General features: G+C 36.1%; 11 protein-coding genes across 29 annotated transcripts; 5 read left to right on the top strand and 6 right to left on the bottom strand.

The window, feature by feature from the left end:
* The first annotated feature begins 2098 nt into the window (after positions 1–2098).
* On the top strand, positions 2099–12923 carry LOC143451449 (uncharacterized). Its single transcript, XM_076952021.1, has 4 exons — positions 2099–2977; positions 6951–9653; positions 9769–9820; positions 11009–12923. Exons 2-4 carry the CDS (start codon positions 7062–7064, stop codon positions 11131–11133), a joined length of 2769 nt encoding a protein of 922 aa, XP_076808136.1. The 5' UTR covers positions 2099–2977; positions 6951–7061; the 3' UTR covers positions 11134–12923.
* Positions 12924–16154: 3231 nt separating this feature from the next.
* LOC143451701 (polyamine-transporting ATPase 13A3-like) lies at positions 16155–36408 on the bottom strand. Its single transcript, XM_076952416.1, has 23 exons — positions 36152–36408; positions 30575–30687; positions 30109–30240; positions 29873–29964; positions 26951–27056; positions 26667–26801; positions 26159–26317; positions 25821–26010; positions 25452–25608; positions 25094–25283; positions 24124–24300; positions 22927–23208; positions 22451–22564; positions 22007–22219; positions 21549–21708; positions 21150–21372; positions 20930–21005; positions 20368–20461; positions 19893–20047; positions 19076–19335; positions 18625–18779; positions 17565–17632; positions 16155–17299 (listed from the first exon to the last, which is right to left on the bottom strand). Exons 1-23 carry the CDS (start codon positions 36216–36218, stop codon positions 16715–16717), a joined length of 3903 nt encoding a protein of 1300 aa, XP_076808531.1. The 5' UTR covers positions 36219–36408; the 3' UTR covers positions 16155–16714.
* Positions 36409–42985: 6577 nt separating this feature from the next.
* Positions 42986–45687, bottom strand: LOC143452722 (tubulin alpha-1A chain-like). Its single transcript, XM_076953777.1, has 7 exons — positions 45528–45687; positions 44881–45103; positions 44419–44720; positions 44058–44289; positions 43666–43931; positions 43316–43509; positions 42986–43224 (listed from the first exon to the last, which is right to left on the bottom strand). Exons 1-7 carry the CDS (start codon positions 45528–45530, stop codon positions 43089–43091), a joined length of 1356 nt encoding a protein of 451 aa, XP_076809892.1. The 5' UTR covers positions 45531–45687; the 3' UTR covers positions 42986–43088.
* A 4665-nt stretch (positions 45688–50352) lies between these two features.
* Positions 50353–56010, bottom strand: LOC143453539 (tubulin alpha-1A chain-like). 5 transcript variants are annotated; one of them, XM_076954910.1, is made up of 9 exons: positions 54237–55982; positions 53539–53624; positions 53236–53431; positions 52888–53110; positions 52416–52717; positions 51912–52143; positions 51202–51467; positions 50913–51106; positions 50353–50766 (listed from the first exon to the last, which is right to left on the bottom strand). In XM_076954910.1, exons 3-9 carry the CDS (start codon positions 53236–53238, stop codon positions 50631–50633), a joined length of 1356 nt encoding a protein of 451 aa, XP_076811025.1. In that variant the 5' UTR covers positions 53239–53431; positions 53539–53624; positions 54237–55982; the 3' UTR covers positions 50353–50630. The 5 variants fall into 5 exon arrangements, with proteins under 5 accessions (XP_076811025.1, XP_076811027.1, XP_076811023.1 ...); XM_076954912.1 differs by lacking the exon at positions 53539–53624 and having other exon boundaries at positions 55853–56010; XM_076954908.1 differs by having other exon boundaries at positions 53539–55982.
* Positions 56011–56652: 642 nt separating this feature from the next.
* Positions 56653–62079, top strand: LOC143453541 (uncharacterized). Of its 3 annotated transcripts, XM_076954915.1 has the most exons (11): positions 56653–56947; positions 57170–57277; positions 58210–58314; positions 58490–58646; positions 59444–59572; positions 59726–59864; positions 59952–60098; positions 60196–60239; positions 60508–60549; positions 61165–61229; positions 61383–62079. In XM_076954915.1, exons 1-11 carry the CDS (start codon positions 56906–56908, stop codon positions 61383–61385), a joined length of 981 nt encoding a protein of 326 aa, XP_076811030.1. In that variant the 5' UTR covers positions 56653–56905; the 3' UTR covers positions 61386–62079. The 3 variants fall into 3 exon arrangements, with proteins under 3 accessions (XP_076811030.1, XP_076811029.1, XP_076811031.1); XM_076954914.1 differs by having other exon boundaries at positions 61165–62079; XM_076954916.1 differs by lacking the exons at positions 60508–60549; positions 61165–61229; positions 61383–62079 and having other exon boundaries at positions 60178–60239.
* Positions 62080–62190: 111 nt separating this feature from the next.
* On the bottom strand, positions 62191–63215 carry LOC143453542 (putative methyltransferase DDB_G0268948). The gene has a single exon (XM_076954917.1). It carries the CDS (start codon positions 63067–63069, stop codon positions 62191–62193), a length of 879 nt encoding a protein of 292 aa, XP_076811032.1. The 5' UTR covers positions 63070–63215.
* A 4451-nt stretch (positions 63216–67666) lies between these two features.
* Positions 67667–74847, bottom strand: LOC143451654 (uncharacterized). Of its 12 annotated transcripts, none has more exons than XR_013114898.1 (8): positions 73384–74847; positions 72903–73125; positions 71595–71709; positions 71327–71429; positions 71036–71220; positions 70581–70831; positions 68802–69182; positions 67667–68699 (listed from the first exon to the last, which is right to left on the bottom strand). XR_013114898.1 is itself a non-coding variant. In XM_076952356.1 (7 exons), the coding sequence occupies exons 6-7, from the start codon at positions 69130–69132 to the stop codon at positions 68643–68645; spliced, it is 282 nt and encodes a 93-aa protein (XP_076808471.1). In that variant the 5' UTR covers positions 69133–69182; positions 70581–70831; positions 71036–71220; positions 71327–71429; positions 71595–71709; positions 72903–73918; the 3' UTR covers positions 67667–68642. The 12 variants fall into 12 exon arrangements, 3 of the variants coding, with proteins under 3 accessions (XP_076808471.1, XP_076808469.1, XP_076808470.1); XR_013114896.1 differs by having other exon boundaries at positions 72903–73714; positions 73871–74847; XR_013114897.1 differs by having other exon boundaries at positions 72903–73710; positions 73871–74847.
* A 3419-nt stretch (positions 74848–78266) lies between these two features.
* LOC143451587 (polypeptide N-acetylgalactosaminyltransferase 1-like) lies at positions 78267–88644 on the top strand. The gene is made up of 12 exons (XM_076952284.1): positions 78267–78440; positions 78602–78740; positions 79431–79605; positions 79905–80071; positions 80316–80523; positions 80776–80946; positions 81625–81742; positions 83235–83415; positions 85720–85859; positions 86214–86312; positions 86855–86989; positions 87516–88644. The coding sequence occupies exons 1-12, from the start codon at positions 78405–78407 to the stop codon at positions 87663–87665; spliced, it is 1719 nt and encodes a 572-aa protein (XP_076808399.1). The 5' UTR covers positions 78267–78404; the 3' UTR covers positions 87666–88644.
* Positions 88645–95492: 6848 nt separating this feature from the next.
* LOC143452779 (uncharacterized) lies at positions 95493–99420 on the top strand. Of its 2 annotated transcripts, none has more exons than XM_076953875.1 (7): positions 95493–95767; positions 96116–96311; positions 96514–96618; positions 97322–97455; positions 97542–97824; positions 98009–98122; positions 98303–99420. In XM_076953875.1, the coding sequence occupies exons 1-7, from the start codon at positions 95576–95578 to the stop codon at positions 98935–98937; spliced, it is 1659 nt and encodes a 552-aa protein (XP_076809990.1). In that variant the 5' UTR covers positions 95493–95575; the 3' UTR covers positions 98938–99420. The 2 variants fall into 2 exon arrangements, with proteins under 2 accessions (XP_076809990.1, XP_076809989.1); XM_076953874.1 differs by having other exon boundaries at positions 98000–98122.
* A 1724-nt stretch (positions 99421–101144) lies between these two features.
* LOC143451734 (peroxisomal membrane protein 11C-like) lies at positions 101145–104458 on the top strand. Its single transcript, XM_076952456.1, has 4 exons — positions 101145–101559; positions 101703–101881; positions 103258–103314; positions 103458–104458. The coding sequence occupies exons 1-4, from the start codon at positions 101317–101319 to the stop codon at positions 103678–103680; spliced, it is 702 nt and encodes a 233-aa protein (XP_076808571.1). The 5' UTR covers positions 101145–101316; the 3' UTR covers positions 103681–104458.
* Positions 104459–104487: 29 nt separating this feature from the next.
* Positions 104488–116464, bottom strand: LOC143451733 (cholesterol 7-desaturase nvd 1-like). The gene is made up of 10 exons (XM_076952455.1): positions 116446–116464; positions 116208–116275; positions 113132–113467; positions 110450–110619; positions 108765–108950; positions 108426–108604; positions 108031–108156; positions 106367–106483; positions 105670–105843; positions 104488–105442 (listed from the first exon to the last, which is right to left on the bottom strand). The coding sequence occupies exons 3-10, from the start codon at positions 113440–113442 to the stop codon at positions 105278–105280; spliced, it is 1428 nt and encodes a 475-aa protein (XP_076808570.1). The 5' UTR covers positions 113443–113467; positions 116208–116275; positions 116446–116464; the 3' UTR covers positions 104488–105277.
* Positions 116465–121640: the final 5176 nt, after the last annotated feature.

Here is a 121640-nt window from a genome sequence, read left to right as displayed (position 1 = left end):
TTGGTCATGGGTAGACAGCTACAGATTCATGCAACATCATAAAAACATAAATAAAACATACTTCCATCGAATAAACATCTATAAATATGTTTGGTAAACTAGGTTCAAGCCACCAGTGCAACACTTTCCTCAGTCTGAGAATAAAGGATTCCGACACTTCATAACTTTGTTACTTAATTTATTTTTTACTGAGACCGTTTTTTTTTCGAAAAAGAAACGAAATTTGAAATGCATTGCAATTTAAAAAGTCATTCTTCTATAGACTTCCATTGACACCAAGCTCCATTTGTGCTTTTCCATATTGACTAACAAACCACTTTTCCATACCATGACGTAATTGTACGAATGGCTTTTTAATAATTTAAATAATATTTTAATATGATATAGCCTAGTAATCTTACGGGGTTTGTGAAATTTTGATATCAATATCTTTTTCCAATTGCCAGTTTAAGTATAAAATACATGGTTACTATTTCAAAACCGGTGCAATATTGGTCAAATATTTTTGTGACTTGTGTCTAAAACGAGATTTCGTATACACTAAACAAGCTAATAGGCCTAGTCTTAATTCACACACAAGCATATCTTGCTACAAAACTATATTATGTAAATAGCAAAACTGTTAGTTACATTAGGTTAGTAATTGCGTAATATTTAAGTTACTATTTTTGTGTGCAAGAATGATCGTGTACAGACAACAAACAGTTAGTTCTTCTTAGCGCGCTTGCTTGACCTATGTCCAAAGATATCAAAGCATACTCAGCTCGTTAAAAGTCAGCACACAAATTTAACTTATTATATCAGAGAATACGATTCCAAGTTGTATATACGCGAAACGAGACAAATAAGGTATGGTCAAGACGCGTCAGCATTTATCAACGTTAATGCTTGATGCCAGTTGGCAGCTAGATTAATTTAAGCCTGCAAGTTTGTAAGTTGTCAGCTTATGCAATAGATATGTGATCTGAAAAATTATGTTATCGCTTTTAATTTTTGTCTGTTTTAAATTTCCGACCTTAAACTTAGATTTTTGACGTTTTGCTCTGGCCGCTAAGGAGTGGTAGCAAGCCGACAGCAGTATTTCTGGAAACGGCAATTTAGCCTATCTCAAGTGGTCTTTGCACAGAAAATACCAATTGAGTTGAAATATTGGCCTACGCATAGTTATTTTTGCAGGTGACCGCCTCTTGGTTTCTGTTGTCTACGTGCTTATCGTATGTGCCCCAACGAAAGAAAAGTCGATCGAACATTTTGCGATCACAATGGATGAGATTAAGAAACATGTTATGCATTTTTATAGAACGATACATGGGTAATGGGTATATTTCGTAGTACTGTTCTGCTGCTTCTCTTAATGCGTTATATTGTACATTGGAAAGCAATGGTTCAATCCGGCTAGAAATTCAAAATCTTTTTGAAATGCTAAACGGACATTTGTGAGTTGAGCGATTGGGTAGATTTTTTGTCATCTGTTGGTTTTTGCATTTAGTGGAACTCTGGCCCTGAAGCTTTTATGCAGTTACTTTGTTCAGTTTTCCAGTTTGTTTTCAGATTCAGTTGTTTGTTCGTTGTTGCAGCATTACCGTTAGCAATTAACGACAACAGTAACCGACGTGTAAAGCGAAAAATCTAAAATTTTTGCAGTATTGAAACCGGAATCTGTTAGTGCATTGTTATAATTATACTTAGTTTGGGATATTTTCATTAATTTATTGCACAATGCAAGTCTACTTATCAATTTAATCATATCATGATAGGCGCATATATCAATTTCGCCAAATGAACTAGATCAACAGGCAAAATAAACTTTAGAAAATTATGATAAGACCATCAAGGGGCAGTTATGTCCGAATATTTTGTTAGGTAAGTCTATAAAAAAGATACGAAAACTGATTGCTTTACTGAAATTATTTATGCTATTTTAAATTTTTTTACAAAATATTCTTATTCTATTTTTGATTTAAAAAGCGGCCCTTCTATCATGGTGATAAACTCCCTTTCACAATTAAAAAGATACAAATTTTTGAGGAAATTCAATGAAGCATGTCCATATAAATACTCGTGTTTAGAATAATTGTTTGCAGTTGTTGGTTTGAGTAGAGCGGTGGTGGGTAGTGGTTGCTGTTGACGACATGCACACATGCTTACGTTTTCAGAACCAAATGTTTTCAGTTGTTAATGAGGTTTAAAGTAATTTGCAATCGTGTGGGTTTTTAGTAAATTACGAAACAGGCAAGTTAGTAGCTATGGCCTGCTTGCTCGGTATAACCTTTGGTTTTATGCCATAGTAGGCTAAGGTTTTACTCATTTATAATACAAAACAAGGTTTACAACGAAATTAATGCTTGCTAGTTTTGGGTCACTTACACTTTTGCACTGAAGAAGGCTTGAATAGGAAAGAGTTATGAGGTAATAGAAAAGAAATTATGACGTAATAATTCTTCCTTACCCGATCCTAATATGGGAGTACAAAAGTAAAGGAGACCACAAGTTTTTTGGGATAGTAGTATACATGTGCACAACCAGATGACGTCACAATTTCAGTAGCTGCGGTCTAGTATACAAATGTATCCAGTGGTTAGCACTTGTATACTAGACCAGTTTTTTGTACTGTTTGTCGCTGCAGTATCAGTATTTGCAAATGATATGAAAACAGTAGCTTTACTAATAGCACATTTATGAGAGTTTTTTCTGTTTTCTTAATTGCCTGTTTATTTAATATAAATGCATTATAGTGAGTTTTAAATTGAATAAATGTTTTTATTTGTGATAGTAGTTCATACTAGAAACTCGTTGATTCAAATTTGCTTAATATGAAACTTAATGTAACACAAAACAACGTCATTGATTTCAGCAACTATTTAACCAACTTGGAATCTAACTCAAAACTTTGGATAGTTTTTTAATCTGTCCTTTCAACTTCAAGTTAAACTTCCAAGCTTCACTGTATTTTAAAGACCAAGAACGCAGTATAGCGGTAAGTTTGCATTAGTGAATAATTCTTTTTACACTACACATTAAACATTGCTTCTTAGAAGTGATTTAGAATTTGGAGGAAAATTTAAAAGTTTTTGTCTTAGTAATGATAAAACGAAATTTTGATTCCACCAATGCCTATGAGCAGATGTACGTCTGTTGGTCCGATTCTGATCTATTTCATGATTAACTTTTCCATTAACTTCATAGTAAACGTTTAGTAATAATAAACTTAATAATAGGTAAATGTAAAACTTGTTTTTAGTGCCAGTAATTTCATATTTTAGAAACATGACCATATTTAATCATGGTATAGTTGTCTTGTTCATAGCCTGATTGCATAATCCGAATGACTTGCATTAATAATAAATTTATTTGTATTTCTAATATTTACTAAATTTCCAAAATTTGAAGAGTGTGTGTTTTGTCAACTATCACTTTCTAAAATGGTGCAATAATGCAATAGAAACTTTAATTTTGTATATACTGTATATATATGTATATATATAAATTAAATTGAGTATCTTTTATTCTGCATGAAAGTGTTTTATTTATACAACAATTAAAATGCTCATTTCTGAGCCTTCTCATTTCAACCTCATATCTGAGGTTTCATTTCATTTTACCTCAGATATATAATTTAAGAGAAATCAGTGATAAAAACGCAGAGTTGTAAAAATTAACTCTGCGTACATATGTGTTGTCTACCACATGTGGTTTATAAAAGTCACATTTCTACCTCAAAATTTAACTTAAATTTTTTAATTACCAAGTTGCAACATGCTTGAAGTGTGCGTTGTTTAATTTCTGGTTTATTTGCTAACTTGGACTGATTTCTTATCATAGTGGGCACGCCGCGCATAAAATATGGGCAGGTATGTGAAAGGCTAAAAATGTCTGCAAGCCATTTTGGTTCCATTGCACTGTGATCAAAAACTCTGATATGAAAAATATGTGCACCTTTTTTGGTAATGGGCACTTTTGTACTGGCAAGTTGTCTTTTATGATGAAGTGTCAGCCGTAGGGTTGCACTACTTAAAGTTTGGTTTCTGTGGCCAAATGCTGTTACTGGGCTACAAGTCAGTCATTTCACTAGTTATGCTTTCTTTTTGGAAGAAATAGAAAATTTGCAGTTAGCTATAAAATTTGTGTTCCAGAAATGAATTGGAGAAGAAGTTCTGTTGTAAACTTGTTTATTCATCCCAGATAATCTCTTGGCTGTACGTACTTTCTGTATGCTATTTTGCATGTGTTGCATTATTAGAATTTTTCAATTGCATATACCAAGCAAAAGTAATATGCTACTTATCAAATCAAATATAGTTGGGAAGTATATGTATGCACTTATTGTGCACAAGTCTGTTATGATTTATCTTGAAGTGTGCGTTTGATTTTCAATCACTCCAATATTGTACACGAGCTATTTCAACTTAAGTAAGGATTGCAAATTTACATGGTAGTTGTTAATATATTGCTTAGTATTTATATATAGATATTCTAAAAACTCCCAACTGTTACATTAATAGAAATTTGTTCTCGCATACCGCAATTAGTTTTGATGCATATAGAAATAGATTCTTTATATTGTGTGCACTTCTTGTTTGCTGAACGTGTATCACTTTGCCCTAAATTCAAAGTATTTAAACTAAAAAATTTTAAGCATATAAATTTAAGTGTGTTCCCCTAATGCCAATTGTTTTTTGTCAGTCCTGGGTTTTACGTAGCCAAGTTTTAAAATATGGCGTGAATCTTAGATGCCTTATTTTATAACCATGGTGTAAGTGATGAAATGTGCACTGACACATCCCACATTGGATACTTTTTTCTTTTTTTGCTGATCTTACATTTCTTATATCAGTTTATAATTTCTAGTGGTAATTCACAAATCCTCATCCATAATTTAAGTAAAATGATAAAAGAGAGATTTAAGCCCATGATGATGGAAAAAAGAGTATTTTACATGAAGGTCACAATATATCAATTAAGGTTTAGTATGTAAGACTTCATTTATAAGTTACATAAACTGTACTGATAAATAAATATATATGTATACAGTATAAACTTAAAATGTCAGCGTGCTTCCATAAAAACGAATAGCATATCCCAGGGCGTGTAATTTAGACTGATATAAAAATAGCTCTGTAAGAAATTGAAGCTAAAGGGCACATACTGCCATAAAGTGGACTGAATTTATTGAGATGCTGACGTTGTCATGAGATGACTTTGTGGAGATTTGTTTTCAATCTAAGTTTAAGTCAGTTTGCATACATAGTACCACTGATGTATAAAAATAAACACTAATTCTGACCACCTCGTGGCAATTATCTTTTTTTGCATTTGTAACTGCAAGCACACCAGAAAAGTATTTGCAACCCGCGGCAGTATTTACTACATCACTGAGTTAACTCAATTTTTGTTAATAATGATGGAATCTACATGTATAATTTTTAAGTATTTTAGGATGATTACAATGATCAGTCTTATTTTTCTGCCTACAGGCTATTGGTTTGCATAAAATCAGTGAGATTTTTGACACTACTGAGGAAATAAAACATATAATCATAGTATACTGACCAGTACAAGCTTATTAGAATATAGCTTTAACATCAAAACTTTGTTTTTGACTTGCTTTGAGACTGGTACTAATTACAATGCTCATTATATCGATACACTTAGAGCTATCTAAAGAAAAGGAAGTTTATGTAAATTGTAAATGTATTAATTACACAATGCACACGAATATTGGTTTTTTTGTATACAAAAACAACAAAGTCTATTTGACATACTACCAAGCTAAAACAAAATATTTCTTGTTTTAGAATGCTAATACCAGGCAAAGCAGGCATGTATGAAAAATGTTTAAAAAAGGAAAATGCACTCCTTGTTTTCTAATTTAATAAAATTTTATGAGAATTTTATTATTATTTCTGTTCCTCCATACGAACACATTCTCTGTTACATAAACATTGAGGCCATAGACACAGAAGAAAGTTGTTGTTGAAGCTTTCTAAAAGGACTCATTGCCCAGTAAAGGATATATACGCTTCTGCATGCTTGAGCTTGGTTTAATTAAGACATATTTGCTGACTTATTCATTCTTGGTTAAGATTACTTGGAATTACTCGTTTGAAAATACCAGTGATTTTTGTCCAACATAAACAAAGTTAAACTCATAATCATAAAACAAACATGGATACTGACAGGTCTTGAGGTCTGTGTATCCAGCTCCACGTCGATTGAAATAGATTAGTGTATTTAAGCTTGGCTAAAAATGGATACAGACTACTCCTGTTTATTTTATGTGGAAAAGTGCCATTACCTTTTTAACTATGTTATTTTTATGGAAAAAGAGGATCACAAAAAACCATTATTTTGCAGTTAAAATCAACAGAATTTCCACAGCTGTGCTTCAAGTTATTTCTACTTGTTATTTTAAAACTAGATTTTCATGTCTTGCGTATTTTGATAGTCAAACTCTGTTTGATTAGTCAATACGTGGAACGCAACCCATGTTTTAACAGACAAGTCATATCATAAAACAAACACTACCTAAACATTTTTATCTAACATTTACAATTCATATACTAAGGTAGTATCATTATAATTGAAATTTTCTGTACCGGATGCATACTTGACATTTGCACCGGCTGCTATTTGTGGATCTTCAGGTTTCCTGTTTTTCTCAACAGCTTGTATAAGGCTAGAATTCTTGACTATTGCCTGTAAGATAAGCAACTCAACATCAAAATGTTTCCTCTCGCCAAATGTTTCTTATTTCAATAAAAATGGTATTTCATGATCTTTTACCATAAGTTAAATTAGTATGATGTTTTTTTTGCATGATAGTAAGAGCTGGTTGCTGAAGATGTGCAAATACTGAACTTTAAATTAAACTAAACAAATACGTAATTAAACAGAATGAAACATTGTGCTTTTGTAATTGGATTGTCTCATACTATGTTTTTTTTATTCAGATGATCCATGTAAAAGCCATAGGGAATTTACTCTGTATCAATACCTAAGGTATTAAACCTGGATGTATCAGCTGTACTTTTGCACTTTCAAAGTTGCGAAAGTCTGCAAGAATGTTCATGGAGCAGTCAAAATTACAAATGCCAACGAGCAGCCAAATGCTACATTCAAATTCCACATTAACTGGTAATCGTTTCAACAATTACAAAGCACCGTATAACCAATACACACTTGAAAGTGTCGAAGTCCTGCGGCATGTCTGTCCTGTTTGTAACAAGACGTTTCGGGCAAGTAGCTTGCTAGATATCCACATGCGTGTGCACGTTGGTGCAAAGCCATTTGTGTGTCCTGTCTGCAATCATCGCGCCACACAGAAAGGAAATCTGAAACTGCACATGAAAAAGCACCATGGCCAGGACCTGCCTAGTCATATAGACCTTGTGCCGGATAGTGGAATTTGGGGGAATTTTCCTGTTACTCCTACCAGTGTACAATCTGATGAGAACGACTTTCAAATGGGTTGCAAAAAGAGGGCAACACGTGCCCACAGTTCCCTTCTTAATAAAGACGTTGTCGATTTGATTAAAAAGTGCCAAAATAATATTGGGCAGAGCACAATGGGGAGGATAACAGAAAGCCTTAATGATTTCATCAGCATTGCCCAGAATAAGGCAAGTCATCCAGCTCTGGGCAAAGCTATGTCAGTGGAAGATGGCAATGCGCTTAGCTGTGAGTACCACCACAACGCTTCTAAGTCAATTGCTCCAACTGTTGCAAATAAGCTTGCCCAACCTATGCAGTTTTCGGAAAACCACTTTGCAGACCATGAGTTTGACAGTGTAAAAACTTTGAACGCCCATTCCACTTCTCCTGAAGACTCTCAGAAAAACTTCTGTTACTGCAAGATTTGTGGCTGGAAAACAACCAGTTCTGGCTACTTGAATGTGCATATGCGGAAGCATAAAGCTGAATCACATATTTGCACTATATGTGGTCGCGCATTCAAAGAGACTTGGTATTTGAAAAATCATATGAGGTCACATATTAATGATTTAGCACAGGCTCCTGAAAAGCCTTGGGGCAATGGATTTCAAAGTTTTAGGCAAATTTCCATGATGCAGCTAGCAAGAGAAGCATATTTTCTGCAAAATTATGAAAATTTATCCCATAGACTTGATGATCATGAGGCTATGTATGGCATGTGTTCAAGATGTGGTCTGGTATTTACTAAATTTGACCTTGAAGAACATAACTTAGAGTGTAACCATGTAAAACTGGACATAGAAATTTGCAAGTGTTGCCTTTCTGACAATGGTTCTCCATACAAAGATGCTTTCATGGGTTCTTTAGGTCTTTCCAGCAAAGGAAAAACAAAAAAGCATTGTCAACAAAATAATAGTTTTAACCCCGTTATCGGACTGTTTGTTGTTCATGAGAAACCCGATGAAAAACCTTTTGTCGAAAAATCACTTGAAAATATAATTGCTCTTTCGAAAAGACAGCTTTTGGCTTACCCTTCTAAAGAGAAAGGGGTCATGCAGGCAAAGGAGAAGCATTCAAACATTGCCAATAGCATCCAGTTTTCTACAACCTCACCTCATGTGCAATCTGATTCTGTTGATATGCCAGAAACTGTTAAAAATAACTTGCTGCACAGGAAAAACTCAAGTGATGTCGAACAATCTCACACAAACAACAAACCGTCACCCTACCGAAACTCAGCTATGCAATCTTTGGCTCTTATTGGAAAGTCCCTTGGCACCCAAGAAACACAACAAGACTGGATTGTCAAACAAGAAGATATTGGTGGTGACAACAACCAGCAATACCCTCATGGCTTTCAATGTCAGTTCTGTCCAAAGTGGTTCAAGTATCGGAGCGTACTGGGTATTCACATGCGTTCTCATACTGGCGAACGACCCTACAAATGCACGTACTGTGACTATGCGGGCACCCAACATAACTGCTTAAAACTTCACCTCCAGCGACGCCATCCAAAAGAATATCAAAAGAATTATGTTGACGGGCCAGCAACGGCGAACGGGAAAAACGATCTTGCACAAGAACACTTGCTCTTAGGTCAAGCTGCTAAATTTTCTCCTGCCCGATGCCCCATATGTGGGAGGATGTCCCCGTCTCCAGGATACCTGAAAATTCATATGCGCTCGCACAAGAAGTCGCTGGATCATGTCTGTCACATATGCGGCCGAGGTTTCAAGGAGTATTGGTATCTAAGTACCCATCTCAGGACCCATGACCGTGAGCTGAGTTTTCCTTCTCTTAAAGATGAATCAGTGTCAGTGGAAACTACAGAAAATCAGCAGAACGTGCAGACCGCATTGCGCAACACTCTGCTTTCAAAGAGGCTAAGTTACCCAATGACAAGAGATTCAGGGCTCTCAGGACACAGCTACTTGACTGGATCTTCATCTTGGAGTCCGTTGAATGCTCACGAAAATCCTCAAGGATCGCGTAATTTCCATTTTATGGATAGTGATGCAGACCTGCCTACGCAATCCCACGTAAGCAAAAGAAAAGCGTTTCAGCCATCCAGACACCCAACCGAGCCATATTATCTGCAGCATGAAGCCACACGCAGTCGCAAGTCGAAGCCGAGAAAACTCGCTCGCTTCTTGTCTCATTCACCGGTGACGCAACGCTCTCCACCGCCTCTTATTGTGCTGACTGATGAGAATTTTCCTAAGGTGTGCTTCAGTAATACTTTCTGTTTCGCATTTAGAGATATTATAAATGGTTTATTTTTATTTGAAATTTTACAAGCTTAGTTAACCGGATGATAAATGATATTATCTTTTGCAGGCGTCATCTGTTGAAAGCAAGTACTGTCATCGCAAATCTTTGACATCAATTGGTAAGAAATTACTTTTAGTGTACCGTAAATAGCGTATATTGAAAGATATTGCAAAACTCTTGAACAAGGTTAAAGTCTAACCTTTTCAACATTAATCCTATCGCGTTGTGCGTAATAATTGGCATTTTGTATCGGCAAAAGACGTTTTTTCAAAACTCCACCGAACTGATACAGTACTGAGTAAATTTTTTGCTCAAATTCAGCGCCTTATATACTATCCTTCAACACAGAACACAGCCTACTGGGTGGATTTTACTTTTATGCATCACCTGAGCATGCGCGCATAATTAAATGGATCGGCTCAAGCGCCATTTTTCTTAAAAATTTTCGCCCTAAGTTGTTGATGGCAATGAAATTTTTCTTTTTTTGATGCAGATGATAGTCTGCCTGTTGTATAACTTTTTTTTTGGTTGAAAAATATTAACGGAAATGTATGTTTTTAAGTAAAAAAAAAGGACTATTAAACGCTTTCTATTTGAAAAAATTTAGGACTAGGTTACCGAAAAAGTGTGGGTTACAAAACCGTCACAATGTAATTATCATACGCTAATTTTTTTTGACCACCATTAACCACCACCGCGGTCACAAAGTTAATTTGTATTTTAACTCCCCAAAAGTCCCTAAAGATCGCAAAAATATTGACATTCTGAGTCACTATTATTGACAACGAAGCCGATAATTCAAATAAATACAAGTGAGTCCTGAACCAAGAAAGAAAAACCAGCATAGCGCAGCCTGTTTGCTGATACGGCTTAACATTAAAAGCAGTGATCATTGTAACGTCGTTAGGATTATGTAATTTTATTTTTACGTATTGTTATAGTACAATGGACCTTTGGCCGTATACAGATTAGGTCTGCAACTAATGCTTAGCTGCAACGAAGCTGCGATTTACATCATTGTCAAAATAAAACCAGCAAAAACAACAATTTTAGCGGTTGCATTTATCATAATGGTCACAGTCCACTGCTCCTATAAACGCTTGGTCTTGCAACTTATAGCGTGGAATTGATGTTGCGAAAGTGCAAAACAAGTTTGAGAGCTGTAAGAGTGTGCGGTAGCCCAAACTGTGTAGAGAAGGCAAGAACCTGCAAAGATAATAAATTAATTATATTCTTCGTTTGTTTTTCGTATCATACAAACCGTTTGTCGGTTTCATTCACGCTTTTCACTTTTCTATTGAATTAGGCGACGATCAGCCGCTGGATTTGAGCGTCCCTACGATCCATATCAATCACAGCATCACTTCCAAAGGCAATTGGGAGGAAAAGGGAGGATCGAGCGACGAACCCCTCAACTTGACAGTTAGATGATTAGACTCTTGACTCGATTTTGGTCCTTTTACTCTTTCAAATGAAATTTTTTTATCGACGTGAACCCGCCGCTTGTTCCCTGCGATTGGTGTGAAGTGCTCCCGTTAAAGTCTTCGACTCGTAGCGAATGGCCGTGTTGTTTCGTCTGATTATAATTATCAAGCTGCAACAACGGTAATTTTGCCACGTTATAATTTTTTACTGTTCTGAAACCTTTTTGAAATGTAACAGGGCCTAGTCGATATATTATTCTGCTATTGTAGGGTGTACTAAATGGCTTATTGTTTTTTAATTTTGTTTCGTGTTCTCAAATCACATGCAATTGTTACTCGATAAAAATCTGTCAACGGTGCCTGACACGCAAACCAAACTCCGAATCGGTGCTTTGTGGTTTGTCAATTGCTTCGTTTTTTTTTCAGTTAAAGTAATAATTGTAACCTGTTGCGCGTTAAATAACGAACAGTGACTGGTATAATATCGTCAAAGCATTTCTAGGAAGCCTGTCTATGTGAGCGTGCAACAGGAAATAGTATTACATATCTCTTCTTAGTCTTATCCTGTTCAAACGTATGTCGTTGTTCTGTTTTTTTTGACTAACGCACGTCGAGACGCTACCTTATACGTCAATGTTATTGCTATGGTGCATTTTTGTGTATTTTTAAGCGTTCACCCGCTAATGCCCCTATTTTAACGCGTTATTATCAGTAATGCCGGGACTTTTGAATGGTGAAGAGTTGCCTAAAGTTTATACTAACGTAAGTTTTTACGCGCCACCTTTTTATCTTAACTGTTATTACCTAATATCGTTCGTACTTGTTTTTACCAGTTAATCTTGGTATGTTCATTTTATCACGAAAGTCCCTTGATGTACTATTTTAAAACTGCTTTCCGGTCTTAAATCGTCTATTTAAGAAGCCCAGGTAGTTCATACCGTTCTGGACTCCGAAGTTTGATTGTACTGTACTTTTTGGTGTATTTTTATTTGTTAGCGCTCACAAACAGTTCGATCTATTTAGCCTATACCGTTCAAATATTTTGAGGTATGTAATACCAGCATCGTGTAACGGGCCACACACTTGTTTTTCGTTATTTTTTCGTCGTTGTTTACCGAGTTTATTTGCTACAATGCCCATAAACTTCTTGTTGACTTTTGAGAGTTTCCAAAAGCTATCCTCGCCGTGATTAGTCTATGCTTTCTATAGAAACTTCATTTATTAGCGAAAGCGGTTTGTCGTGTTGTGGTAACATGCATTCTATTGATATTTTCATTATTCTGTTTCATTGCGCAACATGACAAGGCAAAAAACATGCAGTCATGACTTACTTTTATCGCTTTCTGTTATTTGAGGACGTTATGTTTCGCAACAACGCTGCTGGAAAAATGACTCGCTCAGCATGTTGTCAGGCAGTAAGCAAAACGGGCCTTGTAAATAGGTTCCCTATTTCTTCATCGCTGCACTTGCGTTTTGCGCTTTGTTTGTCGTATAACGCTCTTACACATGCAGGAAAGTTTCTAGAATTTTCAACTCTTGTTATGTTTGCTTAATTCAATGTACAAGATTATGGTCCAAACAGGGCTTTCAAATTTTTTCTTTTTGGTTTTGCCGTTTGAAACTTGTCCGTACTCTCTATTCAAATGTCATGCCGTACTGTTATTTCTCGAGTTTCGATATCGCGATGTATTCAATGTAACACCTATGTTTGTTTTTGTTGCTTCTTTTCCAGTCAAAGCATATCCTAGTTCAATAAAGGGAATAAAAGGCAAGTTTAACAATATTGTGATGCTTTATCTGCCTATATGGAAGTTTAGCCCGGTCGTTAGGAACTGGCCACGGTTTTAGTTTCACTTGAATATGCATGTCGAACGCCGCCCTTCACCAACAGACCATAGACAACGAGGTTATTTGCATAACGGAAAACGTGAATCCCCAAGGTGTGGGGAATATTAGAAATGAATGGCGCTTTTGACAATACACTTATTACGCTGAATGTATAATCACCCCTGGTTAGAAGGGTAATTTTACTCGGTTATGAAACGGCATAAAACACCAGGCTATAGAAAACAAACCAGCATTTATGATTTATACGTGCCACCACCTATTTGTTGCTTGTTGCATGCAAGGTATTAATAGCAGCGTTAAAACAAACTTCGCGGGTTCAAATCAACAAAAATAGGTCCAGAGAAGCTATAGCCCACGAATCGATTCCATATTCGAGGCACTTATTTCGGGAAGCGGTCATTTTTAGCAAAAACAGGAAGCTGAAAACGCTCTACCAAAAATAATGTAATTGAGCTTGATATCTGCCTCATAAAAACACGAATGGTTTCCTTTTTGGGAACAAAAGAAGGCGATTTTCGTCGACCCTGTATCGTTTTTAAAGTTTAATTTGGACACTATTGGCGATAAAAATAAACTCGTAAATGTTGAGGGGTGTGCGGTTGTGCCTTTGTCAAATTGTCTTCTTTTTAAAGCCTTAGATTGAAACCCGGTAGTGTAATATTAAAATACCGGCCAAGTTGCTATTTTGGACTGCTATAACGCTATGAATAGAATCAAAGTGACACAAAGAACACCAGTTTTTTATAAGATCAGTGTGGTTCCCTGCCATGTCAGCCATTTTGTTACCTTTATTTTGCGTTTATTATATTCGAGCAAAATATATTTCAGGTTGAGTTATTTTCGGCTTTGCCATAAATATTAAAAAAATAAGATTCAACGTATCTGTTGTTCTGCTTAACAAGCATTCCATAGGGAGTTACCTTTAGGGACGGTCGATAAAATCTTTACGCCTTCTAAATCCCCTCGGATCAACAGCGCAGCAGGTATAGAATTTAACATCTCTTTAGCACTATGCGTGGCACCCAATCTTTAAATGCTCTTTCAAGGAACGCAAAATTTCGAAAACTGACACCAACTATTCCCTCATTTCAATTGAAACAACGCTTGCTTGTTGTTGGTTTCTTTCTTGTGAACCTGTCAGATTTTTAATAATGCTTCCTTGGGCGTGAGTTGAAATTCATCACAGTTACATTACTCATTCCCCAAGAAAGCAATGACGCAGTCGTTGAAGTCATCAAAAAATGTCAACATCCCGCAAAACCATTTTGTTAATTTGTTTCAGTGTTTAATTAGCTTTTAAAAACTTTTAAACTAAACTTAAAATAGTTTTAATAAAAATTAAAAAAGGTTCGACATCCCGTTCGTTTAACTTGACCCAAAACGTGGGTAATCAAGCATTCAACAACGCTTTCAAATGTTATTTAATTATAATGCAACTTGTTTGGAGAGTATTTGCGAAATTGAAATGTCTCCAGTTACCGATGACATGTCTTGTGCTTTTGGGTAAAGCAATTTTTGTAATTAAAACATATTGAAATCCTCGAGATAATCAATGGTGGTTGTTTTTTTCTGAAACGCATATTTCTACACTTTTTGGCCTGGTAATTATTCTTGCTCAGCAGTTGATTATAACTTTTTTGGCTAGTATTAGCTTCAAACGATTTGTGGAGGCCGCTGGGAGTTCAAAAGCACCGTTGTTATGTTTCATACCACAAAAAGAGCTAGCAAACTTAATCTAACTCTCAAGCGAAACCTTAAAACTAAGAACTTTTCGGACGTTAGATTGTTTACTTCGTGGCAAAGTACACTCAATTGCTTTGTTGTTTGGTTTGGAATTGAACCGACGAATTTAATATGCTGATGAAAATACTCTAGTACATTTTGTAATGATTGACATTGATGAGATTATTCCGGGTCAAAGACATGACTTATTGTCGTAAATGTTAAATTTTTTACTAAAAACAGGAACATTGTTTTGTTTATCGTTATACTCATTGATAGAAATGCCTTGAAGCTGTAGGACTACTGCTTTCGTTTTACCCAAATTTTTGTGAAATTAACAAAATGATTTACAAGATACCGTGGCGAAGAAAATGAGCTAGAAAATGAAGTTGGCTGTTTAAAAGCTGCAAAGACAGTTATTTTCAAACTAGGAATTTTCCAAGAAATATCTTTCCAATTAAAGTTTTATAAAGCGATCATACCTGGTCGCACTTTAGTTCGAGAAAAGTCCATATAAACACCTTTCTTATAGTATCTCGGCACACCTAAACATGACGCAATCAAAAGAGATTAAAATTTCCAAACCCATCAAACATGTCGTAATTACTGAGGATGCTTGGTGTGACGTTAACATTTATCTGGGCGCCATTTTGCGATCAAGCGATCGAGATTACCATATTTCCAAAAGATAAACTTGTTTATCTGAGTCATGGCATTTTACGACAGGAAAACGCAACAATTTGTGGTTTTAATTAACAGCGTACAAGTGCTGGCTACGAGCGATTTTTTGTTATTAAAACAAAATAGCCGCGAAAAAACTCACTGGCTTATTAAAAATCGGTATTTTCCATAACCGCAAAAGTTAACATTATTTATCATGTGACGGCGGTCGGACATAAAGCCATCTTTAAGCGTGTTTATGGCGGACTCTTGGTTGAAGACTCACTGAAAAAAGAGAAGTTCTCAGCAAAGGCTGGTACCTCTTTGTGGGTCAGGAATTTCGTGAGATAAATTTGCATTTCTCCGAAAAAAGCGGTTGCTGTATAATCGGACGAAAACAACCAGCGCTTTTTGCAGCTTTTACCCGATAGGCATATTTAAAAAAATGTAGACTACCTCGAGCGAAAGTTCTACACAGCTGCGGCAAATACTTTTTTGGTTTGAAATCTTTATTATTGATTCGTGTTTCGTTTTGACTAGTACCCTCATCAAATTCCAAACTTATACCACTCGCTACCACATTTTCGTAACGTTATTGAGCGTGGTAATTATGGAAGTCTTATGCAAATAATTTATATTTTTTCGCCAGGATCTAAATTTAAATTTTAAAACAAGTTAAAATATCCGGCACGTTGGGCAATTCTACGAACACAATAGCTGAAGTTGTAAAGACGTACACCAAGGCGCACAGTGGCGTGATATGTTGCTGCACATCTTGGCAATAAAGAAGTCACGATATAAAGATTTAAAACCATTTATTTTCGATCATTTTTTATTTCGACTTAAAGATTGAGATTTAACGTGCAGTAAAATACAATAATCGTGTTTCAATAAACAACTATAGCGACCATCATGGCACCGTTTAAAATGCAATAACATCGCAGCTTTTTGCTTGCACATGAAGAAGTTTTCACAAAACGAACAATGATTTCGACTTTGCTAATGTAAAGGCAAAGCTAATGAATTACGCCACAATCGAAAACACAATACACTGAATAACAGAGTCGCCTTGATAGGGGGCGACACTTCACGAAACGAACCTACTTCCAACAAAAGCTTATCTCAAGGCTATTTATCAACATTAAAAGTCAAAAGCATGAAATGAACGACTCGCATAATGGGAATTTTGTACAGGCGAAGTTGCTACATTCCAAAATAAAATTGTGCTGTACGATTACGAAACATTCCTACTACTTTTATAACTATGTGATAACTAAGCAATATCATTTATATTTCTACGGGATGGAAAATGGTCTTGTTGGTTCGTTTCAATTGACGTGTATGTTTGTGGTTTGCTGCTAAAAACCAGTTTTTATGGAAACAAAACTTTTCCTGTCATCTTTGACATTTGACCTTAAAGTCTGACCTACGACCTGAAAAGGGTTCGGCGGTTTGTCGGCGACGGAAACGAAGTATTGATAAGGGTCCCCTCCTGCAACATCCGACGAGACGATGGGATCGCAATTAGACTGGAGGAATCCGAGCACGACCTTGTACCTCTTTGAGACGTGCTTCCTCAAAAAGCAAGAGCAGCTTCTTCTGATCGAGTCCCAGAGATCGCTGTTCTCCACCACCATCATTTCAAAGGAGACAGACAGAAGAAAATGGCCTCCGGCGATCGCTACCAGTATGGCGAGGAAAATTTGATCCGGAATGGGACGAACTTCGAAAAAGTTATCCACATCCAGAGGAGCAAAAAACATTAAGAAAATGGTGAAACCGATGAGAAGGATGAGGGAAATGATGAAGAATTTGTTCTTGTAGATGGAAGTCCGGAACGGTTTTCCTCTTGAGAAAGCTACGGACACGGACATATAGAGAAAGCAGGATAAATAGAATATGGTGGCTCCTTCGTACGTCAGGAGGTTGTCATCATTCTCAAGCTGTTATAGATAAAATGGATCATAAAAGCATATTATAACAGGATTACACTTAAAAAAAAACACATTTCAAACGGAACTGACAATTATCATAAGCACACTTCAAATTTAAAGTCATTGTTAGAAGTTTCGGTACTGCTTAATAGATGATCCTATTAGTTGTTATCTTTTCACAGTTACAATATTAAAGCATCAGTTTAAGTTCAATACAGGCTTTAAGTATTGTTGTCGTTGTTCCGAAAAGGACAAATTTACATCTTCTATTTACCTGTGATTGGTCCTCGACGTGATTCAGGCTGGGGCATATGGTTGCGTTGCCGTAAGTTTGGTTCTTGGCTGTGGTGATATATGCAAAGACAATACAGAAAGCAAAAGGATTAATAATAATAAATAAAAACGAGTGAACCGCAAGTCAGGTTAGTATTGCCTCATGCTCATTTGAATGATTCACGACTACGTTATTTTCTGCGTGTTATTTGCGTTTAGCATGGGTAGGAGGTGTAACGTATAACAGGAAGCTAGTACTGGTTCCGGGAATGTTTATAATTACACAGACACAGAGTATGGTAATGTTCAAGGAGCGGTTTAGATAGGCTTGGCTCAATTTCATACAACAAAACAACAAGTTCGATTCATGATTATAACATTTCAATCACATTCTAACGTTTTTTTTGCGCCTGAATTCCATTCTATCTTGAGCCCGAGGACTAATTTCGTGTTGTAGACGTAACGTTCAAATAGCAGTGCGTGATGCGTGCCGTGTTTTTGGATGACATGTGCATGAAAAGCGTCATGCTTGAATGGGCATGTCACCATATATGGGCGACCACTAATACACTGGGTGATCAAATCATGTCAAATGCCAAAGGAATGATGTTGCATTTTTTGAGATTGGACATCGCGTGCTACGAAACGAAATTCAAGCAAAATTAAAAATAAAATCGTCTGCTGAAAAAAAAAGCGATTTAAATTAGCGCAAATGAAAAAAAATGGAAAATAAGTCTTTTTACATCCAGACATGAAACGATCTTTGTTTCATGTTAACATTTAGTTTTCTAAGAAATTTTCTTTGGCGCATGGTAGCGAGCGCGTGTAATGTCCAAGTTTGCATTTAATAATACAGAAGGAAATGTTAATTTGTAGACAGGAATATAATCCACGATAAATAAATGTAATTTTCGTACAAATTTCCCACTGTCAAACTCAACCAACATTTATTAAACTCAATAACACGATCGACCGGTTTAGCAAATTAACCTGAAAAAATTTTAACAAAAAATTTAAACTCAAACCAGGGACAGTTTTAAAAATCATGCACAACACTTTACCTTGCGCCGGCGTCAGCGAAGTGTACCAGCACTGCTCCTGTACTAAGAAAAAGGCGGCCAACTGCGCGCCTAGTTGGAATAGAATCTGGCATATTAAGGACGTCAGAACCTCGGCTGAAACCAAACTCGATGCAGGACGTTTGTGGTGAAGTTTGCTGCAAATTAAGCTTGATTTTAACATAAGAGTATCTATCTGCTTAGGCGGATATAATAAATAAGTCAAACAAATAGATTACTGGCTACTGTCAGTTCTAAAAGATTGATTCATTAACAATAACGGGGTAACAAAAAAGGCAATTTTGACAATTTTTTGGTCGTCTAATCAAGATGCGAAAGGCAATTAAATTCTAAATATTGAACCGTACATTTTCAGAAGTAATTTAACTGTTAATACAATTAAGTAAAATTCTCCACAAAACTAATCGTAAAATGCATCAAAAAGGTTACTCACCTGTGGGCGTGGTTTCTCGACATAGTTAAAGCGACAACGTCAATAATAATAAGGTCGATGTAGAGGTATTCAAAATCGCTCAGGTTGGATAGAACGTTGTACAGGATTGTGATCGAACAGAATTGGATGACAGAGTAAAGGGCCATGAACTTGAAGACTCCGAAAGATGTGACCAATGCCGCGCGCCCTTCTCTTATTAGAGTGGGAACGCATTCTATACCGAGGTCAGTGTGCGATGTAAACGGCGCCGCCACAGACGCCTATAGACACAGTGTTACGATTCATTGCACGTGTGCGTGTTATTTTATGTTAAGTGAAACAAGACAAGAAGTTAGTCCAAGACTAAATGCTGATTGCATTGATGTTTGAGCGATAAAGCGGTTGCCTTAATAAAAATTATTAACACACTGGTTAGACATTCAAACGTAACATTACTATCCACATAGCAATCTACAAAAATAGCGCATTCATTTATGTACCCCATCAACGTAGCAAATTAGAACAAAATCAATTAAGATTTGGCAAATGATTAGTTTTATATTTTTGCAGACAATATTTTACACAATTTCGATATATAACAGACACAAAGCGTGAAATAAAGCGAGTGTCCACGTTTGCGTAAACGATGTAGATTTTACATGCGGCCTTGGGCTGAGTAATTGTTTAACGTCAACAATGTACACGTAGCATTTCGTCACGACGACGTAAAGCGAGCACGGCATTCAAATTTCACCCCCTTTACCCAAGTTTCACCTCATTGTTTGGCGATTTTTTCTAAGTGTATCCAACAAGCAAAAGAAGATGGTGAAACAATTACCTCGTACTCGGATAGTGATAACCCGGCGTGCGCTCGCTTCAACGCGCCACAGTCATTGGCGCCGTCACCACACATACAGACGTGGTAGTCAACCGACTGCAGATTCTCCATTAAGCTCGTCTTCTGGTCTGGAGACATTCGGGCGAATATTGTGCCTGGAAGTTTGATTGAAAATAAATAGACTTGAAAACAATGACCTTTTAATGCTATAATTAAAAGACACTGACAAGCCAATAATTCCGGGAATCTTCTTGTTTTTGCGTGACTTCGCATTTTTTGCATTTTGCTGTGCTATATTACTTTGCAGTATTGCGTGCGTGCATTCGCTTGTATCGAATCCAAAAGAATCGGTTTTGTTGCATAATATGTTTAATTGGCTCATCAAACAGCCGACTGGAGTTTATTTCAGTCCACGGGAAACCGGAACATAAAATCACATGATCACGTAAATATTGTGGGAAGTAGGTCTCGCCACCTTTTACCGCCAACACTTCCATCCATTCCTGGAAATATTCTTCGATGATGGAATAGTCGTGTCCGGACACTGCGAGATGCCAGGACGAAGAAACCTGTTTCAAATTGACATCATGGTTAAAAATCGGTCAGCGCTGAGCAGTGTCAATACTGAGTTATCGCTTTGTTGGAATTATTTTAGATATGTTCCAATCTCGTTTGGACGTTTAGGTTGGGTTTGAAGGCTTATGTTGAAATTAAATTTTACTGGTAAACAGTTTTGTTTTCCTAATTCAGCAAAGTTGCCTTCAATTTCAACACGATTTCACTTGTTTAGCTCTCAGACACGCAGTATTTTCTAAAGGTGTTTCGCGGAACCGAAACAGCCTTTTAAACTTGTACTTCCGCAGATTGCAACTAAAGCAAAGCATTAGCAATTACTCTTAAAAGTCAGGATCTCTTAATCTTTTAACGGTCGTCAAAGCCAAAGCTAAAAAACCTACATACGCGGTTTAAGCCCAAACACTACCAACATTTAAGCTATGGGAGTATGTTTCTTAAAACGAAAAGGGTAGAATAGTTACCGTTTCTTCCAGTTCTATGGCCACCTTTTTCATACGTTTAAACGCTTTTTCGTCTCCCGAAGAAAATGGCGAACTCCTGAAAAAACAGGTAATAACAAGACTGTAAGTAAAGGTACATTATAAAAATAGATTTTGTGTAGTGTATGTAAACAAATATAACCTCTGGCGAGCGATACGGTTATAAAGTAGGTTAAACCTTCTCAGCATGACCTAGCCTTACTCTTTGCTATTAGACAGTGACGAACAAGACGCAGCGTTTTCCGCAGGCTGCCATCTTAGCTGAGCCGGTTCTGTTGAAGTGGGGGCCGTAGTGTGTGCCAGCAAGACCAAATCGTGTGCCCCAATCATCCCCGATTCCCGCGCCACGCTCAGTGAGGTCAGGATATTGTCTCCTGTGACCATGAGGGTGCGTATGTTAGCCTGGTGGAGTTTTTCCAGAGCACCTGCGAAGAACAGCATACGGTTTGCTTTTTACGACTCTCTCTCGTTTTTTGTCTTCTTTCATTCGCTTTTTTCGATTATTCACTCGTTTTTCTTTTTTTTCATCATTTTTTCCTACAGGAGCATAGAAATTAATGCTAAACTTCCAAGGTGCTATGCGGGTGTTTGATGAACTTACTGGAAGATTGCGGTTTAAGCTTGTTTTGCATCGCAACGAGGCCGAGAAAAGTGAGTTCGCACTCGACTGAAGCACGTTCAATTTTCTGCGCCTTCAACCAGCTGGTTTTGAGATTTTTGTACGCCATGCCGATCATACGGAAACCCTTCTCGGTGTAACTCTGCGGAAAGTATAAATGGACGAGTGGTTACTACGGATTCTTTCGGATATCGACCTTAACTTAGCCACCAATACCAGTTAAATGCGACCTCGTGTCATGTAAGCCCTTCATTTTATAACTCGTAATAACACCGACGGCATCATACCTGTGTCATTAACACCACCAGATTAAGCAGGCATTGTTACAAATATCATATCAATAATCAACAGTTGGCGCTATCAACGAACTAAAAAAAACACACAGTTTTCATAAGTCCTAATTGGTGACTAAGTGTGTAAGTGCAATAGCAAAACATTACCTTAAGAGTGTCGTGAAAATCAGACGGCAGCGACTCCGGCCTGCACAGCTTGGCAACTTTCTCTGGCGCGCCCTTCATGTAAACCACCATGTCTCGGCCCTGGGACCGATACGGTTTGACTATGACGCTGGCTCGCTGCAGGCTGGATGAAAACGGAAATTGCCGAACTATCCCGATGTCGTATGATGACGTCGAATTTTCGTTGTCGCTTGGCTGCGAAATCGAAGCGAGCTTTTTAAACAAGCGTTGCGTGAATGTGACTAATGAATAATATGTCCTTTGTTAATATATACGATTCTAAAATAATGCGATATTTTAAGTGCTTTTATTATAACTTTTGTTGTAAAAGTTTCGATATATAAAATTTTCAAAGCATTTTGTTCGTAGGCTGAAAGTGAAATTCAATCCAAAATAACTGCCAGAAAATTTTTATCGAATACTTACACTGGGGTCGGAGAGATTCATGGAATCGACAAGCGTTGGTTCTCCGTCCAACAGTGAGGGAGATGGTCTGACATACGTCGTTTGAAGTTGATCGTATTTGCTTTCATCTTCAATCTATAAACAGATAAACACATTAGAGTATGGGAAAGTTAGAATGGAATTGACGTCAAACATGAGCTCAAATTTATGTTTTTATTTTAAATTTAATTTATGTTATGCCACATTTATGTTTTATTTGCATCATACGTATTCTTTAAACTCGTCGTCAGACAACAGTACACAAGCATCACACAGACCGCGGTAGGTAGGTTCACTTCACATTGTTATCACAGGCTGCAACAGTAATATCATGGCCGTAAGAGCCAAACGGTTTTAACTGTGAACTTGGAAAGAGTGTACCCGGTAGCATTTCTTTGTACAAAGAACCTACAAATAACTTCCGCACGCGTGGATAACCTTTTCCAGTTAGAACATACCTTCGGCTCAAAAAGCTGCCACTGGGTGGCTTCAAACATTTTGAGATCTAGTGGGTCTCCGTTTATTTCCTGGTTGATTATTGTTAAAGTGTGACAGGTCGCCATGCAGTGGGTGATTTGGTGACTCAGTCCTAGGTCACTTTGGAAAGTTTCCGGCTGCACAGGGCTCAGAAACCTGCTTGAATCCATTCCAGGAGACCTGTGGTTTACCGGTATCACCACAGATAAGTCGAGGCCGTCTTCTGTTAACGTTCCCGTCTTGTCGAACGCGACAATATCGACCTGCAAAGGGCAAAATACGGGACTGATGGTACCGTGACGTGGAAAGAAAATACCTCATGAGCAAAAAATACTGGTTAGAATGATAGAAGCGCTTGCGTCACCGTTACAGCGTAAAAAATGGTGAATTAACTGCCAACTAAAACTATGCATCAACAACTTAAAAGAATAACTTTGTATACATGGGAATGAATACTATGTGCTGTCTCAAGAACCCATGGCCGCTAGTTACGATGCTTGCCTGGTAATCGTTAGATTCAGGTTAGAATCCCAAGCTGGAGAGATTTCGAAAAGATCACCACCAGCCAGAGAGAATCTGGTGGGAATGGGGTTGGGGTATAATGCCAAGCAAGTACTACTACTACACTACTCTCAGTAGTGCCGTTGGCCAAGAACAATGCCCCTGATGCTTGTAATGAAATAGTACGCACCTTTTTACTTTATGGCTTATGTAGTCTCAATAGGCCACTTCTAAAGTATTAAAACGCAAATTTTCCCTAAATTTTACTGAGAAAACCTGGCTCAAATTGTATGTGTTCATCAAGTCTGAAAACATAGTAACTAAGAAGGCGAAAATCTTGTATAAAACGGTAAAATTTAATGCAGGTAGCTTTTAGAATCAGAAAAACATAATGTGCGGCTGAAAAAGGGAAATTTTTTTAACTATCGATTTAACTACTGTATTTGCTTTTGATATATTTTATAGAATGTTTTAGTTTTTGGGAAAAAACCAATTCGGTTTCTTACGAAGTGCTTCTCATTAAAAAAAAATTGTATAACGCTATTTATACTGAAGTCATTTGTACCACAGCCAACTACATAATTGTAAGTGTAAATAAAACAGGTAAAAAAGCAAAGTGAAACGACTGATATTGATTGCAAATATCCAACGAAACGAAACTGCTTCCTGCTACCTACCTGCCCGCTGATGTTAATTCTCTGAGGACTGATGCAGTGGATTTTACGGCTCTTCAATCGCAGCTGCGCATAGACTATCCCAATGGTCATGGCCAGAGGCAAGGCAGGTGGAACGGATATTGTGATCAAGTCAACCGCATTCAGCGCAATCTGACTGGCACTGACACCGGCGAGACTCTGTACACAAACACTGTAGTAAATACACACAAGCGGACTTAGAGTAATGTACTTTGTGTATGCAGCATGCAGTGTTATCAACGTGTCAGTTAGAGATCTATGAAAGCGTAAACACAACATAGGCTAGCAGTTTGGCACTAAACTAAAAAGTCCTAAATCGCTTTTGCTTACTTAACTACGCTTTTATGTTAGTTCTGGGAAATGAACACGACACCCGTCTCCCGTGATCGCTCTGTTATACGTGCAAATACGATATTGCGGTATTGCATTAGGCTCACATGACCACAAACTACAATGCACACCCTCCTAACAAGCGTGCAAGAATAATGAGCAAGCAACAAAACTATGAATAAAGTCAAAGGTCGTTTGCAAGCACGGTTGTAAACTTCAAAATTTATTTACCCTGAAACAATCATTTTCAGCTAACCATGACAGGAATGGCAAATAGCTGTCATAAACCTAACGCAATGTGACGGTAAATTGTAGTTACGTTTCATGTGCCGTGGAAGTGAATAACGTGGAAATATGATTGGGAATGGATATGAATAAAGAAGTTATAATATCAGAACAACCGTTATGTGCGGATCAATCAACCCATAAAAAATGAAAGAAATTTGATAATTATTATTACTCATAACAATCCGGTTTTAGTCGTTGGTTGCAGCTGATTTGACAATTAAAAGTCCTAATACTTAACAATGAGGAGCAAAATAAACTAAGAAACTTGGCGGAAATCACACATTCACCGACACTACGCGCACATCTTAGTCAAATTTGTACCATAACAATTTACCTGGATGACGACAGTGTAGATAAAACCGGACATGGCAATCAAGAACAATACACCAACAAAGCGGTAAGCGTCTTGCAAAAGTTTCATGTCCATCGGTTTCGGGTACAAAATGCTATGAACAAGACTTCCTTTAGCGGTGTGATACCCGGTACGAACTACGACTGCTTTCACGGCCTCTCCAGGGTAGTATCTACAAGTAGTGCGATGACTCAGTGAATTACAGTAATAAAATTTAACATTGACTGCAGATCGATGTTGGCGGGTTAGTGCACTTTTTATCGAGGCAAAATACAAACAAATACAATGACGTTCCGAAAGGGCGAGATTAATTCCAATTTTTAAACGCAACTGTTATTACCTTGTTTGCACAACCTGGGTACCGCAAAATAAAGTGTGTCGTTTCTGAAAGTCAATGTTGTACGTTTGCGGCAATTCTGACTCATTACTTGGCAGGGGTGTCTTTGTGACAGGCACGCTCTCGCCTGTGAGCATGCTCTCGTTTACGATGCATGTGCCTATATAACAGCAGGAATCAATTAACAATCTAATGATCATTATTTTAAAAACATCACTTTTATTAAAATACTAACATAACCTATTAACTTTGTACGGAAATAATTAATTAACTAACTCCGCTTGAAGCAGAAAATTATAGAAAAAGGATACGCTAAGGACAGGACATGTTACTCAAAACTCTAGGGACAGTAAAGCATGCTAGTCTTTGTACCAGAAACCAAAGCGGCATCGAATCCGAGTAGCATGCCACTTGGTGGTATGACTATTACATCACCGGGGACAAGCTCTTTGGACCAGACTTCATGCACCTCTGGCTCTGCATTATTTTGACGGAAGACCTTGGTCTTCGTCTCGTTGTGGTATTCAACCATGTCGTGAAGACGAACTCTTTCCTTTCTAACCTGTTGTTTTTCGATGTCGAGCTTTGATTTTTTTGATTTAACTGAAGTTAATTGCCCTCATTGTAATTATCGTAGCTTAAATAGTATATATATATTACACACTTATGTCTTACTTGGTCTGCTATCCTACAGTTTACTGACATCATACCTGGATCAGGGACATGACAGCTGATATGATAGACACCACAAAAATAGCACTGGCGTATATGTAGTATTCATCAAACGACCAAAATATTACGGCAAACAGTTGGAAAATGTAGAATGGATTAAGAATTTCTGTGATTAGTAGTTCAATATAAGACGGAATCTGAAAAAAGGCGCAGTTTATGTAACATGATGTAGTATAATATGTACACAGAAAAACACAATAAAAACTTTATGATTAGTGGAAAATGGCATCTACACTTAACAAGGGCAAGCCATAGTTCAAAGTTCATGCTCCTGTTATAGCCTTATGTTGATGTGAGAATGAGTTGAGTAGCCAGCATGCTTATATGAAATGAACTATGTGTTTCAGTATGCAATTAACAACACTTAATTTCCAAGATGTCTACTCTAAATACTAATATCTATAAGTGCTAAAAATTCTTCATCTTTAAAGCTGTAACATTAAGATAAAATGAGTTTAGCTAAATAGTTATCAGTCATTTAACCACCTTAACAGTTATCACATTTTGCCCAAACAAAGCTTGTCGTGAAGCAAGATCATCCTTATTTAAACCACTGCTTGAATCTTGATGAATTTGTTCCAATGTTACTTGCTGGTCTAGCCCACCCAGTTGGACAAAAGTCTAAAATTTGTATGCTTTTGTGTTGTAACAATTGAAGTTGGTTTACTTAATTTAATTGCTTGTTAAACCATCAAACAACAGAGAATATATATATAATATGGAAATTTTCTTGCAGAAGAGCTTTTAGTGGCAAGTGTTTTTGTTCTCACCTGAACCTTAGGATCCCAAAAAAATTTAAAATCATGGTGCACAAAATACATCACTGAATCTTTTCTGCCATATGCAGTTCCATATGATGGTTCTGCTTCCAAAACACTGAAAAGAAAACAAATGAAAAACATACATGGTTGTTGGAGTGAAAGTGTGTAGAACCACAACACTTAACATTACATGAGCTGCAAGTTTAAAAACGAGTTGAACTTTAAATCAAAGAACAGTTGTCAGTAATTTGACTGGAGAATGAGTTTTTCATTAATATTTGGTGGTTAAAACGGTTACTGCCGACTATGCTTGTGTGTGGTCGGACATTGTCATGTTGAAGCAAAATTTCAAGTATCTCCAAATTGAGTCTTACTCGTCGAATTCTTGCTCTAAGTTTTCTAAAGGTCTCGAGATATGCTTTAGAATTGATTGTTTCTCTTTTTGGCAAGAAATCAACGACAATGTGTCCTTGGACATCCCAGAAGACAGTAGCCATGATTTTTCCAGCTGACTTCTGTGAATCCAAAACTTTTTTGGTTTTGGAGATGTTGGATGACACCATTGCATTAATTAGCTTCTGAATTCTGGTTCATAATGATGTATCGAAGTTTTATCACCAGTTATTAATGGTGTTATAATAAAGTATACCAGTTACAATAAATAATTAGTTATTGGCATCATCCAACATCTCCGAAACCAAAAAAGTCCAAGTGGCAAAAAAAGGCACACTGCGCGCACGTGGTTATGTGTGTGTGAACGCATGTGTGGGCACTCTTTTTTCTGGCGTTTTCTTTCAAGTGGATAGAGAGAAGGGCCATGGGGCCGTTTTTTCGCCCCAGGAACCGCCTCCGGGGAGTGGAGAATTAATCGAAAATTGAAGGGCGTCACTGCACGTCCAGTACCGGGCTGCACCTTCTGTTAAAATTCGGTGCCCGTAGATGCCACCGTTAAAAATCCTTTCCCAAACCTGACTGACTGAGTATAAATATATGTATAGACTAGAGGGCCCCCTTTCTCTGGATGGCTTCTCTGATAAAATAGCCATGTTGTGTGCTGTATCTTCATTCATTGTGATACACAACGCTTCTGTAACCTTTCAATGATTTAAATAAGTATTGCTTGTCGTGTAAAGGCATTGCATTGTCTTCAGTGCTGAAAGTGGTTTAACTTTCCTGCTGGAAATATTAACCCCCCAACAAAAAAACAACAATAATTTCAAGCATAAATACAATCTTTTACTCCATATTTGGTCTCTAAATGTTTCACAAATTTGTAGTTACCAAATGAATATAGCACTTTGTTGTATTAACAGCTACAGCATTAAAAAATACCACAAATGCAAAGTCTACGCAAAATACTCTTTTGCAGTACTCTCTACCGGCTCACTTCCACCACAAATTGTCTTTATTAAAAACTAAAAACAATGCATATCATTATATGTTAACACTCCATTTTCTAAAAATTAAGTTTTTCGTATTATATGTTTCTTTTTTCACCATGCGTAGGTACTGCCAAATAACGATTTTTTTTTAAAAACATTTCGTTCTCGTTAAGCGCCAGCTCATAATGTGCAACAGGTACATTTTGTTTAAAAGCAGTTTCAAGCTTCCAGCAGTGTTAATGCAGCGTGTGTAAAGTCCGACCGGCAATTCTGGCGTCACAATGAGTGTGTGTGATTTGAACCTTAACTTGTTGCAATGATGTTTGCTTGCCAGTTTTGGTTTGATGGTTAGATTAGAAATGTAAACGCTGGATTTCCTTGCTCTTTGCTGTAGTTAAAAGGAAAACGATTATGCAGGTCGATATAGGAATTTCTAATTGTGGAAATCGATGTCGAGTACGTCGAGTAATGATAAAAAGTTGAACAAATTTAGCCAAACTTGGCTTGATGGTTGTGGGCGCTCTTTTTTCTCGTGTGCGCACGCGAGGACATTATTTTTTCTCTTGTTTTCTATCCAAAGCGGCCGGAAAGAAGGGTCCTGGGGCTGATTTTTCTCCCCTGGTGCAGCCCCTGGGCGTTCCATCTAAAATCGAAGGGCATTATAATCTTTCCAATTATTAACTGCACCTTCTGTGATAATTTGGCATCTCTAGACCTCGCCGTTACAGTCTTTCCGATTTGTGACTTACAGACTGAGTAAATCCCACACATAGATACACCAACGGGAAATTAGATAGGACTTAATTAACACAAGGTAATTCTGTTGCCTACTAAAGTATAGTTTTACTACATGCATTTCTTGCCGCCTACACAAAATCTTTTAATAATACTTGATCTAAACACCAGCGTCATACTCATGTATACTGTTCCCACATTGCGCGGTTATAATGTCCACCATGTATGTCATACTTTGCATCAATTATGCAATTATAGCAACATACTTTTGGCAATGTATGCTTAACCACTAAATATTATTGAAAAAGTTTATGTCTGTTGTGCTTAATGATAACTCTTCTTTGATTTAAGACTATTCTTTGTACATGTACCCACACTTTAAATGAATACAACTTCCTTAAAAACAAACTTGATACTGATATTTTCCGTGAAGTACAATGAGCATATATATATATATATATATGTATATGCATATATTATGTCACAGATATATATATATACATACTTAATAAAACAGCAGATGTATATACAATGTTAAATGAACAAGCAAATTCCAATATTTTAACTAGATGTAAAAATATATATATACCATAGTATTTATAGTTGCTGTATAACTGTTTACATATATTTATACTGTATATACATACAGCATATATATGTTGCATGTTACTACAAAGCAGCCAGCTGACTATAACCATAGTGTGTAGAAAACGTACGTAGGCACATTTACATATTTAGAGACATATTTAAGCCAACTGATGGTCATTTAATTCATAGACAATCCTGAAATAAATGCATTTTCATGAAAACTAACCCATTAGCTGCATTTGATGGCTTTGGGGGGTACCTTCGAGAAATGAGATGAGCCAGCTCTTCACTCATTGTTTGCACGACACTGACAAAAACCTAATCAAAATATCTAATTAAAAGAAAATTTAAAAAACTATTGCTATTGCAATGCATTGAATCTAATCAATAAAACTGGGGGATTACAACATCACATTAAATACAAAGCATCTATTAATGCCTTAGTCTACTTGTAATCATTACTTGTTTTGTGTCATCTGTTGTTGCTAAATGTACAGCATCTGCCACTTTCAGACGACATGGGGAGTGAGTGCATTTTAATTTCCAATCTGGTCTCCAGTAATATACGAGCAATAAAAAGCCACCAGTGCATACCTATCATTGAAGGCAAATATGATACTGTATCAGTAGAATAAATTTCAATTTATTCATTAAATAATGATGACAACTTGCCATTTTCGTCAACTTTTTAATACAGTCTGCTTTGTATTTATTGCCACCATTTTACCAGAACCAAAACAATCAAATCCTTTTAAAATTGCAAGCACTACAGTCGGCTTAAGTGTTTTGCATCAAGTCACAACGTTAAATAAATTTTTACAAACTTGCACTTCTAAAGTTATTGCTGGACCAATCATTAACTTTATGCCATGAGAAATACCACACTCGGCAAAAAATAAAAAATATAAGTATGATACATTGTACTTACTATAGCTAGATAACATAGCGAGGTTTTGAAAGTACTCCTTTTGTATCCGCTGCAAACAAGTTCTTGTTGTGTGTCCAGGCTTATAATACACTCCAACATGTCTGTACTGGAGCCTGTGTTACAAATATGGCAACTGTTTAGAATTGTCCTACTCCAAAGCAACCAGTTTAAAATAACAGCTGCCCACACAACAATGTCATTGTGGTATTTAAGAGTCAACAAACTGCATAGAGAATGCTTTACAGAATAATTCAGAATTACTAAACAAACACTATTGCTTGCATGAGCTGCCTTGTGGTGATTCAAGTTGCATTTTAATGCTAATGACACGTTAAGAAGTTTAATTTGAAATTAAAGCCGGGCACGTAGTAAAAGTTTAGCACTAACTTAAAAAAAATTGAGAAACAAACATTTATACAGTTTGATATAATATATTTTAACTTTGAAACTGCAGTGCCAACACCAAGTTTTGAGAAAAACAGCTTCTAAGTATTTTAATAAAAATAGCTGCAAAACGTTAGAGTTTCATAAGCTTTTAACCTTGTTAAAAAAATTGTGCGTTTGAAGCTATTTCTCACAGTTTCTCGTCAATTTAGCTTTTAAAAATATTACGAAGTGACTATTTAATCGTATGTAGGTCACACAGCCTGTCGAGTCATTCCATGTATAATCAACCAGGCCCTGTAACCACTACTCTTGGATTTTGATAATTTCAATATATGTTATAGACCTTGGAAAAAGCCGAAGATTAAAAAAAAAATTTTGAAAATATCTCCAGGCGTTTTCGAGTTATTCAAATTTGAAATTTTCGCCACACGATGGCCTTTGGCTAGTGAGCACTGGTCACGCTTTATGATTTTCTTTAATATCTTTATTTCTGAAGGTAGAATAATGAAACAAATGTTGAATTTACCATTTTTGGGGTCAAGGAATTCATTTAAGCACATAAAAAAACCTATATCACACCTCCTTCATGACGTAAATTAAGTTTTTTCATTGATGTCAAAGTTCAAGTTTACGATGCAATTACAAAAATAGCAATCGCATTGGAAACATAATTTTTGCACTTTTGTGTAGCATGGTTCATGTATTTTCATGTATCCAAAAATTGGAAACTTGTTTTTTGTTCTTTAGGAATAAAGTTGGTTTTAACAGCAAGCACGATTTTTAAGATTGTTATAAGATATGATATGCAGATTTGAGCAATATCGTATAACTGGTCATGCATATATGCAAGGTTGCAATTCCAAGGCACCAACTGCTAGTGTTTAAAGATTATTCACCAAAAACATTAATTACTGCCTGTTAAAGGTGCACTCTGAGAGAGGTTACAGTAAATTTGACTTCCTTTTTGAACTTTAATTTTGCCTACTCCTATTTTGATTTCATCTATGTATGAAAATGATGAACTTACCTGTTTAATCCCTGGAATTAAAGATTATGTAAGTGTTTTCAAAAATGTTCATAAGCAAAAGAGGCTCATTTTGTGTAATTTGAAGGAATTATATGCCACATTTTGTGAAAAATATCCCGAGCTGAAGATTGGATTCTCAAAGTTTTGTTCACTCCGTCCCAAATGGTGTGTCCCCGTATCGTCCAAAGGCAGTCATTCTGTCTGTGTGTGCATCCAACATCAAAATTCAATCCTTCTGGTTAATGCTACCAACAACAATGAAACATACAAAACATTGATTGACAAAATAGTGTGCAGCACGGAGAACAAAATGTGCATGTTGCATCGTTGTGAACAATGTCCCGGGTTTCAAGCACTAGAAGGCTTTTTGCTTGCACAGTATGATGAGGAACTTGATGATGAAGTCCAATGCCAGCAATGGAAGTCTACAGACACGATGGATCTTATCACGGTGTTAATGATGAGATATGAATGGATTCAAGAAATTGTAAGAGTTTTGGATGATCTTACAAAGCATTCATTCATAACTAAATGCCAATCTAGATACTTAAACTCCAGAACGAGTTCTTTAATAGATGATACTTGTGTGATATTGCTGGATTTCGCTGAGAATTACACTTTAACAATTCAAGATGAAGTACAAAGTGGAACCAGCAGCAATGTACAATCCATGGATATATGAAAATACATGAACCATGCTACACAAAAGTGCAAAAATTATGTTTCCAATGCGATTGCTATTTTTGTAATTGCATCGTAAACTTGAACTTTGACATCAATGAAAAACTTAATTTACTCCATGAAGGAGGTGTGATATAGGTTTTTTTATGTGCTTAAATGAATTCCTTGACCCCAAAAATGGTAAATTCAACATTTGTTTCATTATTCTACCTTCAGAAATAAAGATATTAAAGAAAATCATAAAGCGTGACCAGTGCTCACTAGCCAAAGGCCATCGTGTGGCGAAAATTTCAAATTTGAATAACTCGAAAACGCCTGGAGATATTTTCAAAATTTTTTTTTTAATCTTCGGCTTTTTCCAAGGTCTATAACATATATTGAAATTATCAAAATCCAATGGGAGTGGTTACAAATTTTAAAAAAATTGGTTGATTATACATGGAATGACTCTGTTGTTAAAAATACCTTAGGTGGTTAGAAGAATGGGTAAATGCAAAAAGTTGATTTTAGTTATTTAAGGTTTTATTGGAGTTAGATTTAGATTAGAAGTTAGATTTATTTTACAATGTTATAACATTTAAGTTAAGTTGACAAGTTAAGCTTGTTCTAGCATAGTAACTTAAACTTTATCCAAATTTATGTTTTAACTTCTAATCTAAATCGCTAGCATATTAGAGAGAAAAATATAAGTCTGGACTTGGACTCAGATGCGACACGGCTCATCACTAATGAGCTAATCACATATAACTTTTACAGAACTTATTGAGAATCAGAAAACTTTTACAATTTATCTTTTTCCTGAACTCCTGCATTTATACAATTTTTTTCTCTTAAAGCCTGCAAGCTTGGAATCTATTTTTTGATATAAGGTAGTTTGAAATCTGCATAGTATTATGCCCAGCACTGAGCATGTTGATTGTCACGACCTAATTCGCTAATCTGGTCTCAGATGCCAAGCAAAACTTCAGGGTAAGCAAAAACACGAGAAAACTCATGATTTTAACTTTATTGGTAGAACGATAAACAAACATGGTACAGTCAAATATCTATGATTCTACAACACACAAATTGAACATACATGCATCCTATACATTTTAAGTGTTTTTTAACCTAGGACTAGCATCCCCAGTAGGGGTTTAAAAGTGAGCGACGGAGAGGTATATGGGGAAGGGGACTGTGTTCATTGTTTTTAACCATTTGCAGATAAGTTTTGCTTGTTAACTAGTTAATAAACCAATGTAAAAAAAGACTCAATACGATACTTTGCACAATCTGGCATAAGACGATGAATGTAATGCAAATAATTTATTAAACAACCTATTTATCATGTTTATTGTCCATTAACTCGCTGCATGAGCAATAGCACAATGTCATTGCCATCGAGCATATTCCCAAAGAGTTATAGTTACAGTTATAGTTGCCCGGCTTTTTTTCATAACACTCTTTGTCTCCTTCAGTTAGGTATGTTAGTTACGAGCTTGATTTAACAGCATGTTGCGATGCAGAAATGTTTTTGCACTTAAATCACAAAGATTTATTCCAAAAAGAGATTTTTTAGCAGGTAGAGTTTGCTGTTTGCAGAAAAAAACCGTTTGCGACCTGCGACATTTTCGTCCTATTTTTGTGGTATCTGAAAAAGGTTGTGTAATAAATGCTTTTGAAACTACAAGTGCTATGCGAAACTTTACCGATGTACCGATGTAACTTTACCGAACAGACGTGCAAGGCGTTCAACTGTATGAGATGCTTAAATATCGTGGTTTCATTAAACTGCCTTGCATGTGGTCGTTACACACACTTTTGTTTGGTTATCTTAGAGCTTTGAACTACTACTTAACTAACCGTAACATAAGATGGTACGTTTTATCAGGAAAATGTTTTCTACATACGACACGACATTGCAAACAGATCACGGAATCATGACAACAACCATGTTATCATCATATTTTCCCTCCACTTGCAGTAAGGGGTCAGCACTTGGCGGTATGTAAGGAGGTAAAAAAGGGTGTTGGACAAAATGGTTCAAGAGCCTCTGCATTACACCGATAACTCTTTTTACGTAGGAAGTGACTATTTTACCGGCATCCGTTTACTGAAGTTGCTGAATCACAATACGGTGACTGGCAGATTTTCAATAATGGGTTTATCACTCTAGTTTTGGACAAGGGGAAGAAAGCAATGCGGTGGCGTAGTGGTTAATGATGGGGCTTGTATGCTGGAGGTCTCAACTTCGAATCTTGCTATTGTTTGACTTTTTTTGTTGAAATTTATTTTTCGTATAATTTAACCATGAGAGTTGAGAATTTGGTCGGAGGAGATTACTTGAAAATTAATTTAGACTTTGGAAAAAAATTGTTATTTTTAGTTGAAAAATAGTGTCTATTTCAATTCACAGCCTAGCTTAGTAATTTAATCATGGTAAGTGAGAATTTGAGTCAGTGGGGATTAGTTTTAGGTTAATTTACATTCTAGAAAAATTAGTACGTAGTTATGCTTTTTGTTGAAAATTATCATACATTTCAATTCACTGACTAGACCAGGGGTGGCCAGACCTGCTTCATGCTCGAGCCGCATATAACAAATTCCAGTTTTAAAAGAGCCACAACACAAACACGAATTTATTCACTCACAACGAAGTGTAGCTATTGATAAACATTAGTGCTGCGTGGTGATACTATGAGTCTCCACCTGGGCTTCACCATCTCTTTTTGCAATTATTAGTATAACCGTATCCAAGACTTAAAACGAGGTCAGCCCTGACGTACTGCTTCAATCTGACAGTTTACTTAACTACACTGTACAAGTTAGCACACTTCTGTACAATAATGTAGTTTTTGGAGTGTAATTTGATTATTACTAACAATGAGTCCATTGTTACTACGTGTGATAGAACGCATTGTTTCATAATCTGATGAAACAACTCGTCTAGACCGGGGAAAATGCATGTCTAATTCAACAATGCTAATTCATTAAAGAGCCGCAATCAAAGACTCAAAGAGCCGCATGCAGCTCGAGAGCCACAGTTTGGCCACCCCTGGACTAGACTAATTGTCGATTATGGTATTTGTATTTTCCTATTTCAGTAAACAGTGGCTAGTAAAATAAATTTCTACTTCACCAGCCGCCGTTTACTAAAGTAAGAAAATACCAATTGCATAACCGGCTAGCCATTTACCGAAGTAGCTTTATCTAAATTCGGTAATCGGCAGCTGGTGAAATAGACGCTGTTTCATATATATATGCTGATGACACTAATCTGTAAATTATTAATAGGCACACTATTTAATATCATTTTTTATATACACACCATCAAACAACCGTTATGTACATATAGCATGTATACCAAAGTACCTACTAAACAAAAACAACATACTGTATGTAAAAAACAACGTTTAGCAATAAAATTGTGAATCCGTAAAATAAAGAAATATACCAAATTATGTCCATGTTTTAAAAGCACATAAATAAAAACACATTCTTACATTGCGCTAGAGGTGGAATAAGAGACTGACCACTATCAGTCTCATTGGAGTCTTCTAGGTGGTACATGGCTTGTTACAGTGTTAGTTGATCTCTATCCGTGATCGTCTAATGAATGGCAGATTTCTAAATCCCAATGATCTGTGATAGTTGCCCGTGAGTATTTTGAAAATAACCACATTATCTTCCGAAGGTAACCATATCTATTTAAGTTGCAGGACTAACTTTGCTAACAGTCTGACAGTATAAAAATAACCTATTTGCTATATGAGAACAGAAAATAAGATTGTAGATTTATATACAAGGTATGGTATTGGAAACTTCATAATAACTTCTGTTAACTGTTATCCAAATATGTTGATAGACTAACTAACCTAAACGTACAGACGTATACAAAATCAAGCATTTAAAGTGTGGTATGCCTGTCTCCTATTTGCTCTTAACATTGATGTATATAAGTTTAAAAATTAGTGACTATAAATGATAGGTATTATCTGCCAGCTACCAAATAACACCAACTGGCTGAACTTTATAACTGTCTGACTGACAGAGACTTGCTTAGCATTAGCACTGTACATAGACATCAGAAATGTAAAAACTAAATGCCTGTCAAGATTGCGCTGCTAAGGAAAAAATGAAGCAAGCATGCGATTGACATAAAAGACGCGAAAATGCATGGAAGTAAATGGGCGCAAGGGCACCTTCCAAAATATTGCTTGCTGTAGAGTAGTGGTTGTTAAACTGGGGGGCGTGTAAGATTCATAAGGGGGGCGCGAGTGATGACAAACTGTCTATTCTATGAGCTATGTCTAAACTCTAAACATACTTTCTTGACTTTCGCTATAGGTTCATTTTTACTAAAATTTTAAAGTGTGTCACGATGGCAATTGCATTTTTGAAATTTGGATTCTGAAATACGTCAATAGTTACGTCATAATATTTGGTGTCTCACTGGATTGAAGCGTATTGTTTTCGTTTACTCATTCATGCACTCCTAGCTCGACTAACTGTTCTCTTGTGTTCTCTTTTTGCGGTGACCTGTTTTTTTCTCACAACGGGAGGCGGCGTAACAAGAAAAACTTTTACAAATGTATCACTTGTAGAAATACTTAATTTACAATAAATGCATTTTCTTTAGTTTTACAATTGTGATGCATACAGGAAGCCAGATGTTTTTGCTACTAACCTGTAAATATCCGATCAGTTTACGACGTATAATTTTCGAGGCATTAACGATTGAAAATTTGTGTGCAGTGTCGGCCACACATAATAAAAATAGTAATGTCGCGGACCCGGTTTAAATAGGGTAAAACCAACGTCAGCCAATATTAAAACCGTAAAATGAAGTAAAACTTAAATTTAGTATTGATTTAATAACCAGGTATTTTAGTAATTAAACTAATTGCATTGACACAAAATGAGTGGAAAAAAGAGAAAGTGCGAAAAAAATTATCTGAAGTATGGCTTTATAGATACCACAGAGCTAGGCATACCATATTTTTGTGATTGAAAAGTGGGACGCTTCAGAAAAACGAACCTTATCAGATAAATGTGGTTCATATTTTACTAGGAGTATGCAACTATTTTGGATTCCTATCGTCAGGGACGACTAAAGTAGTAAGACATCCAGAAAAACTAAAATAATTCATTTTGCTAGGAAACAAAACAATGTTCAAGCACTTGTAAATTTACATAATCGTCCAATCATACTTTTCTGTAGAAAATACTTTCTTCAAGAAGTCTTTATTCGATTTTATTTTCTCATAAAAATCACAGCAGGAAAAGTCAGTGTTAATTTTGCAGGTGGTAAGGGCTTTCACATTCAAATGGTTTTTGCAGAAGGAAATGCAAACAAGTACCGATACAAAATAAGTTCTTTCCATAACCTAACTGCAAAAATATCACCTCCTCCTTCTAGCCTGGTATTACTGAACTAGCGAATGCGTTAACAATCAACCCACTACTGGACCAATTACCCGCTACAATGACGTAACAATTACTTTCACATTTAACACAACGAAACAAGAACAAGCATCGAGCATTGCTCTTCAGCAAGTTGGCTAAGCAGACCTGTCACAGTATGCTAAGTGTGGGACAATGCTGGCTGACTAAATGCCAAAGCGGGACTTTGGGTTGACTGAGCGGGACGCCGGGACAAATCCTTAAATAGCGGGACTGTCCCGGCTAAAACGGGACGTATGGTAAGCCTACACAGAGCACGGATAGTCGTACCGCAATGCGTGATATGCTTAGAAAAGCTAAGCAACGACGCTTTGAGACCAAGTCGTTTGCAGCGTCATCTTCATGAGTATAAAGACAAAACCTAGGAACAAACTTGACTGTGAAGCCGACCTAAGATGTGCATTATCTTCTACAAAGCCTCGAATTAAACGTTTGCTTTTCCAAAAACAACGTCATCCTTCACATTAATGAAAGTTAATTGAAAACAAATTGTTGTTTTGTTTAATGCTTTTTTATTTTGCAATGAGGTGGGGCTCGGATTTTTTAGGTACCATCAAGGGGGAGTGTGCCAAAAAGTTTAAGAACCCCTGCTGTAGAGCAATTTTCGTGGGGTAAAAACAATTTTGTTTTATAAAGCCAAGTGGAAGAGACTTATCGAAAGCTTTATCGCGTTATTTTTGACTTTTTTAGTGTCTGAATATGGGTGAATGCGGTGATAGCCTAGACCGCAGTCTTGCGATATAGGTTGCAAGGAAGTTAAATAAAACATTAAGTTAACACGTTTGACTAAATTATTATTAGTAAATAGCATAGCATTGGTCGATGTAGAAGGTTTTTAGTAACATTTACCAGTAGGCTCAGCCTATGGCAGTAAAGTTGCGGTTTAGATTAGGGCGACCAAAAAATAATGGGACATCAGCAAAGGAATGTGTAGCTTGCTTACGTAAAAGCGTAATTTCTGGAATAAATAAGGATGAGGAAGACAAATTGCTTTAATCGTTTAAGTAAGCTTAGATTAGTTAGTTATTAGGTAGGCAAAAAAGGATTTCTAAAATTTGCCATCACAAATTTGTAAAGCCGTACAAGTATTTTCATTGTACTTTTAGCGAAATAGTCTACTGTCATACTATTCTTGCACCTTTAGCAGCATGTAGAGAATTAACTGGTGTCTCGTCTGAAGTAGCCTACTCAACTTACCCAGAAAACTGGTATATGACAAAATCAAAACAATTTGAACAACGTGTCAGTTGTAAGGTTTGCCAAGTAGACTTATATCCCCATGAACAAAGCCATTTTGAACATTGTTTTTGTTTCAGAATTCAATAGTTCTAACTGAGCACATGCTGAAATATCTTTGTGACGTCACTAATGGCAGCCTGGTGTTTTTCATCAGCACGATGCTATCAGTGACGTCACGTGGTTGCCGATCGGTTTACCACCCTGCTGTTGGTGACGTCAGGAAGTTGGTGGTAAATAAAAAACCATATTTTTCGCTCCCAACAGTCAAGGGCGAAAAACCAACAATATAAACAATAAAGGCAGCTGCACTCTTTCCTACTGGGCACAAACCAATAGCTGGGTATTATTTGAAAACGAATTGTTCTTTTCATTACGACCCTGCCTCTATAGGGCCTAGGCCTAGGCTGAAATGAGGATGTTGTTAGAAGCTGCCTATACAGCTATATGTTGTTGCTGAGGCTGCAAATCTCGGAATATCCGGTATGTAGCTGTGCAGAGACACATTTAGTTAGTACTTACAATACTTAGTACATAGTACAATACAGTACAGTACAATACCGTACTTAGTACAATACTTTTTGAGTAACATGGCAAAAATTAGTCATGTTTATAATTAGGTTTGTAATGGTGGGGTGCAATAGCTGTGATCATTTCTTTTAAGGTATTAATTCTGTGGCATGGATATGGTTAATTTCATGTTTATTAACCGATTATCCATTCCTTTGGAGAATGAAGAAATTAATGCAAATTACATAAAAAAATTAAGACATCTTTTCCTGACATATTTTATGACCAATATGGAAGGGTCATACCCTCAATGACAGGTATCAAAAGGATATAGCTACTTTGTTGTTGTTGTTGTTATAGGCATACAGAATGCATACATAATTGTTTATCTTTTAGATTGAAAAATAATTTAATCAGTGATCTTGATCTTTCAAACAAATCTGCTGAACACTCTTCCATGGCATGTTATAAACCCTAGTTGAGGTGTGCCAGTTATTACAACAAAGACGACAACTTTGACTACTACTGGGTCCCTTTCCAATCAAGTCCAGGCACCTCAGTGGTCACAAGCTCGTGTTTTTACTTCCACCATTGAGAACGAAATTTGTCCAGTCAAGTCCAAAAAGAATATGTTAGCCCCAATAAATGTTTATCTGGGAAACTTACCCCTCAAAATTTAGTGATGCGTCATGATTACTGCAAACATACTTTGAATGAAACGTTTGAATAAGTACAATTAAATAGGTAATTCAATACCTATTTAATTAATACCTTTACATATCCAGGATTTAATTTTTTTTTTTTGATGCAGACATTAAACGTTTGTGGGAATCCAAACACTCAGAAAGAGTTGAAGTTGTCATCGGAAATGTGGCAATAAAAACAGATTCAATAAAACGCTTGTAATCTACTTGGCTTGATGACGATGTTAGTTTGACAGTTTTGTTGTAAATTTTATTGAAAAATTTGTAACTTACATATTGCTATTCTGTTCAATTTTAAAAAAATCTATGACAACTTTGTTTTTAGGTTATGGAAGGAGTATTGAAAGCCTTGGTTTTAAAGGTAATCTTTATTGGGTTTAGAATAAACTTACATCGCTTGTAGGCCTATTAGACTACACGAGGGCTGATAGTAAAAGTAGGATTCAACCATGAAGTTATAGAAACACCTATGGTCCCCAAAAAAACGAGTCCATTTTAGGGGATGATGTCCCAATTACATGGTTCTCTCTGTAAATACGTTAGTCTTAGCAAATCCTTTTTGACTCATCGACGTGTGCAGCCGACTTTCAATTAGTTTTAGTTTAAAAAAAACAACATTTTTCAGTGCAGTTTGAAACTATTAAAACGAAATAAACACGTAATGCAATTTATAAGTTGGAAAAATTAAACTAAAGCAAGTATTTTAAACTTGGTGAATATTTTCGCATTATACATCAGTTTATTTTTGTTCATTTGTGACAAAATGTAGCTGGCCAAAAAATTGGTGGAGGGCTGGAGGCCCGAAAGTGGTGGCCTCTCTCTCCTAAATCCGGCCCTGCAACTACTGGCCAAGTTTTGCTTCAAAGAGAAAAAGGGAGAAAAAACAAAAAGCGTAAAAAGTAGCATGTAAGTTTTTCCGGCCCGTTAAAGTAAATGAAAACAGATAGAATAACACTTCGTACCGTAACATTTAAGAACTTAAAAACGCTTTTTCTCTAGCTAACCTCCTCCAATAACAATTACCTCAAGCTGGCCTATGGAGCACATTAATCCAAAATTACGCTTGGCCTACGGAAATCGCATTTGTAGTCATTCGACACATTAACATTGATAACAACCAAACGCAGTTTAAAACTTTAAAACAGTTCTAGTATATACAGCGATTTCCACATATACTATGGAGTAGTTGTTGGTGGAAGATACAGCATTAAAAACTCCTCTCTCCTAATGTCATAGGCCATGCTTTTTAAGCATAGGTTATTCCAAGTGGCTTCACAGATACCTTCCTACAGTTTTTAGAAGAGTATTCAAAAGAAATGTCAACTTAATTTCGCCGTTTGCCACAGACCCAACGCTGAGTCTTTGGATCATCTATACGTATCGGATACTTTATACGCTTAAATAAATGTCAAAGACTAGGCGTCATGGACAATCTGTTAAACATACTGTCATATAGCAGAAATAAGCTCTTGCCTAGGCTACACTGTTTATAAGCACTGCTATAAACATGAATTAATTACAATAATAGATAATTATCTATCAAAAGAAATCGTGTAGGCTTTACCAGTTTTGAATGTTTTCATAGCGTCATACGTTAAAACCTATGATCGATGTAAAAGTAGGCTAATTTAAAATTTATTTTTTTCCTGTATTGCGTTTTTAGTGTAGGCCTATAAGTTATTTAGCCTACATTTTTCCCGAAATTATAAATATAAGTTTACAAAAAAACTTTCAAGTTTATTCTGGAATGTAAAATAGTAAATGGCTATTTCAACATTCAAATTACAAATGTCTGCTTACTGACTTGTAAAGATTCTTCTTTCTCTTTTGAGTATAATAGGTAGTCTATGACGTATGATCAGCACTTTTAACTATAACTATGCATACTCGTGACAAAAGACTTTATACTGTAGTTACAATAACTTACAACATCAAATGTATGGTTATGTATTGGTAATTAAATGCAATTTCGTATTTCAGTTCCAAACATAGTCATATAACCAAGTCATCAAACTCGAGTCGCAAGTTAAGTCTTTTGGAAGAATTGACTCGAGTCAATTGGCAAATAAGACTCGAGTCAAATCAAGTCATTTTACAACTAAAAAACAAGCCATACGAAAGGCAAAAGACCGTTTCTGCCCACAAAAAAAACGTTTGATATTTTAAAAATTTACTTCATTTTGCTATGCTTTTTATAGGCCTACGGCATAAATGTTTGCTGAGAAAAGTCTTCAATTTAAATTACATTTTGATGTGTTGGGAAGAAAAAAGAAAATTTATTTTCACTTAATACTGAAACCTAATCAATGAGAACTGGCTCGAGTCGAGTCATTATGGCTCTGGGTCCAGGTAACAATTTATTTTTCAGGATAAGCTGTAATAAAAAGCTAATCGCTCGTACAAGAAATAAAGAAGACTATTAGATTGGTTGCATGTATTTATTTCACATTCGTACAAAAAATCGTTCCATCCAGAGAGTGCTTGGGTTTTAAAGTAGAACGATAAAAAGCCATTATAAAGAATATTTTTAATATTCTTCTCCTTCTTCCTCGCCTTCTCCCTCAACTGAATCAACTCCAACTTCCTCGTAATCCTTCTCAAGGGCAGCCAAGTCCTCACGAGCTTCAGAGAATTCACCTTCTTCCATTCCTTCACCGACGTACCTGTCACAAATATCAAAGGATAATAGAGCAAATTCTCGTACAACAGTTGCAAACAATTCGTCTGTTTCCCTTTCTTTAAAGTTAGACTTACCAGTGGACGAATGCACGCTTGGCGTACATCAAATCGAATTTATGGTCAAGTCGAGCCCAGGCCTCGGCAATTGCTGTGGTGTTGCTCAACATACACACAGCACGTTGCACCTTAGCCAAATCGCCTCCTGGTACGACAGTTGGCGGCTGGTAGTTGATTCCGACCTTGAATCCGGTTGGACACCAATCCACGAACTATAATAAATGAAAACATGGTTAAGTACTCTGAAACACCCAGGATGGACCGTTTATGTTGCCAAAAGTTGCATTCTCCCGAAAACTCTACATTCGAATAATTCGGGTGCGTCACTAAATGGTTCATTACTAAATGGGACCTTAATGGATCATTACCTGAATGGTACGCTTCGTTTTGATAGTGGCAATGGCCGCATTTACATCTTTAGGGACCACATCACCACGGTATAACATGCAACAAGCCATGTACTTTCCATGACGTGGATCACATTTCACCATCTGGTTGGCTGGTTCGAAGCAACCGTTTGTAATTTCAGCCACAGAGAGCTGCTCGTGGTATGCTTTCTCAGCAGAGATGACTGGGGCATAAGTGGCCAGCGGGAAGTGGATACGTGGGTAGGGCACCAAGTTGGTCTGGAATTCTGGAAAAAAATGGTACAAGTTTATAATAATTGCCGTGGTGGGCAAATGGGAAACACATAACTCTGTAGCAGGTTTCTGTAAAACAAACAAAACTTTTTAGCCAACTGCGATTGATATTAGCATACCAGTAAGATCGACGTTGAGTGCACCATCAAACCTCAAGGAAGCGGTAATGGATGACACAATCTGTCCCATAAGTCGGTTGAGATTGGTGTAGGTTGGCCTCTCGATGTCGAGATTTCTACGGCAGATGTCATAGATGGCCTCGTTGTCTACCATAAAAGCACAATCTGAATGCTCCAGGGTGGTATGAGTGGTAAGAATGGAGTTGTACGGTTCTACGACTGCAGTTGAAACCTGCAAAATAAATTTCGCGTTTGTATTCAGCAATTTAAGTTAAACTAAAGTAAACGTTCCTTGTAGCTGATTTATTCTAGTTTTATTTCAATCGTTCAAGGCAGGTCTATTCAGCAAATTGCTATGTACCTGGGGTGCTGGGTAGATTGCAAATTCCAATTTGGATTTCTTTCCGTAATCAACGGAAAGACGTTCCATCAGGAGAGAGGTGAATCCGGATCCGGTGCCACCTCCAAACGAGTGGAAGATGAGGAAACCCTGAAGACCGGTGCACTGATCAGCGAGTTTCCTGATACGGTCCAACACCAGGTCAACAATTTCCTTGCCAATGGTGTAATGGCCACGGGCATAGTTGTTGGCAGCATCTTCCTTGCCGGTGATCAGCTGCTCAGGATGAAAGAGCTGTCTGTAGGTTCCGGTACGAACCTCGTCTGCGTTAAAAATTGGTTTACTTTAAAAATTCTTTTTGCAACGCCGATGATCAGCAATGAAATCTGTCCATGATTATAGTAACAATCAGTAGGCCTGACCTAATTTTGCATCTGGTGCATAAATTCCAACTTAATTAGGCTATGTTTGAATAAATCTTACCAACAACAGTGGGTTCAAGATCAACAAACACAGCTCTTGGAACGTGTTTTCCTGCTCCAGTTTCGCTGAAAAAAGTGTTGAAGGAGTCGTCCCCACCTCCGATTGTTTTATCACTTGGCATCTGACCATCTGGCTGGATGCCGTGCTCGAGGCAGTACAACTCCCAGCAAGCATTACCGATCTGGACACCGGCTTGTCCGACATGGATAGAGATACATTCACGCTAAAAGAAAAATAAACTCATCTAGTCAACTCTTTCTTAGTAAGCCTCACAATGGAGTCAAAACTACTTACGTTCATTACTTACTTACAATAGTTATAAACACTCGGAGACTGAGAGTTAAACAAACAAAGTAGGTTACGACAAAGTCATACGAGTGCTCTACTGGCGCCAACTGAATTGATATTGGAATTTTTAAACACCAAAAAGTATTGTATACCTTTAAGGTTTATCAGCTCTTTAATAAGATATACAGTATTTCATAGTAAACTTTTAACTAAATGTTCACGCATTTCTAATCGATGAAATTATCATAAACTAAATATATTACAGGCTGAGTGATTTTATAGTTACTTAACGAATCAGAGCCAAATGTCACATCATGTTATATATTAATTAATACAAAGCATATGATCCTAGCACTTACCATTTTGCTTAGTGGTTAAAGAGCGAAAAGAGCTTGATGACTGCTATGTGTCTATGCTACTTACGAATGGTGCTTGAGCTCGCTCGGCAGTGGGTTTTAAACACTGGCAGGATCGTCTGCAATTGGCCAGTTTTTGAAAAGTTAACCGCGTTCCCAAGCAACGAATCACTTAGTCAATAAACGAGAACACCAAAAAAATGAGGCTTACGACCTCGAAGTAAAATACTGGGTTACTTAGTTATCTTAAATCCAAACACAAAGCGGAGAAATAGGTCGGGCGCCGGGCATAAACTGCTGTATATATTTTGCTGCCTATCTCAATAACTCGCATGACTGCGGCACTTTTCCTGAATTTTTTCTTCTTTTACGCTGGCATTCTTTGTTTTCAAGATAGTGCTGTTGCCAGTGGATACACTTGTACTTATCTTGGCTACCTATTCATCTCCTTGAATTCCCACGGAGATGCCCTCTGCTGTGAAATGCAGTGCTTCCCCAGTGCATTTCCTTAAAATGCATGACAGTTACAAATATGACAACTTAACAACAATAGTTCTTGTTGTTAGAACACCAATATATCTTTGTAAAAAAAGTTACAGAACAGCAACTTAACCCAGGAGTAGGGACAAAATCGAACAAATCACTGTTACAGTCAGATTTCCGTATATAACGTAATAGCATTAAACCACGTTTTGGTACTTTGTATGTGCTAAGCAGCTAAGGCATAGTTTTTGTGCATATAGGCCTATAAAGCCTGTAGGCCAGGGCTACTCAACTGGCGGACCGCGGTCCGAATGCGGACCTTTTGAGTGTTGAATCCGGACCTTATCTGTCTCAGCATTTACGCAAATAAAATCGTTCATCATTAGTTTTTTATTCCTACTTGTTCAGTTAATCAGTGAGTGTGTAAGTGGTAGCTCAAACTAGTCTTCTAGCGGTTTTTGTTAATAGGTCGTTTGTCAATGGGAGCAGCCGGCGTTTTGCGCCATGTTTTGTTGATAAAACGATGTTTACACAAGTTTAATACAAAACCACTAAGAAGATGTAGCCTTCGAAAGCGCTGTTTCTGGGTAAAGCCCATCATCAGCAAGGCGCTAATTGCAAGCCATAAAGAAACTTTATGAAGTCACAATGATATTTGTGACTTCATAAAGGACACCAGTTTTTTTAGCAAAACAAATCCATTATCGTTGATTTGCAAAAACAAAAAAACAGCAGACAATAGCACAATTTCAAACAAGCCTTGTTGACGTCACAATGCACAGCTGCGAGTCAACGTTTTCAAACATGAACTTCATACAGAATAAATTTCGCATCTGTATGACCAATGAAACCCTTCGCCATTGCCTTCGACTCGCTCTCGCTACTTTAGAACCAAGATTTAAAGAACTAGCAAGAAATAATAAATGCCAATTCTCCCACTAGCTGTGACTAACAGAACAATAAATAAATTTCGCTTATTGCTTTTGCTAATACCGCTTTGCCAGATTTTGTATATACCGTATTTCATGTGTTGTGTTAAAAAATCCAGAGAATTTAAAATTAAATTAATACACATTCAGAGAATTATATTATTTTATACAGTCGACTCCGCTTAATTCGGACACTTTGGTTCCGCTCACTTTTGGCCGAATTAAGCGGAGAAACGGCTTTGTCCGAATTAAGCGGGAAATCAATTGTTCGTTTCATGGTCATGCGTAAAGGCAGACAACGCATTTAAAATACTGTAATGTTGCGTAATAAATGAATTGCAGCTGCGCTATACACTGCAGTAATTGGCACTGATCGCATAAAACGCACAAGAGTTATACCTTCAGGTTAGTTGTATTGCTTACAGTATTTCGATACCAAACGATTCAACAAATACTGTATATTACTGTGTAACACTATGACTATGCGACTATGAAGCCTGCACGGCGTAATATGAGTTCATTGTCGATTGTTACAGCATGAATCGTGATTGTTTCACCATAATCACTCATAATGCAATTGCATCTTGTGGTAAAACGAACAAAGTACTGTTTATTGTGTCATAACCTAACGATAGGAATTGTGAACCTGTGTCCGAATTAAGCGGAGAATTGTCCGAATTAACAGGAGTTTTTTACGTTCAATTTTTGCTTTTGTTCCGTTCCTGAGCATTTTGGCCGAATAAAGCGGTTGTCCGGGTTATCCGGTGTCCGAATTAAGCGGATTCGACTGTATATCGTATTTTAATACATTTGTATGACTGTAAATTATTTCATGAGAGCTATAACGGACCTAAGCAAATTTTGAACTTTTGTAACTGGACCTTTGCTAAAAATAGTTGAGTAGCCCTGCTGTAGGCTCTAACAAATAAATAAAAGGGATAATACAAAAAGCCAAACGAATAATACCTTATTTAACGCTAGAGCTTTTAATTTCAAAGTAGGGCAAAGGAGGCCGCTTTATTTGCACTTTTGACTCCCATTGGTGCGACAAAAGCGACTTAATGGCCCTTCTTACATCGTAACGCTTTGGAAGGAAACTTCCCACAAAGCAGCTCGTTGTTAAATTTACTAAGAGGAGAGAGGTTTTAAAAGCAGCGATTTACGATTAAATCATGTTGCCATGGTTTTAGGCGTCAATCCCGCTCAAAGAGATTAGAATTCAAGAGGTGTTTTTCTGCGCTGTACACTGTAGCAAAGTACAGCCTTATTTGATATAAAGAATCTGAACAAAATTAAAACTGCCTACAATTACAACACACTTTGTAAAACTTTGAATGTAAATATTACGTTTTTGCCGTCGCAATGTTATATTTCTATAATTAACAAGGCTTGGAATTTGTGTTCGGTCGTTGTGACAGAGGCTATACATATTTTGTTCGCTGAACTGTTATGTATATTTATCGCCAAAACAAAGAAACTTCACTTCTGAAAGCTTTTGTTTTGAGATGTAGGACGCCGCGACGTCTATTCTCCTGGCATTCTTGTAGTCTTTTAATTTGTGCTGTCACTTATGACATTGTCGTCTCGTATGACTTGAAAAAATATGCCAGGACCTGCTAGGTATAGGCGGCGAAGTCTTTTGTAGGCCGCCCCTGTCTTGTTTTTATTCTAAAACATTCAAGCTTCAGGTTAATGAAACAAATAACCGTCGTTTGATAGAATTGTTTGAAACTGTATAGCAATACGTTGAAAATACATGTACCATAAACAGCTCCTTGTAGAAATTGGAACCGTCGTAGACGAACAGAAAGAAATTAAAACAAACATATCAAAGTGGATAGAACAACAGGACGTTAACTTCGGTTTTGTTTGAATGAGGATGCAATACAAATCCAACTGTTGCTGCTTGCAGATGATATTTTTTGAGTTTGCTTGCGTTAACATTCCTTGTAGAACGTTACGGAAACCTCTTGTGTTCTAACTTACACAATACTAAACGTTCCTCATCACACCATATTGAACATGCATAAAAAGTTTTAAAGTCGTCAAAAGGACACAGACAATATAAAACTTTCTGAATTAATAATTTAGCGAATGAAGCCTATAATTTTATCTGCTATCGATTATTTAGTATTTGCTGAATGGGGCTAGTTGTGGTGCACTGACAAAACGGCAGAGGCATTTTTTGTTAAAATGGGGCTCATCCGTTAAAAATTAAGCAAAAACGCCAATTTTGGAATTGACGATTGTTAGTTTGGTTAAGCGCCGCTTCAAAGCAAAGGAGACAAGCTTTGAGGCAAATGAAGAGGCGGAAAACAAGGCAATTTTCAAGACAAATACAGAATATCTAACGCAATGTTATCCTGATTACTTTTTAACTACATTTTGCAGAATAGGCCGTCGCAATAGCCTTTGTTAAAAATCGTTCAAATGGACAACGATAACAATACTTAACAGCCTACTAAATAGCGTTCATGCCGCTATTACGCAATTGTCACTTTGATTCTTCCTTATTGGAACATACGCCGTAATTAGTTAAGCTATTCATTATGGTCGTCAATGCCCCTTTGCAAGTTCTGGAGTATTGGTATCACCTTTACGCGTCCTCCATTGTGGAACGTAGGCGTAAACGCTTCTGAAAAAATGCCAGAACAAGCAACGCGATAGAACAATAGCAGCACACAAACAAAACCACATCGAATCTTCTTGTACGTACTACGTAGTATCTTCTTATCAAGGCCTTATCAATCACCACTGTTGGTTACACAGTGTCAATTGACTAAACACCAGAGATAAAAAAATGAAGAACCGAAAATATAAAAACGATTTCATATAGAATCAATTTATACTCTAAGTTTCTAAGGTTAATGGTTTTACACCAGGCACATGTGACTGCTGTAAATTCACATTTCGTAAGCGGTACAGCAGTGAATTGTAAATGCTAATTGCCAAACACGCAAAACTGTTGTGGGTATAGCCTTTTTGTATTTGTCATTTATTTTAGCAATACGACAGAACTGGTTAAACAAACAAGCTTTGTTGGTTCAAGTAAATTTCAAACAAAATCAAGTAATGAACGATAGATAAAGTTCTAACTTACAAAATGATGACCAACAAAGCATTCCAAAGTTTTACGACTTAAGAGAAACAATACAAATGCTTTCCTGGTATGCTACTGCCCCTCAGCGGCGACAATGCCGTGTTCTTTGTCCACAGTTTGAAACTAACTGAGAGTCATTTTTTCTCTTTTTGCGCATTGGCTGACGTAATTTTTGCCACGTCACCTATTTTTACTTAGATTGTTGTTGGTGTTTTTCACGCTAGCTCAAGGCCATTGTCAAACAAAGAATAGATTGCTTGCGCAATTTTCATGCTGCTCTGAGTCTTGATAAAGGCTTAACAGAAAAAAGAACGAATTAGCGTTTGAAAGATTAAAGTTATATTTCGACATCAATACAGCATGTAAAGAATTTTGCGGAGTTGTGCAATGTTAATAAAGTTACCGTACAATGCTTAAACTAAAAGATTTAGAACCAAAAAAATTTTCAAACTCTTCAAAGCCACAAAGGAAGAATTAAGAATAAGGAAGAGCAGAAACGTTACAACGATGTGCTCAACTTACCACATATAAAAAGAAAATGCATAGCCTACTAATTTTAAAAGCAAACCATAGGGAGAAATTGTCTGAAACTATCTAATATTCTTCTCCTTCTTCCTCGCCTTCTCCCTCAACAGAATCAACTCCAACTTCCTCGTAATCCTTCTCAAGGGCAGCCAAGTCCTCACGAGCTTCAGAGAATTCACCTTCTTCCATTCCTTCACCGACGTACCTGTCACAAATGATTTAGCTCAAACGTAACGAGAGCTACGTACAATGTAAATCAATAAAAGTTAATTAAAACAAAATCTAGGCAAAAATGTTTGTACAGATGATTTTATTAACAGTTTTGAACAAACGAGCGTAGATATATCTAACCAGTGGACAAAAGCCCTTTTGGAATACATCAAATCGAATTTATGATCAAGTCGAGCCCAGGCCTCGGCAATCGCGGTGGTGTTGCTCATCATGCAAACTGCTCGTTGAACTTTAGCCAAATCGCCTCCTGGTACGACAGTTGGCGGCTGGTAGTTGATTCCTATTTTAAACCCTGTCGGACACCAGTCCACGAACTACAAAAATAGAAACGTTTGGATTATAGAAGTTTTTGACTGATAGGTCGATATTTCTAGGGTGACAAGAAACCACAAGAAAATATACGTCTTACCTGAATGGTACGCTTGGTTTTGATAGTGGCAATGGCCGCATTTACATCTTTAGGGACAACATCACCACGGTACAACATGCAACAAGCCATGTACTTTCCATGGCGTGGATCACATTTCACCAACTGATTGGCTGGTTCGAAGCACGCGTTTGTGATTTCAGCCACAGAGAGCTGCTCGTGGTAAGCTTTCTCAGCAGAGATGACTGGGGCATAGGTTGCGAGGGGAAAGTGGATACGTGGATAAGGCACCAAATTGGTTTGAAATTCTGCATTAAAACAATATTGAATATAAAGGTATTGGGTAAATATAAACATATCATGCTAAAGTAATTTTTGGCGCCAAATTAGGTTTGAAAAAGACTGTAACCTGCCAATTATTTTTCTAATCGTATGTTTACAAAATCAAATTATTCAATATATTATATGCACCACTTCAGACAATTGGTTTCCTTGGAATTTTGCCCATGCAAAATGGCACCCTTATAAAATTTACACACATGCTCACTCGATAAACTTTTTGTATTGTTATTAAATCACAATCAGCTTTAGAAGATAACATTTACAACTAAACCATTTAAAAAGAATTACCATATAACAAATTATGCCCATGAGTACAATGGCGCGTTTCGTTGGGCACAATACCGTGGATATCAAACATATCAGTGCACAATAGTTGAAAGATTATGATAAGGACACACATCGGGCCTCACCAGATACATCAACATTAAGAGATCCATCAAAGCGTAGAGATGCGGTAATAGAAGACACAATTTGACCAATTAATCTATTGAGATTAGTATAGGTTGGCCTCTCGATGTCGAGATTTCTACGGCAGATGTCATAGATGGCCTCGTTGTCCACCATAAAAGCACAATCTGAATGCTCCAGGGTGGTATGAGTGGTAAGTATGGAGTTGTACGGTTCTACGACTGCGGTTGAAACCTTCATTAAACAGTATTGCTTAATCACGTAAAGGTTCATGTTACATTGATTACCAAGACTTGATCTTGTAAGTATAATTTTGAAGAGCAGAAGCACGTTCTGTTATGTAAATATCAAAAGTCAAGTAACAACCCAAAGGCATGGAAACTCCCAACATAACATTATGGCACTTATGCAGACTTACGACACTAGTTTTGTAATTATAAGCTAACTATTTTAACAGTCAAAGTGAAATTCATGCAGTTATGTAGCTTGTTGAAACATATAAGTACCTGAGGAGATGGGTAAATAGAAAATTCTAGTTTAGATTTCTTTCCGTAATCAACGGAAAGACGTTCCATCAGGAGAGAGGTGAATCCGGATCCGGTGCCACCTCCAAACGAGTGGAAGATGAGGAAACCTTGAAGACCGGTGCACTGATCAGCGAGTTTCCTGATACGGTCCAACACCAGGTCAATGATTTCCTTGCCAATGGTGTAATGGCCACGGGCATAGTTGTTGGCAGCATCTTCCTTGCCGGTGATCAGCTGCTCAGGATGAAAGAGCTGTCTGTAGGTTCCGGTACGAACCTCGTCTAAATGAAGATCGAATGCAAATTATAACCAATAGAATGCACGACTGACAGCGATACCACGACCAAAATACCTAGCTATAGCATGTACTAAATACGTCTAAAACAGTACTTCAGTTTATAGAAAGGAAAATGTTTATCGGACTTTGTATAATCTTAACGTTTAATCTTACCAACAACAGTGGGTTCAAGATCAACAAACACAGCTCTTGGAACGTGTTTTCCTGCTCCAGTTTCGCTGAAAAAAGTGTTGAAGGAGTCGTCCCCACCTCCGATTGTTTTATCACTTGGCATCTGACCATCTGGATGAATCCCATGTTCAAGACAGTACAACTCCCAGCAAGCATTACCGATCTGGACACCGGCTTGACCAACGTGAATTGATATGCACTCACGCTACGAAGACACAATTAAAAAACCTTTGATTAAGTCTTGAAAGCAAACACCAACTTATATTAAAAAAGTCAAACTAGTTACATTAGTGGTAAAAACTGGGTACCAGTAAGCAATATTTATCTTACCATTTTGAGTGAAGTTGTATAATCCAACAGACTTTTGCGTCTTCGCACGACGAATGAAAGCAAAGCAGACAACCATCAACCCACAAATATCTTAATATATATTCATATCGTTAAGCCTGGGATTGGTCCTTTATGCGGCACGTGCCAACACCGTCATGGAAACAGGCATTGTGAATATGGGGTTGCATTTTGCCTCCTGTAAAGCATGGTTACTTTGAGGCTTGTCATTACATAAAAGATTATTGTATTCTCGTGTCACAGTCCTTGTAAAACTCGACTCTAAAGTATCCGAATGCGACGTACTTGCTTCAAACAATAACAGGTGACCCAAGGAGGCCTGCGAACTTAATGACCTCGCTAACAATTGGCCCCTAACGAGTATTAGGTTTCTGTAAAACATGATGTGGAAAAACTTTGAACCGGCTACAACGCAATGGCATAACCTCTAGGAATCTTTGTAAAAAAATTACAACCATTACACTTCATTATACTGCTCAAACAACTGGTTTTCGCTTATGCTTTGCAAGCATTTATAATGTAGCTTAACATCATATCCGTCATTTTGTTGTGCTTGTGGCAATTGAGCTCATGTGTGATGAAAAACTATCCAAGGTATCAATTTCCAATAAATAAATACAACATTATATAATTAAATAACATTAGGCGATAGTTTACAATTACATTGCATGATTTTATTATTGAGTAAAAAGGATGATAGGCCTATAGGCTAATTTTTATGATGAAAAGTATTCTAACTTAACTTGAAAGGTGCAAAGTTGAAAAAAGTAACGTCAGAGTGCGGTGAATAAAAACATTTCAATTAACACAGTTGTATAAATGTAAAATTGCAGATGAGAGAAGTTATAGCTGAATGCGTAGAAAACAAAAATCATACAAAGGGAAAAGAATATTCAGGAAACCCAAGATTTTAAGCAATGATGTAATGCTTTTGTACTTGCGCCCTGCGGGTTAGAGAGTAAATGGTCGAAAAAAACAAATACCTTGTGGTTGATCACTTCTTACAAACATCCGGCTTGAAATAAGTTTCACAAAACACTAAATTCAACGTTATGCCTTTTCGGAATAAGTAGCTGCAGATACATTTCTTTGAATCCTCAACCCAAGTTTTCAAATATATATGTAAAAATATAGCACAGAAACATTCACACGCGTAGGCTACAGCGTTTCTATGAAAATGTCTACGTTTGTTGCCTTGCTGCGCGTGTGAGACAAGTGATTCGTTGGAATGCGATTGTTACGCCATTTTGCCTACATTAAAGGATTTTATTGCTGTAACCATTAAGATTAATGTGTTTCAAATGCTAGTTGTTCAGTCTTCTCAAAGTATGTTAATGGGACAACTTAGGGAGCACATTGTAAGTTCTGCTTGTATGATGTTAGTAATCAAAACAATTGTTATGCAATAATGTAAGCATTATCTTGCATTTTATTGAGCCGGGAAAGTTACAATAGAAAAGGTGCGCAGCCTTTTGGGAAAATCATATCAGATTGCAAAAATGGAAAAAATTTCAAAATTTTAACGCAAATTCGTTTTCCATCTAAGAAACTAAAACTGTACAGAAACTTTGATTCGTTTTCTTATTGAATATAAGAGGTAGCTTTTTAAGAATTTAAATACCTTTAACTAGTGTCACATATAGACAATAGTTAAACAATAAATTCCTTTAACTCTTGAACCTTGAATTATTTTAACAAATTTTGTAAACGACTTCAAGGAATTTTACAAGCTTAAAAAAACACACATCTTGGCTTAATATCTAAGCACCAACTAAAGGAAACTATCCTTATTTACTGATGCAACAAGTATTTTTACAAGAAATAGCCTTTCAAGAAAAATTAATAAGTTAATTAAACATATAGGCCTAAAGGAAGTTTTACTCTTGAAACGGTCTGAGGTCATTTTCTATTTAATAAAATAAAAGACTTTTGTGGTTTGATGTACATTCTGTATTGAATGCTTCAAGCACAAAGTTTCTTGCTTTTCTCAAACTCCAAAATTGACTAAATTTCTTATTTTAATTTAATCTTAGTTTTATTTTGGTCCTAAAAACTCTCGAAAATTGCAAATTTAATGCATCTTTCGGTAAAAGTCAACTAGTTTAGTAAAATTAAGTTTCGAATTAAGCTAAAAAGTGGTACAAGAATCTTTACAACAGTTGTAGACCTATAGGCTATAGCCCTACAAAACGCAAGAATTCAAAGTATAACTGGTTGGAGCATCAATTTCAGAATTCCTGTCAAAGTAAATGTATCTTTTGCATTAAGCAATCTGTGACGAACATCATAATAATATCTGCGGGGCGTATAACTGGCGTTATCGCAAAATCAAGCCTTATTTCAAGTTCGATTGGACTGTTAAAGTAGTCAGCAGATTTTTACAATTTTAATACAACTTTTCGTGCAACACATTTACATCCAATTATCACGTCTATAAAATCATTAAATTGCTAAAGCAAAATTAATTGGTGTAATTGGTACGTTCGAACAAATGTGCGTAATTAATACTGTACATATCGCCTCAATTAAAACAAATGAAAAACTGTTACTATTGGAACAATCAACCATGCCCATAACGTCAGCAATATTACCAATTGACCTTAAGCAGGGCCCCTTTTTCTTTCGTTTTTCCAAACCGCAACATGTGACGAAAATTGCTGGGATGTGGCGCAATCGTATGATTGCCCGTCACGTGCTCGCTTGCCTTGAAGAAAGAAAAACAATAGCTCCCTTTTTTGCCGAGACAGGTTTCATAGATAAGCAAGTAATCTGTGTTTGTTATTGCAATAAATCTACCAAGAAAGAATACAGCGTTGAAGATCTATGGGTAGCTTCCTATCTCTGTTATTAGCAAAAGCAAAAATCCTGATTGTATAGCCTACTTTAGTTTGCCGCATAACTTAAACATGCGCTCACAAGAGAGAAATTGTAAAATACAATGTACGAGTTTATGCAGTAATATCGGGTAAAGATACTTTCAGACCTACTTAGATAACAAATAAAAACTTACAACACGGCATGTTTCGCGTAGGTCTATCTAAATTTTAGTACTGCAATGCCGTATTTTCGTTGTTGTTTCGTGAATAACTTATAAATGACTTTCGTCAGTACTGGAAAGATTAAAACCTGTCGTTGTAGACTGCAAACTAGACTTTTCAATATTTTAACAGAGAACTAGCTTCAGTAAAATCTACCTGACAGTGAACAAAAACACAGCTATCCGTAGTACTGTAATAATGACGACGTATTCGTTTCAAAAACGGTAGATCTGTAGACACAGTGGTAAAGTAGACTAGTCAAACATTACAAACAGAGTAATACAAGATTTTGAAGCAAAATCAGTTTCGCCAAAACCCGGATCTGTCACACGACATTTTCTAAGCATGAGAATTACACTTGAGTTATTTCATCATCTTTTAAAATGGTAGTTCTATTGCAGGTTTAGTTTTCTTATTCAATACGCGTGAAACTTTGGGCAAGTCTAGACTGGTCAACGATTGACGTCATTCCTGGCAACAAGACGCTCATTCTCGCTGAAGCATAACGTATATCTCAACCAACAAGCAAAATTCTCTATTGCTATCAGCTGGACGATTGAGCGCGACTCTCTTTCTATTTTAAATGGTTGATTGAAACGAACTACGCACTAAAAATGATAAAATCATTATTGATAATTTTGTTATACAAAGCTCTGGTAAGTAGGCTACGTACTAGATCTATAGGCCTAGGTATATTTGAGACACATACTAATATAAACGGCATAAAGTTGAAAAATTGGTGTGCCTTACTAACGCTAGGAATACATTTCAAATTCTGAGATATATGCGCATATTTTACATACATAGACTAGGCCTAACTGTTTTAGACCTATGATGTAAACGTTTCAATGCTTGAATTACTAAAATATGTCCGCCAGATTGTTTTGGCAACTAGGCCTACTTGTAACGGGGAACATGAGTATAAAGATGACAACGAAATCTGCCAAACTTGCCTACCTTGTGGGCCAGGATTTCAACCTAGCTCGGTTAGTGAAAGCTTTGCATTTCTCAATTTTTGTTATAAACTGTTACACACTGCAGGCATTTCATCATTTTTATAAATTACCAACTGCAGATTTAGACTGTTATCAATATTTTTTGCATAAAAGTATTACCGAGTGAATATTAACTGCATTTATTAAAGAAAAACAAATTGCAAATACCTTGACTTAAATCACCTTGAACTTTGAATATGTTTGAAACTTGAGTGTGAATGTACTCCTGTGCCAACTGTAGTTGATAAAGCGATTTGACTAATATGTGTAACAATGACAACAATATGTATCTGGTTCTTTTACAAAAATACTTGTACACCATACGTACATTTGTACGTTAAGTGGGTTGCTGTGCATTGTGTACCCTATGGGGACCACAAGGATATTTTGTGCACTATATGTACTTTTCATGCACTATGTGCGAAGTATTAATAAGGAGCAAGGTAATCTTAGTGCAATGCATCTTAGTATATTTATGTTTGTTGGCCCATTACAAGCAGAAATACTTGTTCACACAACTTTCACAATTAAGATTGACGTTTGACAGGAGTTTTTCACAGCAATGTAACTCATTCAGGAAGTTTTCAACAAACTTTTTTGAGTTTACTTATTACGTCACTGTTTTATTTAGCAGTTCTCAGGAAACGTTCGCCATATCATTATGCATTATTGTAAATATCTTGCCAAAGGTCTTTCGAATTAGCTAAATTGTGCAGCTGAGAATTGAGATTTTTAAATCTGTCACAAAATGTTACATGCTCTTTGGTATGTTTTCACATAGGATTATATATATTATTTTTATAAATGTTTGGAAATTCAGTGAGACATGTGATCGTAAGTTTATAATTTGAACCGTTTAATGTGTTCTTATTAAAAATTAACACTAATAAAATTAAAGAGTAATGTTTTACATATTTTTCCAGCATCAATGCGGGTATGGATTCAAAGCTTCGCTTTACAAATGTGAACCATGCCCTGATGGTAGCTTTTCCGATATTGAAGATTATAAACTATGCAAAACTTGCAGTGTGAGTAAGCAATATTAAATTTCTGTGCTAGATAAAACTTGCTAATGCAGGTCTATTAAAAATTAAAAATAGGAAAGTCATTGATCTGATTTGTTTTTGATAATGACATATTATTTTGAAAGTATTGACCGCGTTAAACTTGCATTTTTGAAAATGCTTTTGAAATTGTTTGCAGCCATGTGTGCAGTGGAATTCTGAAGTGCTCTGGCAATGTACAAAAACACGAGATGCACATTGTGGTGAATGTTATCATGACTTTTATAGACCACTTAAGTCTGACGGTGGAACTGATAAGGAGTGTCACAAATGTGAAGGTGCTGACCATCCATCATGTAAGTTGATTGGCTGTTCTGCCATGTGTTATGTCTGGGAGCTGCTAATAAGTGTTGCACAATAGACCTAGTTCCTGTATACACACTCCGATTTATGAACCAGCAATGTTCCGAGCAATTGTTCATACCTCAAAATTATTTGTAAGTTTGCAATTTATGTACAGTGGAGTACCACGCTATTGTTTGATGTATATGTACGGTATTGCATGAGACACACCACATATAATTTGTTAATTTCTTCATAAGACGCAATGTAAACAAAAGTGTTTTCATGTTAATTTTGTTTGATTGAGAATGGCCACCAGGCAAGACAAGCTTGGTGGTGCAACTCTGGGCCTGCATAAAGTACTGTAGTTATGTGGCTGATTTTGTAAATTTACATTGCTTGATTTTGCACAATAATTAAAATGTTCATTTAGAAACTATCATTTTACAAATCGAGTACATTTTCTAATGGTAACATGATGCATCGCATGTTGTTGTATTTGCTGTTGCTTGTAATTCAGTCAGTATGAAACTAGTTGACACAGTTTAGTGGCCAACTGTATGCAGCTTGTCAATATACTGTATACATTTAAGAAAAAGCTATAATTAATCATGCACAGACAAGTGAAGCCTGGTAGTCGAGGTTTGAGTAATGAAAAATCATTGCCATGTTAATTCTAGCACTTTTCTTCAGTCTGAGAATAAATGGTCAGATAGCATACCACAGCTTGCGGAGGACTACTGCTTGCTTTTACACAAAAGTCACAACACTTTGAAATATTTGGTCTGCTTAACAAAATTATTTTTACTAGGTCAGAAACCTGACTGGAAGACGCTCATCATAATTATTTTGGTGGTAGTTAGTTCGCTTGCAATTATCGCAGTGGCTGTATGCTTGTGTTGGCGCTACAAAAGACGCAATAAATCACCCTCAAATTCTAGTATGTTAAAGATACTTTGTTCTTGGTACAAAAAAAATTATGTTCATTTTTTGGTTATGAGTCTGCTCAAGTTTGAACAGTACGGTAGTGAATTTTATTTGATGGAAGGGTTGAATTGCTTCATTTTATATGAAAATGTTATTGGATTTGCAGAAGGCTTAAAAAAAGAAATTCGAAGAAAGACTGTAAACATCCCACTTCTACCTATAATCACCTGCAATTCCGAAACAATTACCAGCACTGCATCCAGTGCCGCGCCACTTACAACAAGCTCCACCTCTATACAAGAAAAGTAGGTGAAAGCTTGCCCAGGGTATTTACAGCACTCACCAATAACATTACATCAACATTTTCACCTTCATCTGTTTTTTGACCATAGAATTCGTCCTCAAACTCCACCCGAGTTTAAGTGCATTGTCACATCTAAGCCAGCCAACTCATCTACCTACAGCAAGATGCCAACGGCTGAATTTGGTGATCCATATGGGGACATGCCAACGTTGCAGTTTCACACATCTGAGCAGTTGTGAGTTGTAACAGAAAAGCTTTCAATTTTGTCTTAGCTAAGAGAGTTTTCTGTTCATTTCAAGCTTTATCATTGTCAGATTTTGAACATTTTTTAGAAATGCTCGTAATGATGCTCACAATGTAAGAAATAATGAGCATGGTGAGTATTCATTCATTGGAATTTTTGCCATAAAATTTTTAGTTTTGAAGCAGTTATTTGAAAATTGCACAACAGCAACGGTCGTTGTCTGATGTAGATTTTTAATTACTATGATATCTTTATTTTATATTGAAAATGACCATATGGTGTATTATTTTGTGTACTATGAGGAATTGGTACATTATGGACTATGGCATAACGCAGTACTGTCGAGTTTTGATGTTTGTTTGTTTGTTTACCAATGGTGGTTCATTATTGCTTTTCATAGGTGTTCCCCGACATGTTGCTCCGATAACAAATAGACTTGAAGGTGAGTGAACATTATAAACATGTGCCATATCTCAAAAACACTAATGGCAGACATTTTGCATATACAGCCCAACGTTTACAAACACATTTTCACTGTTTTCCCTAAATTTTTTTATTGTTCAACTTAACTTGAGTAGGTGTGGCACAGAATTTGCAATATATATACTAAAAAAATGAAGGTATTAACATATGGCATTAACACTGTGCTGAGCCACCAGCAATAAACAATTTTACTATTTTAAACCAAGTCTAGCCTGCCGTAAATGCAACCATGCAGTGATATCAATTTGAATCAATGGACATGACATGAAATTTCGTCGTTTTTATGTCATTTCTATTACCAACTTCTGACTGAAAACAAAATTAAGGTGTTTTAATTCAATTACCAGTATATTAGATAATGTTTCCTAAATAGGCTGTGTGATTGTGTGCAAGGTGAAATGATTAAAAAGTACGCTTATAATAATTTATCACGGTTGCAATACCCCTAAACTAAATTATTATGCAATGTGCTACTAGTTTGCCATCTGTGTTTGTATTTTATTTTGCAACTGATAGAATTAAAAAAGTTAATCATAAGATTCCAGTTTTTGGTTGTACAAATTTAATTTTGCAGACCTGTTTACAATTCAAGTAGAAGCTTTTGACACAAACTCCACGATATCTACGCCAAACAAACAAGTAATATTTCTTAAAATGGAGTTTTTAAATTTAAAGAATGCAAAATTGAAATATTTGTTGTTAAGCGTTATTGTGATACCTTTTTTTTGTATTACCCTACCTGTATTTGGTATGTTTATCTTTAATATTTTTATTGATTAATTTTTACAACAGTGAAATCGTCTGAGATATTGCTGAACAAGTCAACAATTGACAGTTCTAAGAAGTGCTATTTTGTTATGTAGACCCTTTTAAACACAACTTGCCTCACATTTTAGGCAATTTTAATTGTTTTATTTATTGCTGTGCCACGTTTTATAATGATGATTATGTCAGTCAAGAGCAACTCTTGATCTGTCATGAAGTATGTTTTGATGATATTTTTGAACAGTTTCATGCCATTTTCTACTCCTTTTTTGGTTGATTGTTTCCATGAATTTCTTTAGCTTATCAAGTAGGGTTTGAAACCATAACATGTATATGAAGCAGCAAAATACCTAGTGCTTGTTGTAAATACACAACTTTGTTTGGAATAACACATCAAAATTGTACAAATTGTGTAATCTAAAAACTTCCAAAATTTTAATAATTTTATTTTTGAATGAAAATCATAAATTACTAGAAAATTTTTTTCTAACCAAAAGCTATTTTTGATCTTATCATGTTGATGAGCGCACTCCATTTTATTTGTATTCCTGTTGAAAGCAGTGCTAATATGACAACAGAAATAAACTGCAGTAGAACTGTCGTTTCTATCTTACTTGTGTTGTGTAAGCTTGACCACATTTTCAGTTGCTTACAAAATTTGAGCAGTAAATTTAATGTGCTTTCTGTTTTATTTTGTGTATTAATAAATTGAATATGTAATAGATGCGTTAAAGTGCAATAGAGTAAAATGCTTTTGGGAGCACTGGGGTAAAGAAATCCGACACATTTCAGTATTTGCTATGAACAGATGTACAAAAAGAGTGACATTGACCATTTAATTAAATTCGGATGCCAGTATATAGAAGGCACTCCTTACAACATGCAGTTGAATTTCGTCATTAGCAAATGTCTGCAATTCCCAAGAATTCTTACATTTTTCAATAAATTCCTCCAAAATATCGTCTTGATTGATCACATCATTAGTGTGACCTTTGATTAGTTCTGCTTGTTTCTCTTCCACATAGGTTTGGTATCCAGAGAAGGTTGAGCAAAGATTTCGAAAGTCTTCCAAACTTGATTCTATTTTTACAAAGATATTATCTTCGTGAATTTTGTGTCTACATGACAACATGCTGAATATAGTTGAATAGTGATCTTCACAAAGTAACGAACGTTCACTAAACTTGCACTTTCCATAAAATTCCCTTGATAAAGATTGTCCTAACTTTGCCAAGTCATCGTCATATTTCCTCAAACCTTCTGATGTCGATTTCACTGGATACATGTATGGTAACTCAGAGCAACGCAGCATTAAGCAGCCATTTGGTTTTAATACTCTCTTACATTCCTTAAAAAATTCATCTAAATCAAACCAATGTGCAGCATGGGCACAGGTCACTAAATCAACACTTTTGTCAGTTACAGGAATGTTGTCGCAGCTGCCCACTTGAAAGTCAATATTATCAAATTTATTGCCCTTGCGAGCCCACCATATCTGATTTGGACTTATATCCAAGCCTATAATCTTCTTGAAGTAGCCAGCAAATATTTCTGTTGATTGTCCACTTCCACATCCAACATCTACAAGGCATTCAAATGAAGTTCCCATGTCTTTCATAAAATTTAACGTCTTTTGAGCAATTATTGGTGGGGATTTTGGTCTGTATTTTGCATAGAGCGCAGTATGGTCACTCGTCCAAAAAGGTTTGTCCATGTTTTAAGCATATAGATACACTGCCTTGAGTGCCATATATTGAATTTGGATGAAAAGTCACAATTTGTGAAAACCTGCATTCAAAATTAACGGCATGTTAATCACTCACTCATCAGTTATAATGCTAGCCCATACAAAAGTCTATAAAATAAACCAAACTTACACGTGAGCATGCCAAACAAACTAGCCAAGCATACTTTAAAATATCTAGGGCTAGGCTACATGCGCAGGTACAGTATAGTGCCTGGCATAATTCGAATCCATCTTCACGTAACAGTAAAGACTGAGGCCATTCGACTCAACCAGACTGCGGAGTTTGGCACACCCGCACTCAATGCCGCTTTTCATGAGCTTCAGTGCAGCACTCAAGGAATCTTGACTCATAAAGATAGGCTTTTCAATGCAATGAGTTTTGGCCAGCAACGAAATCTAGGCTAAGACTGCCTACATTCTTAGTTTAGACAAAATTTTTGTACTAAATTTTCTAAAACAACCCCCTAAACTTTACAGCAGATTTAAGGACAAGCACCCAAAAAAAAAAATTCGCAACCCCCACCAAATTTACACCTTAGCCCAGGGGTGTCCAAACTTTTTGGCCAAAGGGCCACATACGATTTACAAATGATTGCGCGGGGCACTTGAGTGTTTACTGCTAATTTCTAATTAAAACCCTCACCCCAAAATTCTAATCTTAGAAATAAATTGTGATGCAATAAAATTAACTTGAACAGTTGTGCACCCCTGCACTAGAGACTATAGCAGGGGTGGGCAAACTTGTTCAATGAAAGAGTCACTTGCAGGAAACTATAAACACCAGCGAGCCGCAAAATCAGTAATGATTGTCAATTTGTTTATTATATTATTAGTAGTCATTTTGGGATATTACTTTTCAGCTAGAAAACCCATAAAATCATGTCAGCGAGGCGTACTTTGACCACCTTTGCCATTGAGTATAGAATCTATACCTGAAAACAATGTCGGATTCTATGTTTCCTGTTACGTCATAAACGAAATGCTGGTCTAAATAAAGAAAAAAATAGACAGAAACGTTCATAAACGGTACTCTTGGTAGCCTTTACAATTTTTTTGGAATTTTACGATTCGACTAGAAGAGCCACAAAAAACATGCCAAAGAGCCGCAGTTTGCCCACCCCTGGACTATAGTATATTAATTATCTATCTATTGCTTTATTATCTATTATCTTGTGATGATATTATAAAATTGCTTGCAAATCGAATGCCGCATAGAATACTTGTTTACGGAAATCGGCAAAGCAAAGCGTTGCGTTACGTAATCGATTACTCTCTGCTTATCGTATTAAGTCGTGACAAAAATGTCGTGCATGCCTATATTGTGTGTGTTATTAATTATTATTCATAGTTGTTCAATGCGTGACAGTCTACTAAGTTAACCCTAGAAAGTGGTCGACTTTATTATGTAGCTGTCCCAATGTTTTGTCTTGATGTATTCGTTCAATGAAGCTTCAAATAGGCCTATAATCAGAATATACAGTTGTCATTGTTGTGTAACCTTTGTAGTGAAGTGGGTAAATCTTACAGGTTAAGGTACCATATACCACTTTTCATTACAATCTCTACTATCTATTGCTCTAGGGCCTAGAGTCTAGGCCAGGGGTGGGCAAACTTGTTCAATGAAAGAGTCGCTTGCGGAAAAATATGAACAGCAGCGATCCACAAAATCAGTAATGATTGTCAATTTGGTTGATATATTATTAGTAGTCATTTTGGGATATTACTTTTTAGCTAGAAGACCCATAAAAAACATGTCGGCGAGGCGCACTTTAACAGCCTTTGCCATAGACTCATAGAGTATAGAATCTATACCTGAAAACAATGTCGGATTCTATGTCTAGTGTTACGTCATAAACGAAATGCTGGCCCAAATAAGCAAAACAATAGACAGAAACGTTCATAAACGGTACTCTTGGTAGCCTTTACAATTTTTTTGGAATTTTACGGTTCGAGCAGAAGAGCCACAAAAAATATGCCGGAGAGCCGCATGCGGCTCGCGAGCCGCAGTTTGCCCACGTCTGGTCTAGGCTATAGTATAGAGCAGTGGTTCTCAACCTTCTGATCTTGGCGGACCCCTTTTAATGCTGTCAAAGCAGTTGGCGGACCCCTGAAGTTTAAGCAAACTAAGGGTTCTGAGACTGCACTTAAATGTTTCTTTGCTTAGTTTTACTTAATAGTCTTGGTGCACAACTGCGCTATTCAATCAAAATAACATCAAACTATGCGGATATTTTTATTTATTTCATACACTTAATGGGAATACACAATATATACAATTTATCGAATATACAATCGAATGAATGAATTATTTCGAATGAATATTATCTTTAATAATTATAATTTTAATTAATTATAATTATATTATAATTATAATTATATATTTCGAATGAATTTATTATTTCGAATGAATGAATTATTATCGAATGAATATACAATTTATCGAATACACTTCGAATACGTAATAATAATAATTCGTACGTAATAAAATCATTATTTTATCTATCGAATACGCTTAAGCTTTGATGGCTTCATTGCGTCGTTGCTGAGGACAACATGACATAAAACGCATTGTGGTTTTTCGTTGCCATGATCTAACATTGAGGTAAATCCTAGTTTGAGATAACTTTCTAAGTACTTTCTTGATTTAGCCATACTGGTTAAGTTTTAGTAAACAAAGCTATCTCCTTTACGCTACTATACGTTGCTCACAACAACAAGCTGCTAGTTACAAGCTAAAACTGAGAAAGCGATTATGTGCAATCTCCAGCAACTTAAAATCACTGTATGCAGCTGTCTTCTCGTATAATCCGCAATCTATTGCATCACAATAGGCCTTCCCTGCGGGTGATAAATCTCAATAAGCTTTTGTATTGTCCCATCACAATAGGCAATTAAGCAAATGTTCAAGCCTATTTCAAACAGCAATGATAAACAGCAAAAACTTTTTAAAAACTCGTACTTTATGTTGCAAATTTCGAAGTTCTCACGGACCCCCTGAAAACGTTTCGCGGACCCTTGGGGGTCCGCGGACCCCCGGTTGAGAACCACTGGTATAGAGCAATAGACAAAGAAAGCAAACAATAAATGCCAATTTCTCGGAATGTAAGTTCGCCATAAATTACATAAGCAATTCAGTTGATAATATAAGTCATTTCGAAAAATACCGCGCGGGTCACTCAGAACCTTCCCGCGGGCCACGGGTTGGACACCCCTGCAGTAGCCTGTACCTGCAACCAGCTATCGCCAAAACTATAACAAGCCAGCCCACATCGACATCACATGCTCTTTGGACCGCAACATTTCGTAGTCTGTTTAGTTAGATAAAGAGACGCTTTTGCTGCGACATCACCACAAACACAAAATTGCCCGCTTAAAATTGTGTTCCTAAAGGAAAAAGACCGCTAACAGGTGCGTTATTTTGCTCTTAATGACTTGGGAAGAACGTCTAGGAACCGGGTTAAAGCTGGACACGACGCAATCCGCAGATCGTCCATGGACGACGGACTTCGTTAAGGATTTCTGCTTTACATTGTGAAAAAGAGTTGTAATTTTTTTTATAATGAAGAGTTGTAGACTAGTAATGCAAGTCGATATTTTTGTAGTATGTGTTTATTTGTAGGCAGAAAACGGCTTACACTGGTACCGGTAGCTTACTTCTGTATACTTAACGGAAGATATGATAGGCCAGCAGCAAGGAAAACTATTAGAATTACAGATACTGGTGTAGACTAACTTGGCTATTAAGATTGTACAGTTGTGCAGAAGGTTGGCTTCAGAAATATTTTGGTGCAGAATTGCCGTTTGTTGTTCATTACAATTTATAGCATATGTTGGCCCGTTTCTCAAATTTTTGTAAAACATTTCATTGGCTTGTAGACTAGCCTATGTATCGAGTACCACTATTTCGCCTATTTGGCTATAAAAAGGGTAAAATGTGGAGCTGGCTTCTAGTTTCAAATTTCGCCATGCTGCAGTTCTGTGATTGATGCCTGAAAAAATTAGATTTGCCCAGTCATTTCAATTGTCTACTTTTTTGATTGTCAACGTAGCGGCTTTACAAAATCGTGAAGCAGCGTTCATAACGCATTCATTTCGGGCATATTATGGAGTAAAACCCTGATGCTTTAAATTCCCTAACAAGCTCCCATTTTGTCTTAAGGAGGCGTTAAACACCAAAAATTGCCATAAAATCTTTGTTTTATTATACAGTGTATTTAGTAAAAGACTTGTGAGGATTAGGAGATATTATACTGTATTGTTTACGGAGATCGCCTTCATGAAACGTGACATAAAAATGCTGACGAGCTTCTGGTTTTGCAAACCTGCTCAAAGAAGCTAAAGCATTGTGTGTCAAATGATATCCTATTTCCTGCTCATTGTTTTTGTTTTTTGATTGAATCGCGTAGTGTAGTCATTACTTCGTGTTCATTGTTTTAAAGTCGTGACATAATTGTTGTGCCTGCCTATATTACGTGAGTTATTTATTCATTCTTTCTTTTGTGTGCTAAGAAGATGGCTGTAACATAGTTTCAGCAGTGGCAGCTTTATGCTGTAGCTGGTGTGCCAATGTTTTATCCAAATGTATTCGTTCAAAGAAGCTTCAATATAATCAGAATATACAGTTGTCATTTCTGTGCAACCATTGTTGAATTCAATTTGAAGAAGTTCAGTATCAAGTTAGACAACTTTGTTGTCACCTTCAAAAGACAATAATTATTAATTCGTTAAGGTGAACAATTAAGTCTGTGGGTGAGAAAAGCATACAACGACCTTATGAGACTCATATATCATCGAGCGCAATAAACAATTAGATAATCAAACATTGTATTGGAGTGGCTGAACCAGTCAAGTACAACAACCATAAATCAACCATTCCATTACAGACTGATTACTCGAAAAATCCTACACGGGGCTCTCTGAATTTATGCATGTCAATTTAGTATGCTTTTTTGGACTACCATTCCATAAAATGCCATCAAAAAACCACGATTTTAACTTTTTTAACAGAGGCGCAAAATAAACAATAAAATTTTTGGCCTAAAAATCCAATGTTAGCTCCTTTTATGCTAATTTTTAGCCAAATTATGCACGCGATCTGGGACATTGAAACACGCCAACTGCTAGGGTAATTCCGAGGGTAGAAAACATCAACCTTGCTGCCTTCTGATTGGTATAAACATGTTTTTGAAGCCCTACGTAGGACGTGCAACAAAATCATAGAGATCTTAGTTTTAGATCTTTGACTTAAGCACTATTGCTTTCTCTCATTTAGAAACAATTTCGTGCGAAAAGTAACGTTCATCGATAAGTCGATTTAGTTCAAGCTGATGAAGTGCTTTATCCTTGTTAAACTGCACAACATTCGTGTCTTCGTCTCTAGGGCTCCTTATATCGGTATACCTTGTTGTAAACGAATTTTCATAGTGTGTAGATGGGCAATTAGTCCCTCTTTTCTTAGCCTTTGAAGCTGTGGCGCCTGGTCGTTCAGCAAAATTTCCTGTTCTGCCTTTTTAACCACATTTGTCTGCGTCTCTATGGTGTTAACTCTTTTCATGCTCATTGATTCGCTCCACACCTTTTTCTCCAATTTCGGAATCCTGGAAATGAAAATGAAAACATGTAAGCTGGCGTAACTTGGGGTTGTTTATTCTGAGAACAGTATGCGTAAAACCCGGCAGGTTTTTCGAAATGATACGTACTTCATCAAAGCGTAGGCTATTTATCAAACCAATCGGCCTGGAACCAAAGTCCGTTTTTGACGCTATTATTCTTTAATTGCGTAATAAATTTGCTTTCATTCTTAACCCATATTTCAGCAGCCATTGCTATGCCATCTCCCACTTGTATATTTTCACTTGTTGGCTGGATCTTTTCAACGTTATCATCCTCTATTTCCTGAACGTGTTGCTTTGTGCTCGCAGAAGTCCTTGGGCTTTGTGAAGAATCCTGTAATATTTCTTTGGCCTGGTACGTTAGCTGCCAGTTGAGTTGTTTTTTTGCTACATTTTGATCCCTTTCCACTGTAGGCATGGTTAAACACAGCTCAAAAGTTAACCAATCAATCCACCATACGACATATTCTGGCAAAACAATAAGAAACAATGAAGATGTTGATACGGTATCGGTACTTCCTGCTAGGTCTAACTGTGGCGGTCATGATAGTAAATTGTAATAATTCATTCATTGGCATTGTAAAGAATGCAATGGGTGTATCTCTAGCTAGATTCAATTCAATTCAATATTTGAAGTACGTGTATTTTTCGTAGTAATCCGTTTGTCAAACAGTTCCAAATAGATGTGTGACGTAGTGAAGTGTGTTAAGTGGTTTTTTTTGTTTCCCGGTGCAAAATCGATAATTCTTTGTGACAAAGCTTAGATAAAGTACAACATGGACACATGTGTATGTGTCATGGAAAATCTAGCATGGCGCTCGCCCATTGGTCAATACGGCGAGTATAAAATCTAATGTTTGATCTAAATCTCTCTCTTAGCTATTTCTTCTGTTCTGCTGAATTGAACTTATTGCTGAATTATTCGGAATTGGAATCATTACTGAATTCGAGTTATAGCTTTGTTTAAATGTGAAAAGATGGTGTAAATGCTTCTAATTTGATACAACCTATTCGGACAATATAACAATTAGACTTTATGAAGTTGGTGTTGATTTGAAGAAACATCATAGAGACAGCAAACGCAACGGAGTCAAAGACAATTGTCTATAGGAGTCTAACAGTAAGACTAATAGTCTTGTCTTTAAGCCAACCTAAAAGCAAGCCACACCGCCATCCCCACAACTTCCTGCTAGGTCTAACAGAGCTAAACCATCAAAAAGTAAAGCAGATTACCAGTGTTTCTGTGGTAGACTACTCGTTTGTTCGTGTGTGTCAGTACAAGGAAAGTGGATTAGCCAACTACTCATGCTAATCTGCCTAGTAATTAATTTCTGTTAATATAGCCTACTGTGGTGTTCTTATATCCAATATCATCCAAGTCTAACTTCAATTAAAACCTAAATAGCTAAAATCAACGTTTTGTAGAAATCCTTTCTTTAACAATGGGCTGTGTGTCTCATGCCTGGAAAAGCGGCTATGAGCTATTATAAGTAGCTGTTATTTGACGTAACCATGCGATTGTAGTATGTTTGGAAACTGGACAGTAGAAAGCAAAAATCAAAGAAATCTCATAGAGTTAATAGATATAATTTGGTAGAAAGCAGGCGTGTCCTAAACGCTAGCACCAAAAATAGGCTACCCAAAGAAGGCAGTAAAAATATATTAGGAACGATACTTGCAAAATTAAATCAGTCATTGAAAAAAGCTTCTTGAAAGTTATAACATGTTAGTATTTAAAGGAAAGCAGAACCACCATAAAATTGGCATGAAACAAAGTAAGACACAGCACAAAATTTCATTTTAATCTTAGAGCAGTGCCCCGTGCTTCCGGCGCCCCTGGTGATAAATGAAATTATTTCGACTTACGATTGTAAAGGTACTTCTGCCTTCCTTGATGATATCACAGCGGGTGGCAAAACACGTGAGGAACATGATAAAAATTTAGAAAAGTTTTTAAAAGTCGCAGAAGAGCGCAATCTCGCTTTCAACGAATCCAAGTCCGTGTATGGTACAGAATCAGTCAAGGCTGCGTTTCTTCCCAGTGAGCATGAGCTCTCCCGAGCGTTGCCTACTTGTAAACAATTCCAACTCTAAAACCCAACTTGTATTGTTGAACTCTAAAGGCAAGTACGCACATATAAGAACGAGCAAATTTCACGCATACCACTAAAATCAGTGCAGACACGATTCAAAGTAATATGTCTAAGCCAGGTGGAACAATCACCGCGTGGTGCCGCCACACTACCATGAGGTGATAAAAGAAAAAAATGCAAACACAAAAATGCTGAGCATATTTTTAGAATCAAAACTACAGTACATACTGAGCTGTTGGCCGGGTTGTCATGCTCGTTACAAATGCCGTACATCTTGATGAAAGCTTTTGATGCATTTTGCTTTCCCCACTCTTGCAAACGCTTGACATAATGAGCATAGATACACTTGGAATCCTCATGACTTCGTGAATGTTCAATGATTTTTTTAACTTCATTCACAACGATTTCTTAAACTACACGAATGGGAACATGTTGCAAGTAATTAGTAAGGCTTCATAGAACTTAATAAATCAAAACTCGAACTTAATTTTTAATTACGTCAAGTATTAGGTTGTTCACCTGAAGGCGCTGAGAATTTCTCTTGCGATTTTTAGGAGTGACCATACTTTTTGCCCGTCAGCCTTTCGAAGGATCTTTAACTTCAAAAACAGGATTGGAGAAACTATAACCAGAGCAACAAGAAATATATAAATACACTTACTGAGGATAGCTGTAACACATCCGTTTTAATGTTGTCATGGTTTATCCCGGCAAGACAGCATTGCAATATTATGAAAATGACATGGGCAAGTTTTTGAAAAATATAACAACTTTATTAATAACCTACCAGTTTCTGCAAAACATTCGGTGGATTTATCTAGGAAAAGGTCTTCATATCCGGCTGTTTACTTTTATGAATCATACCATCCTGCCTCTCATTACCAAATCATCAAAGGTACTATCTGTTTTGAATGCACAAAACATATGTAAATAAACATGTTTATCTAAACTAGAGCAAATCAGATGTGGAGTTAGTTGCTCAGTATACGAGTCACATGTGAGATTTCAGAAATAACAGACAGCCACAAAATTAAAAAAATTGTTACATATAAAGTAATTTTCACATACATCAGCTTTAATGGGCATGTAAGCTTTACTGAGCTTTCTAATCATAAATGAAACTAAATTCAGTACAAAAAAGTAACTGTTCGCTGCTAAATTAAGGTATATACAAGTGTAGCGGCCTGAGTGGCAAATTTAATACCATTACGTCATTCTTGGAAAAGAGTTTTCCAGTCAATTTAATACCATTACGTCATTCTTGGAAATGAGTTTTCCAGTTAGCAATTGGAGTTTTAAACTTTTAATACCGCCACATCATTCTTGGGAAAGAGTTTTCCAGTTAGTGATTGGAGTTTATGAACTTGCTTTTTCAGAACACTGCAATTATCGTTGGTATATTTGAAAACTTGCTCTGAATAACTTCGTGTGAGAACTCCTTTTAGTACGTTACCAGGTCGTTTCCACGAAACTGTTTCCAGCTTTAACCGAGTGTAATTTGCATTGCAAACGCACTGTTTTTCTCGTTCACACGCTTTGAAATGTTAATGCCTTTTTGTCGTATATTTCCGCCACATCGCACCATGTTTGATAAGCTCGAACTTCTGCGCGAGAAGTGCCCAGACGGAAAGTTATAGAGAGTTGTACGACCGTACTACGGTAGTCATGATGATTGTAATTCAATAGACATCTTATTAGCAGTGGTAATACTATGTTGTTGGTTATGCGTAATATTGAGAAAGTGTACAGCACCTACAATAAAACCCTTTTCTGGTAAACTGTATCTGTTATAATATAATAAGAACTTTCGGCTGACAAGAGGTTAGAGAAATGTAACCGCACGCAACAATAGAGTCAGATAATTAATGCAGCAGGTTAATTAAGTCAAAATAACATAAGTTAAGACCGATAAACTCTGCATCTGCCGCATCAACCTCTGCATTTTAATGACCCCGACGTCTGCTACCTTACCCATCATTATAAAATAAATAAATATTTAGTTGCTTATAAATGTGGCTAATCTATTTAAATATACAACTAACAAATACACAAAACAATGAAAACACATAAAACAAAGGGTTAGAGTTAAACTCACAGTTGGTGTTCAAGTAAATGTGAGTCATCCAGTCATCATCGAAAATTGAGCAGTAAATTCCTTTAATTTTTAACAGTTGCTTTGCATCTGCACCACCGTTTTTGCAGAAGCTAACAGTTTTTAGTTTTGATGTATTATCCAGGGGTGGGCAAACTGCGGCTCGCGAGCCGCATGCGGCACTCCGGCATGTTTTTTGTGGCTCTTCTAGTCGAATCGTAAAATTCTAAAAAAATTGTAAAGGCTACCAAGAGTACCGTTTATGAACGTTTCTGTCTATTTTTTCTTTATTTAGGCCAGCATTTCGTTTATGACGTAACACTAGACATAGAATCCGACATTGTTTTCAGGTATAGATTCTATACTCTATGGCAAAGGTTGTCAAAGTGCGCCTAGCCGACATGTTTTTTATGGGTCTTCTAGCTAAAAAGTAATATCCCAAAATGACTACTAATAATATAATAAACAAATTGACAATCATTACTGATTTTGCGGCTCGCTGGTGTTTATATTTTTCAGCAAGTGACTCTTTCATTGAAAAAGTTTGCCCACCCCTGTATTATACCAATCCTTTATGTTTCTTGTAGAGTTTTCCTCTTGTTGCTACTGCAGTGAAAGGCAAGCCATTATGGCAAAAGACTGCTTTTTGCTCGTAGCGTTGATCCCCAGTGACGAGTTTGTCAGCCTTAAGTTCAATAAGTTCTTCTTTATATCATATTGGAGCTGTACTGATAGTTTGACCAGAATCAGATTACAGGTTGTCGAGTGATGTTGCTAACAAGCAAACATTCCACGGTCATGAAAAAATAACCTTCCTGGCAGAGATAAAACACATATAAATAGCAAATCAGGGACAGCTACTGTAATTATACAAAAAATTAGCATTGCAACAGTCACAGCACGTCAAACATTTTCATAATAAGAAAGAAAGATTTCAAAGGATTGCACATGTGCGCAGCTAAGATACGTACACAAAAATTTAACTGCATCTATGATGCTGTGCATCATACATCTGGTCAATCCAGGCCACTTGACATTACACAGAACAGATCCCACTCGACATGTAGCATGATGTGATCATTATCAACATCCTGTAAGCCCCAAATCCTTTTGCAGTTTTCAACAAACTTTTTTAAAATATCATGATCTTCAACTGCTGCATCTGTTCCATGTATTTTCCATAACTCTTTTGTTTTCTCTTCCAGGTAAGTTTGATAACCAGACCATGATCGCAGAAGATTTTTAAAGCTTTCAAGGTTCATGTCAGCTTCAATGATCATATCATCTTCTCTAACTTTATCAGCACTTGGCAGTAGATCGAAAATAGTTGCATAATGCTCTGAAATATGAAACAAACACGGGTGAAATGTACACTTGTCATATAATTCCTTCACCAAAGTCTTTCCAATTAGCATTAGATTTTCCTGAGACTTTGAGAGTAAAGTAACCGGAGCCATCCTTGGCAAATCATAGGCATGCAGTAACAAGCATCCATTTGGTTTCAACACCCTCCTACATTCGGTTATGAAACTGTCAAAACCAAACCAGTGGGCAGCTTGTCCACTTGCCACCAAATCGACACTTTTGTCTTCTACAGGAAGGTTGTCACTGCTGCCCAATTTGTATGTGATGTTATCGAACATATTTTTTTTGCCAGCCCATTCAATCTGGTTAGGGCTAGTATCCACTCCAATTATATTTTTAAAATGACCAACAAAAATTTCACTTGACTGTCCGCTTCCACATCCAACATCAACCACACATTCAAACAAAGCCCCTCTGTCCTTCATAAACTTAAAAATTCTTTCACCAATAACCGCAGGAGTCTTCGGTCTGTTGTTAGCATATGCAGCAGTTTGCTGACTTGCTTCAAACAGTTTGATCATTGTTAGGCTAGGTCAGTGGTTCCTAAATATTTTATTACAGTTCTTTTTGAAACTATTATGAAATGCTTTAAATCAAATGAAAATATAAAAAATAATATTAAAACAGAAGAAACAACATAAAAGGTATTTAAAAAACTGGTAAGCAGCTTTAACTCTATGCAAAATTGTTACTCAATGATGGATGTATTATGATATAAGACAATGGTAAAATTGGTTATACTATTACTAAAACCTAACGCAAATTTATATTTTTTTCGTTAAAGAATATACCGCCCATGTTCACACAAGAAAATTCAGTTATTAGATCAACCAGATAGTTGTTGTTTAAGGAGCTGTCCAACGCCAAAAACTGCCATAAAAGTATTGTTTGTTTTAGTATACAGCAAATTTACTAAAAAACTTTATTACTCGAAAAATCCTCCACGAGACTCTCTGAAATTTTGCATGTCACTTTAGTATACTTTGAACTAACATTCTATAAAACACCATCATAGAGCCATGATTCAAACGTTTTTAAGAAAGGCACAAAATCGACACTGGTATTTTTGGCCTAAAAAACACATTTTAGCTACTTTCATGGCAATTTCTAACCTAAATCTGCACGCAACATAGGCCATTCAAGCATGCATGATGGTATATTTTTAGTGAAAAAACTCAAATTAGTGTTTACTCTGAACTATAGGAAAATCCTGAATTTAATCATGTTATAGCATTTAACCATGTCCATCTCCATATACATAAATGAAAAAAGTATTGCAGTGCATTTGACCATTTGCTGCAATCAGGGGTGCATCCAAAAATTCTTTAGGCTAAAAGGGAGTCCAAGAATTTTGCAAATGTCCTGCTATATCATATATCTTTAGTTTATTTTAGATCTATACAATTAGCCACAAACTAATCGTAACGCACCAGCAGTTAACACAAAATTTTTCACTAGGCAACATGTTTTCTCTATTGTGTAAAGAAATTCTGATGCTACTCGGACAAGAGAAATTTGTACACATTTTTTTGACACCTGAAATGCTTGCAATTTGAAAGAATCAAACTGGATTGACACGCACGAACCCGAATAATCTTTCACGCGGCACATCCCTAATAAATACTATGTTATAAAATAAATTATAATACTGTATTATAAAGGCATTGCTACAACCACAACGAACAAGCAAAGGATCAGGAATCTTTGACGGGGAATGCCTTGTCTAAAACTTATTTTTCACGTTTTCTATGTTTAATGCAAAATCAATACATGCCATTAACAAGCATATTTCAAATTATTTCAGCTCCTCACCTTAACACGGAATAAACTTACTCTGACATTAAATAACTTAAAGTAATGTGAATAGCATTTTAGATATCTTACCTAATCATTGGCGTTTCTAGTAAACATGTTGTTGATTGTTTGTGAGTATATTTTCGTATTGTTTTGCTATAAAAAAGTTAGCACCTTTTTTCGCTCCCCACAGTCAATGGCGAAAAATAAAATAAATAAATAAATTTACAAGAAATATTTATTTACTGCTAAAGCGCCTGTCAATCGCTAAGCAGACAGCAATGCATAATGCTACACATGTGATTAAATGTCAAAAATGCAATACGGCAAGAATTAAGCTTTTGCTTAAAACTTACCTGTTACCAGTTTGATCATAAATAGGTGTTTGGAAACAAATTTAAACATTTTTTGTAAGGAGCCCAAGCAGAGTTTGACAGTTATCTAAACACCGATTGGCACATTGTGACGTGGCGCACATTTTAACGCCTATAGTTACTTCAAAACGAAAGCAAGAAAGTATGAGTTCGCCTGGGTTAGATTTGAGGATAATCCAACGACTTGTCTGATATGCTGACTCTTGAGAAATGTAGGCCTAGATAATAATTGAACAGTAGAGCAATTATTCTTTAATCCAAAATACAAAGCATTTTAACTACAAAAATAAAACTTTTAACAAATTTTATCCTACAGAAACTTTTTTTGACAAATTGGCAGTTACTGGTTTACCGCCATCGGTACACTACAAGGTTAGGCCTGGCGCAAGCAACAGCAAAACCTTGACTACAGCTAGCAATAAAATTTATTAGTTAAATACACCAACGGTAAGCTAGCCTTGACTAACTTAACACAAAATATTCTTGTTATCAGTGTTGTAATGACTCAAGTCACGTTTAAATAACGTTTTTTAAATGATTTGACTTGACTCAAGTCTCGAAAAGTAACTTAAAGCAAGTCTAAATCTTAGTTGTTAATTTATTGATGATCTGATTTCGTTGCAAACGATCGGTTAAAAGTATAGTCAATGACATAACTTGATTTGACTTGCGTTATGTTTTAACTTAACTTGATCCAATTAGTAATTTGACTCGACTTGACTTAAGTCATCTTCCCAAATGACTTCACTTGACTCGAGTTTTAAACAAACAACTTGGTTACAGCACTGCTTGTTATACACTTTATTACGCTTTAGTTATACCTATTGATCACATGAAACCTTGTATTAAACCATATATACTTACCATATATACTGAGTCATGTCCATTGTTATATTGTAACGTAATAAGAGCCACAAAGTTGGTCATAAATAATTAAGAGACAAATTTGTGTATTTTTGGCATTTAATTTTGGCAATAACTGTTTAACTACTGCACTATTTGGAGTTGCCTCGCTTTAACCATTTTTGATAAATTTTGCCTTGTTTTGACAAGTCATAAAATAAATGCCCTAAAGATCAGACATCCATATACGCTGCTGTAATATGCACAAATAGCAAAACCGTGTTTGCATAGTAAAAATTTTGGCATGCTCAAAGTAGTGCACAGCCAACTGCCTTGACTGACCTTTGTGTCTGTCAATGATTTCTTACACAGGCAGGCGGTAATCTATAATTACTGCCATTTTTGATGAGAAATTGTGCATGGCCAAAACGAAAATTTTGGTTGGTGGTGTACTGAAATCTCAATTTTTCCTTTATTTATTATAAAATGGCCAAAAATAAAAGAGTTTGGAGTGTACATTAATGAAATTTGTCCATGTAGGTGTCCACTTTCCAGTATGACCTTCTCCAATGACAAGTCTTCGAATATTATGACCACTTTTTCCATCTCTTTCATATTTTTGCTCAATTTTTCATGTGAGTTATGAGATATGTAACATGCACAATTGTGCCATGTGTATTCTTGATTCACCTACTGACACTGACTTGAAAGTTGCTGTTTATTGTTTATGAAATAAATGATGCATTCGATTTTTTTGTCATTTTGTGCTTAGCTGTACTGATCCTGGTGTGGTTATACGATACTGTAGCAGCTTCGGTTATTGTGATCATTCCGATATTATAACCAAAATGGTCTGGTTCTGAGGTGGTCATAATAAGAGTCTCTTGTATATATAGCCTTTGATATACATGTATTGAATTAAATATAATTATATGCATGTATTGAAGTATAATATTGCTTTTTATGTAATATTACTGTTTGATAATTTTGTGGTTATTGTTTTCAGAATTTATTAGCAACTTATATCTAACATTTTCTCACCATGTGAAACATGACTGTTTTAAAAATATATATATATAACAATTTTATATAGTCTTAAAGACTTATAAAGAATAAAGCTTCCGCCAAAATGTTGTATAGGGCTCGCAGATTACAATACTGCAAGGTGAGAAAAGTTAAGCTTTGTTTGTGACTTATAATGTAACTGTAGATAGACAGCTTTGAATAAACATCAATGAAAACGTATGGAGAGCTCATTATTTATAAAACGAGTTAATTAGATAAAGCGAAGTGATCAAGTTCTGTTTTCATTTATAATTTTTGTAGGTCATTCTTGCAACATCCTTGTTTTGGTTTATGCTGGATGTATTTTTTCTTTTTAATTTTACCGACTGCAAGTCAGATTGTTCTGATAAAGAAAGTGGAAGTTTCATTGCCAAAAAAGTTTTACCTGCACTGGAAGGGGGTTTGTACATTATTCTTGTTTTATGTGGTTCAAGATTGTTTATAGTTTTCTATAATTACCCATAAGGTAATGAAGTTTGCCGTTAAGTATGTATAGTCAGCAGCTATTTTAAATTAATTTAATTAAACTTTTTTAAGCTATTTTGATTTAACATTGCATATAAAGCCCTGCGTATGAATAAACAATATTAATCGGTCTAGGGCCTAGCCTGTGGACCTAATACTCTGAGTGATGTTGTTAAAAATATCGAAATAAAGAAAAAACTGTGTTTGACGTCAGCTGCATTTTTCGCACATCTGTATTAATCAGCTACTGCTAAAAAAATTTATTAGGCTATATCAAAAACTTAGTGGTGTTGAAATTTTTTTTTTTTAATAAACTTCACACTTAAGTGCAATCTTTAACGTCTTCCTTCGATAAATACGATACGTATAAATCCACGGCCGATCATTTTCAGACGCAGATTTAATATAACTCAGTGCTGAAACTTTGTAAAATTTGTGTGCGTTCAAAATCTGCTGGTGTTAGACAATGTTGGTTTATAGTATAGTAGTAAAACTTTTAACAATTATCTGGTTTTCTGTTACAGAAACAGTTATAATATTAGAATGTGTATAACTAAATTCCCAACTTTCCTCCTGGTTTTATACTTTTTATTGCCTGTTAATTCGTGTGACGTTGTTCCAACAGCTTTGCCTAAATTTGGCTTCACCGCAAATGGCCCTGGTGAGATGGGAAAACCTGTCATTATCCCCAAAGAGAAGGAAAAGGAAAAGCAGGAAAAATTCAAAATTAATCAATTCAATCTTCTTGCGTCTGAGATGATTGCACTTAATCGTAGCTTACCTGATGTCAGGATGGATGGGTATGTAAAGTTTCTGTAACTACATATAAATACTGTACCTTGCTTGTAAATCATAATCATGGCAATAACTCACAATTTTTTTTATCTTAAAAGTATATATAATGTGGAAACAATACATGGACATTTCTTTGTATGGTCCTTTACATATCACAGATCATTTTTTTGGATTTATTCTTTCTATTTATGTATTTTCATTTTATCGCCGTAGGCCATTAGTTATCATTCATGTTTTCAATATGTATACTTCTATTATTTAAATGTAACTGTAAAAGTTTTTTGTGCAATACATTTTTCCGCAGGTGTAAATCGAAAGATTATTTGAAAGATTTGCCAAAAACATCCGTCGTCATTGTTTTTCATAATGAAGCATGGTCAACTTTGTTAAGGACAGTTCATAGCATTATAAATCGTTCACCCCGTCATTTGTTGGAAGAAATTATTTTGGTTGATGATGCCAGCGAAAGAGGTATATTTTTGGTTAAAGTATACAATTGCACGTCCATATCAAGAAGGAGTTATAACAACATATTATTTCGATGTGGTTTTTATGACTTTGATTGAAATTATGTAATTGACCTAAACATTGCATATTTCTAATTCCTGGCATGAAATTAATTTCACATATTGTCCACACAAATGTAAGAATGTTTATCCAACTACCCATAAAAACCAAAAACAAATATATTACATTGTTGTTGGTCTTTCAACAGATTTTCTAGGAAAGCCATTAGAAAATTATGTTCGCAAATTGCCAGTGTTGGTGAGAGTGGTGCGTATGGAAAAGAGATCTGGTTTGATAAGAGCCAGACTAAAGGGTGCAGCCACGTCTACTGGTCAGGTGATTACCTTTCTTGATGCTCATTGTGAATGCACACAAGGCTGGTTGGAACCTCTTCTGCATGAAATTGCAAAAGACAAGTGAGTTTTTTATATTTGAAAGTATTTTTTATTCTTTTAAGGTTTGTTGTTACTGTTCAATAATATTAAAGTATAAGATTTTGCTGTAAATGAAGTTAATGATACTAACAATAGTATTTATTAAGGTTTTCTTGTTTTACTAATCTGTTAATGATACTCCTAGTGGTTTAGTAGCTTCAATTACCAAAATGGCGATAAACTGTCTATTCTATACCAATCGTACTTCATAGAATCAAAATTATGCATTCTTAGAACAACTGTTGTTTGTCCCATCATCGATGTCATCAGTGATGAAACATTTGAATTCATGGTCGGGTCTGACATGACATATGGTGGGTTTAACTGGAAACTTAACTTTCGCTGGTATCCCGTCCCACAGAGAGAAATGGATCGACGAAAAGGTGACAGGACATTACCACTCAGGTAAGGTCCTTTACTTTGTTTGCATTGAAGTAATAACTGAAGATGATATGATTTGTAATTTCACGCAACCTATTCATGACGTCATATCATAGTAGAATAGCCATAGTGACTAGCAAGTGATGTCATTGGCAAGCTTTATTGTTAATGAAATCATCGCTGCTTCCTCTCTGTGACACCAGTTTTTATATATGTAAGCTGTGGATGGAATCTTTAAGATTTTGTCTTAATAGCACTGTGCCACTGTCGTTTCATGCCATGATATTGGCAGTTCACACCCTTGCTGATCATAGTTTCTTGCCTGTTTATTGGTCCTTTAACTTTTACCACATCTTAACTTACAATTTTAATCTTATCCAGTTTCTTTTTTCATACAAATTCGATCAGTGGCTACTGTTGAATTAATTTTGCTCAAACTTATTTTATTTAGAAATATATATATACACTGTACTGTAGCGTGTATACATGAGAATTGGGTATTGTTCAGTTGGCTTATTTCTTGATAAGGCACATAATTTAGACTTGAACAACACCTTGGTTAGCACTTTTAAAATTTTTACCAAACTATCACACAGTATGTCAATTGTAAGAACATAACCCTCTTTAAATTCGAAACATTACACTAAATAAATTGACAAATTGTATACAATTTTTTTAATTTCCTGTAACCAAATGTTGTAGATCTCCAACCATGGCTGGCGGACTTTTTGCAATCGATCGTGACTACTTCACCCGATTGGGCACATATGACGCAGGAATGGATATTTGGGGCGGAGAGAACCTAGAAATGTCGTTTAGGGTAAGTTACTTCAAGTGTAATGTACATACTAGTAAGAAATAAGCTGGCACTCTGTTGAATCGTTTTCCCGTTTACTTAGGTTATAATATATTTGTCTAAGCAAAATACAGTTAACTGGTGGGCATGTTTGTTCAAACATAGTTTAATGAATGTTAAATGAATAAAATTAACCACCGGTACTTGATAATGTTCATAAACTGTCACATTAGCTCTACACAAAATGACATTTATAAATAGCGTTTTGTGTACAAGTTTAGTTGTCCCGGATGTTTGAGTTGTCGTGGTACCTTTGAATTGAGAAGCGTCATTTAATGTTGAGCTATCTTAGCATATTGTACTTCCTTAAAACAACAAAGTGTTCTGTGTGAGAAAGTGTTTGATAAGCACATTGACCTATAGTATATTAACATTTAATATAGTACCATTGTGCACACTCTTCACGGAGAACTATTTTTTAGAACTAAGTAAAAGTAGCCCAATGTTTAGTGTACTGTTAACACCGCACATGGGCCAATATAATGTGCCCACTGCCCACATATGCCTACATTTACTGATGTTCAAAGTTATTATCTAAGTTGTCCAACATATAATTTAAGTCTATGCAGGTCTGAAGGACGTACATCATTTGTACAATATATTATATATATATCTACTTTTGGGCTACTTTCAACAGCTGTAGTTTAGGTATTTGTAGCTTCTGAGGAAACCTTTTTTATTGTTCAATGGTTAAGTTAGTTTTACTCTAAAAATAGCATTCTTTTTTACAGATCACTGCACACGGTAAAATCTAACTCTGGATTTTAACAGTTCAAATTGTACATTGTCTTTTCTGATAATTTTGTTTCAGTATATATATTTTTGACATTTTGTAGGCTTAACTTAGACTTACCTTTTTACTAAAAAAGTGTTAATACAAGTTTACTTATAAATACCACTCTGACTATGACGGTGATAATAGTAATTAGTAACTACAACTGGAGTGCTTCTTATTGTCTCATCACAAAACAGTTGTCCAAATTAGTTCCATTCTTTGGTTGGTTTTATGCTGTGGTGGTACAGTTTTCAATTTGTGAAGTATGTACACTTGTACAGAATTTCAGACTGAATTTTTCTTTGGTTTGTCCAACTACTAATTTTGTTGGGCTTTTAGTCTGATGTCCAACATGTGTAACCATTTAAAAGAATTACGCTAGAAGTTTTGGAAAACTTATTTCTATTATGTGAATGATGTTCAGGAAATTATACTGATCGCTACATGCGGACTACACTTTGCATTGAGTAAAGAGAAACCATGGACAGATATAAATGTTAATATAAGTTTGCATGCCTTAACCTCTTTTACATGTTCAGAAGTATTTCTGTGGTTTACAACCGTATCATTTATAATTCATTCTGCAAACTACTTTTTTTGGATTTTGTTCACTAATGGAAGACATTAGGCATATAAGGTTTTCATACAGTTGTGTGTTCTGATAAGCGATATATTTTTTAGATTTGGCAGTGTGGAGGTACATTGTTAATTGTAACCTGCTCACATGTGGGTCATGTATTTCGAAAAGCAACACCGTATACTTTTCCTGGTGGTACTGGTCAAATTATTAATAAAAATAACCGGCGATTGGCTGAGGTCTGGATGGATTCTTTCAAGAATTTCTTTTATATTATCACACCAGGTAAATGTAAATAAGTAATGTAGGACTTCAAATTTTATATTAGATTCTGGTTCTATTTAATAGAAGTATATACTGCTCATTTCATAAAATTATATATTTGTAGTGTTTCATGGTATTAAAAACAAAACATATATGTTTAATTATATTCAAATTTGGAAACAATCAGTATATCCAGATTCTAGAAGACAGCACTGACATTTATTTACTACATAATTATCTTTAAGTTTTCCGATTCAATTTTCCCAGCTTTAAAGAAACAAAAATCCTCATTATTAAAGTACTCGTTAAAGAAATTAAATTATCAATCTGCTAATGACTTCGACCGTAATCAGTGAGCTATTTCGTAGAACAGAAGTTCTTAACCTGTGGTCCATGAACCTCTAAGGCAGGGGTGGGCAAATATTTTTTCCATGGGGCCACATAAGAAGCAGATATATTGTGGAGGGCCGAGTCTAAAGGCTGAACTCAATTCTGCATAATATTAATTGTATTTCCTAATAAAAAGCAATAAATAGCATCGTTTTGACAAGCTGGTAAGAGTAGGCTATATATATGATATAATTAAGCAATGTAAAAGTGAAGTTGCCTGTTATTTATTCAATGAAATTTCCCAGAGCAACGGTAAACAAAATAAGAACACTTTTTTAAGAACACATCATATATGGGTTAACATTTTCAGTCACATTCACTGCAAAACACATTTTGGGTTTAAAATACTGTTTGAAAGAGTTCGAAACGTGTCATAATGCCGTCTCAAATTATAGTCCTTAAGCACGGCGATCTGCTCCTCGCAAACTAAACACACAGCTTTACCTTTGACTTCAGTAAATAAATACTTAGCAGTCCATTTGTTGAAAACCCTGCATTCAGCGTCTACCTTTCTTTTTTAGTGTGAGTGGACTTTTTTAAAAAGTCGTCTTGAGACGTGCACAACTGACAACGATAAAATCATAAATACGTCTTGGTTATTGGGTATTGTTTTCAAGGCTAGGTATTGGGTCCTTATGTACGTGAATAAAAAGAACTTCAAAATAAAAGCAATGCAGCTTTAGTTCATGCATAAGGTATAATCAGAAAATATCTTTATTTTATCATTTCCAATTACCGCAACCTTACAAGGGCCGGTCAGAGTCAACCAAAAGGATGTGTGTGGCCCGCGGGCCGTACAATGCCCAGGTCTGCTCTAAGGGGTCTGAGAAGATGGTTTACTTTAAGGGGTCCATCAAACCAAATCCAATTATTATTACAAAAATCCATTTATTTTTATCTGTCCATAAGGTCGTTATTCCACTAGATCAGACCACAGTAGTCAGACATGAACCTAGGGAAGTACAATACAGAATAATTGACTATTCAAGAATAACATAAAAGTTAAAAATATTAAGCAGCAGTGCTTTTGTTTTGAATTTGCAATAGACTCACAAAATGATTTTGGTTCAAGCAAGTTTACAATTGGCAAATTGACATAACACACGGTTTAATTCATGACGATTAATGCACCTACCACATAGTATTGGAATATGAAACAATAATCGACAACAACATCTACTGCATGTGCCAATGAAAACCTTCAGTCATAAAACAAAACCGGTTCCTAAGATTCGGGAAAAATACAAAAATTAGATTCAAATCTTTTGAGATTCCGTCCTTTAGGATACGTCATTCTTGTGCATCCCTACATGCACCTCGGCCTAGTGTGGACAATTGTTTTGCCTTTGTGATGTAATAATACACAATGACTACACTAGTAAACATGTTAAAGTAAACGGGCGGAGCGCGTACTGCTTGCTGTTAGCTCCTATTTTCTATTTCTTTTCTAATTCGCTTCTGGTTTTCTGCTGTTCTATAGTTTAGTTTGTTGTGCATTGGGTCGATCTTGTTTTGTTTGCCATCTTTTCGACTACCACCACGTTGATTAAAACCTAATTTCGACTTTTACAATGTGTTTCTCTTTTAAAAAATATAATAGGGGTCCGTGACCCCAAAAGGTTAAGAAACACTGTTCTAGAATACGTTCATTACCCATGTATCTGCCCAGTTGTTCGTGTTCCCATGTCTTATTAGGTTTTTATTGGTGGCTGCAATGTAATTATCTGCTTATGAAAGCGTATTATTAGTGCGATTGCCAAAGGCCATTGAAAACAGTAGTGATATACTAGGTAGGAGTTTACCATTTTAAACACTGCTGAAATATTACTATCTTGTTGCATTCATAATTTACTGCTTTCAATTAAATGCTTTTGAAGCTCAAAGTACTGTGTATAGTTACATTGGAAATTACTACATTGTAACTTCTATACTCAGGTGTTTTAAAACAAGAATATGGAGATATATCTGAAAGACAAAAACTTCGAGAGCGTTTACAATGCAAATCATTCAAATGGTATTTGGAAAACATTTACCCAGACTCGCAAATACCTGGAAGCTATCTTTCACTGGGAGAGGTAAAATGATTGTTTATTTTGTTGGAGTACTAAACACAATACTAACTTTGCTGAGGAGACAAACACTTCATCAATAACAGAATAATATCTTCACTGTAGTTTGTTCAAAACAACCTGAAAAGATTCATCAAAAGAATAAATTCACCTGCTTTTTTTGAAGTTTGCTGAATAGGCTGTTGGTCTTATTACACTCACCAATAACCTTGTTTCAAGTATTTAATTTTGCTTGAATGATATGATGTCATTCCTTTGTTGAAATTAATATGGGTGTCCTTAACTAAATCCCCAAAACGAAAGAGTACTGAAAATTCCATGGTATTCTATAAGTATTTTACTCTTGCCTTATCTTTACAGGTAAGAAACCAAGAGTCTGGCGTATGCTTAGACACGATGGGCCGCAAAGAAAATGACAAGGTTGGAATTTTCAGCTGCCATGGAATGGGTGGTAATCAGGTGTGCACAAGTAGTTTGACTTCGTTTTACAAGTTACTTGAGAGATGGATTATTATCGGTTATTCCAATATACAGTCATGGTCAACACTTTGGATTTGTGGCTGTTGGAGTATGCTGTTTAGATGTTAAATATTGTCTGAGCAAGTATATAAAATATTATGGTTTAACTCTGTTGTTAGTCTATATAATGTAATCAGTGTTGATCATATTTCATTTACTGTACTTGTGTTAATTGTTGCTTTGTACAAATATGTAAAATGATACTTCCAACCATTTTCAATATATCTTTATGATATAAGTTTGGCGAACTAAATACATTAGGCATTAACAAATTTCCATACGCAAATGTTTACTAGCTGCCATAAAATTGCACGTAATTGTTATCCTTGGTATAGATTATAGAACAAATCTATACAGTTGTGTGTCAAATGTGAGGTATGTCATTACTACTGCTCTGTTTTTAAATGGTATTGTTGCATAAGTTTTGCCGTCTTGGTATCTTTAAAGCTGTACAATTTCTAACCCAAAGCTTTTGGTGAAAGGTATGGGCTTTTACTGGAAATAAGGAAATTCGCTGTGATGACATTTGTTTGGATGTTACCAAGCACGGAGGACCTGTGATGATGATCAAATGTCATCACATGAAAGGCAATCAATTGTGGGAATATGACAGCGATGTGAGTTTCAAACTACATCTATTTGTGCAGTTTTGTGGTGTGTGTTATAACCTCTTTATACACACATTTTTTCAAATTTTATCAAAATACATGCATGTTATTTGTGGTATAGGAATTTTTGTCCTCAGACTGAATCTTTGCACAACTTGGCGTAATCCTTACTGCTCTTGTCTAAATTAGTAAAGTTGTCTTTGTGCATATTGTTATGGTTGCTTTGTTTATTATTTTTTTGTAATCTTTTTTAATTCGGAACCATTTATTCGGTTTATTGGGCAGAAACGAACATTGTGAATACTTTGCCTAAAGTTACGTATTACAAAGAATGTATGCATTGACAAATATAGAAGTTCAGCAAAAAGAAGTATCTTAGATAGATATGCACCATAAATAGTATTTTGCCTGTGAAGGCAATTGCTTATTTACTTGGAATTTTAGCTGCTGTTTCAAGGACTACATTTTGAACTTAAAGCAATTATTTGTTCTTACTAACAGTTTGAAAGGCATTTACTCTTCAATGTTTCTGCAGACTCACCTTCTTAAACATACCAATACACAACAGTGTATGGATCGTCCCAAGGATAGTTCCTCACAACTTCCCACCCTGAATGATTGCGATAGTAATAAAGCTTCTCAAAAGTGGCTTTTAAAGAGTATGGACGTACCTGGGACAAGATAGTGCTTTTCTCTGCTTATTTCAGTGTTTTTCCTTTGCTTTTTATGCGTGTACAACACAACTACAGTGTACCACACCAAATGAGGACTAATGTAAAACGATTGTATGGTTTGATTAGTTTATTTCTTGTAATTCTTAAGGAATCGCACGTGCAGTATAAAATTAAAACTTTTCGATGTTAGTAACATGCAGTATTTTTTAAATGTTTATAAGTTTGTCTTGTAAAGCGGAAACGGTCTTTAACGTGTTTTTGAAGGAATTAGTGGATTTTGTAATAACTTCATCAAAGCAAAGCGTTTCTTGGTAGTAGTTAGCAGGAATGATGTCTTATTTCAAAGCATTAAAAAATATAAATTTTGCTAATGTGATTTCTTTGTAATGTATTGAATTAATTCTACCCAATGCGTGTTGGTAGCACTTGGCTGGAAAGTTTTCCTTTGTTGTGTTTTACAAATTCTGCAAACATATTTTCAGTTTTATTTATTGTAAATTTATGTCTGATGAGAAAGCGCAACAATTTTAGTTTAACTTTGTTACAAACTGCTTGTAGTATCGTGACCACATTAATTTGTTGGAAGTTTTATGCCTTGACATTTTTTCCTGGTATTGAATTTTGGCATAGTAAGAGGCTAGCTTTCGTGGTTAAAACGTTACCGTGTTGAACAGCATTAGTTGCATTCCTTTTTCTATCATAAAACATAGATCCTTATGAATCTTAAGCATTTTCTATGTCTTTTAGCTTAGTGTCTAACAGTTGATGCGATTCATCTATTAATGCGAAATAGTCGTAGCATTTATTAATTATAGGGTTGGGTATGTCTGGGCGAAAATTGGTGGCGTAAACTTGGCCTTTTGTGAAAGCGATTGTTGCCGATTGGAATGCATTTTTTATTGTAATTGACGTTGTCCCCCACATACTGAATCCATTGATAAATGAAGCATCTTGCACTCTTTGTATTAGTGAATAAAGTACCGTTACGTATTTCTTGATTTATTATGGTCATTGGTCAATTTCCAATCAGTTGAACTGCAAAAAGGTTTATTGGAGAAAGAGAATTACGATTGTATTAACTGTCATTATAATTCCACACCCTCCTGTTTGTTATCGCTTAACAGGTTATTCTCAAATTATAGTCCGTAAATACGGTAATATTACTTACTTACTTACTTACTTACTTTTCAAGGTAAATATGTATACGTATATATGTAGGTTAAAGCAGTTGGTAGAAAATTGTACGATATTGATATCAGCGCCGGATTTACAAACTGGCGTGCCCTGGGGGCCTTACCTTGGTGGATCCCGTTAATTAATTAACTTAATAAACTCCAACACCTCTTTGTAGGTCTAATTAGTGTAGCCAACTGCTGTTATTGTTCAGTCGATAAAGAATTGCGCAACTAGGTTATACTTAAAATGACAGCATCAGTGTGAAAATAATAAAATACCGGTAACCATCGTTGTAACATTGCGTTAGCAAGTAAAACTGTGTATAGTTTAGTAGCGTGCAGTGGCGTACTTGGGGCTGTGTAGAGTGGAGCCAAAAAGCTTTAAAAATTGGTTTCAAGTTTTCCGAGCTTGTCATACCTCGCCCAAAATGTGCGAAACGCAAAAGTTTCGTGTTTTTGCGCATCAAATACCACTTTGAAATGCCGTAAACGAAATGTCTTTCATATCTATGTGGACAATACAGCAGCCCAATTATGGTTTTCACTTTTGAGACGCCGTGTACAACTTGTAAGGCCCTATACATCGATTTTAAAACGCGGTAAACCCGTGGCGTTTTTACTTTTTTCTGTGCATGTTGTAGCTGATACGTAGTCGCAAACAAGGAAATGCAATAAACGAAAAAGATTGAAAACGTAAAAATGTCTATGGTTTAAAACCGTTAGGTTCATGAGGGAGTACGTATGGCCCAATGCCCCTCCCACTAACTACGCTAGTGTTAGCATAAAATAGTATTTATGAGTATACAGTAAATGACGGATTCTCTGAAAATGTTTTAAGATTTTGACGTTTTTCTGAAAGACATTTTTACCCCCGCCAATCTGCTGAAATAGATTTGTGTCCAAAATAATTAGAAAAGATACAATTCAATAGCAGGCTACACCACTATTATATCAATGAAATTTTACTGCTTTCTTGACCACTTGAATTTTAACGAAAAATCTGGGCATAACTTTGAACAAAGTTTGTATTATGTAGGGATCATAACAGTACTCACTTCACAATGAGTTTTGTAACACCATTACCTTTCAACATCTACTTTGGACAACATAGATAACCTTATTTCGCTTTTACTGCTCGATGAAACAGTGACCAACTGTGTATCAGCAACTGCAATGCTAAACTTGCATGGAAGTAGGCTGTTTAAAAACTTTCTCTTGATGCTTGGTAACCAGAACGTAAAGCAACCTGTAATGTTTTACGACCATCCAATTATGTTCTTGACGTTGGTCATTGCTTTATAACAATGCTGTCTGGAGGTTTCATATCATAGCATCATACTTAACCCTATTTCACTATGTTATGGCTTCTCCTGCACACAGTCACAGCAAAACGTGGTGTACAGTTGCATTTTTTTGCTGTAGAAACTTGACATTTGGTGACTTTTCCTAAAAAATGTTCAGCTATCTGTCCATGTTTGTTTTATAAAGTTGGATTATGTAATTTTTGAGATATTGTCATATTTTCATAAATTTGCTCTCTCTCCGCATTGAAGCGAATCGTTTTCGTTTACTCATCTACGCACCACTAACTCGACTAACTATTCTCTTCTCGCGGTCAGCTGGTTTTCTGCACAGCGGGGGCGCGGCGTAACAAGAAAAACTTCTACAAATGTACCACTTGTAGAAATACTTAATTTACACTAAATGCACTTTCTTTAATTTTACAATTATGATGTGTACCGGAAGCCAGATGTTTTTGCTACTAACCTGTAAAAATCCGATCAGTTTACGACGTATAGTTTTCGAGTAATTAACGATTGAAAATTTGTGTGCAATGTCGGCCACACCTAGTTAAAATAGTAAAGTCGCGAGCCCGGTTTGGATAGGGTATACAGTATCGCATTAGTTATTGTAGCAATATAGCAGCTGAGGAGTCGCAAAAGAAAAAAGCAATGAACAAAAAGACGTGGAAACACCGATAATCCCAAAAAATTGAGTCCGTTATAGAGAAGCTGTGATGGTCCCCTTCGGTAAATACGTTAGTCTTAGCATTATTTTTGGGTCATCAACGCGTGCAGCCGGTTTCAATTAGTTTTAGTTTAAAAAAGTAACATTTTCCAGTGCAGTTTAAAACTATTTAAACGAAATAAACACGTAATGCAATTTCAATGCTAGGAAAATTAAAGGTTAAACTTAGGCAAACATTTTAATTTTTTTGCAATATACATCAGTTTATTTTTGCTCATTTGTGACCCAATGTAGCTGGCCAAAAATATGGTGGAGTCCCCAAAGTGATGGGGCACTCTGGTCCTGGTCCCTCCTAAATCTGGTCCTGATTTATACAGTTATTATGGTTCTAGGTCGATTCAACCCACGCACACTTCAACCCCGGACAATTTAACCCAGGACCATTCAACCCACAGACGATTCAACCCATTGACTATTCAACCCACGGACGATTCAACCCATAGGCGATTCAACCCACGGACGATTCAACCCATGGACAATTCAGCCCACAAGCGATTCGACCCACGCACCTCTCAACCGAGGTTGATTTCACCCACGGACGATTCCAATCAAGGTCGAGTCAACCCATGGATATTTCAAACCACAAACCTTTCAGCCCCGGACGATTCAACCCACGGACGATTTAACCCAGGAATATTCAACCCAGAATGATTCAACCCACGGACAAAGATTCAACCAATAACGGTTGTTAGGCCCATTAAATTGCCTTATTACCGAAGTTGCCTAAAGACCTCGGCCCATGAGTACCTTCTGACGCCCCTGTCTTCACTACCGTGACACAATACGGTGGCCACCCATTACATCTAGGATAGCCTCGCAATACTAGACTATGCAATGCCAATACAGCAATATAATACACCTATACCACTGTCTACAACTCCACACTGCCACAAGAATACTCTGTTCGTTAGTCAGTTCGCGGGTTGAACCGTGCGTGAGTTGAACCGGCCGTGGGTTCAAAGGCCCACGGGTTGAACCGTTCATGGATTGAAAGGCCCGTGGGTTGAATCGTCCACTTGGGTTGAAACGGCCGTGGGTTGAAAGGTCAGTAAGCTGAATCGTCCGCGTGGATTGAACCGTCCGTGGGTTGAAAGGTCAGTGGGTTGAATCGTCCGACCACCAGTTATTATATAACAGAGTACAACTACAAAGAATTTTAATCAATTAATCCTAGCTTAGAAAGTTGAAGTTAGTGATACAGTAACGACTAAAGAAATGTCACGTAAAGCTCGCATGTCACTGATGTTAGAAGTGATTAAATAAACTTGGTAAAGGAATTGCAACGATAACTGGAAGTTTCGTGGCAAGCTATAAATTAATTTCTAAAATAGCTTTGTTTGGATAGTGTAATACATTACAGAAAGCGATTTTACACAATTACCCCCACATCAATATAAATATATGTTAGTCCTTTGAATTAATTTTAACCTATGACCTTTTACGACCGCAATAACTCAAGCATGTAAAATGAACAAGCATTGGAACAAGAGTGACAATTTTTTTCATTAATGATGTGGTTAAAATACCTATGTAGAGTCTTTACAGTGTACGTAGACGCTTAAGCTTTACACTTTCAAATTTAAAAGTTTAAAAAATTTATAAATATGTTCCACCAACGATATGGTGAACTGTATCGTTCGATCATTCATCAACCCATTTTCGCGCGGTTTCTCTTGAACGCATTAACTTGAGTATCAATCGAATCGATGTGAATATCTATTTAAGGTTTTTACCCAGTTTTAATAATCGCCATATTGCGTGGCCGAACAACAACTAAAGCTCAAACCCAGAGGTGATCAGGTGAGTGTCTGAGTGAGGTTGTAGTAGTAGCTAGGATAGGCCTAGTTGGGCATGGTACCATAAACATTATCCTGGAAATGTAGAAAGTCTTTGCACGACTTAAACTTAAACGAGCCCCAATTACGGTACCTATGCCCAGAGGTGGACAGTACTGCGGTACGAGACCTATACTACCGAATTACTGTACTTTTTCTGTACTGTACCGAATTACTGTACTGTACTTTTTCGGTACCGATGCCGGTACCGTCGGTACTTTTAATCCCTGTACCGAATTAATTTTTTTAAGAATTATAAGTCGGTCTCGGTACTCGATACTTTTAAAATGATTAGTTGAAGATTTTGCGAAGCTGGTTTTTTAAAACTTCATTTTGGTTTACACTTGGTGCCAATTTCAACGCTTTTTGTTATTTTCTAATCTAAAAATGTCCAATAAAGTTGCAAAAAGTGAGTTCACATATTCTTTGACGTGAACTAACCTTTGTCGGGGTTATAATATCGGCAAAAACTGCATTTGCAACAAGATACGCTGTACAAAAAGTACCGGTATGGAGTACCAGCAAAGTACCGAACTGCTTTTCTGAAATAGTATCAAATACCGGAACCGTCCGTACATTTTTTCCATGTAGGCCTTCCGTTACCGTCAATACTTTCAAACTACCAACTGCCCACCTCTGCCTAGGCCTAGTACCGGTAACCATTCTGCCATTATGCAGGTTATGTGCAAATTTCGTTTATTATTTGTTTTTTAGCCTATGTTTTATAGGCCTATTACCCTAATTTAAAGTTTTTCAACAGAACCACTGAACAGTGTGTCAAATAGGCCACGGGATGCATTATTGAACCTACCCTCGCAGCCTACGCTCAAACCACTCTGCTACCGATGCTTTTGCTCCAATTTATACTGAAAAATCAGTGTTTTAAACTGATATCTCAAAACAGAACGGGAAACACTGATTTTTTCCCCATTTTTATCGTATGGGGCCGATTTCACCTTGCCTACTTAAATGCTCGTCAGCCTTGGGTCGCAGTGCACACCGGAATTGCATCTGCACACTTGATATCTTGGCGAAAACTGCCATACTCTGCAGTCCGGACTATAGGCCTAGATGACTAGCATAAACGCTAAACTGCAGAGTAGCTATGGCTATGGCAGGAGCACACCAGAGATTTTGAAGTCGAAACGGTAGAAGAAGCAAGAGAAGAAGAGCAGTCTTTTCCTAAACAAATTAGACGCTAATGGTATGTCGGCTCAGTAACCGAACAATTCACTGGCCTCGCAACAAATGTGGTTTGTGTTCCGTGTTTGATAGGCTACGAAGTGGTGCCATGCCGTGTTAATGCCCTTGGGCATTAGCGACACTTGCTCCTGTTCAGTGGATTCGGTGGCCAGTTCTAACTTTGGGCAATACCACAATGCTATATAAAGAACCAAAAAAATTAAAAAGTCTGACAAACAGAACTTGCACAAAGGCTTGCTCGGTAATCGGGGCTCGGGTGATGAGGAATTATTGCCGGGTATAAGTCGTGCAATGACTTTCCATAGTCCGAGGATAAAGATTTTCGTACCATTGCATACCATTTTTGTGTATGTTTTTCATTATAAATGGCCTTGCCTTCCAATAACACCAGACGTACTTTGGCCACAAGTCACGGCGCACACTGGCTGCTTCCTTGCACACTAGAATTTTTCTTCTGTATCCTCGAGATCTTGGCAAAAAACTGTCATATTCTGCAATCCAGTTTATCCCAAGTCTGCTTGGAAACCCACTGAGCATACTGCATGCCCAGATTTAGTACAGTTGACAATGTATCAAAATATCAGCAAGTATAAAAATTTAAGCTAATTACCGAACCTATATCTGTAAATTATCTCATAAATATTCGTGTTCCCTCTTTTTTTACGGCTTACAGGTGCATTACCTCGAATTTCGGAGATTTAAAATAATCAGTTAATTTTGCCATGAACTGGTAAATAAGAAGAGTTTTTGATATTATGCCTGTAATTACTGGAAATCTTATTGCAACATCTATTGTTTGACTGGGTTGTAAAAGTAAATTAAACTGGTTTTCAGTCAATTTGGTAGTTCTGGACGTTTGAGTTTTAGATTAGCCGACTATGATGCACAAATGAAAACGTTTAAGTCGGCTTGCTAGTGGAGCATTTAGGGCATACAGCTAGCAATAATGCAACTTCAAGTTGTCTGGTGAAGCTACCGTTGTAATGAGTGGGGCATAACTGATACACGCTTTTGTTCAATTGTCCTGGTGAACAGTTCCTAATTCGAGCAGAACATGTCCATGGAAATTTAGGCCTTCATATTGGCATGGTTAGTTATACTTTGTAATTCTTTTGAATTACATCTGCGTGTTAACTTTATCTAACAGTAGCCGCACAAATTTTGCTATGAAATTGTTCAACCATATGTCAAAATTGAACTCAAACACATATAGTGTTTTTAATACAAACATCAGTAGAAAGTGTGATACATAAATGCACAAGACTTATCAACATCCACGCCAAACCTTTTCAAGGTCAAATAAAATAAATAAACAATGCAAGTTTCATTGTTTGAATGTAAAATTTTTATAAGTAAACAGTCAAACAACAATTTTGAACAGTCAAATTTGAATGTCAAATTTTTATGAGTAAATAGAGAATAGTCTTTAGTGCTTGGCTGCTTGCTTAACATTGTGTCTTAGCATGCACAATTTTTTGTGGAAAACTGCCACACTTTTTAGTCAGGTACATACAACTGTGGAGGTAGATCTTTTACTTTACATTTTAGTGCTAAATTGTTTTCATTAATATTGATCAATGCAGCAGAAACTCTGATTTACCAGTAAGTTATTTCTACCATTTAGGTACCTAGTCACCTAGAGTAGTAATACAAAATTAGGGCAACTATCTGCCTATAAAAATGAGCAGTTCAAGTACTTCCAAGCCTCCGATAAGTGAAAACCTTCAGTTCAAACCTTGGCTGGTGAAACAAATTTCAAGTGGAAAGTACAAGGATTTGGAATGGATTGATGCTGATAAGAAGCGAGTTTTTAAACTGCCTTGGACCAAGAAAAATTATCCTAATTGGGAAGAACACCATGAGATATTTAGGGTGGGATGTTGTTTATGGATGTTTTTTTATTAGAAGTTGAAAGCGGTGGTTGGTTGTTAAATAAATCTATTGCAACAAAAAGGTGTTATGTTTATAAAATAATTGTTGATAAATAGGTTAGATTATAATAAATAAATAAGTTCTTTTATTAAATGTAGACTTTTGAAATGGCGTAAATAAGAATCTAGAGATATTTTAAGTTAGTTAACAATGATTTTGTGATTTTTGAAAGACTTACTATTGCACTAGAGTCAAACCTATATGTTTTTGCCTGTTTTGGTAAATCATCTTGTACTTTCAGTAGACATTGAAAACAGGCAAAATACTTAATCGGAATGTTATAATTAGGCTTGGGCCCAACATCGAAGCATTGTACGACATGATCCAGAAGTGCTAAATCAACACATCAGCTTGATGAAAAGCAACTTTCGTACAATTTTAAGGAAATGTAGTGAAATTGAAGAATTAAAGAATTTCCACCAGCTTGGACTGCAGACCGGAAACTACAAAGTGTACAAAGTTTTGACACCTGAAGAGGTTCAATGTGAGTTTTAAGGCACTCATTTTTGTTAAATCTTTTGTACCAGCAACTGAAAACTTTTATTGTACATTCTGTTGTACAACAGACTGTACAAAATAGGTTTTATCCAAACACTTTAATTTGTGTAATTAAATATGGTACATTTGATGGGTACATGGATGTATGTATTAATATGCGGTTATATTGCTACATTATTAACTTGTAGTAAAAAAACTGCAAGTTCTTGAAGATGTTGAGAAAGAACCAGAAGAAAGTGATATAGTGGAAATATCAGCAAGCGTTGATATCAAAGACATACAATGGCTACCAGGTTTGATAGTCATGTGGTAATATTAGGTATTGTATGATGCAGTGTGTATTGGATTTTTGCTTCATTGCTGACGATCAGTTTTGAGAGCCGGCACTTATTGCACCGGGTGAGTTAACATGGTACATACAAGCACAAGATGCGACACAACAAGCACAGTGCAAAAAACACACACAACACAGGTAAATAGCATTCTTCTATGAGACGCCTCGGCAAAATGATTTTACAATGGATGCTTGGGCAAAGACAGGTTTCTCCTCTTGGCCTTGCAATAACGTTTCTAAGCAGGGCAATTCTTTGACACTGCTGGAGCCTAGAAGGCTGCACATCTGTTAGTTAAAGTGCGTTGATCAACAGCGCACCCTGGGATTCAAACACACATTTGCTTTCTCAAATGGTTTGCAAGGCAGTGCTGTTATTGACTGCGTCCCTGGACAGACTATGACTAATTACACAGTATTTCTTGTAATATTTAGTTTAATATATATTTAGTTAATATTTAGTCTTGTAATAAGTACCACATTCGTAAATTTAAAAATGAATTAACAAGACAAGTGACAGCTGTCGTCTGTGTTTGCAAATCACGTCTTTTTATGCTACCAATAATTGAATCATTGTTTTGTAATGTGTACTAAGAAATTTCTAATAAAAGTAGAATTAGCACTTTAGCTTCAAACATCTTCATAAACCTTCTTATGTTTTAAAGAAACTACAATTCCAAAGTCATGGATAACTGCATCAACCACATTAGGAATTGCTCTACTTGAAGCGGACAAAACAGCTTTAAAAAGACCACTTACATCTGATGAACAAGAGACAACATCACCGGGCAAACCCAAGGCAAACTAACAACTCTTGCTACTTCCATTTTACAGTAGATTTTTGACCTTAACAGTGTTGAAACATATTATGCTTTTTATAAAAAGGTAAAGAAGACACAGGCCACTCAAACTGCTGCCAAAGATCCGAAATTCAAAGCCAAAGAAGTCATCTTCCTGTCAGACCCAGTTGTGTCCGATGTTACACCTCAGCAAATGGATGATTTGAACAACCTGAATGAGCCTCCACTGGTCATTGAAGTTCAGGATATAATTGCTAACACTGAGGAGGTAGCAGAAATCAAAACGGAGCAAATTGAAACAATGGAACTTATAAAGCCAGAAGACACGGAAGGTTTTCACATGCTGCTCGAAGCTGCAGAAATTGCAGGTTTACAAGATGAATTTGAACTAAAACATTTCATTTAAGTTGCTTTAAAAGATTGTTTGCATTTTATTTTTATCCAATGGTTTGGGCAACACTCATACCATATTTATTTACACAGAATTATGCATTTATATATTATCATGTTTAATTAGTTACCAAAACATTTAGTCAAAAACAGTAAATGTAGATTCTCCATTCAATATTGAACCTGTTGAAGAAGTTGCAACTACAAGCAATGAAACAGATTTAAGAGTTGTCGAGCTTTCATTTCTTGACGTACTTGAGAAGTTGAACATGCCAAGTACATTACTCTTTAATTTTTTATTGCATAGATTTATTGTGACCTAAAGCATTCAATTTTTTTAAGTGTGCAAGTTCATTTTGTCAAAGGATTTCAAGTAATTGTTAACTTTTCGTATTTTGGTAACTTGCAACACTGACAGCCACGCAATTTTACAATATATTATTTTCCCTTTCACAGGGGAACTACTGTTTGCATACGAAGTCCACGTGTGCTACGATCAAAAAGAAGTATTTAACGATGTTTACTACAACATGAATGATGGGTATCGTTTTCATTATGACACAAGTGAAGGCAAAGAGCCGCCAACTCTGACAAACCAAGAATTTTCAGAGTCGATAAAGTTCCCGGCGGGCTCAGGAGGAAAATCTTTTCAGAGTGTTCTTCGAAACATGGACTTGGGATTGCTGCTGAAGACAGATGAGACTTACAACTTGATCAGCAAGAGACTATGCCAGAGTCGAATTTTTGCTCTAACATCCTACGGTGAAGTGGATGAAGCAGATCCCATAGCAATAGCAAGGGAGGAGGAGGTGACACTCTTTAACTACAACAAATTTCTCCAGGAATGGTATCAAAGCCTAAAAAACAAGCAGCCGCCACCTAACATAGAAATATTATTGTCCTTCGGCAAAAAGCCAAAAGATCGTGCCAGCAAAGTATTTATCAGTATGCGTATCACCCCGAAGGCAGCGGCTGCCATGGTAGATCTGGCCCAGTCTCTTACGTGTAAAAAAACGCCGAGGAAATCTGGTCGTGGTAAAGGATCTCCATCGAAGCCGACATTGGAGGACGTTTTGCAGATCTGGATGTAATTTATTTGACAAGATGCTGGAATTTAAGCTTTTGCAAGCTATAAAGTTACCTCAAAAATTACACCAGGTTCAACAAAAAAGCCTCAACGAGACAACTTAGTTTTGTTGCCTCAGAATACCAACTAGCCACAGAAGCTTCTCCTTGGAGGCAATATTTGCATCACACATTGCAATTACGCTTTTCCAGCAGTCATTAGGTATTTTGTATCGCGTTACCTTTCCCAATAGTGACTGTGACTCTCTGTGTTGCCCAAGTCAAGGCATTACGATAGTGTAAATAGTTTATTTTGTTTGTACCTTACTATCATGATTTTTGTAGGTGGACAAAAAAGGCTCGAAACGACTTTAGATTAGTGTTGTTGGGAAAAATTGGCAATTATTTTTATTTACTGCCATATGAAAGTATACAAGTGCTGAAGCCCGCCTCGTGCTGTTGCCCAATAACGAATTAAATGATTTTTAATAAACCAACTTTAGGACGTTTGGTATACCAGTGCTTAACCGGTACTCTGAAGAAGTCAAAATATTACAGAATAAGGAGCACACGTTGGTTGCTCGTATCGCATCGAAGATGAGTTAAGCGTTAACTCGAAACCTTTGCAAAATAAAATGATTACGTTTTCGCTTTTAATGCGAATGAACCACGGTTTCCAACACTTTTCTCCGAAAGAGAGACTACTCTTATCGTGACGTGTTGAGTTTTAATGTATGTTGAGGTTGAACAGTAGGATAAATAGAAGAGTTTTGTTTGAAGTTGACTTGAATACAGTAAGGTTTCGAAACGGAGAAAAATCAAACCTCATGTTTACCTTTTTTTGTTGCTAACAAACAAATAAGCTTGCATTCTCGCTCGATCAGTTTACTTTAGAGATCATCAACCTGCACCCCGCAAGTTAATTAGGTATCAAGGTGCCAATATGAGTTTTCATAACAATGGGGTTTGAGATAAATATATTTTAAGTTTCCATTTTTGTTGAAACTGCATCACAGGTTTTCATAATACTTTTTGTTACCAATTAAACAATAATTAATTAATAGTAGCCGGTAAGTTTTCAAATGGGTGTTACTTGTTTTTGACGCCACGGTCCAAAAGCGACACTGGCGTGTACATTGTGGCGCATTTCTGTAATGGCGTACTTTGTCAAAAATTGCAGCAAACTGACGTGCAAGTTTGCAGCATTTGCTAAGGAGCCGAGTAAGTTGAGCCGTAACCCATATTAAGTATATCAAAAAAATAATGGTGAAAGCAAAATCATGTGATATTAGCCTAAAAATAAGCTACCGTACAAATGTAATAGGTGTGTGGGGCTCGTATAGTAGTTTATAGCCTTCCGTGCACGCTATCAGTGTATTACGTGGAAGTCAGTAGTCACTAGCCTAGTCAGTACTTAGTAATTTTTCATAGTGGAATGTGTACACTAATAAGTTTTGTAGACTTTGCGTTTGCGGTCCACTTCTTAAAGTAACCCTACCTACCCTCCCTCATCTCGCTTTGGTACGTACCAGAAATACAAGGTCGCAATGAAAAACTAGCCCATGTAGGCTAGGCCTATATCATTTCAACAAACTTTGGAGTGAAAGTAATTTTTGATTGTTGATTTTGATGACGTCCAAATTGTTATGGCTCGTAAAGAGTTAAGTGTACAGAAAGTTTGCTTGAAAATTATCTGTTACGATGTACAGATCGGATATCGTAATATTTTATGTCAAGCTAGACAATCTAATTTTATTTGACCTGAGGGCCACATTCAAAGTCAGTATTTAGTAGGGATGTGCCGCAAGGAAGATTCGTGCGAACCCGAATATCATGAAGGTCGACACGAACGAATCCCGAATCTATTCGTATTAGAACCAAACAATTAATTTTCATCCAAGAGTTGTCAAGTCTTGCGTGTATAATGATGTAATTGATAAACAAGTCGCTTTCTTTCGAAAAATAGTGTTTAAAAAACGACTGAAAAAGCAAAATCGTTAGAAAACGACCTTCATTGGAAGTAATAAGTATTGCTGACTCTAGTTTAGCTTTGTCGGGAAACTAAACCATTATTTTTAAACTTAAATCAGTAAATTTAACTAAACTTAAATCAGTAAATTTATAAGTAATATTGTATTGGGGTTCGCCATTGTTGGTGTTGGTGTTCGTCCGAATCTTCCATAAAGGCGGTATTCGGGTTTGGGTTCATATCGGCCCATCCCTAGTATTTAGTTGAATTTTACATGTGGGCAAGTTCATAAGAGTTTATAACATCTTAAGTAGTTTATAACATCAAACTAGGTTTGGAGTTGAAAATTTTCTTTTTATGTATGCAGTTTGTATATACATGTTAAGTTGGGCTTTGTTTAACAACAGTAGCTTATTTACTCTGCCAATTTTTCGATATGTCTTCCCCAATTATACCGGTTGTGACTTTCCTGGAATCATATCGTGGCCGTGACAAAATTATGCGAACTGCCAGCTTCGCTGCTTGCTTGGGGAGTGGGTTGACATCCAACAGCAACAAGGAACTGTCGGATAAACTGCTAAAAGTGATGGGTGAACTGAGTGCTTGTCGCACAATTCTGAGGTTATTTGATGACTTATCAATGTTGGCTGTAACGCTAGGGTATGGCACTGGCAAGAAGGTATGTTCTTGTAGGCTGCTTTGTTTCACTCAACAAGTCGATGTCACTACCAGTATTGGTTGCCATTGTAATAATAATGCAATATGTGCAGCAATGAAGCGTAATTTGATGTTTATTTTTTATTTTTTCGTTAATGCCTTTAGGAAACAGATCTCATTCAGCGAACGTTGAGTGTTGCAAGCAATGTCGTCAATCAAGCTTTTTTTCCAATTGAACATATTGCTTGGGCGGCTGAGAAAGAGTTGATATCTACCACTGCAGCTCCATGGTGGCTTGCAAGCTTATTGGCTTGGATAGTTTCCCTGACAATAAATATTACAAAGTAAGTTAGTTAATTGTTGTGTTGCTGAACATACATTTAACATGCCGGTTTGGGTTTTGCAAAAAAAACTTCAAATATTTTGGTTTTTCTGAACTTATGTGGTTTTAGAGATTACTAACACTAAATTTAGAAATATTTGAGACATTGGGCACACTGCACAAAATTTAAGTAAATATTAAGTTTTGTATATATTAGGAAAGTTATTTTAAGAAATAAATCACAACTGATACATTAGCAAGTTAAAGAGATGTTTTGTCAGAGAGTATGATATCATCCTCAGAATAAGTTAAAAATGGCCTAAATCAGAGGTGGCCAACCTATGGCCTAATGGATACCGTGCAGTCGATGCTAAATTTTTGTAAAGCTTAATATATTGCTCAAAGTATGTATTTTATGTATAAAAATCACACTAGTTTTATCAATAAATGCCACTAAAATATTACTTTAGATAATACTGCTAAGCTAGTAGCTATATATATGCAGTACTATTTCGCTGTATAGCAAACAATTATGTTTTGTTTGGAGTTCAGTTTTCAATTTACTGCAAACAAAAAGTCAACTACACTTTTATTTTATAAACGAACTTTTTCTGATGGAAATTCATGTATTAATGCTACATTTGAGCATCCCATATGTGAGTACTGCAAGTGAAAAGCAGTTTGAAAACTGATTGACAGGAGATTGTCTTACCACAATGCAATAACTTCCAATGAAAGGGTTTTTAAATTGAAGAACATAGATATGGGACTAAATAACAGCTCAAGCTTACTATGACGTCACAAATTTTTATGACCTGACCTGTAAAAATTCAATACCCCAAGCGACCGTCGGGTTCAAAAAGCTTGCCCATTCCTGGCCTAAATAATTCTAATTGAAACAGTAGGTTCTTCGTTTACATATTTTCCGAACTTAACTAACTACCATTTTGGTCTTATTTTATCCGATTTTGATCGCATTCCGACGTTTTTAATTATTGGTATTGGTATAATATTGAACAATATTGGAAGAATATTGGTCCCATGTTGATAGAAGATTAGGTTTTTAATGAAACTAATATGGGCTCCGATTATTAACTATTACCGTATTAACAATTTTTGATTGGGAGGGGTTTTAAAAAGTTACTACTGTAATAGTAGTATCTACAGTATTGTAAGACAGTTTTTGTCTACAATTTACCGGTTAGATTATAATTTATCCAACATATTCTTGGTAGCAACTTCCATAATAGCCCTAATAATAATAACAGTTAAGTGTGCGAAATGTGGTCGATCCTGTACTTACTATAGCTAAGCAACAAACATAGTGCAGAACATGTCCTTTTCCTGTAACAGACAAATGTTTTTGTTAGCTGTTATAATTTTCATTATTTATGACAGATGTTTGAGAAATATGGTGAAAGCGCAAATGAAAATGATGAAGCTCAGTTCAAAAAGGTGAGTAAGCTACCTTACCTCAGTAATACACTGGTCTACTTTCAACTCATTCCGTCTTATTAGTTAATTTTATTTATGCTCAAAATCTTTATAAAGCTTTGAATTGAAGTGAGTAAAAATAAAATCGTAAGCAACATTTTTAGGTCAAACGTAGAACCCTTTCCATCAGAAAGCATTAAGGACCTGAGAAAACAAAGAAACAAGGAATGCCTATCTGTAATTGAAAGCGTTTCCAACCTTGGTATGGCTGTCCACTGGTTGCCAGGTGGATATTTGTGGTCGGGGAAGTTGAACAACACAGCAGTTGGCACCCTGGGTGTTATTGCTTCCGTAATTGGACTCTTAAAAATGACTGTATACAAGTAGTAAATGAATAGCCAATGAAAATGATTTGTTCTAAAGGTGGTAATTCTAATTTTGTCACGTATCATGACACGTTTGTGATTTTTTTCTTTGCAGTATTGTCTGTTGAAAACTTAGTTCTGTCGAGAGTTACTGTAATTGTGTGCAACTACCCTACTTTGTGTTTGTTTAACTCTCTACAAAGGTATTTTTATGTTGGTGTACATTGCTAGTTGCTACCATGTCTATTGTCTATAAAGAATGCAGGACACTTTTAATTGACTGTTTTTTGTCAGATTATCTTCTAATAATCATATGTCCGTTACAATATTGTTTTCGTTATGCCTTTTGCCAAAGAAATTTTCTATGTTGCATATTGCACTGAGAAAATCCTGTGCTTTGGTGTTATCTTTTGCAAAGTTTTTGGCAGTGCATGCATTTTTGTATTGGGCGTTTTATTTATTTTACAGCAATATTTTTTTGTAATTTTAGCTATGCATTTTAATCAATTTTGTTAAATTCAATTAATAACAATTGATTGTGACGAAGATAATTCGCAGTAACTTACAGTAGAAGAATTGAAGAAAGTAGAATTTGTGATACTTTGCGTTCGCCATCATAAAGAACAACTAAAGAACATGATTAAATCATCCTTAACACGTTGTTAGCAAAGGTATAATTCTCAGACCATTCATTCAGATACCTTAATAACGGACGTTATGTTAATTTTATAGCATTTAACCTATTTATAACGTTAATTTTATTGTAATCTTGGTGTCATGGTGTTTTCTTAGGGAAAGCCTAAAAAATTTACATTACAACCAGCGTGACTAACATTCGACCTTTTTTTATATTAATCTATTAAATTGTTTAATTATTTAACTTGCTCAATTTCGAAGAATATAATATTTCATAAACAATTAAATAATCACAAAGGGAAAAATGACATTTTTGTACAATTAGAAAAAAGAAACCGTAACGTGTATATAATACAAGCATTAACGAATTAGTGCAAAAATTGGTAAGCATCAACATAGGAACTTATAACCACGAAATTATTAACTCTGCAATGTTATTCTATATGTTTATAAAACATGCAGTAAAGAATACGAGTATACTCAATCTCAACTTTTTGTAGGATAACTAGTTCTACCAAACGCATCGTGTGAGAAAATCATTGATGTCCACAAAAGGAGTAGGTTAGAAAGTCGTTTGCTAAAATTAGTAGGATCACATACTTTACAGTCCGCTGATCAAGTAAAATGTGTCGCTTGAGTTAGGTAAAGCAGAACGTTAAAAGCAATAGCGAAATACCTATGACAGCAGGCAAAATAGCATTGTACGCCTTAACCACATGGTAGCGCAAAAGAGTAATTTTTAAAATTATTTTTTATCTTGGCTAACAACGCTTCGTTGAAGGGTAGCACAAAAAAGGTTGAAATTTAGATTTTATCGACTAATGAAGAAGTATCAGTAGGATAAACATTTTCCAGTCAACTTGCATAACATGGTTAAAACCAAAAACAATATACATCTTTCTATACGGATATGTACAGTGCAGTTTTATAGAAAAAAGTAACAAACTTTGATGTTCATCTCTGAAAAAGTCACTGTACCGCTGTTACCAACTCGCATCGTCTTCAGTCTTCATTTGGAGTCTTGGACTGTTCTCAGTGTAAAACTGCGCAAACCACCTTCTGTATTTCGCTATAAGATTATCTTCTTTTACAAGTTTTGGGCGCGGTCGAAAGGTTTTGTTGTTCCATATCATGACATCTCGATCGACCTGTACCGTACAAACGTATAGGCTGTACGGACAATCAGGTATCTGTTTTGGTTATACGTAGACTCGACAAACGGAAGTCAGGTGATTCAAGAAACGTTGTAGATGATTGTTTGCAAATTGCAATGAATGAACTCTAATATGACATCACATTTGTATCTGCAGCGTGCTTATTGATAAAGTAACTACAATACCTATAGCCCTTCATAATCGGTTTGTACACCGTTTACCTGGACGGCTTCCAGAAACAGAAAAATCCTCCCAAGCCAAAGTGGCACGGTCCATCCGCCGTAGAGATTATGTGTGATCACTTGATGCAGAGGTTCAAGAGGAGTAACCGTTTGCACGAAGACGCCCTTCCATAGGAGACTGGTGAAGTGAAGATGTACACATCCCGGACCAATCTGAGAAGAAACGTTTCATAAAAGTCTCATGTAGTAAAGTGTCGCGTTTATTACATCCTTTCGGTGTTTTCACTGAACAGACAGTTCGCCAGCAAAGTTAGTTTTAAAAAATACCCATATTCAACAGTCTCGCAAAAAATGGTGGCTATAAATTGATTGGACGTTTTCAGGGTCCCAACAATTTGTGTGCTTGATTGTTGAGGTTGTGTGTAGAAATGTATAGAGAATTTATGCAATTTATTTCAACATAAGCACACGATTTAATCATAGTTGCATTTTAAACAGGTTAAATAGTATTTTATACTAAAAATAGTATATATTATTATATTAGTGGTATATTACAAAAAGTATATTGAAATACTATTTTCGCGTTCCAACGTAATTACCGTATCACATAAAAAGGTCAGGAGCTTGATAAATTCCGTACCGTTATATAATCTTTTACCTATTTCCAACTATCTCCGTCTGATCAAAAATGCTATGAGCTATAGTCGTTGACCGACATTTGATCTTGTTGTTTTACCTGATAAACCTTGAAAAACATCTGGAGAAATCTCCAGCGGTTAAATATAAGCAGATAGTGCGTCAAGTCGAACTTCGATATGTGTGGTGTGTCTTCATCTGATCCTTTACTGTATGCCTGGAACAACAGAAAGAAATAGCTGAAATGAAAACAAACAAATACATACTGTATATAGCTTAAAGAAATGAAATAGCAAAGAAAATCAAAAAGTGGCTGAAAACTAAAACATATTGAAAAAATTGATTAGCTTGTGTAGCTAAATAGGCCTGTACTGTTTACAGCCAGAAAGTTGATCTTCAGTTGCCTTTTCACTTATTCATTATCGGTAAATAACGTTATCTATGAACAAGTCACAGAATAAGAAACAACATATCGGGCAACCAACGCCAGTATAATGTACGGGTTCTAAAGAGAAAATTAAACATTTAAGCCAAAGCTGAACATTGTTGGTCGGTGTACTGTATATCGCGTTTTGGCAAGCTCAACATGATGCATTTGCAAAATTATAAAACGTCTGTTCTGTGCATGAAAAATATTATGCCGTAAGGTAGCACGATTTCTTTCCCATCCACTGATGTACAGCATTGAAGCAATTTTCAATCATCAGTTGCTTGAACACACCAACTGCTCGTCTGCTTAAATTTTCGATTTTCAACTTATGTTTTATGGTTTTAACTAAGTATAGGTTTAGTGGCCGTGCTAGTTGTTACCAGCAATTATTAACGTTATTTTTCTTGAGCACGTTTTAAGCCTTTTCGGCTTTGTCACTTTTTCCTGTTCATTGGCGCGTGTTAGTAACAACTGGCTTGATTTTTCCTCCCCAGCGCGCCTTTGACGTAAAATAAATGAATGAATTAATGAATTACAGAAACTACAACGTTTTGAGTTATGTCATAGTTTTCTTTTACCAAAATCATGATGTCACGCATCAAAAGTCATTGGTTCAAGGTTATAAAATTCAATCGGATGAAAAAGCATTAAGCATCAAGGCTGGATGCGCATTTTAACGAAACAGATGCATAACGCAACTTCAACATAAACGGATTTCACAATCACAAATACGCGTTAACATTCTCAGATACAACTTTTTCGGTCGTTAACCACGATAAATGCGGTCTAAATCAAACTTCAATAAAAACTGGCTCTTATGAAGTGTGGGAACGTGTGCAAACAACCTGGTGGTTAAGTAAATATAAACCTATCCCGTAAGTAACCACTAGAGAGATTTTGTTTGTCGTGCTATCTTCGGCTTAGCCTATTTCTCTTAACGTGGTCTAAGTCGGCTTTAGAGGGTTATTATTTAACTTTCATTTTTCGAAGGTGGAGCGGGAATTGGCCCCCTAGGTGAATGGTGACCGTTATTATACCACACCCTTATCGTTTCGTAAATTCAGTGCCATTGCAATGCAGTTATCCTTGTCCACGCTTTTCATATGATGTGAATCTGATAATGCAATACTTCAAAACAAGTCCATCATAATATAGTAGCTTAAATGGCGAGAAATTCGTACTACACCGCAACGAAGTTAAGTTGCATAATAAAGATTTTACTTAAATTTTCCTCAGTGGGAACAATTTGCAGTTTACAAAATGACAAACTTCCAATGTTTCGTTGATGATATTCAAAAACTTGTAACCCGTAAAGTTTTCACTAAAGTATCTACCTTGAAAATGTGCTGGGCGAAATTCCACGACGAAGAAAACTGTGTAGATAGGTCATTGCCGGAAAGAGCGTTTGGGACGTGGAGGTGGCTCAAGTGGGCTTGATCCGACCCATTTTCAGGAAGATCCTATCATGACCTTTGGATTTAAACCTTTGGTACAACTTAGAAAATCTATCATGCACTGTACTGACTAATACACAAGCCATGATAGTCAGAGTTCTACGATACTTCCGATATCAAAGTATAATTTCTGGAAGTTCTGAATGGTTTTTGATTAGATTCGATCAACTTTCTTAGCCTAATTGCTGAGTTTATAGCATATATATGACGTGGTTTTGGTTTTTCTATAGCTATAAAGTTAGTGCTCTATTTTGGTGTTGTTGCAGGCTGTATACCTGTATATGTGTGTTGACGTGATGCTCAACTCTGCCAAGATAGTTGCAGTTTCCGTTCGCAATATCCTCGACTACGGGGAGTTCCCATTCAGGCTCTACTCCGTCACAGTGATACCAAACAAATACAGCCCCGTTCACCTCACGGCACGGCCATGACTTCGTTTTAGCGAAACTTGGTACTGGAAAAACAGATTGCCAGATCAGTGTAATCCTTCTTGATCGTGTTCTGGACAGTTGGTTACATTTAATTTCCAAACGTTTGATGAAGTTGCAATGTTCCATCAACTAACCTCTTCATGTTATTTATGTCTCGACGGCGTAGTCTTATATTAGCATTACCTTTCTCCGAGTAGGGGATTTTCACGCATTCTCCCTTCCCACTGAAAACCCATCCATGAAAAGGGCACTCCAAACATTCACCTTTGACCTGCCCACCTACCCCTAAATTTCCGCCCATGTGAGGGCAGTATGCGTCAAGTATGTGGGCTTTTCCTGTTTGCGTGCGAAAGACTGCAAAATGCTGGCCTGCAAGGAAATTTTAAGCAGTTAGTTTTCTGCCAGAAACAAAGTTCCTGGCAGTGATAGATAATTTTCATATCACGACCATTATTTGAGTTTTTCTTAACAAGTTTTTTTTCTTACGTGAAAAATGTTACACAGTAAGGTAGCGCGATTGCAGCAACTGCAACGTTTTGAGTTATGGCTAAGGCCATTTAAAGTCATTAAAGTCATATTTTTTTCTATGCATCAGTAAGTCGTGAAATCAATTTTAACGCAAAAACCGCATCCCGATGAGGTATATTAAGAAAGTTATGAAGTCATATAAAGTCATATTTTCCTGGTAAGGTCATAAATCAGCTTTTTAAGTTATATAGTCATATCGTTGTATACTTTAAATAAGAAGTACCAATTTAAGCGGTGAAGCAATTAAGCACTAAGAAAGTAAGGCAATTTCTGATTAAACGAAGGCAAACTGTAGGATTAGCCTACATAACACTTACAGTCACAGACGGTTACAGTCAACCATCCAAAGTTGACTAGTCAGTTAACAGAAATATGCCTCCACTACAACAATATTTCAAACTTAATACTCAAAATGGAAAGTTGTACGTACACCATCAAAGAGGCCCATGCTGATCTAAATGCCCTTGACTTCGGAAAAGATCCGCTAGCTTGAGCTCAAAAATTACATTAAGAAGCGATTGGACAAAAACGATGTGAAACAAATTATGGAGCTACAAAGACAAGACATTTCACCAGCGCTTTATGCAAAACTGCAGAAGTGTCAACCCACATCAGCGTCTGTGGAGCGCTCATTTTCCTTACTAAAGTCATTTTTACGTCCAAATCGTAACTTCAAAGACTCTAACATTCCACACTACATGAAACTGTACTACAACAGTGGTTTAAAATAAAAATGGATGTGTATTACTGTAATGTTGCGTATGTTTTACTCTTTAGTTCCGTGAGTGACGTTGTTCGCATGTAAAAATACACAATTTTCACATAAAGTCATATTTTCCAAAAAATAAAGTCATATTATTGATTTTTTAAGGTCATATAAAAATATCCCTAGTTATGGCATACTTCGCTTTTACGACAAGACGTATCAATAGTACAGTAATTTAGACTTAAAGCTTCGAATGGCAATTATTTAAAGGTTAATCAATTGGATGCAATAGCGTCAAACATGACAACTTTAACTGCACGACATTTAACTGCAACTTAAACGTAAACAGTTTCACAATTACACGTAAAAATGCTCCGATACAACTTTTCAGGTCGTTACCGCGGATACAATTTTCAACCTCAATCAATCTTCAATCGAAAATGGTTTTTCTAAGAACTTTAATCCGAAGAATCTAATCGAAGCATTCAAGGTATTTTGTGCCATTCATGCAACAAAGTAGTCGTCGATAGTTTCCACGAAACCAGCCAGTACACGACCAAGTTTCGTTCTTGCAACACCATAGCAATGCGAACCAAAAATAACACCATGACATAGCCTACAATCAAGTGCTCACCAATTGCCGAAACCTCTTTCACTTCGCCCTTTTTCAGCTGCAGACTATCTACAAGCCGAAACCAGCCGTTGGGATAAACAGGAGGCAAATCTTCGCCAATTTTTCGGCGTTTTCGAATCAAATTTGCAATTTCTTTCTTCGATGGTTGCCCGGCTTCGTGATTCAGGTAACTGAGGATAGGAACACAATTAGACTTACACCGATTCACCACAAAATATCACTTTTCAAATTAAAAAAAAACAATAAATTGGCTTCTACAATTATTATTATTTATGCGCAATTATCCCGAGTATATATATAATTAGCCTGCATACCAAGAGCAAAATCAGTTACAGTATGACCTCTAATAAAGTCAATCGTGTTTATGCTATAGCTCGGAAAATGTGTGTACCTGTATAGTGAAAGCTTTTGGATATCGAATACGGTATTAATAGCACCCTTACGGGTTATTAAAAATGGAAACCGGTATAGCTGACAATATTATGATAACGTTGTGCAGCGGTATATTTTCATATCTTGCGCCATCAACTTATGACATAGTTCCTGTATAAAACTGTTACGTTACTGGATGTCATTACGTCATTACGCATTACGTTACTGGATGTCATTTGTTCATAACGTTACGTTTTAATGTTACAAGTATACATGAAATGTTACAAGATTACATAAACACGGACGATATGTATAACATTGCCTTATCATCCTATATTATTTCTATTAATAACGATTTTTTCACTAAGGTTGAGATAGTTAATTGGTACTATCTATGCTCTGGGAAACAAAAAAAAACAATTGTCACTATTAGTAGTTTACATGCATTTTATTAGGTTAAGTTGCCTTAAATTGTTTGAATTTCCAGTCAAATGAAGTCATGTTAATGAGCTTTTACTGTATTACAATTGCTACACAAACACTGATACAACATTTTGTACATTACTTGCATCAATAGAATTACACATATCTATAGCTATGCTGTACTGTAACGGAAATATTTAACACACAATCAACAAAGAAAAACTTTCAAATGTGACTGCTTTCAGTAGTGGTTATTTCATTAGTATTTTGTAAGAATTTCTAAAACATTTTGGGAATATCGTAATGTTTTATGCTTCCGGTGCAACGTTGGCGTGAAAAGTACTAAGTTTATCTTGCACGTAAAATTGTTTCGTAGTACAGTCACTGCACGTCCATTTGCAACGTTGATTTGCAATCTAAGTTGTGCTTTGGTTGAACCATGTACACATATGTACCTACACACCGAAATACTTTTACCACATAAGATGTAGCATGGCCAAAATGAAAATTTTGTGATATCTCCGATATTTGCATTACCATATTTTTTAGAGGTTGGTGTAGTTTGAGATATTAGGTTGACAATTTTTTTACAAAGTGTTATGTTTGCTTTAATGCGGTTCGTAACGTAGTTGTGATTTGGTATGACGATAAAGGTAGAGAAATTGTTTTTATACTACCCCGTAGTCTATGAACGCTTTTTAGGTTGACTTTAAAATGCAAGTTTACTGTTAAGAAGCTTTTAAGAAACCTTTAATTCATACTATTATTATTTTCATTTGCAATATTTATGGCAAGCGGCTTTACTAAAAAGACTACCAACGTTTACTATCGTTATTGTCCAGTGCTTTCGAAGAGCTGGTAGATAACTGGACCCAGTCTGCTGTAGCCTTTGTTCCGCCCTACATTTTAGCGCGTTTTACACGACCTAATGATTGTTTTTACACGGGCAAACATACGCGCTTCGTTGCTTCCAAACTTGTTTATGGAAGTCTTACTCGGCAACAGCGACTGCTTGAAAAAGCTCAACAGAAGAAGTATCAAAACTCACACTGGGAACAGCGCATACTGCAAAATGTTTCACTCGAATCTATACTTAGATAAAAAGCCTTCTAAGCCTATTGCGTTTTAATTCAACTAGGCCAAAGTGGAAATGTCCTTACAATACCAGATCAAAGTTGTAAACGGGCCTTATATTGTTAACCCGAACCAGAAAATTTTATTTCAAGCTCGTTAAATTTACTGAATGAATCAAAGTCATTTTTGATGTCATTCCTAGACAGGCAATATTTTCTAAGTTGCCTTTTGCTCTTTGTGGGAGGTTAGTAGCATTCTGCGCGCACGCGCATTTGTGTTAAGAAAGTAAAAATACGACGTAAATTTGGCATAGTTTGACTATAGTTTCAGGCCCGAATCTGTTTTTTGAAATTTAAGCCCGAACCCGACCTGAAAAGCCCGGTCCGACTAACAACTCTGTGCCAGATAATTTAAACGTAACCTCAAATAGTCTAACACTCTAACGGCTTCGGCTTGTTTTGGCTTTTGCTTCTACGCCGTGTTGACATAAGCTAGATGAGCCATAATGTTTGGGTAACTTCATATCAAAAGATTGTGGTTTACCTTGTTAGAATAATGATCACATATACTTTACGATTACAGCCCATTACGACTACCTTTTGCTCATACTCTTTTGTCACCTGAACAAACTTTGTCCCTTTGTCTGGATTACGCAATCAATAGCACATTATGTTAGGGTCAAAAAAGGAATATCGTTGCTTGGAGTTTTATGGAACTGACAGTGATTTTTTACAACTGTATAACAAATATACAACTGCATAACAAATTATATCTGCATTACCAAAACCATCAACAAACTAAACTTAAACTTACCCAATCGAGCCCAGTCTTTTCACTCTTTCGTATGGAACAAAAAACAAAGCGTACATATAATAAAGAACAGTGAAGGCAGTTCCCAGCCCAACGAAGCAAATAGCAAAAGCCCAAATAAGTTTCAACGTCATATAAAATTGAATATCTTCTGTGGTTAATTCCAGGGTAACTAATTTAGAGGTATCGTTTGCCCCACTGGTTGTTTGGTTGCCACGAGCACTGACAATTGTAACCATTCCATTGTATACGTCATACGCCGGCTGGGCGACAGTATTCAGCAGCATTTTTGATAACTCTAAGGCACCCGACATATTTCTACCATTTACAAACCATCCCCTGCAAAAAATATCCATGTGAATCCAGCTAATTAGCTACAATTCTACTAAAATCAACCGCTATGCGCTATAGGTTTTCAGCCCCCAAAAAATAGGCATAATTAAGTCTCCCTTTGAATATTTTCAAAAAGTTCATTCACAATGCGGATTTCAACCGAGCGAAACTACGCGGAACCCATGACTGTAATTTGTAGAAACGAAAATCAAGTCTCCATTGCTGAAAACTTGTTTGCACGTTGCTGTGAGTATTTTTAGATCACAGTCATACGGCATATTTTGAAGTTTTGTACGTCAAAAGAATTTCACGTGACAAGCCGCAAGCTTAGCTGTGCCTGTAGTACGGATTGTTTACACCTTACATCAGTTTTACGCTATTCATTTATAGGCCTGACATAGATCAATATTACTAGGGCCATTTTTATTTTGACCTAAAAAAATTTTTTTTTGACTTTATTTTGACCTAACGAAATTGCTTATTTGTAGAGGCCACAGTTCTTCCTCCAGTTACCCAAACATAACATTTTGTCGATTTCAGACCCAAACGTAATATTTTGTCGAAAAGTCATGGTGTTTTATGGATTATAAAAAGTGCGTCGTGTTTTTTGGCGATAGATTTAGGTAGCTTGTGTTATTTTGTCCTTGTGAAAAAGGCACTTTGCCTCGATTTTCTCCGCGTGGTAAATTCTAATAAACAGCAGATTAAACAATTAATCAGAAAAATCTCGACAAATCTGTCTAACTTTTGCTGAAGACGATTTAGCTTGCTTAGGCATTTTTGTAGCCTAATACGGAATGTCAGTAGGCTATTCCTAAAATTCAAACTGTTGATCTTCGAAAAGACCACGTTTATGAAGAGGAAGTGTTTTATAAGAATTATTTAAATACGCAACAATAAATCAACAATGGACAATTTGCGATAAAAGTTACTGCTGATCCAAGTGGGCATTGTGACTTATTTCCTATTTTTATGGGTTAATATGGTTTAATTGTGTCGCAGTTCCTGATTTACAATGCTTCCACGAGGATTTTTACAAAAATTACTCTCAAGAAACACAAAAACTTTGTCAAAAGCCATAATTTGACAAATTTTGACTTTATTGAAAATTTTGACTTTATTTTGACCTATAAACTTCTTAGTAACAATCCCCTAAGTGCTGAAAACAACTTTATTCTTTGATTCGTGGTCAGACGAGGTCCTTAAAAAATTTTGACTTTATTGACTTTTGCGGGCCCTAAATATCACTAAACTTCTAATTTGTTGGACTAGAGCCAACAATAACTCGCTTTTTCAAGATTCTGTCCGCTTGGAGGTAAACAGCACTTTTTAGTTTTACAGCTTCAGCATGTTAGAAGCATGTGGTATTAACCCAGTGTTAAATTCGTAGTATTACCTTAATTGATTCAACATCCTTTTAACATAAAACGATATTGATTTAATTCATGGTACGTTGTCCGCTATGTTGACGATTGCCACAAACAACAGAAGCGGAAAGCGCCTCTTCTAAGGTAGGAAAATCGACCCTTGCAAGTTAACAGCATTTTGTATCAGGATCGCAACGGTCAAAGCTAACGAATTAGATCACTGCCACATGCCCTACCTAGATAGCTATTTCGCCTGTGTTGATGATTAACTACCGGTTTAACAAACAAATGATTCATATGGTACTCGATGCCCAGTCTTTTCTACATGCTTAGTAGTTTCTTTATTAAAAATCTAAAAGTACCGTATTCTTCAAGATAGAAAAAAACGTTTAATAACACCGACTTAACGGTATTGCAGGTAGTGCTGCAAAGACACTATCTGTCTATCTCAGTTATCATTGTCACTTTACTCAATATTCTTTTTTAACTACACGTTGAAGCTTGTAATACTGAAAAGAATAATACTGTTTACCTTTCCTGCCTAATTTCTTTTGCTATGACACAAGCGGGTTTCATTTAAAATAGCAAGGACATACAACAATGTTAATACAATGGTCAAAACAAACCGCCCTTTGTCTTAGTTTTCTTTGTTCAATCATAAAACCTTAGGCCCGACACAGTTCTTTTGGAAGTTGCACAATCATGTCCTATCTTTTTCACGTTTAGCTTCTCGTCAAACTCGGTTGGGTTTAGTTTCAATGTGAATGGAACGTCTTTTGTTCGTTTTACCGTTTACTCAGTGGCTATGGCTACGCTCACCGTTATGTACATAATCAACAGACCGTAGGTGTGCTATTGTGTAGGTAGATAAAATGAAAACAAAAGCATCCCAGCACTGCAATAAAAAAACAGGCCGTCGTTTTTTATGTAGCTTATGCATTGACATTACTGTAAAATGAACTATTTACGGACCTAGTTAGTTTATTACTTTGGTACAGTATACACGTTAATTTGTATTATGCATTTGTATACTGTACACGTTAATTTCAACGTATGCCTTTTGTAGCTTGCCTTGTACGCCTGCTGGAAACAATCACTTGCTCTTTCTATGGATCGTTAGTCCAAAAAAAATACCTGGCAAATACGACATTGGTTTAATGACCACACAAAAATGTATCCAAACGAAACAAAAATATGCAAAAACCAGCAGGTCAGTAGGAGATCGAAACACTATCGTCGTTCAACTGTAAGAAAACCTACGTTTTGTAAATAAAACGAGTCAACGTGTGTTTGTGAAGCGAATGCGGTTAATTATGGCTGTCTTGTATAAATAACACTAAGGTCTAAGGCTAAGAACTATGCTCAATCATAAAACTAACCTCGGATCTGTCAAAATTCCGTTTGTTTGATTTTTTAAGGTCACTCGGATTGGATTGTTCCACGGCAACTACAAAAATGACATTAGTAGATTAAAAAAAACATTTCTTCTGAAGAATTTAGGACATTTCAGAAGAACTTGAACTTGCGCTATATTTCTCGTAAGCCGATTAAACATCTTTTGCGTGTAATCCTTCAAAACTCAAATCTGTTCATACACTGTATTGCAAAAGTATTCACTTTTACTATGGTACATGCCTGTCCCTTTCGTTATAAATGAACGACTTGCTTTTGAACCGAACGCTCTGTAAATAATAAAAAAGTACATTAGAAACTAAGTGACAGTGCAAACAACTGAGAGTTTTCTGAAGGTTTCAAAAATACCACAGACTTTTTAGTGACGGAAGCACCTTTATAACGTCATATTCTTCATGAGAGCACTGTCATCTACACTCGCATGCCTTCAACAACTATAGGCACAGGAAATACTTATTTTGCGCATATGTCGACGGCGTTCTGACAATAATCACGTAAATTTAGAGCGGGGTTTTTAGTTTTACTCCTTGCCTCATATTAACTGACGTATAGCTCGGGTATCCGTTTCGACACGAAGGGCCAAACTAAATTTCACTCAAACTCAAGAAGACAAAAACAACTGTCTTAGCTTCTTTGTTACAAAGGCGGCTTGCTGTTTTTTCACAAAGGCATAACAAAAACTCAAGTCATATTAATTTTGGTGGTAGTGCACTTAGTTTATTAGTTAACTACAATTTTTGCAGTTAAGACAAAGTAGTAGTACTAATACTGAGCGTTCTGCATTGTTTATAGTTACCTTCTTTCGGTGATATAAAGCAATATAAACACATACGATTACTAATTTCCGATTTGTCCGTTGCACACTCATTAATTATTCTATTATTTGCATGACGCATCTGTCATAATAAAGCATATGTGTGCGCCAGATAACTGTGCACTATGTAGCATAAGCAAAAAATACTTTGACCAACCCCAGGGACTCTCAATTGGGGGTGCGAGAAGTTATTTCTAGGGCTGTAAACTTCTCTGATAAATTGTAGCTTGATTAACATTATTTAGGCTAAAAGTTTACATCCAAGCTGATAAGGTGCCAGTTGTGGTTTTTGCACTTACAGTCTGCTTTTTCTAAAATGTTTTCACATCTTAAAAAAACTTGGCTACTCTATAGTGACCCTCTGCCAAATATTGACCCATCTTTGTGACGTAATAAATTAATAACATTGTCTGATAAAAAGTAGAAAACGTGCGTCTTTTCAGTGGCTGAATAGTATGATACCGCAATTTTTTCGAATACTTGTATACTGGCAAACAAAATATCGTATACAGGTCACAGGTGTTGGCCTACTTCTGTCTGTAAGTTCTGTACGCTACTTGTGTATAGAGCTTATTGCATATTGATTAAATGAATTTATTACGTCACTAACGGCGTCAATATTTGGCAGGACACGGTCATTACCAATATTTTATCGGAAATACGTTCAAAGCTATTATCGGCATTTCATAGTTTTTGTTAACCTAGGCTACCGGGTAACTTAAATTATTATTTTACATGTAAGCTAAAATTTATCTAAATCTTTCTTCATACCTAAGTCTAATTTCAATTAAACCCTAAATACCTTAAATCAACTTCTTACATACCCATTTCTGTAATCTAACCGCTCATTTTTTTGCAACGGGTTGGGTGAAACATTTAGTTTGTTTGAAATTGAATAGTGTTTTCACAAAGTTAAATTTGTTACGTCATAATTCTGTTTGGCACCACTCATATCGGCCGAGGCCGGTGAGTAACATGCTTTTTTACATCTAAGCGGACATATTACTACATTTCTGTGGGCGCATGGTAGATTTCGAAAACATAGCAGATTTCGGCAGCAGCGTCGGATTTACATGGTGAAGTGCCCTGGGGGCTGGGGCCCTTTCATTAGTAAAAGTAAAATGTGTATGTGTATGTGCCAAGTTTAGCTTTTTGAACTGCAACACTTTTTTGTTGGTCAAATTAGACTAACTACCTGTTGGTATTTTTGGATAGGGAATTGCGCAACTAGCCTATACTTAACGGTGTCAGCGTGAAAATATTAAACTACCAATAATCACTGTAATATTATGTTAGCAAGTAAAACTGTGTATAGTTAGCATGCAGTGGCGTATTTAGGTCTGCGTTTAGGGAGGCCAAAAGGCTTTGAAAGATGGTTTTAAAATTCCCAAGCTTGTCTTCCGCGACCAAAATGCGCGAAGCGCAAAAATTGTTTTGTGCGAAAGTTTTTCAGCACACTGTTCATAAACACACTGCCCAGCTTCTATTGGACGAACAGTTTCTCAAGTTTTGGCCGGCTGTAGATACTGGGAAGGGGGAAGAAATGAAAGACGAAGTAGATCCAGTGATTCTGGTGAAAGCACCGAACCCGTGTCTTCAGAATCTTCGCCAGAAAATACACTGGAAAAAATATCCGATAAGACACGGCCTGATACACTGCTTTTAGGAACAATTTTGCGCATGTTTATTTTCCTTTCACATTCCATGACATTTTCATTTCAATAAATGCTTTATTTTGATCTTTAAACGCAGTGATATTTTGATAAAGCAAATTTGAAAGGGGTAATTTTGCTATTTCAACCCACGGATTAATAAATGACCATACATGGCATCTGGTTTGGCCGGTCGCCATACGCCAGGTATTTATCAAGGGCGTTTCATTGGCGATTATCTTAGGGCCAGCTTGGTCAACTTCTTAGGTATCTATATCTGGCCGGTCAACTTTACAAACATACGCCAGGTATATATCAAGGGCGATTCATTGGCTATTATCTTGGGGCTTAGCTTGGCCCAGTGATACATTATCTATGGCAAATGAAAATTTTTCTGACTGGGAAGGTTGTTGTGCGAAGTTTGCAAGCAAGCAAGACAAATAAACTTTTGCAAGTATATTCGCCATCTGTCAATTATTTGTTGGCAGTTGACCAAATTGTCAATTCAATTGAAGTAATATCATATAAATACTGTAAGATAACAACCATTAACTAGATAACCGTGTGGCAAATATATCTCGTCGACACGTTTATTTGATATGTTTTGACCTTGCTTTTAAAGGCGCAAACATTTGACACAGTTGCAAATCTTTATGTGGTTTCTTTAATCTTGTTCTACTCGCATTTTACTATAAAACCGCTGAATTGACTCGCATGTAAAATAAACATGTAACGTAACGGTTTTATAGCGACAAGTTTTTTGCTCTGCTCAGTTTTTTGTTTTGCTCTGTAAAACAAAAATTTGCTCAACTTGAAGATTTCTTAGAGGGAACACTCGCGATAAAGCCCCAACCAAAAACTGGTTATGCTGTACAGTACATTGAAAAAATCCACACGGAAAATCTCTGCGACGATTTGCAATGGCTTAAATTTCAACACTGTCCGATTTTGTCCGGACAGTGAATGGAGTTTTTCGATGGATGCAGCCTGCACGATAACGCAATCACATTAAAACAGACATGTTTGCTTTTGCAGCATTGCAGGTAGCGTTTCGACTAGCCATGCACGTGACACATATTGGCACAATGACACTGGTCACACTTCGATGGTAGTACTGTTAACAAAAACTTAAAAACTTACAGAAATGATATATAATTATAAAACATTCAAACTACGTTTTAGGTTTTTATTTATAGTTAATGTCAGTCCAACAAAAAACGATTTACGTCTAGAGTCTAGACTACGAACAAGATGAAACGAAATGTGTACAGATACTATAGGATTGTGTGTAGCCTGACCAGCATAGTATTAAGATTTTATGCACCTATAGGTCCCGATCGCATATTGGATCAGGATTTAGACTTTAGCGTATATCTGAACCTGATTAGGAGATTCGGAAAGGGTTTTGGTGTAAGCAACTTGTCTTTACGGCCAATAAAATTATGATAAAAACGCACAATTGTTCAATGTTAGGAGCATGAAGCTGTTCAGCTATTTCAATGTCATTAAATTTAAGGATTAGATGTTTTCAATGTCATGCACAATTTAAATAAGCTGTACAAATCGCACTTAACTGTTTTTTGAAATTAAAGTCACCCATTCCATTACTGCATTAATGACAAAGATGAAAACGAATCCATGTTCAAATTCCTATTTAAATGACGTTAAAATTTTGTTAACTTCATTCACATGCCGTCCCAGTGATTATAGTGATTTGAACAAATTTTTCAATAGCTTAGGTAGGATAATAACTGATTTATTATACCAATTTGTTGTAATCAATACAACAATACCTGGAATATTTAACAAGATCTTCAAAACAAAACAAAACCTGTCATGTTTCGGACACATTTGTTTTGCATAACAAGCTACAACAGAAACGGCAAAGCTTTTTCCTTCGTCTTCTGTAGCCAACATAGTGTAACAAATAAGTAGCCTTCGCTTTACTCTAAAGATAAATATGTCCGAAACAAGTCCGTTTTGTTTTAAATAAAATAACGTTGTAAATATTAATACTGTTTTCGTAGTAAGAAACGAAACATTGCAAAGATCCCAGTGTTTTTTAATTGAACAAACAAGTTAGAAACACACTGAACTGGAAGCTTAACAAGTCTCGTTTTGCTTTTGAAATTGAGTTTCACAACGAGCGAATATAATAAATTATAAGCAAATCAATTACAAATTTAGCTATTATTTGATTAAAATAAAGCTTCTGCTGCTTCGCGTATAGCCAGCGACATTGTGCGGTCCAAGATACGCACGCGTTGTAACTAAGTAAAAGCACATGTCGGTGAGCTTCATGCTTTACAAAAAAACGTCCGAATCTCGTCGTTTTTTAATCGTGTTGGTTACAATAAAGGTTAAAGCTATAGAGCCCTTTGCTGGCGTTTTTTTTTTTTCTACCAGCCCAAATGTACAAGGGGTTTGCTCGCATCCACGTTACGTTTTGGAAGGGTCCATTTTTTTCATTTTTGAGAAATACACCACAGCAGCGACCGTCAGTCTTTTTCATGAAACAAGTGGGTTACCTTTTCAAACAAAGCTAAAAGAGTTTTTACGTGAATTACGTTTGGTAAAGTACCAATTTGAAATTATATTTGCTATACCACTATTGCTTTTCAATTATTATTTTTAAGAAAATTTTCATAAATTTTCATTCCTTCTAAAATATCGGCGCAACACTTGTGAACACACTGAGGCACGCACAACCGTTGCAAACTTCTGCGCAACTGCTGTGTTTGCTTTAATCGAGTTGAAATATGTAGAGTAAGCTCATATTTATGATGCACTGCTGCCACCTCTTCCTCGTTAACTAAAAAACTCTATACATTACAGCATTAGAAGGCATTGAACTTACTAAAATTTAAACAATTTTTCTTGTTTGTAACTTGCGCATTTTCTGTTTTCAAAAGCAATGTATGTTTTTTATCAGA

Source organism: Clavelina lepadiformis, chromosome 4, assembly GCF_947623445.1.
Source record: "Clavelina lepadiformis chromosome 4, kaClaLepa1.1, whole genome shotgun sequence".
Lineage (NCBI taxonomy): Eukaryota > Metazoa > Chordata > Ascidiacea > Aplousobranchia > Clavelinidae > Clavelina > Clavelina lepadiformis.
Note: the sequence above shows the minus strand (reverse complement) of the source record. Positions and strands in the feature narration are given on the sequence as shown.

What these genes read in the sequence shown, in the direction of transcription:
- LOC143452722 (XM_076953777.1), bottom strand. An exon ending in ACTCAACGTCGATCTTACTG is followed by an intron (nt 43,932 to 44,057) that starts GTATGCTAATAT and finishes ATTTTTTTCCAG; the next exon opens with AATTCCAGACCAACTTGGTG. An exon ending in AAGCGTGCATTCGTCCACTG is followed by an intron (nt 43,225 to 43,315) that starts GTAAGTCTAACT and finishes TATTTGTGACAG; the next exon opens with GTACGTCGGTGAAGGAATGG.
- LOC143451701 (XM_076952416.1), bottom strand. Translation starts at nt 36,218, where the DNA reads ATGTACCACCTAGAAGACTCCAATGAGACTGATAGTGGTCAGTCTCTT. An exon ending in ACCCAGGTTGTGCAAACAAG is followed by an intron (nt 25,284 to 25,451) that starts GTAATAACAGTT and finishes CACTACTTGTAG; the next exon opens with ATACTACCCTGGAGAGGCCG. An exon ending in TATCACTATCCGAGTACGAG is followed by an intron (nt 19,336 to 19,892) that starts GTAATTGTTTCA and finishes CTGTGTCTATAG; the next exon opens with GCGTCTGTGGCGGCGCCGTT.
- LOC143451734 (XM_076952456.1), top strand. Translation starts at nt 101,317, where the DNA reads ATGTCTTCCCCAATTATACCGGTTGTGACTTTCCTGGAATCATATCGT. An exon ending in GGTATGGCACTGGCAAGAAG is followed by an intron (nt 101,560 to 101,702) that starts GTATGTTCTTGT and finishes TAATGCCTTTAG; the next exon opens with GAAACAGATCTCATTCAGCG. An exon ending in CTGACAATAAATATTACAAA is followed by an intron (nt 101,882 to 103,257) that starts GTAAGTTAGTTA and finishes TATTTATGACAG; the next exon opens with ATGTTTGAGAAATATGGTGA.
- LOC143453539 (XM_076954912.1), bottom strand. An exon ending in AAACCAAGCGTACCATTCAG is followed by an intron (nt 51,107 to 51,201) that starts GTAAGACGTATA and finishes CTATTTTTGTAG; the next exon opens with TTCGTGGACTGGTGTCCGAC. An exon ending in AAAAGGGCTTTTGTCCACTG is followed by an intron (nt 50,767 to 50,912) that starts GTTAGATATATC and finishes CATTTGTGACAG; the next exon opens with GTACGTCGGTGAAGGAATGG.
- LOC143453541 (XM_076954914.1), top strand. Translation starts at nt 56,906, where the DNA reads ATGATAAAATCATTATTGATAATTTTGTTATACAAAGCTCTG. An exon ending in TAAATCACCCTCAAATTCTA is followed by an intron (nt 59,573 to 59,725) that starts GTATGTTAAAGA and finishes TTGGATTTGCAG; the next exon opens with AAGGCTTAAAAAAAGAAATT. An exon ending in TCCACCTCTATACAAGAAAA is followed by an intron (nt 59,865 to 59,951) that starts GTAGGTGAAAGC and finishes TTTTGACCATAG; the next exon opens with AATTCGTCCTCAAACTCCAC.
- LOC143451733 (XM_076952455.1), bottom strand. Translation starts at nt 113,442, where the DNA reads ATGTCGGGTGCCTTAGAGTTATCAAAAATGCTGCTGAATACTGTCGCC. An exon ending in AAAAGACTGGGCTCGATTGG is followed by an intron (nt 110,620 to 113,131) that starts GTAAGTTTAAGT and finishes TCCTATCCTCAG; the next exon opens with TTACCTGAATCACGAAGCCG. An exon ending in TCGCCCAGCACATTTTCAAG is followed by an intron (nt 106,484 to 108,030) that starts GTAGATACTTTA and finishes CTGTTGTTCCAG; the next exon opens with GCATACAGTAAAGGATCAGA.
- LOC143451449 (XM_076952021.1), top strand. Translation starts at nt 7,062, where the DNA reads ATGTTCATGGAGCAGTCAAAATTACAAATGCCAACGAGCAGCCAAATG. An exon ending in CTGATGAGAATTTTCCTAAG is followed by an intron (nt 9,654 to 9,768) that starts GTGTGCTTCAGT and finishes TATCTTTTGCAG; the next exon opens with GCGTCATCTGTTGAAAGCAA. An exon ending in CAAATCTTTGACATCAATTG is followed by an intron (nt 9,821 to 11,008) that starts GTAAGAAATTAC and finishes CTATTGAATTAG; the next exon opens with GCGACGATCAGCCGCTGGAT.
- LOC143453542 (XM_076954917.1), bottom strand. Translation starts at nt 63,069, where the DNA reads ATGGACAAACCTTTTTGGACGAGTGACCATACTGCGCTCTATGCAAAA.
- LOC143451587 (XM_076952284.1), top strand. Translation starts at nt 78,405, where the DNA reads ATGTTGTATAGGGCTCGCAGATTACAATACTGCAAG. An exon ending in CATGAAATTGCAAAAGACAA is followed by an intron (nt 80,524 to 80,775) that starts GTGAGTTTTTTA and finishes ATGCATTCTTAG; the next exon opens with AACAACTGTTGTTTGTCCCA. An exon ending in ACCTAGAAATGTCGTTTAGG is followed by an intron (nt 81,743 to 83,234) that starts GTAAGTTACTTC and finishes TATATTTTTTAG; the next exon opens with ATTTGGCAGTGTGGAGGTAC.
- LOC143452779 (XM_076953874.1), top strand. Translation starts at nt 95,576, where the DNA reads ATGAGCAGTTCAAGTACTTCCAAGCCTCCGATAAGTGAAAACCTTCAG. An exon ending in GACACCTGAAGAGGTTCAAT is followed by an intron (nt 96,312 to 96,513) that starts GTGAGTTTTAAG and finishes ATTAACTTGTAG; the next exon opens with TAAAAAAACTGCAAGTTCTT. An exon ending in AGACATACAATGGCTACCAG is followed by an intron (nt 96,619 to 97,321) that starts GTTTGATAGTCA and finishes TATGTTTTAAAG; the next exon opens with AAACTACAATTCCAAAGTCA.
- LOC143451654 (XM_076952354.1), bottom strand. Translation starts at nt 71,080, where the DNA reads ATGTACGGCATTTGTAACGAGCATGACAACCCGGCCAACAGCTCA. An exon ending in ACAACCCGGCCAACAGCTCA is followed by an intron (nt 70,805 to 71,035) that starts GTATGTACTGTA and finishes GTTGGGTTTTAG; the next exon opens with AGTTGGAATTGTTTACAAGT. An exon ending in GCAGAAGTACCTTTACAATC is followed by an intron (nt 68,700 to 70,580) that starts GTAAGTCGAAAT and finishes TTTCATTTCCAG; the next exon opens with GATTCCGAAATTGGAGAAAA.